This window comes from Gobius niger, assembly GCF_951799975.1.
Source record: "Gobius niger genome assembly, chromosome: 13".
Lineage (NCBI taxonomy): Eukaryota > Metazoa > Chordata > Actinopteri > Gobiiformes > Gobiidae > Gobius > Gobius niger.
Window position 1 is genome coordinate 16,933,543 of NC_136864.1, and position 121,896 is coordinate 17,055,438.

Genomic DNA, 121,896 nt, shown 5'->3' on the forward strand with positions numbered 1-121,896 from the left:
AGCCATAAAGTGTCGTCTTATCCAACCAAGTTCCATAATGGATAATGAATTCCTGCTGGACTCTTTGTTTAACATCTTTGTCTCTGTACTTAAAGCAAATTGGACTATGACAGCAGTTCATATGGAGCCACAATTCACAGAAAACATGCTTTGCACATTTGTTCTTCACTTGGCAACATTAACCTCTCCGATGCTGCTCAGGCACCTCCAACACTCCACAACTAATGTGTTCTACATTGACATTTATCTGTTTTTGTGGAATCAATGAGTTCCCTTTAGAAATACAGTAAGCCATTACCAGGCTGAACAATCACTTCTGCACCATCAGTGTCAATGCTACCATCCCGGAATGCAACATAAACAATTGTGTGTGTCATTGTGTGTGTTGGAATATGTCACTGGTGGCTTAACATCAATCTATAGGCTATTGATAACCACTAAAATTGATGCATGCAAGTTAAGGCTTACAGCCAGGTGCAGGAAAGAATGGTTTGAGTTAAAAGAGGAGGTCCAGGGGCTTTGGGGGATTTGATACATGATGCACACCTGCTCCTGGAGGAAGAGGAAGTCCAATAATGTGGTGTGAATATATATAGTACGTGCTGATAGGAGCCTCTGGAGGGAGCAGAGAGTGGGAGATAACCAATCCAATCCAATAGTATCTACACATGACAGTAATCTTACTTTTAATTAAGGCATAAAGGGAAGAAAAATCCATCCTCCCAGTGACGATTGCTTCACATTGTGCTAGCCTTGACTGGACCTTATTTTGCTAACCTTCATGAATCAGTGTTCCTGTTCAAGAGGGGAACATTCATTGTCAGTGGTTGAAGCTGTTGCAAAAGCTAAAATGTTAACATGAGCAAAACTCTCAGCTCAACATGACCTTTCTAGTCATACGCAAATATTTTTAATCAGCCATGGCGTGTCAAACAAATAATTGATTGCCACATCAGAGTTAGACACCTAGAAGTCTGACCCATTGTTCAACGTCTTATTGCATTTCAGAAAAGCAATGGGTGAAAAATGTGATGCGATTTCTGAGGTTTTTAAGATGATAAATGAGAGTGAAATTTCACTTTGGTTAAAAAAAGGCCTGTTTCAAGTACGTCTGTCAAAACCAGTGATTGATGACAGGACCCTTTTCATACAATAGGCAAAATGTTTCTATTTTAAAAGCGCCGTTGTTAGAGTTTTTTAATGCGTACAGCTTTCTTCAAACCAAAGTCCTCTTTGATATATTACGTTTCTCTGTTAGTCTTTGTTTATTCTTTGTTTTTGATACAATGAAACACTCATCTGCTGGAAAACATCACCAAAAATGTAGTTAGTGCAGTACTGAAACCTACAGACAGGGGACCTTTTTGCCACGTCTCAAGCTATACTGTATGTTGCATCTGGAGCATCGAGCTGGAGAAAAAAGTCTATTCGAACTCCACACACAGATGCCCGACCTGGTCCGGTAGTTGGAGAGTCTAAAGCTGCCTACACACCGAACCGCATGGACCGCACTGTTGCTTCTATTTGGACGCATGAAAGGCTTGCAACCAGACACTCGTATGTGTTCACCTCAGGCGGTGCCACTGCAGCGCGATTCTGTAGAAAAAAAAAAACTCTGTGCAGTTGCTGCTAAGCATTAAGACATGAATGAAAACGGTAGTCTGGTCACGGAGCAATTGGAGCCGTTTGAACGGACGGGCCCAACGCGCACAGATTGTCAGCGAAATAAACCAATTAGCAATTAGCTGTAGTCCAATTCACAAAATATGAACTGAATATAAACTCACATGGAGAACACGGAGGCGGTGTGGTTTATCAGGCTATGAGGCAAATCTCGCCACTTTCCTCTCTCCCTCTCCCAGATATTATTTCAAGATGTGTGGGCTTGAGTGTGTAGTACCTGTCTGTCCAGCCTCAAGTCATGATAAAATCCTTTTAACATGTAACATGTAATCCAGCACCTTGTTTAATATGCCCGCGCCCGTGCTTTCATATGTTTATTGAAGCGTATGATTCCTTTGGTCCGAATGCCTGGACTCGGGAAAGGCATTTCAAACCACTGCTGATCGTCATGAATATGTCCTCTTTTCAGACGGTGTCTTTAGGACACAAGTGAAGAGGTGGTTATGTTGCTCCAAATTCAGATGATCAATAAATTATTCCTGAGCGTGTGTTTACACGCACATTTACGCCGCTTTTATACTTCAGCAACAGCTCTGCATGTATATGCGTGACGAATAAATGTGCATTTACATTTACAATGCACAGGAATCAACTGCATCTGCCGTGTGATCTGCATTAGGTACCTTTAGCCCCTCAGTGGCCATAATGTGATATTTTGGCCCACACTGTTACATTCGAAAGACCCTGAACACAATGGCCAGAGTCTCCTGTCTTGGGTATGCCTAGTCATCAATACGCAGAGCCTATAGAGCAGCTCATTACTCATCGTCATGGTGCAAGTGACAGCGACATCGGGCTCAAACACCACACACAAAGTTATTCATAAACGACATCCTCACACATCTTGATCACCTTTCTTTTATTCTTTTTCCTTTTATGCTAAACATCTGATTTAGAACCTATCCCAATCTCTTCTGCAAACACTGCCACATAATAACCTATTTCTCCATGATGTTTTTTTTCTTTTTTTTTCTGACACGTCCGCCTTGCCTATACCTGTCAGGCACTTTCTCTTCCCTCGCTTCACATCAGAGGTTTGTTTAATTGGTCACGTGTTCCCCAGGGTGGCAGTCATGTCGAACAGCGGACAATAATGGTTTGCCGAGGGACCTGCATAATAAATAGATTTGAGAGCGATTTGAGAACGACGCGCCAAACTCCCCGATGTACACCGGCGGCAATCATATTGTTTTCATAATCGCCCACCTTTTTGTCTAAGAGACGCTCAGAGGAATACCGAGCACGAGGAAATCGATGAAGCAATCCAGTGTGGAGCCCAAGAGAAAAAAAATTCCAACAAGTTTGATAATTAGCCATACTTGTTACTATTGTGGATTTGAGTCAATGCTATGGGCCCAGTCGATAACAGTCAGAGGAATGTCTTTGCTGGCTTGGTGACCTTTGGTTGGTGGTGCAGCTCTTGTAGGCAATGGAATGAATCAAATATCCTATAGGTGTTCAACCAGTCATGCAGAAAATTGAGTGCTCTATTAGTTAAGGTACACATACAGCAGAGCTTTGAGCCATTCTGCCAAGCTCTGGCCCAAAAAGTTGTTAATTTGACTGACCTCTTCGAAAAACAGAGGATAATAGAGTCAGAGAATAACATTATGAATAAATAAAATGCAATTTACACAGACAGACTTCAATAGTGTTGATACGGATGTGGATCTAAAACGTAGAATCAAGGTCAAGGTTTCTGGTTCATGTGCCGCATATAACACCACAATCCACTTAAAATCATCTGTGTCACGTAACAAAACTCCCTTTTCCAGTTCCCCGGGAGGATTGACGAAGAAGAGCTTTTCTGCACATTAAATAAAAGCACTTGATTCACACACACTAAAAGACGACAATTTTTGCATTATGTTATGCTATTTGCTGCGCTGCTGTTATTGAAGCTTCAGCCATATCTCTAGCATTTCAACAAAAGAACTTGCCAATAAACCTGTTTAACACCATATTTAGGGTTCCAAAAATGTGTCATAAAATGTTTTATAGTTGCTGAGAGCATTTTTATCACTGTCAATATCGTTCAAGATCTTTTACCACAACAACAGTGCTCTCTGAGCTGTGTTCCCTCCCGCTGGGCAGATCCTTTGTTATTCACACCGAAGCAGAGGCCAATGTTATCACCAGAACGGGACTTTGTGGTTCACGGGCAGCAGTTAATCAGCGCTCTTTTTCACTGAATACGTGCGGCCATGGCATCTCTGCTTATTCCAGTACTATTCCATTCAATAAACAGTGGCAAAAAATGTACCTCAGGCCTTGCTTTTCCTAATCTTATCACTTGAGACAAATGTGTAAAAAAAAAATTTTTTTAAATAACAGGAGAGCTACGGTGCTCTTCAGAACAAGGATTAATTATCTGAGCCCATTTTAAATGGGGAGGGGGCAGGTTTTTTTTTCCTTCAGGGAGACAACCTGGGAGCCTTGAAGCTTTCTACACATGCAGAAACGCACACACAGACGAGCACAAGCGCGCTCATTCATCATGGTGTCATGTGGGAGCGCGGCTGCGGAGCCACTCTTGGGCAAAGGGCTCAAATTAGAATTCCATTTTGTACATGTTTACGATGGTCCCTCTTCACTGGGGGTCTGTGAGGGACGTCAGAGGTGTGTGTACTGTGAGCCTTAATTGTGCCTGGTTAGAGGTTTCTGCCACGTCTGTTTCAAAAGAAAAAAAGCACAATGGTAATGGTAAGTCAACAGTGATACGTTCTGTACAGTAAAAGCAAAACTGAGGTATGAACTTCATACCTCAAGCCCACACATCTTGAACGTCATTAATAGGTTAGTGTTGAACATGACCATGCACAGTGTTAATATGTACAAGAGAAAAACTGAAATTATTGAAGCACTATACAGTATAAGAGTAAATTAGCTGAGACTGGCTTGTAGAACAGCTTGTGCTAAGTAGCGAAACTAGTCAAAAAAGCAAAATAAAGTCCGAGGCACTAGAGTCATATAGCAAAAATAAAAGTCCTTTGTTAGTTATGGACCAGCCTATGCGTTTCGACCGCACAGGTCTTCGTCAGGGCATGTCAAATTGATCACAGGTTTGGAGATTAAAAAAAGAAAAAAGAGAGAGAGACCATGTGACCAATCATGTCACGTGATCAAAAGCCTGATGATCAGGGGCAGACAAATAAACAACAATACAATAAGATGAATAAAGTGTCCTGGCCAAGACTAACACGAAAGACCCAGACAAGAAACATGAAGCATAACATGAAGACAGAATACACCCACAAATTGACACTGGAGGCAAAATAACTCAGTGAGCAAGGGTAAGTAAAGTACACGTATCATCATAAAAACACGCCTTAGTCATGACCAACATGAGACAGAATAGAACAGAATAAGCCAACCTCGAACATTGTAGTAAATGTTATGTTTCTCCCCTTTCATAAGAAAGAGGAGAAATCAATTTCTTCACTCGACCCAGGTAAACGAGTGGCTCCCAGAGTGTCAATCCAGTAAGTTTCACGTTGTAAACGTTTTTTTTAGTTTATTGCCACCACAGAGGTCCATTTCAACAGTTTCGATGACCATCACTATCAGGTTGTTTAAGCTTGAATGGCCAGAGTCTTTGAAATGCTTTGCGATGGGGTAGTACATATTTTGAGTTCTAAATGCATATTTGTGTTAAGCAAATATGCAGTTAGATATAGATCATCATTGCTATATGACTCTAGTGCCTCGGACTTTATTTTGCTTTTTTGACTACTTTCGCTACTTAGCACAAGCTGTTCTACAAGCCAGTCTCAGCTAATTTACTCTTATGTAAGTTCAGCCCAGTCTTTGAAGAGCACCGGTCTACCTTCTCACTTTTTCCCAGACCATCGATGCACTCGCCCTCTTCTATTTTCACTATACAGTAAACTTCAGCTTTTGATGACTGTACTATACTAGAGTTGTATTTTTGTTGAGAATTGATTTTGTTTACCTCAAAAGAGCAATAGGTGTCAATAACTATGGTTCACCACAAGGAAGAATGTTTGCCCTGTTTGTTTGCAATTATGCAAGATCAACTCTTTCAAACTCTTTATCATGTTACAACCATAGACTGTAAAATTAAGAATGGACTTATTGTGGCCGACTTCTTCCTGTAACCAGAAGGAAATGGTGGCTGGCTCGGGACGTTCCTGGCTCCTATAGACTACATTGAAACGTTTTGGCCTTTCTTAAAGTCATTATTAAACACAGGCTAGTTATTCTGACCTCCATGTGTTTGTCTAAACATGCGCCACAGCATCCTATATTTTTTCTTTTGTTATATTTTCCCCCCGCCCTATTCTTTATAGTGGCTCCAAAAAACCCTTCAAATTGCTAACACGGCTGAGCTTCGTAAGCCCGCAATGAATGCTATGGGGCACCCTCTGTCCATCACTATTTAACTGTCTATGGTTACAAGATGTCCCTCATCAAAAACATATCTAGAGTTGTTGTTTTGAGCAGTGGTGGTCGGAGTACATGACTTTGCTACCTGAGAACAGATACTACTGGTCAAATATTACTCCAAAAACTAAAAGTTGCTCAGAGAAATGTTTACTTAAAGGGACTAGATGAAAGTCGACATTTTAATACTCGCTACTGCCACCTCTGGTCTTGCGCTAAACAGCAGTTTCTTTAATCTTGTGCATGACGGTACTTCGGACCCGAATGAACACCTTTTTTGAGTGACAGTGAAGGACTTTAGCGGCAGTTGTGGTGAATAGGTCTGGGCCTATTACCAAATACCTGCAAAAAGCCCCTTTTTAAACAAATATAATGTGTTGAAATGTTATGTTAGAGTTAACTTTTTGCCCAAAACAGATTTTGACATAGGGCCTGAACTGTTTTTGGATCCTTTTCCACAATGGGGATCAGCCATAACGAGCTTGATCTGCATTCTGCTGCTTTAATACCAACTGACTGAGCCTCCTGCCTCCATAAGCAACTGTGGGTGTGACTTTTGGCTTTCCCATTTCTAAGGCAATATTCGCTCCCACAAACTCACTACAGAACAAAGTGCCCATGAAGCAAATCAAAGAAACAGCATTAAACTCGAATGCAACAGTGAAGTGGGAAGGACATTGCTTATTCATCAGTGAGGTGACAGCTGCTTGATAACATTGCAGCTCTTTATTGCTGCACTCCCTTCTTAAAGCAGCGAAGGCCTAACAGTCTAGTCAGATCTGCGCTGTAGAAGGAAGTAAAACGCTGTCCACCATTTATTTTGCCGGGCGAACACTGCACATAATGTATATATAAATGCATATATTTTATTATCTATAACATTAAACGATGCACCAGGCTGGCAGCCACAAATGTCCGAGTTGGAACTGTGGGCTTATACCGGCGCAGGGAAGTCTAATATCCATTTACCGAGATCGTCTGCACATGCCTCAGATTTATTGTTAAGTTTAGTTCACTACACTAACAAATACAATACATTATTAACATTAGCTGAACAATAACCATTTAACCATTTATCTATTAAAAGTTGCACTGCGTTTCTCAAGTATTAAAAGGAAATCCAATCATTTTTGGCCTTGTGTGTCTGGACTGTCCAATAACTGTCCAAGGCGTACCCCATGTCCCATACACCAAATCCGTCTTTACCCTTTTATAAAACCTTTGTGGTGCTAATGTTCTGCGCAGCAACAGAAAATTATAATGATTGCTGAATGCTTTGTTTGATAACAGTGTGTAATGTACTTTTGCATTTGCACAAAATGAAGCTTTACTGAAGCCCGGTGAGTGAGCCCGCTGTTTAACCATTTCAGAAGCTGCAGTGGGCCTCAGGGGGAGGCTGCTTTTTGGTTCGGGGCAAAAATTAATGTCATTTCCACTCCACACGTGAAGCCAATTAATCATTGAAGACCAAAATCCACAGGAGTCATTCAGCCATGTTATCTAAATGCATATTCAAACGACATATTTTTAATACCAACCAAGCCGTATTAGGCCACAGAGGGAAATCTATGAATGCAATTATCTCCAAAACTGACATATTTTCCTGTTATTTACTCTTGATGTTACTAAATTTGAGATGTGATGCAACACTTATTTGTTGTCGATGTATGAATGTTTTATTGTGCAAATGAAAAACAAACGCATGATTCAAATGGCTAAACTAAAACAGCTTTTTATAGCATTGCATCAATCATCCACCTTATTGGAGTCGTCGCTTGTTGCAGAGCCCAAGCCCACTGAGGACTCAGACTTCTGATCACCTGCCCCGTCTTTTTTCTCTCTGTCTGTCTGTTGGGGAACTCATTACTGGGCAGATTTTTGTCAAAGGTTAGCGCTCGCTCTGACCTCTCTGCCTCAGCTTTGATGGTAAAGGTGAACTATTTGCACTGAATGATGAACCGCGTTGTGTCAAACGAGTGAGCTATCGCGTTCAAACTGTTGATCTTTGATGGGTGAAATGGAATTCTTTCATGTTCGAGGGAATGCAAAAGGCCAAAGAACGCGCCGACAAAAACACACTGGGCTTATTAAATTATTTTCATTTGCCTTATCCGTTCTGCAAAACTTGAAAGTCAGTGAGCTGCAAAAGTGACATTTGAGTTCAAGCCCTATCAGCTGCAAAAGATTAACCGAGTTGGTCACGTGTCTTTGAGCAGTGATCGCTGCAAATACATATGTCATGGGCACAATAACTTGCACTGCTAATGTGACCACAGACAGGATACGTTTTGGTTGTTTTATGTGAAGTCCAGCCTCAGAATCTCAAACTTGTGAAGGTTGTTTCACTCTTAATTCCGGATAAAAGGAGAACATGTATTTTGTAGTTTGGCATTTGGACTTCCAGGAGGAAAATTAGACACGAGTAATGAAATTAATAATTTTTTTCTTGGTATGAATAAATTAGTTCGCAAACATGCTTGTATTCCACCAAACAATATCTGACCTCTAATGTTAGTGTTTCCACTAAAACTACTAGAGCAGGGTCCCTCTTTTTTTCCATTTTATTGGTTTATTTTGTCAGGACACGCTACATCGGATTGTCATTTCCATCCGTCGTCCCCCATGTGCACTCTCAAACACACTCTCATTCATCCTGGCCTATTGTACATGTTTTTAATGGTAGGGGAAACCTACGCAGACACGGGGAGAGCATGCAAGCTCCACACACAAAGGCCCCGTCCAGGTGGGAATCAAAACCGGGACCTTCTAGCTGTGAAGCACAAGCGCTAACCACTGAACCACCGGGCCTTCTCTGAAGCTAGGACTCCCCTGGGACTAACGTGGGACTTCCCACGTTAAATAGAGGTCAGATACAATAAAGTTCAAACATTTTTAAGTTGAGAATGGCCTAAGCTTTATGCACAATTGTTAACAAAGGCTTCAAAGGGAACAGAATGATTTAGTTGATTTAGCTGTTCACTGCTCCTTGGTTTTGCCTGTGTCATCACCCCGTGGAGCCGGTTGCTTTCAGGCCTCACTGAAGGTCATTCCGACATTATAAATGAGGGACAAGACCGTTCACCCACAACATTCAGAAAGTTGTGATGACTGCAGCTTTTTTTGTTAGCTTTTTAAAGCTTTTTTTCTTTATATAACCTTTGTGTTAAATGTGGCTATTGTTGCTGAAGGCTGTTGTCAAGTGCCTGGCTATGTAAGGGCAGCACTTAGTGTGCTTCTTCTTTTGAGGCTAAATTGATCATGGGTCTCAAATGACTAACAAAAATGGACCGTTGCCATAGCATTTAAAAGTTTTACACAAAACAGTCTTTTGAATGTCCAAAAGTCATACAAATGCCATTCGTAACAGGAAAAATGGCTGTTTGTACTGCATTTAATATGAATTCATATTAACGTATCACACAAAGAGATTGAAAAAGAATATACAAGAATGCAAACCTGCACACAAGAACATATTTTGATACAAAGTAAAAATGTTGCCAGAAGGCACACGCTCGCACTCTCCAGAGGATCTGTGAAGCGCCTGTAGATCCATTGTGGTTCACTCTATATAGTGTATTGTGTCCACTTCTGCAGTTCTACATCTCACCTGGCCTTGCTTGGAGTGCTCCCGATGGCTGCTCACTGCACTAATGGGGCAGAGAACAGGGCTGGAGGAGGACTGGGGGGTGAAGAGAAACACAAGCAGTGATTGAGGTGCACAGGGGAGAGAGTGTGGTGCCGATGGCTATGCTGCTGTTCAGTAGAGCACTTCACATCACGCTGCATCCCGAGGGTAATGACATTTGGTCCTGTTCCATCGGTTCCTAGAAAAGACCTTTGCTATCAGTGCAGGAATGAGGCTATGACAATGCATTCAATGTACAGGGAGCAAATTAGTGCTTTTGGGTAGTTTGTCCCCATGACAAATCAGCCCAAACCAGGTTTAAACTGTAGTCACTTACCAGAAAGTGCCAGTGTTCATTTTCTGCTTTAACATCATTCTATTTTTGAGATGACAACATCCGCCTACACCTTCTCCATTACCTTTATGCCACTTTTTAATTGTATCCATACATCATCCAATTCTTGCGCTTAGGACTGTGACCGATTCATGATATGAGCATACCATGTTCTTTCTGTGCGTGTTGAGCACATTCGTAAGAGATATCGCCATAAATACAAAAACAATCAGTGCTCATGTCACACCTGCACATTTTATGTTCAGGCTGGAATGTAATCTTCTGTGTAAATAAAAAAAACCCGGGGTGAAAAGGATTTAGTTGTTGTGTTTGGAATGTGATGCTCTAGGCAGCGTAAAAAGCGCATGGTACAGTGTGATAAAAACCTTGATAGGGGCAAAACAGACATCAAACATCAGTTTATATGAGCATCGGGGATATACCTCACTGCATGGCCAGAGCTTTTGAAAGATATTAAGCGGTCACATTTATATTGTACTTTCTACCTTCACTGAGCACTCAAGGCACTTTGAAATGGAGGAATCACTCTGTTCACGCACACATTCATAGTATTTTCCGAATAAGCAGTCGCTACAGTATAGGGTATGGGCGCTGACACTAAGGCACTTGAGGGAGCTGGAATCGAAATGCCGACCTTTGAGCAGTGAGGAACGTGTCAAATGAGCTTCTTTTTCCCCGCGCTGTACATCGTGGTTCTTATGAGAAGATAATGGTTTGACAAAGTTTTATTGACTGTTGCTGATAAAGACCTTAGACAGAATGCAGAAGTGCATTCTCTGCCATCCACAGTTTTGAACAATTTACAAAAAAACATCTGTTTTAGAAAGATCAACCTTCAGCAAAAACCCACAAAGCTTTACTGCCGGTAGCATTGAGTGAAAAAGCCACTTGTGTTGTGTCAGCGTGCCATTTACAGAGGAACAAAAGGCTCATCAATCAATCAATTTGTTTTTGTACAGCCTTATAATACAATAATCTTTTCTGATTTGATCAAATGAAAGAACTGTTTGAGACAGATAAGACAGATAATGAAACAGATAAGCAGATGTCCAAATGTCCAACAGTTGACAGGCTAAATATCTAAACAAACAGGAGAACGGAGCGGAAAGAGGGCAGAGATGAAGGCAATACACTTTCAGCTGCATGTGTGTGAGTGTAGAGGAGTGAGTTCCACACCGAGTAGGTCTTGACTCAAACAACCCTTTATCCAATGGTTGACAGCCTGGAAACACAAATGAGTTTACTGAGGTCCAAGAGGCAGCATAGTTCTTAAAGGGAGCCATGTTAACCCTGGGCCTGGTGGGTTGGTAGTGTAGTGTAGAGTATCTATGTTTCATATTTTTCTGCTTGATATTGCATGGTTCTAATAGGGGTTGCTGACTGAACAGTTTGAGCACCCCAAGTACCATTTGTATAATTACATACTGTACTGGACTGTACTGTAACTTACCTTCATCCAATTCAACTTGCAGTTGTGCAGTTCCTTGTAAACAAGCTGCACTCCAAAACAGCATATTTCCCGAAACCTGCTTGTTTGGCATGATTTGTGCTTGTACCAGACAAGAATTTCCACTTCTCCCACAGGACTTAGCACCAATGTCATGGGAGTGGACTGGACTGACAGTGACACGGTAGACTAAGCATGTATTTAAAGAATGCAAGAAGACAAAATCTTGTGCGGATATGTATTGGCACTTTTAATTTGAAGCGCTGATCATTGAAAAAAGTTGAGATTTTTTATACTCATGAACATGCCAGAACATAATAACATTTAACACACACAATATTCCACTTACTCTGATGAACAAGTTATCTGACAGCAATTGACCAAAGTTGAAATTGTGATTTCAATATAATTTCGTCACTGTGCTTCACCTTTCACACACCATACCTTCCTCACATTCTATGTCCAGTTAGGGGGTCCACATTCCCCCATTTCTCTCTCTCTCTCTCTCTCTCTCTCTCTCTCTCTCTCTCTCTCTCTCTCTCCCCCCTCCTTTCTCTTCCTCCATGTCTCTCTCCCTCAATCTCGCTCGCTACATGTCTCTCTCTCTATCTCTCTGTCTCCCTCTCTCTTTCTCTCTCTCTCTCTCTCAATCCCTGTCTCTCCCCTTCTCTCTCCCTGTCTCTCTCTCCCTCCCTCCCTCCCCCTCTATCTCTCTCCTTGTGTCTCCCTGTCTCTCTCACTTTCTTTCTCTCTCTCTCTCTCCCTCTCTCTCCTTGTGTCTCCCTGTCTCTCTCACTTTCTTTCTTTCTCTCTCTCTCTCTCTCTTTCTCACTTTCTTTCTTTCTCTCTCTCTCTCTCTCTCTCTCTCTCTCTCACACACTCTCTCTTCTCTCTCTCTCTCTCTCTCTCTCTCTCTCTCTCTCTCTCTCTCTCTCTCTCTCTCACACACACACTCTCTCTCTCTTTGGGGTCAAGGTCCCTGGAACTCCTGGAAAGATTTGGTCCAAAAGTGCTCCTGTAACTACTGATTTGCAAACTAAGCACTGATTAGCTGTTAAAACATGGTCTAGTGTTCGGAGTGATCTACTACTTCTCCGGCAGTGAATGCTTATGTCAATTGGGCGTTATACGTGCTCTGCCTGGTTATTTTCTGACATCTACGATTCAGCCCCAGGGCGAGGAGTGATGAAATAGGATGCTTATCACAGGGACACGGCACTAGTGGACAGCAGACATTGCCAAACTCTGCAATCTTCATTCTCTGACCGGCTTGTGCCGCTTTCTCCAGCCACCGGGACGACACATCCAATCTCCACTTTTGTATTGTTAAGGGTACAACTCGCCTCGAGCACTTCTGACCCGGCAGTTATTCAGTCTGTGCCATCAGAATTTCAATTAAATCCAACCTGATGTGGAAACGTGGAAAAGTACAATGCACACAACAAACTGGCGCTTTTGACACCCTTAGCTGAGGCTGTCACTTTATCAAAAAAAAAGAAATGCATTAAAGGCACTCGTTTATTATGACACTGTAGTTTACAATGGGATGTTATATATATTTTTTGTTAGATTTTGGGATTAATTTGAAGATATTGCAGGCCTCCACTATTGTAACAATCAACAGAGGGTCTAAAGTGTTCAACAATTCTGCCAGGGCACTCGCACACCTAAGTCAAATATTTTTTATAAACATTTCGCTTATAGCTTTTGTAAACCAAACTTTATTTTTTCAGTTCATTTGGGGTAAAGTACTGAAATATTTAATAATGTTGAATCAGTAGTGTCTCAATATTTTGTAATTGCAATATGAATCATATCGGCTCTATGTTTACTCTCTGAACTGAAATAAAATGTAATATCTTACTGGTGGTGGAGCACAGACATAGAAGCAAGGTTTTAGCTCCTAGCTTAGTGCTGTATTTGCTGGCGTAGCATAGCATTAGTTGATTGCTGTGGTTGCTTTACATTTGGAGATGAAACTAATCACATTTGCGAAAATAATCAGGCTACTAGTCAGATCACTGAAACCAGAAACGACGACAAATGCTTCATTGGCAAAAGTGTGTGTGGCTAAAACTATATTATTATAAACTATACTTTATACAGTATAATATAAGACTTTTGTATTGACTAAATATTATAAGCATGCTTTATTTCAGCTTTAATGTAAAAAAAAGTATTTATTCAATCTTATCAGTACTTATTACCTTTATTATGGATACAAGCAGAGTTCAGTGAGTTAAATAATTGTTGATCATCAACAAGTAATTTTAAAATACTCTATAGATGTGGGGATTATATTCCAGTTACTTTTGTAATAGATCATTAATAAATACTCCTGGGATTACTAGGTATCAGTAGTAATTGATTTCTCTGGGCATTACTTAATTACATGAAGTGGGGATTATGATTAAGTAATTCTATGTTTAGCTTCCAGATTATCCTCCTCATCTTCTTCAGCAAAGGGAGGAGTGAAGCAGGGTTGAGGTCTACAGGGCTGTTAGGAGCAGAGGTGGCAGGACATTTGTTTTAACAGAGAAACAAACCAAAGAGAAACGGGACAGGGGACTGTACATTCCACACAAAAGCTCTCTGCTGCCTCTGCACTGCACAATAATGTTTACATTTCACTCACCCGGTGTGATCTGGACTCTTGACATATGGGAGTGTGTGCCTTTTATTTGTCAAAGCAATTATTGTTTCACCATGTGACTGTGTTTTTTTTTAAGGTTCTGCTTGGCTTTCATGGTACTCAGCACTACAGCGTCCTGATCTCTCACTGCCTGAGCTACACGGGGCTCCCAAACACGCTTTAGAATTAAAAAGGACAAACGACTCTGGGTTGTACACACTTAAGTCAGATCCATTAGAACATGATTACTGTGCTGCTGAGGTTTGCCTCAGAGTTCCTTACCAAGCTACCTCATCAAGTATTTATTTATTTTATTTATATGGTGTTTATGCTATTGGACACCTCAGCATGAAAGATAATTCAGTCACAGTGCTGTTACCAACAGAGGGCGCATGAGCTAAAGTGAAGCCATTTCATTATGCTAAACAAAAAACTAAAGAGTTGCTGCCAATTGTTTATTTATGCAATAAAGCACATTTTCATTTGGTGAACGTGTATGAACTAATAATGATAATAATAGTAATAATAATAATAATAATAATCCATCCATCCATCCATTTTCTTCCGCTTTATCCGGGGCCGGGTCGCGGGGGCAGCAGTCTCAGCAGAGATGCCCAAACTTCCCGGTCCACACACACCTCCTCCAGCTGTTCTGGGGGGAACCCGAGGCGACACCAGGCCAGCTCGGAGACATAGTCCCACCACCGTGTCCTGGGTCTTCCACGAGGTCTTGTCCCACTGGGACATGCCTGGAACACCTCCCGCGGGAGGCGACCAGGAGGCATCCGGAACAGATGCCCTAGCCACCTCATCTGGCTCCTTTCGACGTGAAGGAGCAGCGACTCTACTCCGAGCTCCTCTCGGGTAACTGAGCTCCTCACCCGATCTCGAAGGGTGCGCCCAGCCACCCTGTGAAGGAAACTAATTTCGGCCGCTTGTATTCGCGATCTTGTCCTTTCTGTCATTACCCAAATCTCATGACCATAGGTGAGAGTGGGAACGTAGATCGATCGGTAAATCGAGAGCTTTGCCTCCCGACTCAGCTCCCTCTTCACCACGACAGACCGATACAGCGACCGCATCACTGCTGACGCCGCACCGATCCGTCTGTCGATCTCACGCTCCATCCGTCCCTCACTCGTGAACAAGACCCCGAGATACTTGAACTCCTCCACTTGAGGTAAAGACTCCCCACCGACCTGTAGAGGGGAAACCACCTTTTTCCGGTGGAGAACCATGGCCTCAGATTTGGAGGTGCTGATTCTCATCCCGGCCGCTACACACTCGGCTGCAAACCGCCCCAGAGCAGCTAAAGGTCCTGGTTTGTTGAAGCCAACAGAACAACATCATCTGCAAACAGCAGAGATGAGATCCTGAGGCTCCCAAACCGGACGCCCTCCGGCCCCTGGCAGCGCCTAGAAATTCTGTCCATAAAGGTAATGAACAGAACCGGTGACAAAGGGCAGCCCTGGCGGAGACCAACACGCACCGGGAACAGGTCTGACTTACTGCCGGCAATGCGAACCAAGCTCCTGCTGCGGTCATACAGGGAACGGACAGCCCTTAGCAGAGGGCCCCGGACCCCATACTCCCGGAGCACCCCCCACAGGGCACCACGAGGGACGCGGTCGAACGCTTTCTCCAAGTCCACAAAACACATGTGGACTGGTTGGGCGAACTCCCACGAACCCTCAAGCACCCGACGGAGGGTATAGAGCTGGTCCAGTGTGCCACGACCAGGACGAAAACCGCATTGTTCCTCCTGGATCCAAGGTTCGACTATCCGCCGGATCCTCCTCTCCAGCACCCCGGAGTAGACCTTACCGGGGAGGCTAAGGAGGGTGATCCCTCTGTAATTGGAACACACCCTCCGATCCCCCTTCTTAAAGAGAGGGACCACCACCCCGGTCTGCCAATCCAGGGGCACTGTCCCCGACCACCACGCGATGTTGCTTTCTCACCACCTCGGTGACTTCAGCCCCGGTGATGGGCGAGCCCACATCTGAGTCCCCAGCCACTGCTTCCTCATTGGAAGACGTGACGACGGGATTGAGGAGGTCCTCGAAGTACTCCTTCCACCGTCCGACGACATCCCCAGTCGAGGTCAGCAGCCCCCGACCCGCACTGTAAATAGTGTTGGTGAAGCACTGCTTCCCCCTCCTGAGGCGCCGGATGGTTTGCCAGAATCTCCTCGACTGAGGAGATTCTGGAGGAGGACCGATAGTCCTCCTCCATGGCTTCTCCGAACTCCTCCCAGACACGAGTTTTTGCCTCTGTGACCGCACGAGCTGCAGCACGCTTAGCCTGCCGGTACCTCTCAGCTGCCTCCGGAGTCCCACAAGCCAACAAGGCCAGGTAGGACTCCTTCTTCAGCTTGACGGCATCCCTTACTTCCGGGCGCCACCACCGGGTTCGGGGATTGCCGCCGTGACAGGCACCAGAGACCTTACGGCCACAACTACGAGCAGCCGCATCGACAATGGAGGAGGAGAACAGAGTCCACTCGGACTCCATGTCCCCCGCCTCCCCCGGAATCTGGGTGAAGCTCTTCCAGAGGTGGGAGTTGAAGACCCCACTGACAGAGGGATACGCCAGACGTTCCCAGCAAACCCTCACAACACACTTGGGTCTGCCAGGTCTGACCGGCTTCCTCCCCTGCCAGCGGATCCAGCTCACCACCAGGTGGTGATCAGTTGACAGCTCAGCCCCTCTCTTCACCCGAGTGTCCGAGACACGCGGCCAGAGATCAGACGACACAACTACAAAGTCGATCATCGACCTCCTGCCTAGGGTGTCCTGGTGCCACGTGCACTTATGGACACCCTTGTGCTCGAACATGGTGTTCGTTATGGACAAACCGTGGCTAGCACAGAAGTCAAATAACAGAACACCACTCGGGTTCAGATCAGGGAGGCCGTTCCTCCCAATCACTCCCTCCCAGGTCTCACTGTCGTTACCCACGTGGGCGTTGAAGTCCCCCAGCAGAACAATGGAGTCCCCAGTCGGAGCACCATCAAGTACCCCTCCCAGGGACTCCAAGAAGGCCTGGTACTCTGCACCGATGTTGGGCCCGTAGGCCGAGACAACGGTGAGAGACCTGTCCCCGACCCGGAGGCGACCCTCTCGTCCACCGGGGTGAACTCCAACACGTGACGGCTGAGCTGGGAGGATATGAGCAAACCCACCCCAGCCCGCCGCCTCTCCCCGCGGGCAACTCCAGAAAAATGAGAGAGTCCAGCCTCTCTCCAGGAGTTGGGATCCGGAACCCAAGCTGTGCGTGGAGGTGAGCCCGACTATATCTAGCCGGTATCTCTCAACCTCCCGCACAAGCTCAGGCTCCTTCCCCCCCAGCGAGGTGACGTTCCATGTCCCGAACGCCAGAAGCTGCGCATGCGGATCAGGTCGCCGAGGCACCCGGCCTCGACTGCCACCCAGTCCTCTCCGCACCCGACCCCTATGGATCCCTCTGTGGGTGGTGAGTCCACAGGAGGGCGGGCCCACGTCGTCCCTTCAGGCTGTGCCCGGCCGGGCCCCGTGGGCAGAGGCCCGGCCACCAGACGCTCGCGTTCGGGCCCCAACCCCAGGTCTGGCTCCAGGATGGGGCCCCGGCTGCGCCATGCCGGGCGACGTCACGGTCCTTGTGTAGTGTACGTCCATAAGAGTCTTCTGAGCTGCTCTTCGTCTGACCCGTCACCTCGGACCTGTTTGCCATGGGAGACCCTACCAAGGGGCATAAAGCCCCGGACAACATAGCTCCTCGGATCATTCGGGTACTCAAACAACCCCACCACGTTAAGGTGGCAGCTCATGGGGGTTGATATAATAATAATAATAATTAAAGCCGCGCGCGGCGATAAAGGCCCTCGCCCCTGGCGCACTCCCCGCTCGCTCTCGTCCCTTGCGACCACTCGTCATCACACTAGGTCCTTGCGAGCCCCATGATTGAACTTGCTCATTTTGACGTGAAAATCCCTATTAAGTTGCATTATTCTGCTTTATATGCGAAAATCCCTATTAAGTTGCATTAAAGTGCATTTTATGTGAAAGTCCCTTTAAGTTGCATTAAAGTGCATTTTATGTGAAAGTCCCTTTAAGTTGCATTACAGAACATTATATGCGAAAGTCCCTTTAAGTTGCATTACAGTGCATTATATGCGAAAGTCCCTTTAAGTTGCATTACAGTGCATTTTATGCGAAAGTCCCTTTAACTTGCATTACAGTTTATTATATGCGAAAGTCCCTTTAAGTTGCATCACAGTTTATTATATGCGAAAGTCCCTTTAAGTTGCATCACAGTTTATTATATGCGAAAGTCCCTTTAAGTTGCATTACAGTGCATTATATGCGAATGTCCCTTTAAGTTGCATTACAGTACATTATATGCGAAAGTCCCTTTAATTGCATTATAGTGCTATTGTGAAAATCCCTATGTAGTGGCATAATTGTGTTGTAATTGCAAAAATCCCTATTTTGTTGCAGAAACTGTAAGAACTGTTGAAATTGCAGAAACTCTTAACACTGTATAAACTGTTAAAATCACTGCCAGACTTCACTGTATCATAATCCTATTAAAATGCCGGCAAGAAAAGAGAAAGCATTAGAAAAGTGTCACAGCCATATTTGAACTAGCAACCTCCTACACCAGAGACAAGTACACTATCACTGAGCTGTAGCTCCATGGTACTTGGACTGTGATGTGCGCTAATTTTGTCTAAGTTATCGAGCAGAAGTTAGTTCCCAGCATCCCACTGGAGGAGAGAGGTAGCTTCAAGTCATGCCCCCCCCCATACATTTCCTCGATTGTTTTCGACATTTTCCCTTGTGTTGCCTCAATTGTTTTCCTACGATCCCCCCATTTCTAGCTCTTTAGTGACGCATATGAAAGCGTTTTTCATGAGAATGGGACCGTAGGTGCGGTTAAAAAAAAAAAAAAAGAGCAAAGGTCAAAATTGACCCTGCAATCTCATGGTTGGAAACCCAATGCACAAGCAATAACGCTACACGGGCACAGCAAATCTTATGAAACGTGCTGTACTCATGTGACAATGTGTGCAGTGGCCCATGTAAAAGGTGAAAGCAATAGAAAAGTGTCAAGGCTGTGTTTGGACTAGCAACCTCCTTCACTTGAAACATGGGCCTGATGACTGCTTGGCTTATTTAAATTCCCAGGCTGCAATTTTGTACCAGCAACACACTGGAGGAGAGGTTTTTTCCCCGTTTTTAATGAGTGTGGGACCATAGGCAATGATGCATGTTCTTACCGGAAGGTGTTGAGTCCAAAAGAAAAAGGAAATAAAAAAAAGTTTAGGTTGGGATTTGATCCTGCAACCTCCTGCACACTAGCTCAGCACTCTACCAATGGAGCTACTCAGGTTGAGTGAACTGCTACGAAACGTCCCGCAATCATGTGTTTTAGGCTGTGACAATGTGTGCAGCGGGCAATGGAAAAGGTGAAGGCAATATGAAAGTGTCAAGGTTGTGTTTGGACTAGTTACCTCCTTCACTTGAGACGAACATGCTATCACTGAGCTGTAATTCCAAGCAAACATGGGCCTGATGACTGCTTGGGTTTTCTAAATTCACAGGCTGAAATTTGATCCCAGCAACACACTGGAGGGGTCATTTCCCTGTTTTTAATGAGTGTGGAACCATCGGCGACGATGCATGTTCTAAACAGAAAGTGCTGAGTCCAAAGAAAAAAAAAATGAAAAAGAGTCAAGGTCAGAATTTGATCCAGCAACCTCCTGTACACTAACCCAGCTCTCTACCAATGGAGCTACTTAGGCTGAGAAAAATATAGCGGAGGTGAAATAAATGTCATGAGAGACTCCGCACTTGTGTGTTTGCAGGAAACGGATTAACAGCTTAGAAAATAATATATTGTATCATTTTGTAATTGGGGTAAATTCCTGGCTGCCCAAAGAATCGTTGAGAGGGGGTTTCAGCCCTGCAGCACCCTCGATATTGAAGCTATTATTTGGTAAGACCCATATAGTATGAGGAACACACAGAGAGACGGACAGGAAACAGTCGAATTGAACTTCCTGTGATTGTACAGTTGAGAAAAACGTGACTTTGGAGGCAAAAACGTCCAAATTAAAGCTGATGTCTGTTAGAGAGGGGTATTATAAGTATATACAAGTCCAAAAGTGTAGTTTTTGTGAAGAAAGGGGGAAATGTGGAATACTGGCGAATTTCAGGAGAAACTCTGACAGAGGCCAGCACGCTGCTAGGTTAAGACCTCTGGCGATTTTCACGGAGGATGGGCGGGCCACTTACAAGCCACTTAAAAGACATTTAAAGGACATTTAAAGGACTTTTTGGCGATAGCGGCTGCGTGTGCACAGCATTAGGTCCAGGTGTGGAATGTGCACGCGCGCCGGATTGGGTCCGTTCCAATCCGGCCAAGTCTGTGAAAGATATGAGGCTTTGAAATTTGCTAAAAATGGCCTCTCAGTTGCGGCCTTGTCATGACCACGCCCAATAATTTAAAAAAAATTGAAATGATGATTTAGAAAGCCACATGGGTTTGGGACATGTTGGCCAAAATTGGAGGCTTTGCATTGAAAACTCGGGGATCAGGGGCCAGAAGTTCAAGAGGTACGATTTTGAAGGTTTGAGGTTCGGGCCAAGATGGCCGACTTCCTGTAGCATTTAGGGCGGGGTCATAATATCATTTTTGACATGTCCTGACGTGGTCTATGTCCCTGGCCAATGTCACGTTTGTACGATGATTTTTTTTGCGACCGCTCCTCCATTGGGTCAATGTAAACCGCCTGTTTGAGGGGGCGCCACAGAGTCAACTTTTATTATTTTCTCTCGCAAACCCCACCCAAAATTAGAGCTTGCGGAGCACTACGTTTTGACCCCTGTTACTTGCGAATCGGTTCACGTTTGCTACGTGAATTCTTGCGTTTTCGTCCCCCGTTATCGATTTTAATTAGTCCCTCGCGGGACACTGCGTGTCCGTTGCTCGGGCCTAATTATACAGAAAATTAAGCGAGATAGAGGCATGTTGTAATAGACTTTTTTGATCAGTGCGACGTGCCGAATCAGGATATCACCTTTGTTTTCACTTTCGTGCAAGTGTAATTTTGAAGGTATAGGTAGGGGGCGCTATTTTGGGGAAAATTGTACAATTATCAAGGGTAATCAGTACGATCCATAGAGGGGCTTATGTGATCCAAATATGAGTGTGATCTGAATTTGCGTGCCCCTGTGAGTTGTCACCAAAGAGGCGGGGAAAAAGCATGTTTTTTAGCAGAGCGGTAGAGACAAACCGTAACAGATATCCGAACAAAAGAGCTCGATTATTGTAGCTCTACGCCTCTAGATTACACTCACCAAGTTGGATGTCATTTGGTTCAAAACCCTTCGAGTGACTTGACAAAATATCAGGTGAAGAAATTCAGGTTACAATTTTCAATCCAATATGGCCGACTTCCTGTTTGTCAGAGGGCGGAGTTATAATGATGTTTTAAGTTTGTCTTGATGTGCTCTATCACTGTACTCAAAGACAAATGTTTAGGCCAAAAAATGCATGCTTCCAAATGAATGGGGGGCATGCATGTGGGGGCGCCACTGAGGCATTGTTCAAAGTGTTGTCTTGCGAATATCAAAATAGTTAATTTTACACCAACCTTGAACCGTTGGTCAAATAAAATTGACTTTTCGTTAATGTTCAAGGGGTCAAAATTGAGATCAAAGACGTAATAATAATAATAATAATAATAATAATAATGGAAACGATTTTTCGGCCATTATTTTTCTCCCACAAAGACATTACTCAGAGTGACGTGGCTTTGATATGTTGTTCCCCATCACAGACAAGGTCTGTATGATTTTTTCCACACCTCCATACCATCCCGTTTTTTTTTAACGAATTTTTAAAGACAAAACCTTTGAGGGGGCGCCAGTGAGTCATTTTTGGCGATAGCGGCTGCGTGTGCACAGCATTAGGTCCAGGTGTGGAATGTGCACGCGCGCCGGATTGGGTCCGTTCCAATCCGGCCAAGTCTGTGAAAGATATGAGGCTTTGAAATTTGCTAAAAATGGCCTCTCAGTTGCGGCCTTGTCATGACCACGCCCAATAATTTAAAAAAAATTGAAATGATGATTTAGAAAGCCACATGGGTTTGGGACATGTTGGCCAAAATTGGAGGCTTTGCATTGAAAACTCGGGGATCAGGGGCCAGAAGTTCAAGAGGTACGATTTTGAAGGTTTGAGGTTCGGGCCAAGATGGCCGACTTCCTGTAGCATTTAGGGCGGGGTCATAATATCATTTTTGACATGTCCTGACGTGGTCTATGTCCCTGGCCAATGTCACGTTTGTACGATGATTTTTTTTGCGACCGCTCCTCCATTGGGTCAATGTAAACCGCCTGTTTGAGGGGGCGCCACAGAGTCAACTTTTATTATTTTCTCTCGCAAACCCCACCCAAAATTAGAGCTTGCGGAGCACTACGTTTTGACCCCTGTTACTTGCGAATCGGTTCACGTTTGCTACGTGAATTCTTGCGTTTTCGTCCCCCGTTATCGATTTTAATTAGTCCCTCGCGGGACACTGCGTGTCCGTTGCTCGGGCCTAATTATACAGAAAATTAAGCGAGATAGAGGCATGTTGTAATAGACTTTTTTGATCAGTGCGACGTGCCGAATCAGGATATCACCTTTGTTTTCACTTTCGTGCAAGTGTAATTTTGAAGGTATAGGTAGGGGGCGCTATTTTGGGGAAAATTGTACAATTATCAAGGGTAATCAGTACGATCCATAGAGGGGCTTATGTGATCCAAATATGAGTGTGATCTGAATTTGCGTGCCCCTGTGAGTTGTCACCAAAGAGGCGGGGAAAAAGCATGTTTTTTAGCAGAGCGGTAGAGACAAACCGTAACAGATATCCGAACAAAAGAGCTCGATTATTGTAGCTCTACGCCTCTAGATTACACTCACCAAGTTGGATGTCATTTGGTTCAAAACCCTTCGAGTGACTTGACAAAATATCAGGTGAAGAAATTCAGGTTACAATTTTCAATCCAATATGGCCGACTTCCTGTTTGTCAGAGGGCGGAGTTATAATGATGTTTTAAGTTTGTCTTGATGTGCTCTATCACTGTACTCAAAGACAAATGTTTAGGCCAAAAAATGCATGCTTCCAAATGAATGGGGGGCATGCATGTGGGGGCGCCACTGAGGCATTGTTCAAAGTGTTGTCTTGCGAATATCAAAATAGTTAATTTTACACCAACCTTGAACCGTTGGTCAAATAAAATTGACTTTTCGTTAATGTTCAAGGGGTCAAAATTGAGATCAAAGACGTAATAATAATAATAATAATAATAATAATAATGGAAACGATTTTTCGGCCATTATTTTTCTCCCACAAAGACATTACTCAGAGTGACGTGGCTTTGATATGTTGTTCCCCATCACAGACAAGGTCTGTATGATTTTTTCCACACCTCCATACCATCCCGTTTTTTTTTAACGAATTTTTAAAGACAAAACCTTTGAGGGGGCGCCAGTGAGTCATTTTTGGCGATAGCGGCTGCGTGTGCACAGCATTAGGTCCAGGTGTGGAATGTGCACGCGCGCCGGATTGGGTCCGTTCCAATCCGGCCAAGTCTGTGAAAGATATGAGGCTTTGAAATTTGCTAAAAATGGCCTCTCAGTTGCGGCCTTGTCATGACCACGCCCAATAATTTAAAAAAAATTGAAATGATGATTTAGAAAGCCACATGGGTTTGGGACATGTTGGCCAAAATTGGAGGCTTTGCATTGAAAACTCGGGGATCAGGGGCCAGAAGTTCAAGAGGTACGATTTTGAAGGTTTGAGGTTCGGGCCAAGATGGCCGACTTCCTGTAGCATTTAGGGCGGGGTCATAATATCATTTTTGACATGTCCTGACGTGGTCTATGTCCCTGGCCAATGTCACGTTTGTACGATGATTTTTTTTGCGACCGCTCCTCCATTGGGTCAATGTAAACCGCCTGTTTGAGGGGGCGCCACAGAGTCAACTTTTATTATTTTCTCTCGCAAACCCCACCCAAAATTAGAGCTTGCGGAGCACTACGTTTTGACCCCTGTTACTTGCGAATCGGTTCACGTTTGCTACGTGAATTCTTGCGTTTTCGTCCCCCGTTATCGATTTTAATTAGTCCCTCGCGGGACACTGCGTGTCCGTTGCTCGGGCCTAATTATACAGAAAATTAAGCGAGATAGAGGCATGTTGTAATAGACTTTTTTGATCAGTGCGACGTGCCGAATCAGGATATCACCTTTGTTTTCACTTTCGTGCAAGTGTAATTTTGAAGGTATAGGTAGGGGGCGCTATTTTGGGGAAAATTGTACAATTATCAAGGGTAATCAGTACGATCCATAGAGGGGCTTATGTGATCCAAATATGAGTGTGATCTGAATTTGCGTGCCCCTGTGAGTTGTCACCAAAGAGGCGGGGAAAAAGCATGTTTTTTAGCAGAGCGGTAGAGACAAACCGTAACAGATATCCGAACAAAAGAGCTCGATTATTGTAGCTCTACGCCTCTAGATTACACTCACCAAGTTGGATGTCATTTGGTTCAAAACCCTTCGAGTGACTTGACAAAATATCAGGTGAAGAAATTCAGGTTACAATTTTCAATCCAATATGGCCGACTTCCTGTTTGTCAGAGGGCGGAGTTATAATGATGTTTTAAGTTTGTCTTGATGTGCTCTATCACTGTACTCAAAGACAAATGTTTAGGCCAAAAAATGCATGCTTCCAAATGAATGGGGGGCATGCATGTGGGGGCGCCACTGAGGCATTGTTCAAAGTGTTGTCTTGCGAATATCAAAATAGTTAATTTTACACCAACCTTGAACCGTTGGTCAAATAAAATTGACTTTTCGTTAATGTTCAAGGGGTCAAAATTGAGATCAAAGACGTAATAATAATAATAATAATAATAATAATAATGGAAACGATTTTTCGGCCATTATTTTTCTCCCACAAAGACATTACTCAGAGTGACGTGGCTTTGATATGTTGTTCCCCATCACAGACAAGGTCTGTATGATTTTTTCCACACCTCCATACCATCCCGTTTTTTTTTAACGAATTTTTAAAGACAAAACCTTTGAGGGGGCGCCAGTGAGTCATTTTTGGCGATAGCGGCTGCGTGTGCACAGCATTAGGTCCAGGTGTGGAATGTGCACGCGCGCCGGATTGGGTCCGTTCCAATCCGGCCAAGTCTGTGAAAGATATGAGGCTTTGAAATTTGCTAAAAATGGCCTCTCAGTTGCGGCCTTGTCATGACCACGCCCAATAATTTAAAAAAAATTGAAATGATGATTTAGAAAGCCACATGGGTTTGGGACATGTTGGCCAAAATTGGAGGCTTTGCATTGAAAACTCGGGGATCAGGGGCCAGAAGTTCAAGAGGTACGATTTTGAAGGTTTGAGGTTCGGGCCAAGATGGCCGACTTCCTGTAGCATTTAGGGCGGGGTCATAATATCATTTTTGACATGTCCTGACGTGGTCTATGTCCCTGGCCAATGTCACGTTTGTACGATGATTTTTTTTGCGACCGCTCCTCCATTGGGTCAATGTAAACCGCCTGTTTGAGGGGGCGCCACAGAGTCAACTTTTATTATTTTCTCTCGCAAACCCCACCCAAAATTAGAGCTTGCGGAGCACTACGTTTTGACCCCTGTTACTTGCGAATCGGTTCACGTTTGCTACGTGAATTCTTGCGTTTTCGTCCCCCGTTATCGATTTTAATTAGTCCCTCGCGGGACACTGCGTGTCCGTTGCTCGGGCCTAATTATACAGAAAATTAAGCGAGATAGAGGCATGTTGTAATAGACTTTTTTGATCAGTGCGACGTGCCGAATCAGGATATCACCTTTGTTTTCACTTTCGTGCAAGTGTAATTTTGAAGGTATAGGTAGGGGGCGCTATTTTGGGGAAAATTGTACAATTATCAAGGGTAATCAGTACGATCCATAGAGGGGCTTATGTGATCCAAATATGAGTGTGATCTGAATTTGCGTGCCCCTGTGAGTTGTCACCAAAGAGGCGGGGAAAAAGCATGTTTTTTAGCAGAGCGGTAGAGACAAACCGTAACAGATATCCGAACAAAAGAGCTCGATTATTGTAGCTCTACGCCTCTAGATTACACTCACCAAGTTGGATGTCATTTGGTTCAAAACCCTTCGAGTGACTTGACAAAATATCAGGTGAAGAAATTCAGGTTACAATTTTCAATCCAATATGGCCGACTTCCTGTTTGTCAGAGGGCGGAGTTATAATGATGTTTTAAGTTTGTCTTGATGTGCTCTATCACTGTACTCAAAGACAAATGTTTAGGCCAAAAAATGCATGCTTCCAAATGAATGGGGGGCATGCATGTGGGGGCGCCACTGAGGCATTGTTCAAAGTGTTGTCTTGCGAATATCAAAATAGTTAATTTTACACCAACCTTGAACCGTTGGTCAAATAAAATTGACTTTTCGTTAATGTTCAAGGGGTCAAAATTGAGATCAAAGACGTAATAATAATAATAATAATAATAATAATAATGGAAACGATTTTTCGGCCATTATTTTTCTCCCACAAAGACATTACTCAGAGTGACGTGGCTTTGATATGTTGTTCCCCATCACAGACAAGGTCTGTATGATTTTTTCCACACCTCCATACCATCCCGTTTTTTTTTAACGAATTTTTAAAGACAAAACCTTTGAGGGGGCGCCAGTGAGTCATTTTTGGCGATAGCGGCTGCGTGTGCACAGCATTAGGTCCAGGTGTGGAATGTGCACGCGCGCCGGATTGGGTCCGTTCCAATCCGGCCAAGTCTGTGAAAGATATGAGGCTTTGAAATTTGCTAAAAATGGCCTCTCAGTTGCGGCCTTGTCATGACCACGCCCAATAATTTAAAAAAAATTGAAATGATGATTTAGAAAGCCACATGGGTTTGGGACATGTTGGCCAAAATTGGAGGCTTTGCATTGAAAACTCGGGGATCAGGGGCCAGAAGTTCAAGAGGTACGATTTTGAAGGTTTGAGGTTCGGGCCAAGATGGCCGACTTCCTGTAGCATTTAGGGCGGGGTCATAATATCATTTTTGACATGTCCTGACGTGGTCTATGTCCCTGGCCAATGTCACGTTTGTACGATGATTTTTTTTGCGACCGCTCCTCCATTGGGTCAATGTAAACCGCCTGTTTGAGGGGGCGCCACAGAGTCAACTTTTATTATTTTCTCTCGCAAACCCCACCCAAAATTAGAGCTTGCGGAGCACTACGTTTTGACCCCTGTTACTTGCGAATCGGTTCACGTTTGCTACGTGAATTCTTGCGTTTTCGTCCCCCGTTATCGATTTTAATTAGTCCCTCGCGGGACACTGCGTGTCCGTTGCTCGGGCCTAATTATACAGAAAATTAAGCGAGATAGAGGCATGTTGTAATAGACTTTTTTGATCAGTGCGACGTGCCGAATCAGGATATCACCTTTGTTTTCACTTTCGTGCAAGTGTAATTTTGAAGGTATAGGTAGGGGGCGCTATTTTGGGGAAAATTGTACAATTATCAAGGGTAATCAGTACGATCCATAGAGGGGCTTATGTGATCCAAATATGAGTGTGATCTGAATTTGCGTGCCCCTGTGAGTTGTCACCAAAGAGGCGGGGAAAAAGCATGTTTTTTAGCAGAGCGGTAGAGACAAACCGTAACAGATATCCGAACAAAAGAGCTCGATTATTGTAGCTCTACGCCTCTAGATTACACTCACCAAGTTGGATGTCATTTGGTTCAAAACCCTTCGAGTGACTTGACAAAATATCAGGTGAAGAAATTCAGGTTACAATTTTCAATCCAATATGGCCGACTTCCTGTTTGTCAGAGGGCGGAGTTATAATGATGTTTTAAGTTTGTCTTGATGTGCTCTATCACTGTACTCAAAGACAAATGTTTAGGCCAAAAAATGCATGCTTCCAAATGAATGGGGGGCATGCATGTGGGGGCGCCACTGAGGCATTGTTCAAAGTGTTGTCTTGCGAATATCAAAATAGTTAATTTTACACCAACCTTGAACCGTTGGTCAAATAAAATTGACTTTTCGTTAATGTTCAAGGGGTCAAAATTGAGATCAAAGACGTAATAATAATAATAATAATAATAATAATAATGGAAACGATTTTTCGGCCATTATTTTTCTCCCACAAAGACATTACTCAGAGTGACGTGGCTTTGATATGTTGTTCCCCATCACAGACAAGGTCTGTATGATTTTTTCCACACCTCCATACCATCCCGTTTTTTTTTAACGAATTTTTAAAGACAAAACCTTTGAGGGGGCGCCAGTGAGTCATTTTTGGCGATAGCGGCTGCGTGTGCACAGCATTAGGTCCAGGTGTGGAATGTGCACGCGCGCCGGATTGGGTCCGTTCCAATCCGGCCAAGTCTGTGAAAGATATGAGGCTTTGAAATTTGCTAAAAATGGCCTCTCAGTTGCGGCCTTGTCATGACCACGCCCAATAATTTAAAAAAAATTGAAATGATGATTTAGAAAGCCACATGGGTTTGGGACATGTTGGCCAAAATTGGAGGCTTTGCATTGAAAACTCGGGGATCAGGGGCCAGAAGTTCAAGAGGTACGATTTTGAAGGTTTGAGGTTCGGGCCAAGATGGCCGACTTCCTGTAGCATTTAGGGCGGGGTCATAATATCATTTTTGACATGTCCTGACGTGGTCTATGTCCCTGGCCAATGTCACGTTTGTACGATGATTTTTTTTGCGACCGCTCCTCCATTGGGTCAATGTAAACCGCCTGTTTGAGGGGGCGCCACAGAGTCAACTTTTATTATTTTCTCTCGCAAACCCCACCCAAAATTAGAGCTTGCGGAGCACTACGTTTTGACCCCTGTTACTTGCGAATCGGTTCACGTTTGCTACGTGAATTCTTGCGTTTTCGTCCCCCGTTATCGATTTTAATTAGTCCCTCGCGGGACACTGCGTGTCCGTTGCTCGGGCCTAATTATACAGAAAATTAAGCGAGATAGAGGCATGTTGTAATAGACTTTTTTGATCAGTGCGACGTGCCGAATCAGGATATCACCTTTGTTTTCACTTTCGTGCAAGTGTAATTTTGAAGGTATAGGTAGGGGGCGCTATTTTGGGGAAAATTGTACAATTATCAAGGGTAATCAGTACGATCCATAGAGGGGCTTATGTGATCCAAATATGAGTGTGATCTGAATTTGCGTGCCCCTGTGAGTTGTCACCAAAGAGGCGGGGAAAAAGCATGTTTTTTAGCAGAGCGGTAGAGACAAACCGTAACAGATATCCGAACAAAAGAGCTCGATTATTGTAGCTCTACGCCTCTAGATTACACTCACCAAGTTGGATGTCATTTGGTTCAAAACCCTTCGAGTGACTTGACAAAATATCAGGTGAAGAAATTCAGGTTACAATTTTCAATCCAATATGGCCGACTTCCTGTTTGTCAGAGGGCGGAGTTATAATGATGTTTTAAGTTTGTCTTGATGTGCTCTATCACTGTACTCAAAGACAAATGTTTAGGCCAAAAAATGCATGCTTCCAAATGAATGGGGGGCATGCATGTGGGGGCGCCACTGAGGCATTGTTCAAAGTGTTGTCTTGCGAATATCAAAATAGTTAATTTTACACCAACCTTGAACCGTTGGTCAAATAAAATTGACTTTTCGTTAATGTTCAAGGGGTCAAAATTGAGATCAAAGACGTAATAATAATAATAATAATAATAATAATAATGGAAACGATTTTTCGGCCATTATTTTTCTCCCACAAAGACATTACTCAGAGTGACGTGGCTTTGATATGTTGTTCCCCATCACAGACAAGGTCTGTATGATTTTTTCCACACCTCCATACCATCCCGTTTTTTTTTTACGAATTTTTAAAGACAAAACCTTTGAGGGGGCGCCAGTGAGTCATTTTTGGCGATAGCGGCTGCGTGTGCACAGCATTAGGTCCAGGTGTGGAATGTGCACGCGCGCCGGATTGGGTCCGTTCCAATCCGGCCAAGTCTGTGAAAGATATGAGGCTTTGAAATTTGCTAAAAATGGCCTCTCAGTTGCGGCCTTGTCATGACCACGCCCAATAATTTAAAAAAAATTGAAATGATGATTTAGAAAGCCACATGGGTTTGGGACATGTTGGCCAAAATTGGAGGCTTTGCATTGAAAACTCGGGGATCAGGGGCCAGAAGTTCAAGAGGTACGATTTTGAAGGTTTGAGGTTCGGGCCAAGATGGCCGACTTCCTGTAGCATTTAGGGCGGGGTCATAATATCATTTTTGACATGTCCTGACGTGGTCTATGTCCCTGGCCAATGTCACGTTTGTACGATGATTTTTTTTGCGACCGCTCCTCCATTGGGTCAATGTAAACCGCCTGTTTGAGGGGGCGCCACAGAGTCAACTTTTATTATTTTCTCTCGCAAACCCCACCCAAAATTAGAGCTTGCGGAGCACTACGTTTTGACCCCTGTTACTTGCGAATCGGTTCACGTTTGCTACGTGAATTCTTGCGTTTTCGTCCCCCGTTATCGATTTTAATTAGTCCCTCGCGGGACACTGCGTGTCCGTTGCTCGGGCCTAATTATACAGAAAATTAAGCGAGATAGAGGCATGTTGTAATAGACTTTTTTGATCAGTGCGACGTGCCGAATCAGGATATCACCTTTGTTTTCACTTTCGTGCAAGTGTAATTTTGAAGGTATAGGTAGGGGGCGCTATTTTGGGGAAAATTGTACAATTATCAAGGGTAATCAGTACGATCCATAGAGGGGCTTATGTGATCCAAATATGAGTGTGATCTGAATTTGCGTGCCCCTGTGAGTTGTCACCAAAGAGGCGGGGAAAAAGCATGTTTTTTAGCAGAGCGGTAGAGACAAACCGTAACAGATATCCGAACAAAAGAGCTCGATTATTGTAGCTCTACGCCTCTAGATTACACTCACCAAGTTGGATGTCATTTGGTTCAAAACCCTTCGAGTGACTTGACAAAATATCAGGTGAAGAAATTCAGGTTACAATTTTCAATCCAATATGGCCGACTTCCTGTTTGTCAGAGGGCGGAGTTATAATGATGTTTTAAGTTTGTCTTGATGTGCTCTATCACTGTACTCAAAGACAAATGTTTAGGCCAAAAAATGCATGCTTCCAAATGAATGGGGGGCATGCATGTGGGGGCGCCACTGAGGCATTGTTCAAAGTGTTGTCTTGCGAATATCAAAATAGTTAATTTTACACCAACCTTGAACCGTTGGTCAAATAAAATTGACTTTTCGTTAATGTTCAAGGGGTCAAAATTGAGATCAAAGACGTAATAATAATAATAATAATAATAATAATAATGGAAACGATTTTTCGGCCATTATTTTTCTCCCACAAAGACATTACTCAGAGTGACGTGGCTTTGATATGTTGTTCCCCATCACAGACAAGGTCTGTATGATTTTTTCCACACCTCCATACCATCCCGTTTTTTTTTAACGAATTTTTAAAGACAAAACCTTTGAGGGGGCGCCAGTGAGTCATTTTTGGCGATAGCGGCTGCGTGTGCACAGCATTAGGTCCAGGTGTGGAATGTGCACGCGCGCCGGATTGGGTCCGTTCCAATCCGGCCAAGTCTGTGAAAGATATGAGGCTTTGAAATTTGCTAAAAATGGCCTCTCAGTTGCGGCCTTGTCATGACCACGCCCAATAATTTAAAAAAAATTGAAATGATGATTTAGAAAGCCACATGGGTTTGGGACATGTTGGCCAAAATTGGAGGCTTTGCATTGAAAACTCGGGGATCAGGGGCCAGAAGTTCAAGAGGTACGATTTTGAAGGTTTGAGGTTCGGGCCAAGATGGCCGACTTCCTGTAGCATTTAGGGCGGGGTCATAATATCATTTTTGACATGTCCTGACGTGGTCTATGTCCCTGGCCAATGTCACGTTTGTACGATGATTTTTTTTGCGACCGCTCCTCCATTGGGTCAATGTAAACCGCCTGTTTGAGGGGGCGCCACAGAGTCAACTTTTATTATTTTCTCTCGCAAACCCCACCCAAAATTAGAGCTTGCGGAGCACTACGTTTTGACCCCTGTTACTTGCGAATCGGTTCACGTTTGCTACGTGAATTCTTGCGTTTTCGTCCCCCGTTATCGATTTTAATTAGTCCCTCGCGGGACACTGCGTGTCCGTTGCTCGGGCCTAATTATACAGAAAATTAAGCGAGATAGAGGCATGTTGTAATAGACTTTTTTGATCAGTGCGACGTGCCGAATCAGGATATCACCTTTGTTTTCACTTTCGTGCAAGTGTAATTTTGAAGGTATAGGTAGGGGGCGCTATTTTGGGGAAAATTGTACAATTATCAAGGGTAATCAGTACGATCCATAGAGGGGCTTATGTGATCCAAATATGAGTGTGATCTGAATTTGCGTGCCCCTGTGAGTTGTCACCAAAGAGGCGGGGAAAAAGCATGTTTTTTAGCAGAGCGGTAGAGACAAACCGTAACAGATATCCGAACAAAAGAGCTCGATTATTGTAGCTCTACGCCTCTAGATTACACTCACCAAGTTGGATGTCATTTGGTTCAAAACCCTTCGAGTGACTTGACAAAATATCAGGTGAAGAAATTCAGGTTACAATTTTCAATCCAATATGGCCGACTTCCTGTTTGTCAGAGGGCGGAGTTATAATGATGTTTTAAGTTTGTCTTGATGTGCTCTATCACTGTACTCAAAGACAAATGTTTAGGCCAAAAAATGCATGCTTCCAAATGAATGGGGGGCATGCATGTGGGGGCGCCACTGAGGCATTGTTCAAAGTGTTGTCTTGCGAATATCAAAATAGTTAATTTTACACCAACCTTGAACCGTTGGTCAAATAAAATTGACTTTTCGTTAATGTTCAAGGGGTCAAAATTGAGATCAAAGACGTAATAATAATAATAATAATAATAATAATAATGGAAACGATTTTTCGGCCATTATTTTTCTCCCACAAAGACATTACTCAGAGTGACGTGGCTTTGATATGTTGTTCCCCATCACAGACAAGGTCTGTATGATTTTTTCCACACCTCCATACCATCCCGTTTTTTTTTTACGAATTTTTAAAGACAAAACCTTTGAGGGGGCGCCAGTGAGTCATTTTTGGCGATAGCGGCTGCGTGTGCACAGCATTAGGTCCAGGTGTGGAATGTGCACGCGCGCCGGATTGGGTCCGTTCCAATCCGGCCAAGTCTGTGAAAGATATGAGGCTTTGAAATTTGCTAAAAATGGCCTCTCAGTTGCGGCCTTGTCATGACCACGCCCAATAATTTAAAAAAAATTGAAATGATGATTTAGAAAGCCACATGGGTTTGGGACATGTTGGCCAAAATTGGAGGCTTTGCATTGAAAACTCGGGGATCAGGGGCCAGAAGTTCAAGAGGTACGATTTTGAAGGTTTGAGGTTCGGGCCAAGATGGCCGACTTCCTGTAGCATTTAGGGCGGGGTCATAATATCATTTTTGACATGTCCTGACGTGGTCTATGTCCCTGGCCAATGTCACGTTTGTACGATGATTTTTTTTGCGACCGCTCCTCCATTGGGTCAATGTAAACCGCCTGTTTGAGGGGGCGCCACAGAGTCAACTTTTATTATTTTCTCTCGCAAACCCCACCCAAAATTAGAGCTTGCGGAGCACTACGTTTTGACCCCTGTTACTTGCGAATCGGTTCACGTTTGCTACGTGAATTCTTGCGTTTTCGTCCCCCGTTATCGATTTTAATTAGTCCCTCGCGGGACACTGCGTGTCCGTTGCTCGGGCCTAATTATACAGAAAATTAAGCGAGATAGAGGCATGTTGTAATAGACTTTTTTGATCAGTGCGACGTGCCGAATCAGGATATCACCTTTGTTTTCACTTTCGTGCAAGTGTAATTTTGAAGGTATAGGTAGGGGGCGCTATTTTGGGGAAAATTGTACAATTATCAAGGGTAATCAGTACGATCCATAGAGGGGCTTATGTGATCCAAATATGAGTGTGATCTGAATTTGCGTGCCCCTGTGAGTTGTCACCAAAGAGGCGGGGAAAAAGCATGTTTTTTAGCAGAGCGGTAGAGACAAACCGTAACAGATATCCGAACAAAAGAGCTCGATTATTGTAGCTCTACGCCTCTAGATTACACTCACCAAGTTGGATGTCATTTGGTTCAAAACCCTTCGAGTGACTTGACAAAATATCAGGTGAAGAAATTCAGGTTACAATTTTCAATCCAATATGGCCGACTTCCTGTTTGTCAGAGGGCGGAGTTATAATGATGTTTTAAGTTTGTCTTGATGTGCTCTATCACTGTACTCAAAGACAAATGTTTAGGCCAAAAAATGCATGCTTCCAAATGAATGGGGGGCATGCATGTGGGGGCGCCACTGAGGCATTGTTCAAAGTGTTGTCTTGCGAATATCAAAATAGTTAATTTTACACCAACCTTGAACCGTTGGTCAAATAAAATTGACTTTTCGTTAATGTTCAAGGGGTCAAAATTGAGATCAAAGACGTAATAATAATAATAATAATAATAATAATAATGGAAACGATTTTTCGGCCATTATTTTTCTCCCACAAAGACATTACTCAGAGTGACGTGGCTTTGATATGTTGTTCCCCATCACAGACAAGGTCTGTATGATTTTTTCCACACCTCCATACCATCCCGTTTTTTTTTTACGAATTTTTAAAGACAAAACCTTTGAGGGGGCGCCAGTGAGTCATTTTTGGCGATAGCGGCTGCGTGTGCACAGCATTAGGTCCAGGTGTGGAATGTGCACGCGCGCCGGATTGGGTCCGTTCCAATCCGGCCAAGTCTGTGAAAGATATGAGGCTTTGAAATTTGCTAAAAATGGCCTCTCAGTTGCGGCCTTGTCATGACCACGCCCAATAATTTAAAAAAAATTGAAATGATGATTTAGAAAGCCACATGGGTTTGGGACATGTTGGCCAAAATTGGAGGCTTTGCATTGAAAACTCGGGGATCAGGGGCCAGAAGTTCAAGAGGTACGATTTTGAAGGTTTGAGGTTCGGGCCAAGATGGCCGACTTCCTGTAGCATTTAGGGCGGGGTCATAATATCATTTTTGACATGTCCTGACGTGGTCTATGTCCCTGGCCAATGTCACGTTTGTACGATGATTTTTTTTGCGACCGCTCCTCCATTGGGTCAATGTAAACCGCCTGTTTGAGGGGGCGCCACAGAGTCAACTTTTATTATTTTCTCTCGCAAACCCCACCCAAAATTAGAGCTTGCGGAGCACTACGTTTTGACCCCTGTTACTTGCGAATCGGTTCACGTTTGCTACGTGAATTCTTGCGTTTTCGTCCCCCGTTATCGATTTTAATTAGTCCCTCGCGGGACACTGCGTGTCCGTTGCTCGGGCCTAATTATACAGAAAATTAAGCGAGATAGAGGCATGTTGTAATAGACTTTTTTGATCAGTGCGACGTGCCGAATCAGGATATCACCTTTGTTTTCACTTTCGTGCAAGTGTAATTTTGAAGGTATAGGTAGGGGGCGCTATTTTGGGGAAAATTGTACAATTATCAAGGGTAATCAGTACGATCCATAGAGGGGCTTATGTGATCCAAATATGAGTGTGATCTGAATTTGCGTGCCCCTGTGAGTTGTCACCAAAGAGGCGGGGAAAAAGCATGTTTTTTAGCAGAGCGGTAGAGACAAACCGTAACAGATATCCGAACAAAAGAGCTCGATTATTGTAGCTCTACGCCTCTAGATTACACTCACCAAGTTGGATGTCATTTGGTTCAAAACCCTTCGAGTGACTTGACAAAATATCAGGTGAAGAAATTCAGGTTACAATTTTCAATCCAATATGGCCGACTTCCTGTTTGTCAGAGGGCGGAGTTATAATGATGTTTTAAGTTTGTCTTGATGTGCTCTATCACTGTACTCAAAGACAAATGTTTAGGCCAAAAAATGCATGCTTCCAAATGAATGGGGGGCATGCATGTGGGGGCGCCACTGAGGCATTGTTCAAAGTGTTGTCTTGCGAATATCAAAATAGTTAATTTTACACCAACCTTGAACCGTTGGTCAAATAAAATTGACTTTTCGTTAATGTTCAAGGGGTCAAAATTGAGATCAAAGACGTAATAATAATAATAATAATAATAATTAAAGCCGCGCGCGGCGATAAAGGCCCTCGCCCCTGGCGCACTCCCCGTTCGCTCTCGTCCCTTGCGACCACTCTTCATCACACTAGGTCCTTGCGAGCTCCATGATTGAACTCGCTCATTTTGACGCGAAAATCCCTATTAAGTTTCATTACAGTGCATTATATGCGAAAGTCCCTTTAAGTTGCATTACAGTGCATTATATGCGAAAGTCCCTTTAAGTTGCATTACAGTGCATTATATGCAAAAGTCCCTTTAAGTTGCATTACAGTGCATTATATGCGAAAGTGCCTTTAAGTTGCATTACAGTTTATTATATGCGAAAGTCCCTTTAAGTTGCATTACAGTGCATTATATGCGAAAGTCCCTTTAAGTTTCATTACAGTTTATTATATGCGAAAGTCCCTTTAAGTTTCATTACAGTGCATTATATGCGAAAGTCCCTTTAAGTTTCATTACAGTACATTATATGCGAAAGTGCCTTTAAGTTGCATTACAGTGCATTATATGCGAAAGTCCCTTTAAGTTTCATTACAGTGCATTATATGCGAAAGTCCCTCTAAGTTGCATTACAGTGCATTATATGCGAAAGTCCCTTTCAGTTGCATTACAGTACATTATATGCGAAAGTGCCTTTAAGTTGCATTACAGTGCATTATATGCGAAAGTCCCTTTAAGTTGCATTACAGTGCATTATATGCGAAAGTCCCTTTAAGTTGCATTACAGTGCATTATATGCGAAAGTCCCTTTAATTGCGTTATAGTGCTATTGTGAAAATCCCTATGTAGTGGCATAATTGTGTTGTAATTGCAAAAATCCCTATTTTGTTGCAGAAACTGTAAGAACTGTTGAAATTGCAGAAACTCTTAACACTGTATAAACTGCTAAAATCACAGACAGACTTCACTGTATCATAATCCTATTAAAATGCCGGCAAGAAAAGAGAAAGCATTAGAAAAGTGTCACAGCCATATTTGAACCAGCAACCTCCTACACCAGAGACAAGCACACTATCACTGAGCTGCAGCTCCATGGTACTTGGACTGTGATGTGGGCTACTTTTGTCTAAGTTATCGAGCAGAAGTTAGTTCCCAGCATCCCACTGGAGGAGAGAGGTAGCTTCAAGTCATGCCCCCCCCCCATACATTTCCTCGATTGTTTTCGACATTTTCCCTAGTGTTGCCTCAATTGTTTTCCTACGATCCCCCCATTTCTAGCTCTTTAGTGACGCATATGAAAGCGTTTTTCATGAGAATGGGACCGTAGGTGCGGTTAAAAAAAAAAAAAAAAAGAGCAAAGGTCAAAATTGACCCAGCAATCTCATGGTTGGAAACCCAATGCACAAGCAATAACGCTACACAGGCACAGCAAATCTTATGAAACGTGCTGTACTCATGTGACAATGTGTGCAGTGGCCCATGTAAAAGGTGAAAGCAATAGAAAAGTGTCAAGGCTGTGTTTGGACTAGCAACCTCCTTCACTTGAAACATGGGCCTGATGACAGCTTGGCTTATTTAAATTCCCAGAATGCAATTTTGTACCAGCAACACACTGGAGGAGAGGTTTTTTTCCGTTTTTAATGAGTGTGGGACCATAGGCAATGATTCATGTTCTTACCGGAAGGTGTTGAGTCCAAAAGAAAAAGGAAATAAAAAACAGTTTAGGTTGGGAATTGATCCAGCATCCTCCTGCACACTAGCTCAGCACTCTACCAATGAAGCTACTCAGGTTGAGTGAATAAATCAGCAGATGTAAAATTAATGTCATGAGAGATCCCGTACTTGAGTGCTTGCAAGAAACGGATTTACAGTTTAGAATTCTTCAGGTCATGTCCCCCCCCCCCACCGCCAACCCCCCACCTCACACCCCCCGACACTTCCCCAATTGTTTTGGACATTTGCCCCAGTGTTGCCTAAATTGTCTCCCTACTATCCCCACATTTCTTTCTCTTTAGTGACGCATATTTTGACAGCGTTCTTCATGAGGGTGGGACCATAAGCGCGGTAAAAAAAAAAAAAAAACAGTTAAGTCAGATTTGATCCAGCAACCTAATGGTTGGGAATCCAACACTAAAGCTACAATGCCACACAGGCACAGGAACTTCTGGGAAACGTCCCGCAATCATGTGTTTTAAACTGTGACAATGTGTGCTGCGGGCAATGGAAAAGGTGAAGACAATATTAAAGTGTCAAGGTTGTGTTTGGACTAGTTACCTCCTTCACTTGAGACAACCATGCTATCACTGAGCTGTAATTCCATGCAAACATGGGCCTGATGACTGCTTGGGTTTTCTAAATTCACAGGCTGAAATTTGATCCCAGCAACACACTGGAGGGGTCATTTCCCTGTTTTTAATGAGTGTGGAACCATCGGCGACGATGCATGTTCTAACCAGAAAGTGCTGAGTCCAAAAGAAAAAAAAAATGAAAAAGAGTCAAAGTCAGGATTTGATCCAGCAACCTCCTGTACACTAACCCAGCTCTCTACCAACGGAGCTACTTCGGCTGAACAAAAAAACAGCGGATGTGAAATAAATGTCATGAGAGACTCCGCACTTGTGTGTTTGCAGGAAATGGATTAACAGTTTAGAAAATAATATATTGTATCATTTTGTAATTGGGGTACATTCCTGGCTGCCCAAAGAATCGTTGAGAGGGGGTTTCAGCCCTGCAGCACCCTCGATATTGAAGCAATTATTTGGTAAGACCCATATAGTATGAGGAACACACAGAGAGACGGACAGGAAACAGTCGAATTGAACTTCCTGTGATTGTACAGTTGAGAGAAACGTGAATTTGGAGGCAAAAATGTCCAAATTAAAGCTGATGTCTGTGACAGAGGGGTATTATAAGTATATACGAGTCCAAAAGTGTAGTTTTTGTGAAGAAAGGGGGAAATTTTGGAAAACTGGCGAATTTCAGGAGAAACCTCTGACAGAAGCCAGCATACTGCCAAGCTAAGACCTCTGGCGATTTTCACGGAGGATGGGCGGGCCACTTACAAGCCACTTAAAAGCCAATTAAAGGCATTTTTGGCGATGGCGGCTGCGTGTGCACACCATTAGGTCCAGGTGGGGAATGTGCACGCGCGCCGGATTGGGTCCTTTCCAATCCGGCCGAGTCTGTGAAAGATATGAGGCTGTGAAATTTGCTGAAAATGGCCTCTCAGTTGCGGCCTCGTCATGACCACGCCCAATAGTTTAAAAAAAATGTAGTTGATGATTTTGAAAGCCACATGGGTTGGGGACATGTTGGCCAAAATTGGAGGCTTTCCATAGAAAACTCGAGGATCAGGGACCAGAAGTTCAAGAGGTACGATTTTGAAGGTTTGAGGTTCGGGCCAAGATGGCCGACTTCCTGTAGCATTTAGGGCGGGGTCGTAATATCATTTTTGACATGTCTTGACGTGGTCTATGTCCCTGGCCAATGTCACTTTTGTACGATGATTTTTTTTGCCACCGGGCTCTCATTGACTCAATGTAAACTGCGTGCTTGAGGGGGCGCCACTGAGCCATATTTTATTATTTTCTCTCGCGAACCCCACCCAAAATTAGAGCTTGCGGAGCACTACGTTTTGACCCCTGTTACTTGCGAATCGGTTCACGTTTGCTACGTGAATTCTTGCGTTTTCGTCCCCCGTTAACGGTTTTAATTAGTCCCTCGCGGGACACTGCGTGTCCGTTGCTCGGGCCTAATTATACAGAAAATTAAGCGAGATAGAGGCATGTTGTAATAGACTTTTTTGATCAGTGCGACGTGCCGAATCAGGATATCACCTTTGTTTTCACTTTCATGCAAGTGTAATTTTGAAGGTATAGGTAGGGGGCGCTATTTTTGTGAAAATTGTACAATTATCAAGGGTAATCAGTACGATCCACAGAGGGGCTTATGTGATCCAAAGATGAGTGTGATCTGAATTTGCATGCCCTTGTGAGTTGTCGTCAAAGAGGCGTGGAAAAAGCATGTTTTTTAGCAGAGCGGTAGAGACACACCGTAACAGATATCTGAACAAAAGAGCTTGATTATTGTAGCTCTACGCCTCTAGATTGCACTCACCAAGTTAAATGTCATTTGGTCCAAAATCCTGGGAGTGACTTGAAAAAATGTCAGGCGAAGAAATGCTGGGTAAAATTTTCAATCCAATATGGCCGACTTCCGGTTTGTCAGAGGAAGTAGCTATAATGACGTTTTACGTTTGTCTTGATGTGCTCTATCACTGTACCGAAAAACATAGGTTTAGGCCAAAAACTCATGCCTCCATTTGAATAGGGGTCAGACTTGAGGGGGCGCCACTGAGGCATTATGCACAGTGTGATTTTGCAGACTTCAAAATATTGAATTTTTCACCAACTTTGATCATTTAGTCAAATAAAATTGAGTTTTCGTTAATATTCAGGGGGTCAAAATTGGGGTCAAAGGCGCACCAAAATAATAATAATAATAATAATAATAATGGAAATGATTTTTCGGCTATTATTTCTCTCCCACAAAGACATTACTCAGAGAGCCGTGGCTTTGATATGTTGTTCCCCATCACTGACAAGGTCTGTATGATTTTTTCCACACCTCCATGCTATCCCGTTTTTTTTATACAAATTTTTAAAGTCAAAACTTTGAGGGGGCGCCAGTGGGTCATTTTTGGCGATAGCGGCTGCGTGTGCACACCATTAGGTCCAGGTGGGGAATGTGCACGCGCGCCGGATTGGGTCCTTTCCAATCCGGCCGAGTCTGTGAAAGATATGAGGCTGTGAAATTTGCTGAAAATGGCCTCTCAGTTGCGGCCTCGTCATGACCACGCCCAATAGTTTAAAAAAAATGTAGTTGATGATTTTGAAAGCCACATGGGTTGGGGACATGTTGGCCAAAATTGGAGGCTTTCCATAGAAAACTCGAGGATCAGGGACCAGAAGTTCAAGAGGTACGATTTTGAAGGTTTGAGGTTCGGGCCAAGATGGCCGACTTCCTGTAGCATTTAGGGCGGGGTCGTAATATCATTTTTGACATGTCTTGACGTGGTCTATGTCCCTGGCCAATGTCACTTTTGTACGATGATTTTTTTTGCCACCGGGCTCTCATTGACTCAATGTAAACTGCGTGCTTGAGGGGGCGCCACTGAGCCATATTTTATTATTTTCTCTCGCGAACCCCACCCAAAATTAGAGCTTGCGGAGCACTACGTTTTGACCCCTGTTACTTGCGAATCGGTTCACGTTTGCTACGTGAATTCTTGCGTTTTCGTCCCCCGTTAACGGTTTTAATTAGTCCCTCGCGGGACACTGCGTGTCCGTTGCTCGGGCCTAATAATAATAATAATGGAAATGATTTTTCGGCTATTATTTCTCTCCCACAAAGACATTACTCAGAGAGCCGTGGTTTTGATATGTTGTTCCCCATCACTGACAAGGTCTGTATGATTTTTTCCACACCTCCATGCCATCCCGTTTTTTTTATACGAATTTTTAAAGTCAAAACTTTGAGGGGGCGCCAGTGGGTCATTTTTGGCGATAGCGGCTGCGTGTGCACACCATTAGGTCCAGGTGTGGAATGTGCACGCGCGCCGGATTGGGTCTTTTCCAATCCGGCCGAGTCTGTGAAAGATATGAGGCTTTGAAATTTGCTGAAAATGGCCTCTCAGTTGCGGCCTTGTCATGACCACGCCCAATAATGGAACAAAATTTGAATTGATGATTTTGAAAGCCACATGGGTTGGGGACATGTTGGCCAAAATTGGAGGCTTTCCATAGAAAACTCGAGGATCAGGGACCAGAAGTTCAAGAGGTACGATTTTGAAGGTTTGAGGTTCGGGCCAAGATGGCCGACTTCCTGTAGCATTTAGGGCGGGGTCATAATATCATTTTTGACATGTCTTGACGTGGTCTATGTCCCTGGCCAATGTCACTTTTGTACGATGATTTTTTTTGCCACCGGGCTCTCATTGACTCAATGTAAACTGCGTGCTTGAGGGGGCGCCACTGAGCCATATTTTATTATTTTCTCTCGCGAACCCCACCCAAAATTAGAGCTTGCGGAGCACTACGTTTTAACCCCTGTTACTTGCGAATCGGTTCACGTTTGCTACGTGAATTCTTGCGTTTTCGTCCCCCGTTAACGGTTTTAATTAGTCCCTCGCGGGACACTGCGTGTCCGTTGCTCGGGCCTAATTATACAGAAAATTAAGCGAGATAGAAGCATGTTGTAATAGACTTTTTTGATCAGTGCGACGTGCCGAATCAGGATATCACCTTTGTTTTCACTTTCGTGCAAGTGTAATTTTGAAGGTATAGGTAGGGGGCGCTATTTTTGTGAAAATTGTACAATTATCAAGGGTAATCAGTACGATCCACAGAGGGGCTTATGTGATCCAAAGATGAGTGTGATCTGAATTTGCATGCCCTTGTGAGTTGTCGTCAAAGAGGCGCGGAAAAAGCATGTTTTTTAGCAGAGCGGTAGAGACACACCGTAACAGATATCTGAACAAAAGAGCTTGATTATTGTAGCTCTACGCCTCTAGATTGCACTCACCAAGTTCAATGTCATTTGGTCCAAAATCCTGGGAGTGACTTGAAAAAATGTCAGGCGAAGAAATGCTGGGTAAAATTTTCAATCCAATATGGCCGACTTCCGGTTTGTCAGAGGAAGTAGCTATAATGACGTTTTACGTTTGTCTTGATGTGCTCTATCACTGTACCGAATAACATAGGTTTAGGCCAAAAACTCATGCCTCCATTTGAATAGGGGTCAGACTTGAGGGGGCGCCACTGAGTTATTATGCACAGTGTGATTTTGCAGACTTCAAAATATTGAATTTTTCACCAACTTTGATCATTTAGTCAAATAAAATTGAGTTTTCGTTAATATTCAGGGGGTCAAAATTGGGGTCAAAGGCGCACCAAAATAATAATAATAATAATAATAATAATAATAATGGAAATGATTTTTCGGCTATTATTTCTCTCCCACAAAGACATTACTCAGAGAGCCGTGGTTTTGATATGTTGTTCCCCATCACTGACAAGGTCTGTATGATTTTTTCCACACCTCCATGCCATCCCGTTTTTTTTATACGAATTTTTAAAGTCAAAACTTTGAGGGGGCGCCAGTGGGTCATTTTTGGCGATAGCGGCTGCGTGTGCACACCATTAGGTCCAGGTGTGGAATGTGCACGCGCGCCGGATTGGGTCTTTTCCAATCCGGCCGAGTCTGTGAAAGATATGAGGCTTTGAAATTTGCTGAAAATGGCCTCTCAGTTGCGGCCTTGTCATGACCACGCCCAATAATGGAACAAAATTTGAATTGATGATTTTGAAAGCCACATGGGTTGGGGACATGTTGGCCAAAATTGGAGGCTTTCCATAGAAAACTCGAGGATCAGGGACCAGAAGTTCAAGAGGTACGATTTTGAAGGTTTGAGGTTCGGGCCAAGATGGCCGACTTCCTGTAGCATTTAGGGCGGGGTCATAATATCATTTTTGACATGTCTTGACGTGGTCTATGTCCCTGGCCAATGTCACTTTTGTACGATGATTTTTTTTGCCACCGGGCTCTCATTGACTCAATGTAAACTGCGTGCTTGAGGGGGCGCCACTGAGCCATATTTTATTATTTTCTCTCGCGAACCCCACCCAAAATTAGAGCTTGCGGAGCACTACGTTTTAACCCCTGTTACTTGCGAATCGGTTCACGTTTGCTACGTGAATTCTTGCGTTTTCGTCCCCCGTTAACGGTTTTAATTAGTCCCTCGCGGGACACTGCGTGTCCGTTGCTCGGGCCTAATTATACAGAAAATTAAGCGAGATAGAAGCATGTTGTAATAGACTTTTTTGATCAGTGCGACGTGCCGAATCAGGATATCACCTTTGTTTTCACTTTCGTGCAAGTGTAATTTTGAAGGTATAGGTAGGGGGCGCTATTTTTGTGAAAATTGTACAATTATCAAGGGTAATCAGTACGATCCACAGAGGGGCTTATGTGATCCAAAGATGAGTGTGATCTGAATTTGCATGCCCTTGTGAGTTGTCGTCAAAGAGGCGCGGAAAAAGCATGTTTTTTAGCAGAGCGGTAGAGACACACCGTAACAGATATCTGAACAAAAGAGCTTGATTATTGTAGCTCTACGCCTCTAGATTGCACTCACCAAGTTCAATGTCATTTGGTCCAAAATCCTGGGAGTGACTTGAAAAAATGTCAGGCGAAGAAATGCTGGGTAAAATTTTCAATCCAATATGGCCGACTTCCGGTTTGTCAGAGGAAGTAGCTATAATGACGTTTTACGTTTGTCTTGATGTGCTCTATCACTGTACCGAATAACATAGGTTTAGGCCAAAAACTCATGCCTCCATTTGAATAGGGGTCAGACTTGAGGGGGCGCCACTGAGTTATTATGCACAGTGTGATTTTGCAGACTTCAAAATATTGAATTTTTCACCAACTTTGATCATTTAGTCAAATAAAATTGAGTTTTCGTTAATATTCAGGGGGTCAAAATTGGGGTCAAAGGCGCACCAAAATAATAATAATAATAATAATAATAATAATTAAAGCCGCAAGCGGCATTTAGAGGCCCTCGCGAGCAGCGTTGGCCGGTTGGCGCACGCCGTCGCACGCCACCGCAATAACCGGGGGGCGCTAACGCGCCGTACGTGGTTAAAATGACGCTGCCACCCTCGGTTGAGTTTATAAAAGAGCAAAGGCAAGAAACGGCGCCTTCGGCGCCAGATCACGCAAAGTTTCCCAAAATGGCCGACTTTGTGTGGGTTGCCTAGCAACCACGTAATGTACTTTTTTGTTCGGACAGTCATGACGAAGGTGTGTACCAATTTTGGTTTGGCTACGCCAAACTTTATTTCGGGTCGTTGCCATGGCAACACGGTGGGAAAATGGGCGTGGCCATAATTTACTTTTTGATCGGGGTCACGTGACGGATGTTTTTGCCAAATTTTATTTGTCTACGACAAAGTTTACTTTTTTTCCCCATTCATTTTTATTCGGTGCTCTGCAGGGGGCGCTATTGCGCCCATTTTCAAAATTCCCATATCAAAACATCCGGGGCCGACGACTCGACCAACGATTCAAGTTACGGTAAAATCGGCCACAGTTTGTGCGAGTTATGACTCTTCGAAGGCGACGGCGAACGCCAAAAACGAACGCCAAATTCATGGCGTTGCCATGACAAAACCGGAAATCCTATTAGAAAGTTTTCAATAACTTTTAATGCCCCACATGTGTAGATGATCTGGAGCGACCGGGGAGTCGCTGCGTTCAACGCCCTAGGACGAGTTCGTTCAAATGCGAGGGCACGAAAAGGCGCCTTCGGCGCCAGGTCGCTCTTCTGGCCAAGATGGCCGCCATACAGATGGTTGCCTAGCAACCGCGTAATATCTTTTTTTTCTCGGCTTCATGTGACCAATCACTGTGCCGAATTTCTTTCGTCTATGACAAACTAAAATTTTCGGGGTTTTCGGGATTTTGGGGGGTCTGGCCATAGGCCGCAATGTTAACGTGGTTTTTCCAGGGGGCGCTGACGCGCCATTTTTTTGAATTTTTGAATTTTGGAGATGTGAAGTTTTTTGTTTTCACCAAATTGAATTTTGGGCAAAAATTCAGGACTTTTCGTCGGTGGGAAAGTGGATTTCCTCGGGGAGAGGAAAAATAATAATAATAATAATAATTAAAGCCGCAAGCGGCATCGAACGGCCCTCGCGGGCCGTGCCTCCTTTAGCGCCTCTATCTATCCGTGCCACAACCCTACCAAGGGCGCCAGCGTTGCCACACTGCATTTTATTGCCCTGATGTGCCATTAATCTTTGTCAGTAAACCTCAAAACAACATTTTTAGCCTCTCCATGTGAATAATGGCTCCAGCCTGCAGAGGGCGCTAGCACGCCCGTAATCTTTTTAATTTCACAATTAGCGTCAGACGGCCCTAACGGGCCGTACTTCCATGACCACTGTCCACAAGCTCCTGACAGAGGGCGCTAACGCGCTGTAATGTTGTATAATGTAAAATTTATGTGTCAGCCCCATTACAATAACATGGGGGCCCCTGGGCGTCACCATGGCAACACTATAAAAAATACAGTATGGGTCCCATTGGCTTTTTGGATCGGGATGCCATCATCTATGTTTGTACCGAATTTCAGCCATTTCCGACAAACTATTTTTTTTCCCATAATGCATTTTTTCTTCTGGACCTGGAGGGGGCGCTATTGCACCCAATGTCACTTTGTCACATTTGTTGCGTCCAGGGGTGACAGGTCAACAAAATGTGTATTTCCGATTTAAAATCGGAGTTTGTTTGTGCGAATGGGAGCGATTTTTAGTTTTTGATGAATCGCAAAATACTTCGGAAAGATTGCGGCTTCGCCGCAAACAAACCATAAAACATAGCAAAAAAATTTTGATAATTTTTGATGCCCCACATCTCGAGATGAGCTGGAGCGATTCTGAGCTCATTTGGTGAAACGCCCTAGGAGGAGTTCGTTAAAATGCGACGTCAGCGAAAACCATGACTCAGCATTCTCCAGGCTTCCAGTCAAAATGGCGGACTTCCGGTTTGTCAGGGGGCGTGGCCACAATAATATTTTTTGTTTGTCGTCACATGACGAATATCTGTACCGAATCTCGTCACTCTGCGACAAAGTTGACGTTGGCCCCGCCTCCAGAGACGCAATGTATTTTGATTCACCATGGCAACACCGTACAAAATACGATATGGGTCTCATTGGCTTTTTGGATCGGGATGCCGTCAACTATTTTTGTACCGAATTTAATCCATTTCCGACAAACTAATTTTTTTCCCATAATGCATTTTTTCTTCTGCACCTGAAGGGGGCGCTATCGCGCCCAATGTCACTTTTTCACATTTGCTGTGTCCAGGGGTGAAAGGTCAATAAAATGTATATTTCCGATTTTTAATCGGAGTTTGTTTGTGCGAATGGGAGCGATTTTTAGTTTTTGTTGAATCGTAAAATACTTCGGAAAGATTGCGGCTTCGCCGCACACAAACCGTAAAACTTAGCCAAAAAATTTGGATAACTTTTGATGCCCCACATCTCGAGATGAGCTGGAGCGATTTTGAGCTCATTTGGTGAAACGCCCTAGGAGGAGTTCGTTAAAATGCAATGTCAGCGAAAACGCTGACTCAGCATTCTCCGGTCTTCCTTTCAAAATGGCGGATTTCCGGTTTGTCAGGGGGCGTGGCCACAATAATATTTTTTTTTGGGCATCACATGACGAATGTCTGTACCAAATCTCGTCGCTCTACGACAAAGTTTACTTCGGCCCCTCCCCCATTGGCGTAATGTATTTTCACTTTTGTAGGTGGCGCTGTCGCGCCATTTTTTTTTTCCCCAATATGAAACACACATTTTAATTAATTTTTCACCGAACCTGAATTTTGGGCAAAGTTTGGTGAGTTTTCGACTATGTTCAGGGGGTCAAATTCCTGCTCAAAGAGCAGAAGAAGAAGAAGAAGAAAGAAGAAAGAATAATAATATTTCCGAGAAAAACAATATCGTCGCTTTCGCGACGATGTCATATTATACATTTTTGGAAAGCTTTCAACGATCCGCACGCACCCGTGGGGTTCCTGGGTGGATGACGAGCGCTTCGCGCTCGTCATCCACTATATACCCCCATTTACACTATATACCCCCATTCATTTTAATGCAATAATAAGTATAAAGGGCCCACACCTTTGGTGTGGGCTGTCACTGTTTTACATGGTGAGTTTACAGGTTGACATGGGGACAGCGCTTCGCGCTGTTTTTGTGCGCTCCGCGCACTTAGGTTCAGTGCGCTGCGCGCACTGCGCTGTGATTGCGATTACAATAGGCCCTTGCGACGGCAGGCCGCTCGGGCCTAATAATAAGAATAAGAAAAACCCTTACAATAACAATATAGCGCCGCCTCCGGCGGCCCATATTTATATCGTCGGAAAGGTCTCACGTCCAGTAACCCACCCGTGAGGTTCATTGTCAAATACGAGCGCGTTGCGCTCGTATTTTACTACTTCTTTGTCAATATTTCTTAATGCGTTTTTTTTCCAGATTTTTTTGCGAGCAACAACAAATATGCCGCTTTCGCGGCAAACACCTATATCATTGGATAGGCCTCGATGCCCTGAGTCACTCTAGTAGTGTTTTGGGCATTGGGAAGTGGCCATGGTCGATGACGAGCGCGTTGCGCTCGTCATCGACTACTTTCTTGTCAATGTTGCGCCTTCACTGGATTTTTCACCTTTTTTCACACGAGCAGTTACAAATGTGCCGCTTTCGCGGCACACGCCTATTTCACCGGACAGGGCGTGGTGCCGGGAGTCCCCCCATTACTGTCTAATGCATGGGGAGCGCTCCGCGCTCTGTTTCTTGAGCGCTGCGCGCTCTTTTCGGGACGTGCGCTACGCGCACGTCTTTCATCAGTGCGCTCCGCGCACTGCCGTACAATTACAATAGGCCCGAGCCCTGCAGGCCGCTCGGGCCTAATAATGGAAATGATTTTTCGGCTATTATTTCTCTCCCACAAAGACATTACTCAGAGAGCCGTGGTTTTGATATGTTGTTCCCCATCACTGACAAGGTCTGTATGATTTTTTCCACACCTCCATGCCATCCCGTTTTTTTTATACGAATTTTTAAAGTCAAAACTTTGAGGGGGCGCCAGTGGGTCATTTTTGGCGATAGCGGCTGCGTGTGCACACCATTAGGTCCAGGTGTGGAATGTGCACGCGCGCCGGATTGGGTCTTTTCCAATCCGGCCGAGTCTGTGAAAGATATGAGGCTTTGAAATTTGCTGAAAATGGCCTCTCAGTTGCGGCCTTGTCATGACCACGCCCAATAATGGAACAAAATTTGAATTGATGATTTTGAAAGCCACATGGGTTGGGGACATGTTGGCCAAAATTGGAGGCTTTCCATAGAAAACTCGAGGATCAGGGACCAGAAGTTCAAGAGGTACGATTTTGAAGGTTTGAGGTTCGGGCCAAGATGGCCGACTTCCTGTAGCATTTAGGGCGGGGTCATAATATCATTTTTGACATGTCTTGACGTGGTCTATGTCCCTGGCCAATGTCACTTTTGTACGATGATTTTTTTTGCCACCGGGCTCTCATTGACTCAATGTAAACTGCGTGCTTGAGGGGGCGCCACTGAGCCATATTTTATTATTTTCTCTCGCGAACCCCACCCAAAATTAGAGCTTGCGGAGCACTACGTTTTAACCCCTGTTACTTGCGAATCGGTTCACGTTTGCTACGTGAATTCTTGCGTTTTCGTCCCCCGTTAACGGTTTTAATTAGTCCCTCGCGGGACACTGCGTGTCCGTTGCTCGGGCCTAATTATACAGAAAATTAAGCGAGATAGAAGCATGTTGTAATAGACTTTTTTGATCAGTGCGACGTGCCGAATCAGGATATCACCTTTGTTTTCACTTTCGTGCAAGTGTAATTTTGAAGGTATAGGTAGGGGGCGCTATTTTTGTGAAAATTGTACAATTATCAAGGGTAATCAGTACGATCCACAGAGGGGCTTATGTGATCCAAAGATGAGTGTGATCTGAATTTGCATGCCCTTGTGAGTTGTCGTCAAAGAGGCGCGGAAAAAGCATGTTTTTTAGCAGAGCGGTAGAGACACACCGTAACAGATATCTGAACAAAAGAGCTTGATTATTGTAGCTCTACGCCTCTAGATTGCACTCACCAAGTTCAATGTCATTTGGTCCAAAATCCTGGGAGTGACTTGAAAAAATGTCAGGCGAAGAAATGCTGGGTAAAATTTTCAATCCAATATGGCCGACTTCCGGTTTGTCAGAGGAAGTAGCTATAATGACGTTTTACGTTTGTCTTGATGTGCTCTATCACTGTACCGAATAACATAGGTTTAGGCCAAAAACTCATGCCTCCATTTGAATAGGGGTCAGACTTGAGGGGGCGCCACTGAGTTATTATGCACAGTGTGATTTTGCAGACTTCAAAATATTGAATTTTTCACCAACTTTGATCATTTAGTCAAATAAAATTGAGTTTTCGTTAATATTCAGGGGGTCAAAATTGGGGTCAAAGGCGCACCAAAATAATAATAATAATAATAATAATAATAATAATGGAAATGATTTTTCGGCTATTATTTCTCTCCCACAAAGACATTACTCAGAGAGCCGTGGTTTTGATATGTTGTTCCCCATCACTGACAAGGTCTGTATGATTTTTTCCACACCTCCATGCCATCCCGTTTTTTTTATACGAATTTTTAAAGTCAAAACTTTGAGGGGGCGCCAGTGGGTCATTTTTGGCGATAGCGGCTGCGTGTGCACACCATTAGGTCCAGGTGTGGAATGTGCACGCGCGCCGGATTGGGTCTTTTCCAATCCGGCCGAGTCTGTGAAAGATATGAGGCTTTGAAATTTGCTGAAAATGGCCTCTCAGTTGCGGCCTTGTCATGACCACGCCCAATAATGGAACAAAATTTGAATTGATGATTTTGAAAGCCACATGGGTTGGGGACATGTTGGCCAAAATTGGAGGCTTTCCATAGAAAACTCGAGGATCAGGGACCAGAAGTTCAAGAGGTACGATTTTGAAGGTTTGAGGTTCGGGCCAAGATGGCCGACTTCCTGTAGCATTTAGGGCGGGGTCATAATATCATTTTTGACATGTCTTGACGTGGTCTATGTCCCTGGCCAATGTCACTTTTGTACGATGATTTTTTTTGCCACCGGGCTCTCATTGACTCAATGTAAACTGCGTGCTTGAGGGGGCGCCACTGAGCCATATTTTATTATTTTCTCTCGCGAACCCCACCCAAAATTAGAGCTTGCGGAGCACTACGTTTTAACCCCTGTTACTTGCGAATCGGTTCACGTTTGCTACGTGAATTCTTGCGTTTTCGTCCCCCGTTAACGGTTTTAATTAGTCCCTCGCGGGACACTGCGTGTCCGTTGCTCGGGCCTAATTATACAGAAAATTAAGCGAGATAGAAGCATGTTGTAATAGACTTTTTTGATCAGTGCGACGTGCCGAATCAGGATATCACCTTTGTTTTCACTTTCGTGCAAGTGTAATTTTGAAGGTATAGGTAGGGGGCGCTATTTTTGTGAAAATTGTACAATTATCAAGGGTAATCAGTACGATCCACAGAGGGGCTTATGTGATCCAAAGATGAGTGTGATCTGAATTTGCATGCCCTTGTGAGTTGTCGTCAAAGAGGCGCGGAAAAAGCATGTTTTTTAGCAGAGCGGTAGAGACACACCGTAACAGATATCTGAACAAAAGAGCTTGATTATTGTAGCTCTACGCCTCTAGATTGCACTCACCAAGTTCAATGTCATTTGGTCCAAAATCCTGGGAGTGACTTGAAAAAATGTCAGGCGAAGAAATGCTGGGTAAAATTTTCAATCCAATATGGCCGACTTCCGGTTTGTCAGAGGAAGTAGCTATAATGACGTTTTACGTTTGTCTTGATGTGCTCTATCACTGTACCGAATAACATAGGTTTAGGCCAAAAACTCATGCCTCCATTTGAATAGGGGTCAGACTTGAGGGGGCGCCACTGAGTTATTATGCACAGTGTGATTTTGCAGACTTCAAAATATTGAATTTTTCACCAACTTTGATCATTTAGTCAAATAAAATTGAGTTTTCGTTAATATTCAGGGGGTCAAAATTGGGGTCAAAGGCGCACCAAAATAATAATAATAATAATAATAATAATAATAATGGAAATGATTTTTCGGCTATTATTTCTCTCCCACAAAGACATTACTCAGAGAGCCGTGGTTTTGATATGTTGTTCCCCATCACTGACAAGGTCTGTATGATTTTTTCCACACCTCCATGCCATCCCGTTTTTTTTATACGAATTTTTAAAGTCAAAACTTTGAGGGGGCGCCAGTGGGTCATTTTTGGCGATAGCGGCTGCGTGTGCACACCATTAGGTCCAGGTGGGGAATGTGCACGCGCGCCGGATTGGGTCTTTTCCAATCCGGCCGAGTCTGTGAAAGATATGAGGCTTTGAAATTTGCTGAAAATGGCCTCTCAGTTGCGGCCTTGTCATGACCACGCCCAATAATGGAACAAAATTTGAATTGATGATTTTGAAAGCCACATGGGTTGGGGACATGTTGGCCAAAATTGGAGGCTTTCCATAGAAAACTCGAGGATCAGGGACCAGAAGTTCAAGAGGTACGATTTTGAAGGTTTGAGGTTCGGGCCAAGATGGCCGACTTCCTGTAGCATTTAGGGCGGGGTCATAATATCATTTTTGACATGTCTTGACGTGGTCTATGTCCCTGGCCAATGTCACTTTTGTACGATGATTTTTTTTGCCACCGGGCTCTCATTGACTCAATGTAAACTGCGTGCTTGAGGGGGCGCCACTGAGCCATATTTTATTATTTTCTCTCGCGAACCCCACCCAAAATTAGAGCTTGCGGAGCACTACGTTTTAACCCCTGTTACTTGCGAATCGGTTCACGTTTGCTACGTGAATTCTTGCGTTTTCGTCCCCCGTTAACGGTTTTAATTAGTCCCTCGCGGGACACTGCGTGTCCGTTGCTCGGGCCTAATAATAATGGAAACGATTTTTCGGCCATTATTTTTCTCCCACAAAGACATTACTCAGAGTGACGTGGCTTTGATATGTTGTTCCCCATCACAGACAAGGTCTGTATGATTTTTTCCACACCTCCATACCATCCCGTTTTTTTTTTACGAATTTTTAAAGACAAAACCTTTGAGGGGGCGCCAGTGAGTCATTTTTGGCGATAGCGGCTGCGTGTGCACAGCATTAGGTCCAGGTGTGGAATGTGCACGCGCGCCGGATTGGGTCCGTTCCAATCCGGCCAAGTCTGTGAAAGATATGAGGCTTTGAAATTTGCTAAAAATGGCCTCTCAGTTGCGGCCTTGTCATGACCACGCCCAATAATTTAAAAAAAATTGAAATGATGATTTAGAAAGCCACATGGGTTTGGGACATGTTGGCCAAAATTGGAGGCTTTGCATTGAAAACTCGGGGATCAGGGGCCAGAAGTTCAAGAGGTACGATTTTGAAGGTTTGAGGTTCGGGCCAAGATGGCCGACTTCCTGTAGCATTTAGGGCGGGGTCATAATATCATTTTTGACATGTCCTGACGTGGTCTATGTCCCTGGCCAATGTCACGTTTGTACGATGATTTTTTTTGCGACCGCTCCTCCATTGGGTCAATGTAAACCGCCTGTTTGAGGGGGCGCCACAGAGTCAACTTTTATTATTTTCTCTCGCAAACCCCACCCAAAATTAGAGCTTGCGGAGCACTACGTTTTGACCCCTGTTACTTGCGAATCGGTTCACGTTTGCTACGTGAATTCTTGCGTTTTCGTCCCCCGTTATCGATTTTAATTAGTCCCTCGCGGGACACTGCGTGTCCGTTGCTCGGGCCTAATTATACAGAAAATTAAGCGAGATAGAGGCATGTTGTAATAGACTTTTTTGATCAGTGCGACGTGCCGAATCAGGATATCACCTTTGTTTTCACTTTCGTGCAAGTGTAATTTTGAAGGTATAGGTAGGGGGCGCTATTTTGGGGAAAATTGTACAATTATCAAGGGTAATCAGTACGATCCATAGAGGGGCTTATGTGATCCAAATATGAGTGTGATCTGAATTTGCGTGCCCCTGTGAGTTGTCACCAAAGAGGCGGGGAAAAAGCATGTTTTTTAGCAGAGCGGTAGAGACAAACCGTAACAGATATCCGAACAAAAGAGCTCGATTATTGTAGCTCTACGCCTCTAGATTACACTCACCAAGTTGGATGTCATTTGGTTCAAAACCCTTCGAGTGACTTGACAAAATATCAGGTGAAGAAATTCAGGTTACAATTTTCAATCCAATATGGCCGACTTCCTGTTTGTCAGAGGGCGGAGTTATAATGATGTTTTAAGTTTGTCTTGATGTGCTCTATCACTGTACTCAAAGACAAATGTTTAGGCCAAAAAATGCATGCTTCCAAATGAATGGGGGGCATGCATGTGGGGGCGCCACTGAGGCATTGTTCAAAGTGTTGTCTTGCGAATATCAAAATAGTTAATTTTACACCAACCTTGAACCGTTGGTCAAATAAAATTGACTTTTCGTTAATGTTCAAGGGGTCAAAATTGAGATCAAAGACGTAATAATAATAATAATAATAATAATAATAATGGAAACGATTTTTCGGCCATTATTTTTCTCCCACAAAGACATTACTCAGAGTGACGTGGCTTTGATATGTTGTTCCCCATCACAGACAAGGTCTGTATGATTTTTTCCACACCTCCATACCATCCCGTTTTTTTTTTACGAATTTTTAAAGACAAAACCTTTGAGGGGGCGCCAGTGAGTCATTTTTGGCGATAGCGGCTGCGTGTGCACAGCATTAGGTCCAGGTGTGGAATGTGCACGCGCGCCGGATTGGGTCCGTTCCAATCCGGCCAAGTCTGTGAAAGATATGAGGCTTTGAAATTTGCTAAAAATGGCCTCTCAGTTGCGGCCTTGTCATGACCACGCCCAATAATTTAAAAAAAATTGAAATGATGATTTAGAAAGCCACATGGGTTTGGGACATGTTGGCCAAAATTGGAGGCTTTGCATTGAAAACTCGGGGATCAGGGGCCAGAAGTTCAAGAGGTACGATTTTGAAGGTTTGAGGTTCGGGCCAAGATGGCCGACTTCCTGTAGCATTTAGGGCGGGGTCATAATATCATTTTTGACATGTCCTGACGTGGTCTATGTCCCTGGCCAATGTCACGTTTGTACGATGATTTTTTTTGCGACCGCTCCTCCATTGGGTCAATGTAAACCGCCTGTTTGAGGGGGCGCCACAGAGTCAACTTTTATTATTTTCTCTCGCAAACCCCACCCAAAATTAGAGCTTGCGGAGCACTACGTTTTGACCCCTGTTACTTGCGAATCGGTTCACGTTTGCTACGTGAATTCTTGCGTTTTCGTCCCCCGTTATCGATTTTAATTAGTCCCTCGCGGGACACTGCGTGTCCGTTGCTCGGGCCTAATAATAATAATAATAATAATAATAATAATAATAATAATAATAATAATAATAATAATAATAATAATAATAATAATAATGATAATAATAATAATAATAATAATAATAATAATAATAATGTATTAGTCTTATCTAGCACTTTTCCAGATGCTCAATTTCGTGCGTTATTCATTCACACCATACCCGGTGGCTACTATTGTAACGACAGCTGCCCTGGGGTAGACTGACGGAATTGAGGCTATCGGCCCCTCCGACCATCACCAACCAGTCACTTACTCACTACATTCGCCCCAGGCTTCCTGGCGTTGCCAAATGTGCTCTCATCCAAGTACCAACCAGGTCCTACCTTGCATAGCTTCCGAGATCTGACGGGATCAGTCAGAGCAAAGGCGGTATGGCTTTAACTGGTTCACTTCCTAGAGAAGAAAGGCTTCACCTTATGACTTCAGCACAAAACACAACTCCAAAAATAAAGGGTGTGCACTTGAACCATTTTCATTCTAGATATAACCCTCACACTTTTAGATTGAGAGACAAAACAGCCAAATTGAAGTAATGGCAGTCTCAACTTAGTGATAGAGATGGCAATATACATTTGCATGAAAATATAGTGAATCAATTCAGTAAGGTACAAGAAAAAGCTTGAAATTACAGACAATTATTTGTTCATTATTAGATGGGTAGTTTATTTGTCTAGAAAGTCTAAAACTGTGGTGAAATTAAAGTCAGTAAGCTATGTTCTATCTAAGATTTTTTTGTTTGTTTATAAAACAATGGGACAGCAATATGCACTGCATTGATTCCATTTTCCACTGTCTCTGTGTCAACACTTGCATTATTATTATCATGAGCTATGAACACTTCACACATTTTTTTACTGCTGTAAAAGTAACTTAAGCAAACCTTGCACCTTTTGTCAAGCTGGTGTGGTACAAGGTCTTATTTTTGGACAAGGTTTAGCCCCGTTGAGACCTTTTTAGTTCTTTTTTTTATACCTGTACCTTGGATGGCACCCTGAAAAGACATTTTTCTTCAGTGTGAAAAGCCACTGCCATGGAAGAAATACCATGCAATGCAAAAATATGTGAGAAAATAGATATAAAGGATATACACCATACCGAGCAAAATGCAAATGGTGCAATATTAAATTTAGATTCTTCAAGCAAAAGGCACATCTATTCACTTTGACTATACAGTAGTACTCCTTCCTTGGCAGTGCTCTCTTTTCTCTATTTGTGTATTTTGTGAAGAGGCAGCGCAGTAATTTCTCGGGGGAGGTTTGTGAGGTCGCTCCCCAACACCGCAACAACAGACATTAATAATTTGCCCAGGGACTGAGTAATGACACTGTACACAGTCAGGGACTGCCGGCCCCCAAGATAAATGGAGAGACGATGATGCTCATTAGTAAGAAGCAACTCCAAATAGTCGCTAAAAACCAACGATGTGGTGTCACTGAACACTCAAGATCATTTGCAGCTTCTTTACTCTGACATTTCGGGGTTAAACACTTCGAAATGCAATGTAGAAACAGGGTTAGGCTCATCCAAACAATTTTCAATGTGGAAAACCGGATGATAATAAAGATAGAAAGTAAGCAAGTTGACTAAGTAAAGTTGATTTGGTAAGTTAAAATGAGTTTCAAATGATTTAGATACATAAATAATCTTCAAAATATTTCACTTTTCCAGATGCTTTTTTATGGTGTTACAAAGTTTTACAGTTTTCTGACCTAGAGGCCTTTAAATCATTAGACCGCCATCTGCGCCATTGGTAAGCAAATGAGTTCCTCTGTTCTCATTTACAAATTATAGACCATAAAATACTGAGAAAGTGTTCCCAATATGAAGGTCAATTGATATGTTTGTGTGAGGATCGATGCAGTCGGCACAAGGTCCCAGGTCGGCTCTCTGAGGGACTGCACCACACAACATCAATGATCGCACACTAAATTATTCTCATCGACTGGCTTCATGCTCATAGCTATGTGCATATAACAGCATCACTTAACAGCTAAAACAACCCTTAACCCTTCTCAAAGAGTACCTGTCACTCTTCATTGGTCAGATATTGTAGGGCTTTAGTGTAGTTATAAGCTTGTTTGTATAAAGTGCTTTTCACATGACACGTGACTTGAGGAGACCTACATACTTATTATTTTTTTAATGAAATGTCAATCAATTAAATGTTTCTTGTCAGGCATTAATTCAAATGTAGGAAAAGGATGAATGTAAAATATTTCTGAAAAAGGTACACCTAAATAATGTCCCAGTGCATTTCTAAAAAACAAAACAAAAACTTTGGTGCACCTGCTACCAACCCATGATGTTGGTCTGGACTGTGACACTGAAATTGCAGCAGCTGCTAGTCCCATGTTCATACATTCATTCTTCAAAGTACAACAACAGCTCAAACAAAAATAACTGTAAACTTACTGCTAATTTATGCTTAAACACTAATCTTGAACCTAACCTTAATCTTGGCTCATGGGTTCAGTGTCATATGATGTCACACTCACAAGGTGGTCTTTTGGTGAGAAGTAGAGGAGCAGTAAGCTCTTAATGGCCACTGTAGCTGAGGCAATAGTGTGACTATCTTTAGGGATGGGACTGAACCACAAATGGAAACTGATCATATTGAGGAATGTTTGTCTTTTTTCCTTATTGCCTATCCCTCGTTGCAGGATATCAGGTGACAATGGATATCCGCATGAACACCAACGCAGGCAAAGTCTCAGTCCTAGTTCTGCTGGACCTGAGCGCTGCCTTTGACACAGTGGACCACGGGATCTTACTTCACAGGTTAGAAAACTGGGTGAGACTCTCTGGTACTTCTTTAAACTGGTCCTATCTCGAGGACAGGACGTCATTTGTCAAAATTGCTATGACCTGTGGAGTCCCCCAGGGGTCAATCTTGGGACCCCTCTTATGCAACTTATACATGCTTCTATTGGGTCAGCTAATAAACAGCAACAATGTGTCTTACCACAACTACGCAGATGACACTCAGATCTATGTGTCACTGACGGCAGGTGTACATGAGCCTGTAAATACACTTTGTCACTGCATCGAACAGAGCAGTTTGTGGATGTAAAACAACTTTCTTCAACTAAACTCAGGCATTCAGAGGAATAGTGTCAAAACGAGACTTAGAGAGACTTATCCATGCATTTGTCTCCAGCAGGTTAGGTGGCTGCTCACTGGCCTCTCTAAACGAGCTGTCAGACAGCTGCAGAACATCCAGAATGCTGCTGCTCGTGTCCTGACATTAATCAATTAATTAATTAATTGATTAATTTTTATGCTGATGTTTTATTGATTTGATCCATCTATTTTATGCAACTGTGGATGCCCTTTGAATTGCCTTGTGTATGATTTGTGCACAACAAATAAACTTGCCTTGCCTAATAAGTAAAGATTGGGGATGTGAACGCGACCACCGCACACTCCCACGGTCTTTGGGGAAGACACTTAACTCGTTGTGTCTTGGTATGAACGTGGTGTGGTGATCAAAGGTTCAAATGACTCTGGTAGCAGCCTCATTTCCTTTGCTTTACTCAGGGCAGGTGTGGCCACAGAAGTTCACCACCAAGTGTTGTAATTTAATTACTATTGCAACAAGAGAGCAGAGTGAAAATGCTTGTAAAGCAATTTGATCATCTTGAAATGCACTACAAGGTGTAATAATACATGTACATGTTTGTATTCATTAATGTGCATTGCCCACATTAACAAAGTCAAATATTAATACCAAAGTGAACATGTTAATTCAAACAGGTCAGTATGTTGACACTTACCTTTCACTACAGTGAAAGGTGTAGAGGTGTCAGGGACAGTTCAATCGTAGCCTAATCTATTAAATGAATTATACAATATGTTTGTAAATGATGCAAAAACAAAATGGAGGTAGAAAATAATAAAATATTTTAATAAAAAATACATTTGTATTCGGCAGCATGGTCTTTTTTTCTTCTTTTTTTTCACAATTCTATCAACACTAGAAACAGAAACTGCTCAGTAGACAAAACACATATGAACCAACACAGAAATAGAGAAAGAAAATTACATGAAAACACATTTGTTGAACAAGAACATATACAAAACAGGAACCTTTCAATACAAAAATGAGGATTGACTCTTGGGTTCAGTTCAGTTCCTTTATGGGTCCTACAGCAGCATGGTATCAGACAGACAAACACGTACAGTAGATGTAGTAGAGCCCCACTTTAATGATCATGGAGACCGTTTCTGTCACTAAAACACAAAAGTCATACGGAGAAGGGTACAGTGTCGTTATTGCACATGGGACAAGCTTTTACAGAAGGTTGTCATTATAAAACAAAACATTGTACATCCTCGTATCCTCGCATACATCTACAGTATAACCCAACACAGTTTTACGCCTCTTAAGTCAAGGCAGTGTTTTCAAAGTTCTTGGCAGAGAAGAAAAGTTTTAGTTCCAGGCTGACACCGACCTAATGCCAGGGGAAAAAGTGGGAAGAATGAAGTAGTTTGTTATTTAATTGGATTTCAACATAATACTGCATTTGTGGTGTTAAACTCAGACTTTGCCAATTTAAAAGTAGCATTAGCCAAGACTGTTCTGTGTTTTGGTCTGTGAAGTTTTGTCCGACATAATCAAACCTGCCTTCTTGCCATTTCTACAACTGCTGCTCATATACAGTATTGCCATTTTACCGCTTTAATGGATGATAAGCGATGTGAGGCATGGGCCAAAGCGCACTGCGTTGCTGATGTGAACTGCAGACACATGCAGAAAACATAAAGATGGCAAGCAATGAAGCTGAGGCATGTAAAGTTGCGGTGCTAAGTGCTTACTAAAGTAATTGAGTAATATGGTGGCAGTAAAATGCCCCACTCTGTGACGACTTCTTACTGAAAGTAAGAAGTATTAGTACCCATTACTCTTTCGATATCACCAAGACCACCTAGACTGTGTGTCAAGGATGTACTCAGTATATACAGACAAGCATTGTGTCCAAGTGCAAAAATATTATTCAACCCCCAAAGCATCAGGTCGCTGACATTTCACTCCATATAAAAACATGTTTGTAATTCTGTGCAAATAGAAATCCGCTCATCCTTCCATAAAAGACAGGGCCGTCTTTTGATGAAGTTTATATCAAAGTCTATTCAAGCAGGCCACACAAGCTCCTGTCACCGCCTGCAAATGAGAACAAGTTGGTTATTGTTGCTTCATTGTAGCATCATTTATGGTGCATTTACAGCTCATTATCAACCTTATAATATCTGTTTAAAAACCATGTCGCTGTTTGAGGGACAGATGTTGCACTTCAGCCTAGGCTATTATTAACACTGTTTCACTGATTACCCAATGACAATCAAAGTATGATGTATCCTCCCCCATCAAATAAATAAGTCTAGAGAAAACACTGCTTTTCCACATCACTCCAATATAAATCAGGAGTTAGAAAATCGTCTTCCTGCAGTTTAGCATATTTGACTGTAGATACCATTGATTTTAGTCCTTTTTTAAGCTTCTTCTCTTTTAATTGTGCAGCAGATTTCAGTATTGTAATCTCTGTATATTAAACATATATATTACTAACTTTGTCATTTGATATTGCATATTGTATATATGATATTGTATAGACATTATGTGATTCTAAGAGTTAAACTCCATGGTCCTCTAATACCTATGTCTTGCTGCTGATCCATAGTTATCCAACATCTGGGTACTGGCCACTTCCAAATTCCAGTCACACATCTCCAAGAACTTCAGACACTCTGTCCTGCTCCTGAGGCCCAGGCAGAACAACTGCTCCACCTGCAACAATGAAAAAGCACCAGATAATAAATAAAGGAAGTTGGGCACAGATTGGTTATGGAAAACTGATCAAAGTGTTGCCAGTTTTAATATACACCGTGAAGCTGTCTCAGGCAGAGTATTATCCAAACATATATTGCCCCTTTTAAGCACAGCATGATGAGGGCACAAGAAACTCCAAGTCTATGGGATTCACTAGTTAATGGTCATTGCTGCTGCAATGGCCTCATTTCTGTTCAAGATCAGCATTAGGTTGACAACAACAGTAACAAACACCATCTGCCTGTTGAGTTTTATTGTTTCAAATAGATATTACAGATATCTATTTGTTAAAGCCGTGGTCTAAAGGGATCTCCAAGGACACAGCAGCTCATTTCGGCTCAGTTACATTGTTCAGTTTTACTACACAATGGTCCACATGAGACTTTCACGTCTTTACCATCACAACAAAGCTTTCACCATCAGTTAACTGTCTCACCTTCAGGTAATGCACAGCCTTCTGGACGTTCCAGCTGTGGTGCTGCAGCGCCGCCTGGCACTCCTCTATGGTCACTCCATGTACTGCCTCCTGCACCTAATTAAGGTGGAGGCACAAGATAATTTTGAACCACTGACATTCCTATAGACATAAATCATGAGTAAAGCTGAATTATTTAAAACAATCAATCATTTGGTTTCTATCAGTAGTTAGACGCCTTCAGCTAGTACGTTTTCAAAGTGAATGTTATCAATACCACTCCCAATTGGTCCATCAGTTGATCATATCCACTGCAAAGGCCACAGACCCCATCAATACACAGGCTTGTAGTGATTTTGAACTCAAGTTCAATATGGGTCAAAGAGGGAAATGAACTGCCAACTGCCTAAACAGTACAATAGGCTGTTATTTTTCACCTCTCAGCTGATCCTTTGTCGCTAGATAATATTTTAATGGAATATTTTCAGGCTTTTAGAAATGTTGTCTAGAATTCTTGAGAGGAGCAGAAACACACCATTAACTTGCCTTTTCAAATAAATAGAAATCTGGGTGGAACTGCCATATGGCATAATATTCACTTTCTCAGAAGAATGACAATTGAATCACACAATGCAAAAGCTGCATTTGCATTATTTTATGGAAATGAAGATGATTTCTTTTCTTTTATTATTATTTTTTACAATAATGTAATTATGGTATTCCGGGGGAGGCGGGGGACATGGAGTCAGAGTGGACTCTGTTCTCCTCCTCCATTGTCGATGCGGCTGCTCGTAGTTGTGGCCGTAAGGTCTCTGGTGCCTGTCGCGGCGGCAATCCCCGAACCCGGTGGTGGCGCCCGGAAGTAAGGGATGCCGTCAAGCTGAAGAAGGAGTCCTACCTGGCCTTATTGGCTTGTGGGACTCCTGGGGCAGCTGAGAGGTACCGGCAGGCCAAGCGTGCTGCGGCTCGGGCGGTCGCGGAGGCTAAAACTCGGGTCTGGGAGGAGTTCGGGGAGGCCATGGAGGAAGACTATCGGTCGGCCTCGAAGAGATTCTGGCAAACCATCCGGCGCCTCAGGAGGGGGAAGCAGTGCTTCACCAGCACTGTTTACAGTGCGGGTGGGGGGCTGCTGACCTCGACTGGGGATGTCGTCGGGCGGTGGAAGGAGTACTTCGAGGACCTCCTCAATCCCGTCGTCACGTCTTCCAATGAGGAAGCAGAGGCTGAGGACTCGGAGGTGGGCTCGCCCATCACCGGGGCTGAAGTCACCAAGGTGGTGAGAAAGCTCCTTGGTGGCAAGGCTCCGGGGGTGGATGAGATTCGCCCTGAGTACCTTAAGTCTCTGGATGTTGTAGGACTGTCTTGGCTGACACGTCTCTGCAACATCGCGTGGCGGTCGGGGACAGTGCCCCTGGATTGGCAGACCGGGGTGGTGGTCCCTCTCTTTAAGAAGGGGGATCGGAGGGTGTGTTCCAATTACAGAGGAATCACCCTCCTTAGCCTCCCCGGTAAGGTCTACTCCGGGGTGCTGGAGAGGAGGATCCGGCCGATAGTTGAACCTCGGATCCAGGAGGAACAATGCGGTTTTCGTCCTGGTCGTGGCACACTGGACCAACTCTATACCCTTCATCGGGTACTCGAGGGTTCGTGGGAGTTCGCCCAACCAGTCCACATGTGTTTTGTGGATCTGGAGAAAGCGTTCGACCGCGTCCCTCGTGGTGCCCTGTGGGGGGTGCTCCGGGAGTATGGGGTCCGGGGCCCTCTGCTAAGGGCTGTCCGTTCCCTGTATGACCGCAGCAGGAGCTTGGTTCGCATTGCCGGCAGTAAGTCAGACCTGTTCCCGGTGCGTGTTGGTCTCCGCCAGGGCTGCCCTTTGTCACCGGTTCTGTTCATTACTTTTATGGACAGAATTTCTAGGCGCAGCCAGGGGCCGGAGGGTGTCCGGTTTGGGAGCCTCAGAGTCTCATCTCTGCTGTTTGCGGACGATGTTGTTCTGATGGCTTCAACGAACCAGGACCTTCGGCACGCACTGGGGCGGTTTGCAGCCGAGTGTGTAGCGGCCGGGATGAGGATCAGCACCTCCAAATCCGAGGCCATGGTTCTCCACCGGAAAAAGGTGGCTTCCCCTCTTCAGGTCGGTGGGGAGTCCTTGCCTCAAGTGGAGGAGTTCAAGTATCTCGGGGTCTTGTTCACGAGTGGGGGACGGATGGAGCGTGAGATCGATAGACGGATCGGTGCGGCGTCAGCAGTGATGCGGTCGCTGTATCGGTCTGTCGTGGTGAAGAGGGAGCTGAGTCGGAGGGCAAAGCTCTCGATTTACCGATCGATCTACGTTCCCACCCTCACCTATGGTCATGAGATTTGGGTCATGACCGAAAGGACAAGATCGCGAATACAAGCGGCCGAAATGAGTTTCCTTCGCAGGGTGGCTGGGCGCACCCTCCGAGATCGGGTGAGGAGCTCAGTTACCCGGGAGGAACTCGGAGTAGAGTCGCTGCTCCTTCACGTCGAAAGGAGCCAGCTGAGGTGGCTCGGGCATCTGTTTCGGATGCCTCCTGGTCGCCTCCCGCGGGAGGTGTTCCAGGCATGTCCTAGTGGGACAAGGCCTCGTGGAAGGCCCAGGACACGGTGGTGGGACTATGTCTCCGAGCTGGCCTGGTGTCGCCTCGGGGTCCCCCCAGAACAGCTGGAGGAGGTGTGTGTGGATCGGGAAGTTTGGGCATCTCTGCTGAGACTGCTGCCCCCGCGACCCGGCCCCGGATAAAGCGGAAGAAAATGGATGGATGGATGGATAATTATGGTACATATATAATGAATAAACTATATCATTTTACAAAAGTAAAAATCTGTGATTTTACCATTCTGATGAGGTCTGCTGAGGGCCCTCCATCTGTCTCAGGGCAGGAAAGAGGTGCTGCGAGCCCATCTGTGCAGACCCGGGGCAGACTCACTGAAGTCTTCATGCCAACGCGTGGGCCGCCCAGACCACTGTTGTTGTTGGTGGAGAAATTAGCTTTCAGGTCTCTGGTCTGCACAGCCGTCTGTCCCAGGGAATGTCCTGGGAGGGTCTGGCTGTTGATCACCATGGGTTTGACTGTAGCCATGATAGTTTGCCGCCCTAGACGCTCCTCCACAGGAGTGGAAGGAAAGCTCTCAGCCTCCCGGAAGAAGCGGTCATAGCGGTCTAAGTAAGGTGGTCTCTCTGGCAGAAGGTAATAATGAGTGTTACTGACTTTGCGCCCATCCCGGACAATGGGCAAAATACAGGGGCCTTTACTGGCAGGCTCCTTTCCCGGGGCCTGGATAACTTTGGCTGCAGCGTATTTGGGATCAGAGGCAAAGCTGTGTGTGGTGGGCATGGCCTTCACTGGAGATGTTGAGAGGTAGGTCCCGTAGGTGTGAGAGGAGAGATAGACGCTGTGGGACTGTGTTGGACTAATGGAGTACACACGAGGCTGAGGAGAGCCCACTACCAGGCTCAGAGGGCTGGGGGTACGGGATTCAGAGAGGGGGTCCCTGGGGGGAATCTGTGGAGGTTGATTGTGGTCTGGGTCTAACAGCTCCTCCAAGGGGTCAGCAGGAGAGGGTGACAGAGACAGGTCCTGAGACCAGCGAGGGGAAGAGTAGTCGCCTTTTTTTATGGGCCGGGGTGGTATAGGCACACGTGGAGGAATGAGAGGCTTGTCCTCAGTGGAGGCAAGGGTCAGAGGGGTTTGAAGACCAGAGCTGAGTGAAGGAGAAGTAGAGTTAACTGCAGTGGCTACAGGCACATGTAGCCTCCTCATGCACTCCTGCTGTAGCTCCTGGAAGATCTCTGCGGACTGGGAGAACGCACTGGAGCAACTCTGGCTCTGCTTAGTGGGAAGAAACAGATTGTCCTGTAGGCCTGCTTTGTTTGAACTTTGTGGAGTGCTAGACTCCTCCATGGGTTCTCCAGAGGTCAAAGGTTCGTCGCTGTGCTCCTCTCTGGGCTGCTCAGTGCTGTTGATGGAGCTCACCTTAAAAAACATTGCAATATTACAACTACTAATTTTGAATGATCTCTAATATAAGAGCCATACTTACTTCCATATCGTCTTCGTCCTGGGCAACATCATCATAAGTAGGGGGAGGAGGCAGTGGCCGGGCATCCCAGTCCACCACAGGTGTTGGGTGCAGGGGGCGAGGCAATGTTCTGGAGGGGCTCTGTGGAGGGGTACGGTCCAGGATATTGTCTGCTTCCAAAGCCAGCTTAGCTAAAGTGGGGATCTGCAGCTCTACCACAGGAGAGGGCGAGGGTGCTGTGGGGATATACTCCTCTCCAAAGTCAATGAGGGACACTTCAGAGAGGTTCTGGCTCGAAAGGCGACTTCCCTGTTTGGAAGCTGACACCCAGGCTGCAGGTTTGAGTTTCAACCCTTTGACGGAAGCAGTCTTATGGAGGGACAGTCTCTTGAGTCCTGTTGAAGACACATCTTCCTCCTCATTTACTGGATCATAACAGGGCTCTGAGGGAACCAAGACAAACAATATATATACACAATACATACACTTTCTTTTATTTATTTTTATATAAAACCAATACATAGGTGTCCCTAAGTATTTGAAAACGTCAAGGACCTTTAGAGATGAGGTACCTGATTATTATACATTTCTTTAGCCACCAAGGACTAGATTGTAAAGGCAGTAACTTAACGGGAGAAAAATAAGTCACAGCACATGTTCACCTGCATCATAATCTAGTACCATACTTTTCCGAACTATAAGTCACACTTTTTTCATAGTGTGGCTGGGGGTGCAACTTATACTCAGATGCGATTTATATATCAAAATATATAATTTCACATATTTGTTATTTTCACACAGACAGCCGCTAGAGGGCACTCTAGGCTTGTGTACCAGTATCTGCGACTCCTTTACCACTGAAGATTTAAACAAGCGGCAGAAAAAAAAGTGTGGAGTGTCCGAGAAACTTGTGAGGTACTGGCAAAAACCGTAGGTTAACCTTACTGCAATGAAGAAAACAAAAAAAGATATTTGCGGGCTAAAAGCTCGATGGCCACAGCGAGAGGAACGAGTTTGCAAATAGGTGCTTGAACAACGTGCTGCCAGGAGAGGCTTGTAAACGGTGCAGTTACGTCTCCATGCCCAGGTAATTGCCAAGGCTGGTGCGATTTATATATGTGTTTTTCTTCTTTATTTTGCATGTGATAGCTGGTGCGACTTATACTCCAGAGCGACTTATAGTCCGGAAAATACGGTGCATATTTGTCAATCCCTAACAGAGAACAAAGAGTAAATCAGTGCAGTGTCTGTCTATGGAAGTTTTCCAACTTTGCTCAGACATCTCAAAGTTGTAAGTGTCGTGAAAAATCAGGAACCCCAGCTTTAATGTGCCACATGCCATTTGAAACGCCACAGGTTGAGTGTGAAGCCTCACCGCAACAACACTGCAAACCGTTAAGAGTGACATACAGAGAGCGATAGATGAGAGAGATAAGAAGAGGGGAGCTTGGCACTACACTGCAATCGGTAGCACACTCACAGACAGGAGATATACCTTTGAGGAGTGGAGCTAAGAGGGAACAGAGAGGGCAGGAGCAATGGGTGAGCAGCTGCTGAGAGAGACCAGACTTACTCTTGATCAAGACTGCTGGTTGTGGCGGGCGGGGAGGGGGCTCTTCTGGAGAAAATAAAAATAATACCAGTGCCGCACAGAGAAGAAGAAACAAAGAAGAAAGCAGCATTGAAGATTAGGAGATAAAAGCACAAAGAAAAATGTCAGGCGGAAACTTTTAAGAGAAGCGAAAACAAAGTTTGTTCAGAAATTATTCTTCCTGCGGCTCATGATGTTATGGGTATTTTCTGCTCTTTCTGTATTATTTATGTTACGTTATAAACACTTGGGCTGTTGGGTCACACTCACTTTTGGATCGTCCAGGAAGCTGTGTGGGCCGAGTGCTTAGATCTGAAGTCAGGACGTCGGGAGGGTCCATGGGGTTACCCAGGTACAAGCTGAGAACACAGAGCAAGTACAGGTTAGAGTGGTTGTAAGGAACTTATGTCTAAAAGTATGAATGTCTCTACTGGTGTGGTACTGCCATCTACTGGCGCTATGGCTTCATCACTATGAATGCTACAATAACCAGACATTCTGTTACTTCAGTAGATTTTGCTGCCGAATTTTACTCTCACTAAAATATATTTAGAAAGAATTATGAATTTACTTTGCCTTTCAAGGAAAAAAAGTGCACTTGCATCAACTTGAGGTGTCAATACTGTTCCCCACTAAGATGGTCACTTCTGAACATCATATTGCTGAGCACATATTCAAAGATCTTACTCGTCTATCCTGTCGGGGTGGCCCCAGCAGCGGTGAGGGTTGCTGTCCCCGTGGCCTGTGTGGATGAAGCTGTTTTTCAGAGGTCTGCTGATGTCGTGAGCCGATAAACCTGCTACAGATGTCACAACGTTTCTTGGGAACTGGCCAACTTTTAACGTGCGTTTGTTTTGTCCACGCCACCAGTAGTTCTCAGCCCTAAAACACAGAGATGGTGAGGCGGGATATACACAGGCTCATGAACAGCAGTTCTTTCTGTCAAACATTGTTCCCACCTTCCCTCAATGATTGTGATGACATCATTGATCTGGATTAGGAGTTTATCAGGCTCATCAAAGTCCTGTAGAGCGCACATGTCTGTGGGCATGGTCTGAAAGAAAAAACTGTGTCTTTATTGAGCTTCTACAATACTATGGCCAAGGCTGTATCTAGCAGAAAAATATTATGTCACAATATAAACCACATAGTAAAAAAATACTCTATACTGTGTCCACTAGATGGAGCCTAATTTCCAATACTCCAAACAATCTAATGAGTAAACCAATACTGTTCTGAACATACCTCAAGAAGAAACTCTCTGAGGGCAACAAAAGTCGGTCTGTCATCTGGTTTCTGAGCCCAACATTGCAGCATCACATTATAAATATCTTGTGGACAGTCCTCTGGCTTTGGAAGGCGATCTCCTTCTTTGTCAATTTTATGAAGAATCTAAATTTTACAAAAGATAAGATGAAACAAAATAAAAAAAAATCTTTTAAAGATCTTAATGCAAAACATGTTTTCTTGTGTGTACCTGACTTCCATTGAGTCCAAGCCATGGCTCCTGGCCATGAGTGAACATCTCCCACAGAGTAACTCCAAACATCCAGGTGTCTGTGGCGTGAGAGAAGGTTCTGGTCTTCAGGCTCTCTGGAGCACACCTGCAGTAAACAGGGTCCATTACATCTACAACACGTAAACAAAGCCTTGATATGATATGATCTTATCCTGTCCTTTTTCACCTACCATGCAAAAGGAACTTTGCGGTGCTCCTGCATGACATAGTGCTCATGGTTGTTGGGTAGCGCCCTCATGAGGCCAAAGTCACCAATCTTCACTCTGTGAGCTGAAGCCAAAAGGATGTTCCTAAAAAGAAATGTCATTATTATTATACGTACATAATATAAACATGAATTGTAAAGTAAAGGTATATACTTAAAAGCAAATCATTTTTAATACAAATTCTGAACTGAAAACCCATAAAGGGCAAACGTCTTATTCAATAAGTTGTCAAAGTAATTTACACGATTAGTAATAAAGTGAAGCTTTTGGGCGTTTTAGGAGTCACATATACACACACATAAAATGTCGCCACCCGATAAAGCCAGCCAAATAGTGACTAATTTTTTATGAGCAAACCCTTGCTTATAAAACCATGCTCATAAAACATTCAACACGTCAACAAGACTATTTAAAAAGATGTGTAAAAGACATCACTCTGCATGGCACGCACCTGGCTGCCAGGTCTCTGTGAATGAACCTCCTCTGCTCCAGGTAAGCCATCCCACAGGCCACCTGCACAGCGTACTGACACAAAGTGTGGATGAGCACGGGCCCCTGGGGACGCACACACCTCAGCCGCTCCAGAAGAGAGCCTAGAGGAGCCAGCTCCGTCACCTTCACACACACATAGGCACAGAGAGGGAGAGAAAAACACATTAAGCACTAAAAGGTCATACTTTTATTCAGCTTCCACATCCACCCTTCCTTCCTGCATCCACCCAGCTATTCTTTTATTTGGAAAACAGCTGGAAAGAGAGTTAACATTAAGCAAGAGTTATACCAGTCTGCCATTTCTGTATAACTACCCATTACTGGTGGTTGTAATGCTGGCTTTGGCCACCTGCCTCACCTGTGCCCTCCCTGACTTTCATCTCATTCGCAACTACTGACCTCATAGGGCCAAGCCTTGCTCTCTGGCCCCACCCAAAAGCATTTGTTATTGACTGTTCATCCTAAGCAGTGGCTTTTGTCAACTTGGCCAAAATCCATGACTCTAGATTTCTGTCTAACATCGATAACACTTCAGTATTATGTCAGGCATTTCCATAAAGGCATCATGTACTTCTCACCATCTTCATTGGGTGTGTAAGCACAACACCATAGAGGCGAATGAGGTTTTGGTGGTCCAGAGAGTGCATAGCGTTGACTTCACAGATGAAATCCTCCAAAGCTTCAGGCTGGCTCAGCACATCCGTTTTTAGACACTTCACAGCAACGTTGAGCTGGACAAAAAGGGAAAGGTTGTGATAAAAAAAAAAAACCTCACAGGAGAATTGTTAAAAAAGATTGTCATGCTGTATACAACATTTTTATAAATACGACTGAATCCTTACCACCTTCCCCGCCGGTGTCAGCCACTCCCCTCTTTTGACGACCCCAAAGGAGCCATCCCCGAGTTTCTCCAAAAGAGTAAGGTCTTTCTCTGGGATGAGACACGTGAGAGCCTGCTGTCCCTCCAGAGCAGCTCCGGTCTGAGCTGCCAGGACGCCCTCGGCCAGGCCCAAGGGGGGAGTCGGAGAGAGCTTTCGGAAGGAGGACGCCGGCTGGCCCTGCTGCGGGAAATCTCCTTCAGGACGCTTACCACTGAACACCTAGGCAACAATAAAGTGCAATTACAAAAAGACAATGTTTAAGTTGTGGTTGCTTTTGTCTTCCTTCATCAAACATTTTAATATCCGTAAATTTACAGCACATTTAACGGCTTATACAATCAGGCAAAGAGCGTCCTGTGCCAAACATATTTAACTGGGTATGAACAGTGGCGAGACGTGTGTGGTTTCACATTTACACTGACCCAGACATGACATAAGCCTTTTAAAACACTGCAGCCCTGTGGTCAGTCAGTCTGTGCGAGAGTGAGAGCCGGTCCCTGTGGTCTGTCCCAGAGGTAAGTGGGCCTCAAATAGGTGTCTCTGCCTCAAGTATTTCTGATGACAGTGCAGCCTCCAGTGCTTGGCTGAAGAGGCAGATTACTGAAGGGGGACATGCCCGAGGCGGAAGCAGACAGGTGTAATTACAGACCTCCACACACTTAGTACAAAAACAAATTGAAAGGATACATTTGTTTGGTTGTAAAGTGCTTAGAAAAAGCGTATTTGTTTGTATTATTGGTTACTAGTAGAATTCCATGAAGTCTTTGTTTTTGCTTGATCTTTTCCTGACAGGACTGGAGTAACGATGTGGTAAACACACTGATCTTTAGTATTACTGTTGTCAGTCTGTACCTTGCTCATCCAGGACTTGCGCTTGCACAATGTTTTCCTTCTTTTTACAGCTTCCCACAGTCGCCTTTGCCCTTTAAAAAGGAAAACAAACAAAGTACCAGATTAAAAATAAAGTCTCATCAATGTTATCGCAGAGAACAGTAGAGACAGGGGAACAAAAAGGTAGCAGTTCACAGCAAAGCGGCAGCTGGAAATGTTCCCTCACTCTCTGGATCAAACTTAAAAGGCTTTAATTGTTTCAAATGTAGGTTTACTGTGATTATTTGCATTTTTGTGATTTTGAAATTGATCTTGAAGCAATGAAATAGACATGATAAGATACAAGCCTGGAAACAGGCTGGAGTGTTTCCACCCTCTTTGAGCAGTGCGTACAGACGAGACACTGAGGTGGCCAAGGACAAAACTGAAATTTGCACTGGTCGTAGCGGGGTCCAAACAACTTTTGGAGTAGTGGAAGAGCCTACACTGAGCCACGACCAAGCCATAATAGTCAGTAATAGATTTATGCCTTAACAAACCTTTTCCATTTGTAGGAAAGAAAACTATTAGATAAAGGGGCTAACTGAAAATGCATCTTTAATTACAATAAAAATACCCAAAGGAAAAAAGGTTTCCAACAAATAATAAGTAGAAAAAACAGAGATAGGCACAGGGCATGAGCTCTTACCAGGACGGCCCATGCCAATCTTCTCCAGATCTTCGTTCTTGACATAATCAAAGTGTGAGAGCCGTGTGACGTTGAGTTCGTCTCGAATGCGCAGAAAGTACTGCTGTAGCTGCACCTCCATCAACAGCTCCACCAGCCATTCTGTGCCCTCCTCACACTGCATGCCACTGCCCAGCTTCTACAAGAGATTACACAACAGTCAGGTTTTACACAAACCTTTATGATGCACATAGTATCAACTTCAGAGCTCTAATGTTAGTTTAGACAGGAACTAGACAGGATGCGGAAGTGATTAAGCTGGTGTCAACACCACCACCAGTGCGGGACAGTGAGCCCCAAAATGTAAACCAGCACAGACGTATACATGCATGTTCATGCATTGTAGAGATGCACAAAACATCATCTGCAAACACTTAAGCCTTCAAAATGTACCTCCTTTTTTTGGGATGCAACAATGGTCAGCCAGTTTTCTCCCTTGCTGCACATTACACTAAATCAGCCTGTTGCCTCATCGCTGAAGAGTGACAGGCGAACCTTAAGGGTGGAGGCTCAGGGAGCAGAGGTCACGTCACTGAGCAGTAATTAAAGGCAGCCTGAATGGACTACTTCCTGTGCAGCTCCAACAAGGTTACAAGGTCCAGAGAAAATGTCACAGGCTGCAGTAATCTGGCGTTTATTTCGACCTCTTAAATGGGCAGGGCAAAGGTTACTTCCAATTACTTGCTAAGTCTTGCCCTGCCAACTAGTGTGTCCATGTGCACTGTTGAACTCATTCATTGCTGTATGGAGATAATCATGATGATAATATCTAATCAAATGTCACTACATTTTTATTCTAAATCAGTGGTCAAGGCTAATCAATGAAACAAAAACATTTGTCTACTACAACAGGATGAAACTATAAAATTATTTGTGGTTGTGGTGGTGTTTGGTGTGCCCTGAAACCCAAATCGCAGTAGAGATTTAAATACCGTTGACTGTACTGTGCTTAAACTTCGACATGCTGGAAAATTCCTGGACAACTGAGAACCTACACAACAAACTGCTCTGAATCATTTGAGAAGCCAGAGGTTGGCCCTCGCAATGTTATTAAGCTCAGGGACAAACGTTAGATTTTTTTTTTCAATCCATCAATACAAAAGATGCTAACCACAACTACTACTGCAGTGAAGGCCATTGCACAGGAAAGTACAAAAAACAAAACAAAATGTTAGTGCAGGTTATACATTCACAACATGTTTTCCTTCGCATCAAAGTGTTTTTTTTCTCAGGATGGTGTCAAAAAACAAAACATTCCGGGGCCTCTTTCCATGTGAGTAATATTTGAGGGGTGAGGGTTACTTGTGCCCATTTTTGTACACTTTACAGACAACTTTAAGTTATCAGAAATGGGCTAAAAGCAGGAAAGAAAAGCAAGAAACATGTAAGACAAGAGTTTAAGTAATAGGGATGCAATGAAACAACTTTAAGCCCCTGGTGTGTAATGCCTCTGGCCTGAACTCATTCCTCATGCTGCTGTGAAATGCACACAGATCCCAGAGCGCAGCCATGTCCTCTATCTCCACATCCTGCAGCAATAACAACAAGCTCCCTGAGGACTGCTGCGGTCAGACTCCCACAAAGTGCACTTTTATCAGACAACGTTGTAACTGAGTCAACCGCAGGCTTTACCATGCGAGAATTAGTTAGTCGACAATAACAACAAAAACAACAATAAACATACCCGATAAACATGAAAATGAGCTAGAAAGGGGAATGTCTTCTTCAGCTTGTCAATACGCCTCATGCTTGATTCCTCAGTCAGGATCTGGGCGTTTACAAGGCAAGAAGAGGCCGCTAGTCTGGTCTCACTTCTCCCACAATGTGCACCTATTCTGTTTCCAGAGGCACACTTGTGTCCCACATCCAGACCTGAAGAGGGAAGACAAACTTCCTCCAGTCGGCACAAATCCACTACATTCCATGGCGGGGCAACCTTTGGGAAAGCTCCAACATGAACTGTATCTTCCTCCAAAAAACAGGGGACATTAAGCCAGCACTGAAGCGCAGTGGTGTTTAAAACCGAAACACAAAGAATAGATGTCCAGGCCAGCCATGTGTCGTCCTCACACAACTATGACACAAACTTGCAAAGCTTCACCAATAAGTCACTCCTCTTTCCTCTCTCCTTTCACCGCCTCCCTCCGGCTCGCTCTCAGTTTCACACATATAGCTACTGTCTGTTTAGCTTTCCATCCTTCCATCAAGCGTGGGGCTAAAAATAACTAAAATCTCTCACTGATTCAATGACTCTCCAATTGGGCAAGTGATTCGGAGTGTCTCTAGTTTCACATTTTATGCCACGACGGAGCGAGTGTCTGGCTGCCTTCTGAGAACAATTATGCACGCTTGCACAGTCAGCTGATGCATGTGCTCAGCACAAGGTCTTATATACTGCTGGGTCACCTGCTGGCTGCTGCCTCCCGCTGGCTTCCATTTAGCCGTCTGCTCTGCTGGGATCCTAAGCTTGTGTTCTGTGGACTCTCTCTTCGCCCTCTCTCTCTCTCCCTCTTGGCGCAGGGCAGAGCAGTGCGTGGTGCAGAGGACAGAGGCTGCATGGTATTCGGCCCAGAGGAGCATTTGATCAAGGGCCAAGGGGTCACATTCAGCTGTAGGAAAGAGAGCCGTTTCCTGTGATGCAACCCCCTTCAACTCACCCTCTCACAGGCACATTACATTCATTTCCCATTCCCTTAACATGTAGCCACTTACTTACCTTGACTGTTTCGTAAAAATTACTGGTACCAAAACTGGAACTGCGTGTTCAGGAGGTTTTCAGACTTTGTTAATATTTTTTAATGATTTTTGTATGCAGCCTTCTGACACTAAAATATATGCATTTATTGGTAACACTTTAATTACAGCCCGCGGATTCCCTGTGGGGTACAGGGAACAAGATTTAGTTATTACACATGTAAGTACAGGTAATTACAAATTAAAGCACAAGGTTTAGTATAGTGTTACTACAGGGGTGCAAAGTGTAACAACAGTGTACAACATGTAGTTTTGGCCGTCATATAGATGTGCCTAATGTGTAACTACACGTCAGTGTGGGCTGTAATTTAAGTGAGACGCTAAGTACGCCTTTGTTACGTGTACACTTACATGTTGTACACCTTTTTTTTACACTTTGTACACCTTTATTAAACCTTGCACTTTAATGTGTAATGACCTGTACTTAAATTGGTAATTACGTTCTTGTTACCTGTACCTGTACCTGCACATGGAACTTGTGAGCTGTAATCTAAAGTGTTACCCATTTGTTTTTGAATGGTAAAACTGAACGTTCATGAGAGTCGAGTTCTGTGGTAAATATAGCACCATTCATTCACAACAAAATACAGCCCCTGAGATTTTTGATGAGTTTTTGATGAATGCAAACATCGTACGTTTTCAGTATGAGGCTTCAACATTTAGGATCAATGGATGTGTAGTCAACACAACAAACTTTAAAAAGCTTTTACTGCGAGGCCTCTTTGCCAGAGCCCAGAATCAAAGGCTGATTCCTTCCTTCCTCTCCTTGTGCTCAAAGTCCCGGCCCCAGAACCCAAAGTGATGCATTTTCTTCTTTATTTGGTGTTGCCTTTATTTCCTGCCACTAATCCACCAAAAATGCCATCTCTCCCTCTCTCTCTCCCCACAGCAGACTTTAAACAAACACTGTTCCACTGACTCTCACAGCATCAGAAAACAGACTCTGCTCACTTCACTCCTATTTCAGAAGCAGTATATTTATCTAATGAGAACATGTCCGGTAAACCAGAGCCAGATTTTTGTGTTTGGAGGACAATCAGTGTATACCATTCAAATAGTATCATTTACAATCAAAGGGACAAACTGACTGCAAACTAAGAAAAACACATCATACTGGAGTGAACAGGAAAATAAAATATACAGGAAGTGCACACAATTTTAAAAAAATACAACATTTAGCAGGCGACTACTGCAGAGTATAGTGCTGCACGATTTTGGGTGGAGGAAAATTGTTGGAATGTTTCTGAAGTATTACATTTCAGAAGATGTTTTAGCAAGACTCTATTTACAATAAAACAAAAGTTCTACCTTAATAACTGGAACCTTTCTTTGCCAGTTGTAACCTTTAACACTTTCTTTTGGATTCAACAGACATTAGCTAATCAGTGGCAGAAACGCAGTGATTAACAGGTGGAGAGGAAGATGGAAAAGGTTTACATAAAAATATGTTTGAAGTTATGTTACCTTGGCATATTCTCCATGTGAGGGGTGGCAGGTCTAAGTTACATATGATTCTGTGTGAGCCATGAAGGGAATGAGAGGAATGTGTATCCACTATCAGCTGCTGCAGTGACTGAGGACTTTAGTCAGAGGTGAGTAATGGTCAGCCGACAGATCCGCTACACTACCACTAGATGGTGCCAAAATATATTGCATTCAGATTGGATTATTACAAATGATTTAAGGTGAACAAATAACAGTACTGCAAAATGACACATAGAAGCAGAGGTATGAAAAACTGTGGACTGCTAATACTGCTAATGTCTTTGCATAGGATGATAAACACCTGACAACTGAGGCACAAATGTTTTCAGAATAAAGAACCCTGTAGCACGTGAGGAGCATATGTGAGATACTGGCACGACTGTTTATTACAAACAGATTATGATCCTAGTTTGGAATATCTTTGTTATCACGCTTTCAAGTGCAATAAGCAAGATAATAAAAACATTAGCACTATCTCGTATTATTTTATGATGCGTATTGTGTGTGTTTATGTGGATGTGTATCATCCGCTGATCTCAGAGTCTGGATGCTCCTTTTTTTTCTCATTTCCCTTTATCTGGCTCACTTCATCTGTCTGGGATGACGTGTTGATGGAGAGTGTTTGGTGATGTGCTGTGTGGAGGTTAATGGGACCAATGTGACCCAGATAAATGTGTGTCCATATTGTTTTGACTGTTTGGCTTAACTGACATAATGCGTCAGAACCAAAACATCACCCCCACCGGCTTTTATTAATGTCCCCGTGCCCCAAAGAAAACAGTTATCATTGTGTAGTGGATATAGAAGGTTTTCTTTGTCCAGCAGTCTGAGACGATCCAGATGGTTATTGTGTTTTGGATGAGCATGAAAGTCTTTACTGCATGGGATGCATCTGAAAACCACAGTCTCTGGCACTGAGCTGCAGCTGTGAAACTGGGGCAGCTGTGCTGTTTAGCGGCTTAACTTGAGTCAAGGAGAAACTGGCCTAATGCACAGTACAGCATTAAGAACAAGTGCAGACTTGATAGAGCTGGGACAGAGAAAAATGTTCTCAATGTAAACTATACTTCATGGGGAATGAGTAAAGCAGGTAGTAAAATGTGAATGGAGTGTGAAGCTGAGCTTGTCAGCAGGCTCAGTCAGCAGTACTTCATCAGTGTGAGCGCATGACGCAGGGCTCAATACTTTGCCTCAGTGTGGGCGGAAAGTGCTGTCATTGAGTGGGCTGTAACAGATGACAATTTCATGCTCTTCCTTAACAAAAATCTATACTATCGAATGGGTGTTACTTTAGTAAACAGATTGTGCTAGTCTTAAACAAACAAAAAAATCTATTATAAGCTTGGATCTGGACCCTATTCCCTCCCGTGTTTATTTTCATTCAGTTTGAATTAGCTGACAAATTATACATTTAGTGAAAACTTTTGGCCTCACAAAATACTACTGTTATGTTTTCATTTGCAATATATCATTGACTTGATAAAATGTACAAGAGAATAGTCACTGAAAACAATATCGTATCACATGAAATTCCATTGAGATTGTTGATCAAAAATAACTCTCATTTTGTACCTCCTCATCATCGCTGGGTGAATGCTCAAGCTCCGTCTCTGATGTTTCCTGGAGTCTCTGGTACTCTGCAGTCTCTCCCATTGTGATCAGCAAATCCTTACAGTTCTCAATTTCTGGTCAACGATACCATAGATCCCGTCTTCTGCGTGTCACTGCATCTTGGGTCATTCGGGTCAATATCGTTCAGGGCAAATCGTAATGTTTAAAGAATAAAGAACCCTGTACATTGTCATATAAAGTGCACATGGTGACCTCCAGCAGGGACCAATGCTGTCTGGAGGAAAGTTGTGGCAAAGGCAAAAAAAAAGTCTATCTTCCTTGAACTGCTGACCTCTAGTTCTTGTATGACTTTAGTTCAGTGAAGGAGTAAAATTGCAAACTTGACTCTGCAGAAAGGAAATGATATCCTCCAACAATCTTCATTCGCTCAAGTGCACGTCCAGGCACTTACCTTGCCTCAGCTCGTAGTCATTTAGCTAATGTACATTCACATTCAGTTTTGTTTTTGAATGAGTTTCCTCAACACGGGCAGCAGGCTGTAGTGTCCATAATGGCAGGTCAGCTTCAGTGACGGGCGGCTGCTCTCACCACCGGCTCGAATGTTGCTCCTGATTGCGCGGCCGGTTCATTAATCCCTCGCGGTTATTATTGCTTTTCTCCCATTCAGCCTCTAACCCGCTTTGCTCTCCCCTACACTTGATTTATTTATTTTTTTTGCCCCCACAATTCAGCCCTCTCCGCCTCTTCTATTACCGTGGCAACATCCACCCCATCCCTCCGCCTCCCCGTCCCCTCCTGTCCTGTGGTCGCAACAATCCAGTGAGCGGTGGTCCTGTTAGAAGCAGCCAATCACAGCGCCGTGTGTGAGTGGAGGAGGGAGGGGGAGGAGAGAGAACAAGGTGCAGGATGATGAGAGAGACACAGAGAGACAGAGAGAGAGGGGGGCCTAATCAGCAGGGTTAATCTTCCTCCGAGAGGCCAAAAAACACAGCCATGTCATTTTGTGAGTGTATTAAAGGCCATCTGGAAACCTGAATGGGCTGGATGGAGGGAAGAAGATAAAAAACAGGTCCAGAGTGTGGCACCACCTCCTGGGCGCTGACGACACGCAGTGTGCATGAGCTACACCACTATATCTCAATGGGCAGTTCTGTCCATGGAAAAAACAAATTTCAGACAATAAACAAATAAATAAAGTCATATTTTACACTGCATTTCCCTCATCCAAACCATTAACTACAATCGATGAATCGCATGGCTATTAAAAGGTGTATGAAAATTAGGGCTGAACGACATTGAAGTAACTTGTGATGCTGATATGCAATACGGCTGTGCAATATCACAAAAACTATTTTATTGCAATATTTAAGTAAATACTAGTTGTTCAGCAAATTGTGTCAAAACAATCATGCTGTCAAGCCTCCTGAATCCTGCTCTCTGAGCAGCTGCTCCGCCCTCTCCTGGAAAACGACTGACTCGCTCAGTTCTGTCGTCAGAGCGGAACGGACGTGCTCGTCGTTTGTAATGTAATGTCTTCATTCAATGCAAAAAAAAAAAAAAAGAAGTGCCTGACTCGTCCCCTGAGTGTCTGAACAGATGTCATGTTTGCTCTGGAAGCAGTGAAGGAGCTCTTTCCATCTTCATCTTCATCATCTTCATCATCATCATCATCATCATCATCTTCATTATCATCTTCGTCATCATCTTCGTCATCATCTTCGTCATCATCATCTTCATCCTCTTCATCATCTTCATCCTCTTCATCATCTTCATCATCATCTGCAGTCAAAATAGTGTTTTTCTGTGACTGTCTCTTGATGTATGTTTGGTGAACCTTCGCAGGAATCAAAGTGGATTATCTTTTATAACCAACGCGAGTCCCATATTGTAAACACCTGATGATGGAGCGGCCAGAGCAGAGCGGTGAGTCAATCAAAACGCGTGTTAGCCATTGACGAAGCTGTGTTGCTGATGTCAACTCCTTATAACTGCATCGTGAAATAGCTTAACTTTTTGTTGTGATGTTTATATTTCTACTACGGTAAAGTTGCATGAGCGGAGAGAGGGGGCGGAGTTAACTGAATCCAAGCGTTTTGTCTTCCGGGGTGGAAGAATACCTCCAGAAAATACTTATTTATCACAAAAATTAGTGCTCCATAGTGGTAGTGGTACAATATATATCATATAAATGCCTATACTTTACTTCGGAATGGTTAAAATGGCATGATAGAGATCCTTTTAAAAAAGACTACAGGACCAAAACAAGAAACTTTAACTAAATGTTTGGCTATAATGCATTGTTTGTGTTTGGTTGAGTTTGCAAAGAATGTGACCGTCTCAGTTAGATGAACGCTTTAGTGATGTTGCGATACATTGTGGCTTCTTGCGAAACGGATATTGCATCGCCTAATATTGCAATGTATTTTTCGCGATATATTGTTCAGCCTTAGTTGAGAATTAATCAATTAGTTGTTTCCACCTTATTACAAGACCCCCCCAAAAAATAACTCCACTAGAGTTCAGAAAAATTGTATAGTAGTGGTTCTAACCACAATGACTGACTACTAGGACTGGGTAAAAATATCGGATGAGATCGCAATACCAAGTATCGATACTTTATCAAGTATCGCAATACTTTCAATACATGTTTGGAGGCATCTTTCATCATCCCTCCTTTGTTTTCCACTAACAGTAACACAGCAGTTTGTTATATCTTGTGTTAATGCACTTTTCAATCTTAACACTCCCATATATGACAGATGGCACTTGGTTTATAAACTTTGGACACGTGACTTTTTACACATTTTAAGGTTAACATAATTGCTTACTGTATCGCATAATGTATCGGATCGGCCTCTGAGTTTCGTGATACATATCGTATCGTGACGAAAGTGGATCGTCCCTGCCCTACTAACTAAACAGACAGTGTTACTTAGTCATCTGAAACACCCCCAGGCTGTGGTCAGTGACTCAACTGACATCAAGATGTGCTTCAGCTTTATGATAAAAGCTGCGTTATCATCAACAAAGAGCAAAGAGGGCGAGTGGAGTAATACCTCAGGTAAATAGCCAATCACACAGCCATCATAACATCACATCTGCTCTGAAATGTTCATATAATATTATAGTAATTTGTTAAACTGAACTCAAATTTGTATTTCCTCAGTATTCAGAGAAAATCCACCCACATCACCTGGGAGCTGGACCTGAGGTGAATGGGCACTGACCAAATCCACAGAGGAGGACACAGAGAGACAGAGGTGCACTCATTTACGTAAACCTGCTTTGTGTGGCTTTCTAGGAAGTGATGAAGGGACACGTGAATGTGTGAGCTATTAGCTTTCCCCTGTCGCTCCAGGCTTAACAGGTGGGATTTTAGAGGGCCACAACTAAAGCCCTCTGCAGCACCACTCTCTGCCCAATCTGCTGAAGCACTGACCTACTGAGCAGCCAAGGTCACAGGTGACAGGCCGGATCTAGAGATGAGATCACTCTTTACGAGCTCAATTCGGGTTTTTTTACCTGAATGAATCATCCTCTCTAGTCTTTTTCCTTTCAGAGTGCAGTAAAATATAAAAGTAAAAAATAGTTGTACTGTTGAAGTAATGAAAACTATGTGTGTGTTGTGTGCAGTGTTGCGTCACAATGGTGCAGTCTGGTCGGTCAATAAGTAAGCTACTCTTCCGGCCTTTTTTTTAACCCCTGGATATTACTTAACACTGGGTATGAATTACATTTTCTGTGTAACAGAGAGATAAACAGCACCAAACAGACTGTTATGATTATTTGATTTTTAATGTTTACTTTAGTGTAAGACAGTACTACAGTAGATACATTGCAGTAATAGGCTGTAGGTCTGCATGCTTGTGTGTGGCTATGAGCTGCCAGTGTCACAAGGTGATCTATTACAGGGTCACTTAATCAGGAAACCTGATGCATTAACAACATGGCCAACATAGACTAGTGCCGGAAGCCACTGACAGTGTGGCAATCCTTGGGGGCAGGGGCGGGGGTAATGCAATACCTGTGTCCCCCCATGCAGCCCATGGAGAGTGCACACTGCTGTCTTCTGCACTGCGCACAGTGAACGAGACAGAAGCATTTGTAACTAATGCAGATGACAGATGTACACCTCTGAATAAGCTCTGCTGCAACAGGACTGTACAGGAAGTTCAGGGTTAAAATAACACACTTGAGTATCTCTCTCACACACTCCCCAACCTCCTCCGGGGTCTCTTCTGTCAGTCTGGGCCCCTGAGGCCCTCCAAGCATTCAGAGACACTCTCCGCAAAAAGCACACTCACCACGGCGGCTGCTATTCTGGGAGCGTCTTCTCTCCAAACTCATCCTGTTCAACAGGCCACCCCACTTCCTCTTTCCACTTCAGTCAACCAATATCAAAAAGCCAATTGAAAGACTTGTGTCCGAGATGAATGAACTCCAGTAAGACTAAGACATAAGCATCTTCAAACAAATCTGCTTCCATTATAAAGCCATTCCACTCAGATGCTGATGGTCTCTAGTGCAGCACTGACAGCAGTATTTAGACAAAACGGCCATCTACAGTGCGGCGGGACAGCATCCTGTTTCATGAAAAGATTCTTCTATAGAAGCTACTGCTGAGACGGTTTCCCACTGTAAATACTGCACCTTGTGCTACAGCTATGCTCACAAACTACACTGGCCCAACACAGAGAGTCACAAACAGCCAGACTCCTTCATGACGTCATGTGTTGACTTTACATCGAGAGGTTAAACAGGGTTCACACATACACTGAGGTGGATAATCCGGCCCCTGAAGAAACAGTAGCTCTTCAGCGTGAGCTCATGTCTGCACCACTGACTAATGCAAACACATGCATCAACTAAAGCATCTATGTACCAATGCAGTCTCACAGCACTCTCACCAGGTGTTCTCTGTCACTATACCTGCAGGATGTGCTCCATGGAGTGCCCCAGATGAGCGTGGGACACCTCAGGTGGATGACAGAATGTCAGCCTGAAGCAAACAGGGCCCCCAGTCCATTGAGGTGAGATATGTGTCGATGACCAGTCCAAGAGGCTGAGGGCTCACACACTCACATGGTTTCATCTGCAGGGATTGACAGAGAAATGCCAACAGTCATATGCACAGAAATTACACACAAAAATGAAATAAATAGACTGGTGCCAGTGTGTTTCAGGGAACATTCAGTCCAGTAACTTTTGTTATGTCTATTTTAAGGTAAAGTAAAAGAGTAAAATTCCAAACTGGAAACACCTGCCCTCTGTAAATCAGTCTGCTCTCTACAATGTAAGGTTTAATCCACTTGTGCACAGCACCGGAAGTGTGTCCAAAAGTGGACATGAGCGGACTGGATTGGTCCAGGCAAGGTCTGGGGGCCGGAGGAATGCCTGAGGGGCCCAGTGTAGGCTCACTCAGACCGTATGAATGAATAAATGTGATTCACATGGATACACGAGGACACAGTCCGCCCACAGTGTTCAACAGCAAACAGGAGCCCAGTCTGAAGCAAGCACAAACACAGGCTATTCTCCCAAACAACCCACTGCTTTGTCTGTCACACACTCACACATCCAGCATTGCACAGTTAGCTCACTGTAAACAAACACACACTCATCATTTGCCAATTGATGTGTAAACATTTTGTAAATTTATCAGCGAGCAGTAGTGGACAGCCATCTCAGTAACCTCTGTTGACATGAAGAACAGCTCTGCTCAAAGCAAGAACAGAAACATACTTTGGTTGGTTTCAGAATACAGATGCAACATTACCAGCATGTTGTCCACTATCTGGCACTTGTATTGTAATGTTTGGAATAATACAGCAATTACACTCTAAGCAAAGCATTGATTTATTGCATCTTAAGCTGCGGCCGGAGTGAGATGCCTTTGCTCCATCTTAGTTTGGGAAACAATGCAGTGAATTCTTATGTTCTGCCCACAGACAAGAGGGAGGAGCTGAAACGAAAGAAGACAATGACTAGGTTGCCCAAGTTCAATGCACATGGACATGTTGTTTGGGAATAAAGAAAGACACACTGATCATGTTTCCTTCCTCACAGAATTACTTTTACAGTGATACTTCAGAAACTTTAACTCCATGTCAGTGCTGACATCATACATGACCTGAGAGAAAATATCAGAAACCACGCAGATCCATCTGCTATAATGCTATTCAGAAAAGCATAATTTGTGCAACTGGAAAGGGGCATATTCATGGGGCATATACTGCATCAGCCTGTGCATCCAAAGACAAAGAAAACAATTGAGGATATCCCCAATTTGGAAAACATGGTTTGATCATTTCTGAGTGAAATCAACACGCATTCGCCTTTTCTATCCAATAATTAAGCATAGATAAAAAAGAAGATCGAAATGTTTTCCGGGACAAAGTTATCTTGCATGTGACTATCTCACAACCAAAGCCAGTATACACTAATGAAGCAGTAGTTCAGGTACCCTCAGGCCACATATCTGAAACCACGTACAGTATGTCATAAGTTGAGAATGTTTGGGACTGTGATATAGGATCCTTACAAAAGAGGTAATGCCAAACTACAGCAGGCTAATCATTTTACACTTACATCCTTTCCCAGTCTTCATCCTTTCCCCATCTTATCTGAAAGAGTCATGTGCTGTTTACATTAAACTAAGGAATTCAATGGCTTTGCTATAAGCTACTTCTTTTATGATGGAAAAAGTAAAATACTACACTGTCATGGACATAAAGGACCGACAGTACTCAGTGTTAATCAGTGTTTCTAAATCGGTCTTAATTCATTTGAATATCTTATGTCACTTTATCAACAACTTGCACTATGACTGTTAGCCTGCACTGCTAATACTAATATATATATATTTTTATAATAGTAGGTTTATTTTTTATTGTTTATACTTTTTGGTAGTCTTTGTATATTACATATCTCTATTTACTATTTCATTGATTGCAAACCCTGAGTGTTTCTAAGAGCTGAATGTAACAAGTGAATTTCTCCATTGTGAGATCAATAAAGGCTTGTCTTATCTTATCTTGTGAAAGCATTATCATGATTTGCCTTATCAGTTCTTCAGCACCTTCTAATTGAAATCAACTTTCAGCCACTGAATATTGTCAGTAGAAGATGACAGAGCTGCATTCAGTGACATGGCTTAGTGTAAGTAAGTATTGATCTAGGCAGTCGCAGCCTTTTCCCGCCATGTAGAGCCCGCATATACCTGTTAACTTTGCACAATGTGAGTTGAACAACTAATTACCCCGCGATGTTTACTTTCAACACAAACTTTTTTAATGCAACCTCTGAATGCTCCATCTAAAAGCTCTAACACACAACTTTTGAAACATGTGTCCTGTACCTGTCAATCTCCTGTCAGGCGCTGCTGTCACCTCCTCCTCTTCCGGTGTGCACCTCTCCGACAAATTCTCTATACGTTTTAAAGGTTTGCCATTTTTAATAAGTGTACGCAAGACGCAGAGCTAAAAAAAAAAAAATCTGGTGGGATTTGCAGGATTTAAAGTCCGCGGATCGTGCTTCAGCGACAGCGCAGTGTCCGTAGGTCCGTAGCCTGTCGCTGCTGCTGCCGCTGGCGGCCAGTCTTTACGAGCAAAGATCGTGTAAGGAAAGCAGAGGGATTCTTCTCTTTTACGGATGTTACGGACAGTACAGTGACAATTTATAGAAAACACATTATATATAATAATCTACATAAAGCAACAACTCATTCATTGGAAAAAAAAAAAAAAAAAAAGCAGTGTGCTATGTTATGTTTTTGGTGAGATTTGGCCAAAGAAGTGAGCACTCTGTCCATCTCATGCGCCTGTTCAACCATTAAAGACACAGTCATATAAACATAAGCAGTAGTTGTGGTGTTTACGGTCTATGGTATGACAGGACATAGAATTAACTCTGTCTAAAGAGCTCATTTAATTGACATTAAGTAATGTAGCAGTTGTGAGTAACATTATTAGTTAGATTCCGCGTCCCCAAGTGAACTGGTGTTCGGATTAATAGAAACATGGACTTTACACTGCCGCCATCTGGCGAAATTTTGATGTCATACACTATGCACACAAGAAGTAAGACCATTGGCCCAATAATACCTAGAGCAATCTGTAAAAGCTGTAAAGTGGTTTATTCAATGGGAGGTAAATGACAATATAAAACAATGAACTTTCCATACGGCAGTGCAATAACCACAATTGACCATTTCGTTAGAGCTTTGGGAGTTTGAACCTTGTAACTTTACAAGACAATTTATTATTTAAGTTCAATTTGATCTTTCTGGTTCCATGTATTCAAGTTAAAGCCAATGACATGCTAGGAAATAAGCAAAACAGGGAAAAGATAAAGTCAATATTAAGGATTCAACATAAGGTAAAAAGAACTGGCACTTCAAATTAATGATAAACTGCTGATTTTTTTCAAATAACAGAGTACCACATCGCTGTGACCCCAGCATCCAACACTGGTAACAGAAAAAGTTAATCTTCGAAAGCAAAAGAAATACAATATATGAGTGACAACCATAGAAACCTACAACTGAACAATATGCTGATTTTTGTATAAAAGCTGTTAAGAACTACCTCAGCCTATGGTCTCTACAGTAGACAAGCATCAAGTACAATCATTATATACACATTATGGGAAACACTGTTCCCGATAATAAAAAATAATCCACTCCTACAGTGAAATATGGAGGGCACTGCCTCCGATATAAAAACACACTGGTAGGCAAAAACTACCTTCTTTGATCATTATGGGAGACACTGCCCCTGATAATGCGGTCAGTGAAGTGCACATGAGCCAGGTGAAACACAGACAGACCACAGATAACATTACACAAGTTCTCACACGGCCTGTCAATGGTCAGCATGTACACTCCTTTTAGCAGATGCTGCTTTAGTTGTTTCGACAGTATAACTGTCATAATTATGGAAGGCACTGCTCCCGATAATTATATATATTTACTTTTTTTTAATAAAAGGCAATACAAATATTTATAGTGAACCCTGCCACTGATAAATAAATAAATAGACATATAATTACTTTCAGTGCCAGTTTGGATTATATATATATATATATATATATATATAGGGTGAGGAAGAGTTATATATATATATATATATATTGTCTAGTAATACACATATTAAGGTAACAGAAGATGAGTAACTTGTAGCACAGTATAAAGTAAAAGTTGTTGCCAACCAGCTCAGGGTTCAACATAAGGCTACAGCAGCAAAGGAGTTTGTTCTTATTTATCTCAGTTGTAAATTAATAAAGTAAAGTAAATTAATTTACTAAATAACTTCAAGTTAGTGATCTGAGCTGGCACGCACTTTGACTTCACACTGTCTTGGCAATGGCTGAGGATCTTATTCAACATGTCAAATTTTGAATGTGTTAAAAATGTCTTTAGAGTAAATAGAGCCTTTTGTATCTTGCTTGGATCTGTGTAAAAAGGAATATACTGGTTCTCTTTCATGTGTTTTGTAGTGAATTTGTGGTGTTTAGTGCCTGCAGTAATGCCATTTTAGGTTTATTTTCAAATTGCCATCTGTAATGAAAATACAGAGTGAGGACATTCATAGGCAGTTAGACTTCATTATCCAAAGCCCAAATGTCTCCTGTGATTGAGTTAGAACAGCCCTGAATGGTCCAAGTGGCCAGGGCAAACTGATTGCGAAACAGTTCAGCGTCCGCCTCTGGGCTGTCGCTCTTAATGGCCTCGAGATGGTCTGTGAGCGCACGAAGTGTCTGAGGACCCGAGCCCATGAGAATGTGACGGAAAGGATTTTCTCTGGGAGACACGTAGGGGGACAGCAGGTTTCTCTCCACCTAAACACGCAAAAGGACGTCACACAATAAGAAGTTACAGCAGCGTGTCCATAAACAACATTCATGAAATCATTTGCCAGCATTATGTGGTATTGATTTGTACGCTTTTGTAAGTCAATCAATAACAGAATAGCTTACGGCCATGATGCGGTCATTGATCATGCGGCACATTTCCACATCCCCGAGGTCACTGTTCTGGATGTCCGTCGCCAGGTTGGCTGAGGCTCGACTGTAAGAACCTGACGCAGACATTAGCCACTGCATCGTGAGCGCCTTGGGCAAAACCTGGGGCCGCATCTGCCAAACCACGACACAATTAGTGTTTTAAAGTTCATTCTTGTGGGAGCATATCTAAATTCTTACCCTTTGCACCTCAGCCACTTTGCTGTTGATTTTGAACACATTAGAGCGGATAATCTTTGTGTATTTCTGAAGGTCAAGCTGAAGGAGGTGATCGTGAACCAGCCTCAGTGTGATGTGACCCGCAAAACGAGCGGCCACTTTGGCAAACTGAGCAATCTGGTTAGCAGTTGTAGATTTGAGTTTTTCCTGTGTGTCTAACTTAGTTCCGAAATATGGATAGCTCTAAAGGAGAAATGCAAGGGAGGATTACAATCATTGCTATCCATTTATAACATACTGTATGTATTAAAAACCTATATACTAATATGTGGACTGCACTAACCACATGTTCGCTGGTGAATCTAAATGATACTGATGGAATCCCTGAGAAGGCAATAAAGGGATATGCAGCACTATCCATCTTCATGGGTTCCAACCTGAAAATAAAACAATACATTTCTTCAAAACTGCTGATACTAAGAGAAGATACTAAGGGAAGGTCATCAGTCACACTTACAAAGTTTCAAAGCCGTTTCTTGCATACTCATCGAGAAGGGATGTCTCCCCTCTCACTGGTGCATTCACCTGTAATATTAGTTTGCATTAGGTTACAGAGTTATAACACACACGGTATTAAAAGGGATAAAGCAGCAAAAGTACCTCTTTCACAACACTCTGGATTAAGGTGTGCATCAAAGGACTGGCAGAAACTTTGAATCCACTTTGACCTGAAAGCAAATGAGTTTGAATTCACAATAGGTATGACATTTACATTCAGTGATAAAAGAAAAATGTTATAAATACCAGTAACAACTCCACTGAGGTCCACATACGAGAAGGCTTTCATGTTGAGAGAGGACATGTAACCCTAGAGTACAAGATAGAACTTTTACTGAGTACAAAAATCAGAAACCACTTATCCTAATATTATAGACGAATGTTAAGACCTCCAGCCACTCTGTAGCACCAACGCTCCCGTATTCTCCGCCACTCCAGCTGGCAAACACAATACTTCTTCTAGGCTTAAATTCATCTAGGGATGAAACAACCATTAACCATTGAAATTATGTTAATACAATGTTCATCAACATGGCGCACTGCAAAAAAAAAAGTTCATCTTAGCTCATGCTGGTGACTGGACACTTACTATTTTTCATCTCAGAGATAGATCGAGCCATCTCGAGAAGAATGCTGGTGCCAACTGTTGATGTGGCAAAACCTGGACCCCAGGCATCTCTTTGAGCACCAATTACTACATATCGATCTGAAAAATAACAGTTAAGTCATTGGAAAAAGAAAAACATTTAAAAAACATTTTGAAATAAACATGGCAAAATAATTGTTAACAAATTTTACCAGCATCCACAAAGCCTTTGATTACTCCAAATACATTGGTGATTTTTCTCTCGGTTAAAACATTGTAGACTTCCACTGTGACGAGATCAGTTTCTCCTCCCAGCTTATTCATGCCTTCCCACACCCTTGGCATTTCCTGACCTCCTAGTTGCCTTTGATGGCAGATAAATCAAAACATTTTTATGAATGGTTACAGAAAATATGTCTAAATAGGACTGTTTGTAAGACTGATAATACCTTAAGATTTTTGTAGCTAGTTCAGAAGTAATCGTCTGTGCCAGTATTTTGGGCAGTCCAGAAGATTCAATGGGTGGAAACTGCGTGTGATTGAAGGAGGGGAAGCCTGGGGTGTATGGATCACCAGAGCCCAGATGGACCTGAAAGAGGATAACATTAGCATCTCACTGATTCAAAGATGTAATACACTTACATTATACTGACATGGCCGAACAGCTCTGTGGAGGAACCCAGAGGAAAATCAGTTGGGTCAGCATAAATCAACACTGCAGATGCATTCACTTTGGCGGCATTTGCGACCTGCGGGCATAAAATGTACAATAGAAAATATGAGAGTTAAGCAAAAACAAAAAACAATCCATTTAAATGTCAAAAAACACAAACCTTTTCAGCAAAACTAATCAAGCCAGCTCGGACCAGCATGACCCGGCCACTCATGGGAATGCTTTTGTCACGAAGGGCGTTAAAGTCACTTTCTCGCCCATAATTAGCATATAAGACAGCACCCTAATCAAAAGATATCAGTTTGTTAGTGCACCATACCACAAAAGATGACGTATACAACACTTCTAATCTCATTTTCTAGTTTGGTTAGAGCTTACCGTTACAGTCCCAGTGCCGCTGTAGGACAGGAATCCACTCAAATTCACCTTTTCACCATTAAAAGTCACTTTGTTGGTTCCAGAAAGGTCCTGGACTTTGACAAAATGTTCATCGGTCCATGTGCTCAGGCCGTACTCTTTGAATTTCTTTAGCACTTTGTTGCCAAGATTGTCATCACCAGGAGAACCTGCTCGATGGCTGGCACTTGCAAAATTACTGTTAATAAAATCAGAAAGATAAGTAATGTGGTTTTAGTTTTGTGTGTTTAATAAAATGACACAACTTGCCTGAAAGAAGCATCAAAATTTGCCGTCTTGAGCTTTTCAGCATAAAGCTTTTTGACACTATCCCAATTCATGACAGGAGCATCGCCTCTTTCCTGAACAACAGTGTCTGCTAGTGGGATAAACGAGTCGGTGCAGATAGGAGTCAAGTCTTTCTTTCGATGAACCAAATAACCAATCAGATAACCTGCATCAAAAACCAAGAGCACAAAAACGTCAACAATAATGAGAAAGCTAGTTGACAAAAAGAAAACACCGCTCTTACCAATGATAAAGATGAGGAGCGTAGCCACAGCCATGAAGCACAGGTTTCGAGGCGTGCGGCCGTTCCTCGGGGCTGCGTAGGGTTTGCTTCTGGAATTGTGGTTGAGGTGCTCTGCCGTGCCATTGCCGCCCACCTCCTCGTCCATGTCCGAGGAGAGCTTCATCTCTACCTGACTGTTGTCGCCCTCCATGTTCTGGGTCAGGTTGAAGCGTGTGTAGGAATGAGGCTCTCCATTGAACTGTTGCAAGCAGACATTTAGGAATCAGAAGCACTGTTGTTAATTTATTTTAGTACAAAGGAAAAGGGAGATGTATCCTTATAAAAATAAAAAACACTTTATTTTATAGTATATTACTGCAGTGCTCACCTATTCTATTGCTTTCCCACATACTGTAGCTGAGAGGTTCTTGAACCTTCCTAAAAGTTTGCTTGTGGTAAATTCTAGAGATGCACGATCCAGCTTTTATGTACAGATATGGTTTGAGTATCCGATATTTACCAATACCAAGATACTTTCTTAAAAGTGGCTTTCTCTGCGTGAAAAAATTAATTGACTCTTCTCCATTGTAATATGAATAAAGTCATATTTTATTGTCATGATGTTACAGATCAATTATCAATTATATCAATTGATAAACTCTTAATAACTCTTGAGAGTTGATAAACATTTAACAAGGATCACTGGTCTCCTCTACACGAAATATCGGGTATATGACAGGCTTTAGGTTACATTAATATAAACATCACTTCAACAATGAAGTGATGTAATCATTACATCACTTCAACAATGAAGTGATGTAATCATTACAAATATGTTACATCAGTTATAAGAGACTAGATGCAAGTTGGTCATTTTATGCTCACTACTGCCACGTCAGGTCTTACGCGTAACTGCAGTCTCTAACAACTTTTTGAGTGACAGTGCAGGATTTCCGAGGAAGTTGTGGTGAACAGGTCTGGGCTCATTCTACACATTAGGACATGGCTGGAACATGTAGGGGGATGGAAATACTTTAACATTTTTAAACTTTGTATTGTCCCTTTTAACTAAGATGCAAACACTTGGCTTCAGTGGCCAATTTATTTATCAGGCTACTTAAGGTATTTCTGTCATAGTTTCTGACCCATCCTTGATTAGTTTTCGTTAGCATTAGCATGTTCCCGCTAGCTTTAGCATGCTATTGCTATATAGTATAGTATAGCATTTTGCGCGGCAATCAAAAATACATTTATGGAGGTTGAAACTCAGCAACTGGATTCCCCAGGTTCTTAGCTTTGCAATGACATACAGCATGCCCATATGCACTTAGATTTAGGTGGTAAAAGTTGTGTTTTTAAGGCGGTGAGAGCAAAACTGGTATCGGTTCAGTATCAGATATTTGTAGCCGATACCCGATATCATATTTTTTTTTAGTATCAGCTCAGATATCCAGTTTCGGATCGGTGCATGCCTAGTAAATTCTGTGTATTGGTTTTGATTAGGAACAATGCATATAAATAAAACACTCATCTCAATTTGTCTCTATCCATTTTCTGAGGTGTACTTACAATTTTAGAGATTGTTGACCTTGCCTGGTCCATTTTCATGTAACCTGCAAAAGAAGCAGAAGCAGATTTTGAGACGATAATTTTTCCTTTAAGAAAGGTAACTTTTTCCCTCTTTTTTTCCCCTTTGCTCATGCAGTTCGACTTCTGGGAATGGGTTGTTTCGAGAACACATCCCACCTCTAATCCAAACAAATGGGTTTACTTTACTGTGGCTACAGACAGGTGTCCAGTGAAGTCAAGGCTGTAGAAACACAGTGGAAAAAGAATTCCCACTCACTTTGGGTTTAATCAAGCCAAACAAAGCATGGTTTCAGCTACACAGAGATATGGGAAAGAAATACAAGCTTCATGTATATATTTTTATAAGGTAATCCGCAACCAGGGCAAGATCAGCCGAGAAGGTCAAAATCTGCGGGAGAGAGAGTCCAGACAGCGAAGTGTCTTCCTAAAAGATGTCAGAAAAAGAGTTTGCAGCTGATACTCAGATTAAGGTTAGGACAAGGGATAGGGTTAAGGGTTAGGGGTAAGTTCATCGTAGTTGTTACCCGGCAATTTGTAATAAAAATGAATTTGCGGCCAAGCATAACATCACAACTAGGATCTATTGTTGAGGAAACTACTGTATTTCATTACTATTGTAGAGATCCACAGATGAGCTTACAAGTATACAATACAAATCTCGAAAAAAAAATACCATCTAAAATACACCGCATTTTAATTGAAAAAAATATCCCAGTATAGCATATTTAACACAACAAAAGCATGAACCTAGCAATATCCTATGCATGGTGGTCTGAGTTTAGAGTTTCACTTTTAAAAATAGGCTTTTAACGATCACAGCAAGACAATACTACAGAGACTAGGGTTGGACAAACAATTTGCCACTTCAGACTAACTGTCTGACACTTATCGAACTGAGAGAAGAATTCCACCATTTCAACATTGTTTTTGTCCTTGCTAGCATGAAAAACAAACTGCAAAGTCCAGAACCCAGGACATAATAATAATGATGCCAGGCAGGACATTGCGTGTGGAGAGCCAGAATGGGCAAATGCCAAAGGGCCAGAAAACCACAGGGAGGCAAGCCCTAATTTGTAGCTCAAAGTCTGGCATTGCTTAGCTCTCACAAAATACCTCAAATTCAACCCAAAATCAAAGCCAAATTATGTGCCAGTGTCTTTGAATGGAATAAATGTGGCGAGAGCAGGCAGAGCTCAGTCATGCTACAATGCCAGTCAGTCAGTGGATGCTGCTCAGGCTTTATAAAGCACAGCTAACTTTAGAGTTTAGCTTGGCCTTGGTTAGCCTGACACCCTTGACCATTATTGGCTACAGCAAGGAAAAGAGGTGCTGTAGATAAAGTTTAACCACCACAAAATCATCTCAAAATGGTGTCATAATGATTTTTGTTGAACTAATAGGTCTCCAAAATGGCCATACCTGTTTTTTAATCTGCCATGCCAGTCAAACCACCCATATAAACCTAATACTTTAAACAGATTACCGTCTATTAGAGGAGAGGTTTATTTCACCCATCAGCTATTTCAAGACAATAATCAATTTGAGAACATATTTCAGCAGATGGTTAAGAACATGAGGAAGAAATGCTGATGCCGGCTGTTCAATTTGGAGCGTTATGGTGTGGTTCGTAGAGATAGGCTAAACTTGGGCCACACCCTGGAGGTTCTGACACGTACTAGAATATGTCCATTTCTACAACATGGTAATCACAGGTGGAGAACATACAGTATAATTTCACTGGGTATATGGATTATAACAAAAATGAACAAAATGAATAAAAGGCAATTGCCAACATATTACCTGGCTATCTCTGGAGGACGCCCTTATGAGGGTTTAACCGCCAAAATGCAGCATCAAATGTACTACAATCAGTGACTGAGCTACTGCAAAACAGGCCTAATGACTTTCTACATCCCAAATCCAATTCTATGCTAGTCGTAAAATGTACATAGTTATCCCTTAAACACAGGCACAGCAGTTAAGAGATAAAACTATAAAAAAAACAACTATATCAATAGTCTCAAAAGGCCTGTAGTGGAGTTGATGTACAAACTTCGATGTTTTAAGTTCTTATTGACTACAATAGCCAATGAGCCATTCCTAGGCTGGCTGTCAACATACTGTTACAGCTCTACTTAACACAGTGGCCTCATTAGCCTACATAGTAAAGCACTTCTACTGAACAAAATCAGAGTTAGAGAGAAAATGGAGGAATAGTGAGGGAGCAGTGCAGCGGGGTGAGAAGGGTCAGGGTGCGGAGGAGTCATTGTGTACAGGCAGAATCATGTGAGAGTCACACTGGAGTAAAGCTTCAAGTGGCTCATGGGAAAAATGAACGGAGCTGCAGACAAATCCTTATTACTACAGTTGTGCAAGATCAGCCAGTCTGAACTAGAGGTAAAGAGGAGTATGCTTGACACTAGATGGCACTGCCAGGTGAAAGTGGATGAGGCATAGTGAAATGCAGTAGGTTGACATTTTAGATTAAAAACAAAACCTCAATCAACATTTTCAAACTGCTTTGCAATGAGTTGTTTCATAAATGCAAGCTATGTGTGATAACTTAGAAGCAACCAACTAAAAAGTGAAAGACTTGACAAGTTCACCTGCTGCAAAACGACAGTTCAAGAAGCTTGAACATCAACTTTTCTTTGACCAAAATTGTGCACAAGATTTTCACATGTTTATAGTAGAATTGAGAGAGCGGTCACAACAACAGTAAAGATATCTTATCAATGCGGATATCTTCAGTCAAGGTCAGAGAACAGGAGCAATGTAATGTCTACCTACTGACACCGTGACCCAGAGCCCAGGGTCATCCAGTCACCGCAGAACAACATATGTCACACGCAGTTGATGAAACGTGACCACGAGAGTAAACGCTCATGGCGCCCTGCAAACTATTACCTTCAACTATCCACACTGAAGTGATATGTGACCAGGGGAAACGAGCTGCATGACAGTAGTGCTGTCACAACCTGTGACATATGCGTGAATACCGCGTTACAGTGCGGCTATTATAGAGATGTACACATTCATAACAAACACATGACATAACCCTGCATCAATCATTGTCATTACTACAACTTTAAATACATTATTTGTGGCATAGTTAAGCACATGTGGCTATTTCATATAGAGCACTCGGAAAATGATGGGATTTAGAGACCACGAGAACAGCCAAATCTCCTCAGAGAATTTCACTTTTCAGATACGCACCTTAATCCCAAAGGCAAAGACACCGTGGCACACGAGGCTACCTCTGTCCGACCGGCAGATATCTCTCTTCCTCCCGGAGAAAGCGACCTTGAGTGTATGGCAGGACTGGAGCACGCTTCTTTCTCACTTGGTCCATAAACTTCACAGCCAATGAAAATCATGAGCGACTCCTGACGTCATTTCCTTGTTCCCGCGCGGACTCGCGAGATAGGATGATAGGATTATACACTATTATACATCCATGAAGATCTTTTCAGTAAGTCTGTCAGTCTATCATCTGTAAGACATATGTTGTCTTGTATTTGCTATAACTGCTTAATAAGTCACCTCTTAGCTGTCTCCTGGGCTCACCAAACATCAGACACATACACAAGTTTACATATGATATGTTATACTTAGGCTACATACAATATTTAGAGGCGGATATAGCAAAAATATTGATATAATAAATATTTACTCAAAAGTAGCTCTAACGTAGCAATCATTTTATTCAAGTAGACGTATAGTGAACCAATAATTATTGAAGTTCATTAAAAAAAGTTGCTTATAGAGTGTAAAAGTATGATTCATGTTTTATTTCAACAAGAACGACAAAACATAGAACCCCATTTTTCCACATTTCTTTTACTCTAAGATGACTGTGGTGAACACCATGAAACAGACTGCGTGTTCCCAATACAAATTGGTGACATGTTAAGTTTAGGAGTGAGATAATGATTGTGCGATGGTAGTGGTAAATTATCAGCTTGTTCCATAAATCTCTGTAAACACACAAACACTTCTGCAGTTTATTCGGTTAATTACTGATTTTGAAGCAGCCAAACATTAGGTTGTCGTCATAATTGCACTGTTGGGCCTACAGTTGATTATACGTTTGTGTATTCCTGACCTCTTGACATGTTGGCTATTTAGTGGGTGGTCTCAATATAAGGCATTGTGGTCATTGGGACATTCAGGCAGTAACCCCCAAACTGGAAAAGTGGCTACAGCAGGATCCCAGAAAGACATCGGCATTTCAGTCCAGAAAAAGTGTAGTTTTCAGAACAGCAAATATACTGCACAGACTCCGTGGTAGAGGACATGAGCATGGAGGAAAAAGATATATACTATATATTTTTATATTTCTTTGCTTAGTGGATATCAAACAGAGTAGACTGATACAGTATCTTCATTTAAATAAAGGCCTTAAGCAATTCAGTGACTTTAAAGTTCAGCTGTCTTTTTTATTGCGAGCCGTTGTCCTAGTTTCAAGTGAAGTTGGGATAAAAATGCAAGATCCCCCAGAGGAGACTAAATGAGCGCAGTATTTTCCCTTTCTCACACCTTAATCTAATTCATGTCTTAAATATTGTCTTGTATACACTGGTCTGTTAACTGTATGTTTGCGATGAAACTGCTTTGTTTAAAACACCTTCCACAGTGTGCGTCTATTGCAGAGAGAGAGAGACAGGTGTGTAACCGCTCACCCGTCTTATTTGGACTCTGAAATGCTTAGGTTTGCATTCTACAGTTGGAGACGACTAAACCATTTAAGAAAATTTGCCTCTCACATTTGTCTCAACCACCAGGCACAGAAAATATTTAACTTTCCATTTCCTAGAACCATGTTTCAAGACTAATATGGGCCAACAGAAACTAACCTGTGTTTGAATCAGGGTCAGGAGTGAGTAACATTTGCAGCTGCTAAAGATGGGTGGACAAAAGAACTTTGCAAAACCACCATAGTTTTAGCCTCTGACCTGAAATCTTTAGTTTTAGTTTAGTTAAGTATGTGCTATGTGTGAAAGGGTCAAAATTAGGTGAAGTTTCCCAGTGTTTCCCAGTCTCAGTGTAACTGCTCTGTCTGGTCTGTTTATTTTGTGGGGGAAAGTCCATTATGAGATTAAACTTTGCAGGATGTGAGCTTGGTTTATGATCAACGTCAGGGTCTCTCTGTAATCAGTGAATTGTTCTAATCCGACGTAAATAAAGTTTAACATTGTCAGGAAACAAACTTAGTAAAGCCGCACCATAATCAGACTCAGTGATGGGTAATATGGGAATAAGATGTGTGTGTATTGTTGAACTTCCTCTGTTCCCCTGAGTGAGATTTGGTTTTCATCCTTTCACAACACAGCTGCTACTGCACAGACTGTTATTGAAAAGGATGACATGGGCCATTTACATTGTGGTATAATGAAATATTATGACGCTACGATACATGAATCTCTTATGCAATTGACTTTACAATGGAATCTAGTGCATTTATATATGTATTTATTTCTATTTAACATTGTTATCAGAATAAAGGTCAATTGATTCAGGTATTTCTTTTGACTAGCTTTGATGCATCAGTCACTCATTTCCACACTTGATGCATCTTTTACAGTCTTTGACCTTATGCCGCCATTTCTAAAGAATCACCACCCAGCAGCAACAGTAAGTTTCGCAGAAAAGATATTCTTATCTGTGTCCCACCCATAGCTTTGTTAAGCCTCCACAGCTTACAACTGTACAGAACGAGTTACAGCAAGTCTAGTTACCAATGATTTTTTAAATATTCTTCAATAATACTGATAAAATAGGCAAACAAAATTGACAAAAAGTTGTTCAAATTAGCACCGTTGGTACCATATCTACTTTTCATCCCTTGTTGCTATAGCAACTATTGCTTTGTGAGTTATTAAAGTACTTGTCATTGAATAAATTACTATTACTACTTCACTGTACTCTATCACTTAATCAATAGTATGGGACAGGTGTAAGTAAGCAACTAAATGTGTAACAGATGATGCAATTCTCAGTCGCCATGAAGTCAGACAAGGCTTCGTGAAGCATCTTTACATGAGCCTCCTGCACACATATGATATGATATCTGCCTGCAAACAGAGCATTGGGCTTGGCTCCAGTGTGCTCTGACATCTTTGATTACGTATTCACTTAAGTTGGCTTGAGACAGAGCACTGAGAGATGGAGAACATTAGCTACACAAGCAGTCATGGGTTTATAGGACAAGGGTCAAGCAAGAACTCGAAACTGCAAAATAATGCAGAAAAAAACTGCCTGCAGCTGTACAATACCCATTGTATTACATTCAGAAGAAGCACTACCATCCTCAACAATTGAATGTACTGTGGATTGACATTTCCTTTGTCCTTCTTGTGACCACATTTATGAACCAGAAACACATCAGTAACTTTAACCAGCCCTTCAACATAGCAGCAATGTATCCAAATATTGTCAACTGGATTAGTTTGATTGCGTATAGGATGCTTTGCCTCTATTTTCAGAAACATATTCTTGTACTCTAAATGTGAGCGTCACAAATTCCCACTCTTGAGCTGTCCCTGAAGCAGCACTCCTTTCACAACTCACACACACTGTTTAAGCCCCTCACACTATTGTTCTGCCTTTTCCCTAGCCAGAGCATATAAACTCTGCATGTGTCCTGTAAGTCACTTCAGCTAGTCTGTTATGTCATGCCAGAATGTCAATGTTTTGATATGACCTACAATCAATTGTCTATGTATTTAAACAAAAAGAAAGCAAGAAAATGGTGTAAAATAAACCTCTAAACACTGATCTTCAGACGACTGTCCTTTATTCATTTCATGGTTTTCACAACATTCACCAGCAACAATTACTTTTACAGACTGGTTGAACACACAAGCAAGAGGTCCATTAAAACTCTGGCCACTCCTGAGGTCAGATACCTAACACATCTATTGCACTTCTTGTGCAGTTGCACTCAGCCATGAGTGGTCAGAGTTTAAATCCACCAGCGACAACCATGAGACAATCATGAGACAAAGCTTCTGATTGAAGCAAAATGTCCTCAACTCAAACAACCCAGTCCAGTTGACGCTGATTGGAACTATCTCAACATTGACAAATAATTTGTCATTGGATGGGCTGCTGAGATGCTGACAGGTAGCAAATCAAGTTTGACATTAATTCCACAAAATCATTACAATTACCCAGAGTGAATGTTCCTAACATTCACAGTATTCCTTTTGGTCACTGGCCTCAATCTTAGCGTGCACTGCCACTATATTCAGTATTCTATATGCATTCATCCTCAATGGTGGAAAGTAACACCTAACTACTTTAATGACGAATAGTTATTTACTTTTACTATAATATATTTGAGAGTGGGTATCTTACTTTCCACTCTACATTACATTTATTAACTGGATTAAAAGTATTTTGAATTGTGGTTTAGAAACATGAAAATAACAATCTAAAGATCAATTATTTCACATTTAACTCTTTCAATAGTTTTTCCAAATCTGTGTCTAATACTTTATTTATTTTTGCTTCAAGTACATTTGGGTGTGACGTGGTCACCACAACCCAGGGCTTGCTATGAGAATGCTAAAGACAAATGTCTGCCATTGTGTGAGCATAAGAATACATGAGACAAGCATGGCCTCATTGTATTTTCTATTATTCAATGAAATGCCATACAATTTGAATTAAATGCAAATTGCTTTTGAGCCCAATTTGACTTTTTGAGAGGACAAAGCAAATTTAGGAGCACAACAGTGGAAATACAGTGTGTATACTATAAACACTGTATTTCAGGTTTCTGTAGCTGTGCAGATACAGCTGCTTTTGATATGGTTATTAAAAGCATGTTGCCATCTTTTCCAAACCTCTATAGTACACCACACTGCACTGTATTTGCACCAGGGGCAAAATCAGAATGAAATCAAAGGACCGCCTCCTTCAATGCAATATTCTTCCCGATATCACAACTGCTCTTGCCTCACAGGGCTGTATAAATATTGGTTATTTAATCAAACTGAAGAACAGTTTTGCAAACAATATCAAGTCAGATATGGAGGCTTTTAAAACTAGACTTTGTGTATGATACTTTTACTTAAGTATAATTTTCATCTCATACTTTTTATATCTGTATCTTTTACTATAAATGAACAATTTGAGTACTTGACTACTTACACCATTGTTCATTCTAAGCGGCCCTTTGAACCACTGCATACTCCCTTGTAAATCACTGGTGTTATTCAGAGACAGTGATCACAATTGTGTGTAACAACATTGCATCAGGAATATACACAATACAATATATATATATATATATATATATACAATATATATATATATATATATATATATATATATATATATATATATATATATATATATATATAGCATATAAATATCCAAAAAAGGCAACACAGTATTTTCCACTTCTCAATGAACCAGTTTTTAGGCTTGATAAAATGCATAAGTGACAACATGTGGCTGTTTCAAGAAAAACAACAGTGAGGTAAAAAATATTTAATCAGCAAACATCTCAGACTCACATCATTTAAACTAGCTCAGAAGGCAAACCACACAGTCAACTGGCTCTCAGTTTCACAAACACATTTCTATCTACATATCGTATAAAACACATTTGTAAAGTCCTTAGTGGCCCGGTCTGTAAGGGAATGGCAGTCCGGTCATGAAAGGCTGTGTTGGGTATTGCGGATGGGCAGAGGGGTGGGGGGCAAGAGGTGTGTGCGGAGCATGTCCTGGGAGTGTCGGGAGTGAGGCAATGGGAGAGAGAGGCGCGTGTGGGCTGAAGGCTAAGGGGGGAGTGTGGATGTTGTTGTAATACATCACTGGGCCCGACAAGACGAGCTGCAGCAAGCTGTGGAAGGTAATAAAATGTGAGAAATTGTAGCAGGTGGAATTGCTAATTGAGCAGCATTAGAAGCAACACGCGGCGATGCTTACTTGTTGTGAGGAAGGCGTGAACAAATTGCGCGCAGGTCTTCTGTAAAGAAACAAAATGATATGAGATTTAGTCTGAATCAAAGATAGAGGTTTGGTAACTGGTCACTGCTCAATCTATACTGTATCATTCTCTTTGACAACTACCAGACTGAAACTCAAACCAATAAACAAATATATTTTAATTCATCCGATCAAACTGTCTCCTACCTCTGGAGCAGAGAAGGGCTCGGTTGGCCATAGCCACCTGCAGAGACTGTGCCAGACGGTCCAGGGCTAGTTGAGATGCAGCATGTGTTTCATCAGAAGTCACATGTGTGTGTTTATCTGCTTGATCCAATAGTCTCGAGAGGTCAGATGTCAATGCAGCCACAGACTCAATTTGTAGCAATGCCAGGCGACCAAATAGTCCTTTTTCGTTTAAGATGTTTGGCAAGAGCATAAGGACCTTAATCACATAAAGAAGACACATTAGTACAGTTGTTAAGCTTGACTGTTAGATAGAAAAAAGGGCACATACCTGTAGCACACTTAAGTGCAGTGCAGAAAAAAGCGATCCTGCCTCTTGCTCATTTTCACTGCTCCCATTGACAATCACTGGTTTCTTGTCTTTTTTATACACAAGAGGAGCTTTGACACACCAACGAACCAATCCTCCCAACGGAGTGACATCAAGAGAACTAGCGGGTGGGCTGTTGGAGAGGGGCGTGTTTAGAAACGTGATCAGGACAAGACGAGGGTCCTCTTGGATCCAAGACACAATCATCTTAAGGAGTTCTAAAGGAGGTGTTAATTCATCTGAAAAGATAATAGTTTAATGAAAGAGCAGAAGATGATTTTAAAAAGTGAACAGCCGAACAAACCTGTGGAGAGGTCATACAAAGTGGTCACAGCAGTGATGAACTGGCAGCAGAAGCGTGGACTGGCACTATGAATGTTTTGAAGGGTAGGGACTGAACCTGGCACAAGGCTACAGTAGTCATCTACCAACACCTGAGCCAAGCGTACACAGTACACTCTGTGGGTTCTCTGTAAATGAGATGCAGTCAAACTCTGCAGAACAGTGCGAGTGTTGAGATTAATGGACCTATATCCTGTTGTAATATACCTGCAACCATGTCGCAGCACACTCTAAAATAGGAATCCTTCCCACTGCCACTGACATAGACACCAGCTTCCCCAACAGGGCCATACGGCTCTCATCTGCCTGGTTGCCCTGGAGACTGAAGAGGGCTGAGAAAACAAGTTGTCGGACTGTGTCCCGGCTCTGCTCCTGGAAACAGCTGCACATGATCTCCAGCAGGTGGAGCTCCTGAAGAGCACTCATTCTCTAAAATGAACAGCAACATTTACAACCAAGACATGATTAAACATAAGGTTTTCATGGCAGCTTCCCATACCCTGACTGGAGTGCTCCTGTCTTTGGGTACATGTAAAATAAACTCTTCCACCAAGTCCACAGTTTTGGCGTCCACCTGAGGGGGCTGTCGTCCTGACTGCACCATGTTACAGATATAGATGTCCAGGTGATACAGCAACTCTTTGGCTGCACTCAGAACATCCCGGGGAAGCAACGACTGTCGAATATCCCCCATCGCCACTGAAACTAAAAACAACTTCAAACATTAGTTCGCCGTTAACATAGTAGTGAGGGCTACCACATGAGTGACATTATTCAAAAGAGCAAGTCAATATGAAAACTAATTATTTCAAAAGTATTTCTCTGTAGTTTGTAGGACAGAGAGGCTGCGGTAGACTTGTTGACAAGCCGTCAGATTCGACCAAGATTAGAAAGAGCTCCGTTAACAGCAGTCTGTGGTGTGTACTGGACTTTCATCATCGACCTGAGCTAGCGAAGTTTCCTAGCTAAAAAGCGGCTTTTACTTGCTAACTGGTTTAAAGAGCTATAACTATGTTCCTGTGCATCGAAAGAGATGATAAAGAAGCTCTTACCTTCACATACAGATGTTTTATAAAGAGAATGTATTTCTGTGATGACTAAATCCCTGCCCAAACAATGAGGATGCTCTCAGTTCACTGCGGAGCCACTTCCTGCTTGTACGAGTACCCGTGAGGGACAGAATAGCCAGAATATTATTTTATATGTAAATTGTTTTCAAGAAGACTAGCAACGGAAACATTGGACAATATAAAGTTGCAATATTATTTTACGAATCCTTTACAAATTTACAAATCCTTTTGTTTTCTTTTTAGGAATGAACACAATGCAAATGGAAACATATAAGAGACGATATGCTTTTATGAAGTAAACTAATGCTTTCAATTGTAATATCCCTACATAACACAGAAAATGCATTGTACTGTAGGAATAATCCGTGTTAATCTACACGGGGACGCGCACGTTTAGTGCGCCTTCTCGTGACCGCGCAGCCGTGGGACAGTTCACTCTTGCACTTTGCCATCCCGTGGAAACATCCCGAGCATCCTGAAAGAAAGATGACGATAAACACTCTGGCTAAAGGAGGGTGGCACCGTGAACAAATGGCATGCTTTCAAAAGGTACTTTTAAATATTATTCTTTTCATATTGGCATATTGACATGGAAATAATGCTCAAAATAATTTTGAAAAGCCCACCATAATTCAAAGAACTATACAGCCTCAATTTTATTATGCCTGTTATTAATGTCTCACCTGGTATATTCCCACCTCTAGATGGAGAGAGTGATAGTAGCCATGCAGGATCCAGACATGGGCATGAAGATGAGAAACCAAAGGCTTCTAATCACTGTTATACCCCACGCCATGACAGGTGCGTGTGTTACTACATTTTTGACTGTGTACAAAAGTGCAGTCCTGCTTTCTGCAGCGTCGTCCCAGTGGCTATGAATAATGCAATAACAGAATTCTGTCTAAAGTGCACAGAGTGGTCTAAGTTTAAGACCCGATGTTTTCTGGTTATTTCTATAGGCAGAGATATCATTGACTGGTTGATACAGAAGTACAACATCAATGAAGAAGGTATCTACAACTTTTCATATGCATGTTTGTGCAGCTTTTTGTACAAGAACATTTGTATTGTATGTGGAGTAGCTTGCGTGTTGCTTGGATATAGTATTGCTGACATGGTTGCGATGCTCTCATGTGCTGGCTGTTTCCAGTAAACAGGAATAAGATTATTCCCTGAGGATTTGAGGTTTGATTAAGTCACCTGGTCTGCCTTTGATTACTATCTCCTTTGGGAGTCTACCTCAGGAGACACAGGGTTTCCTAAAATAAATTAGAGATGTTCAAAAGGCAACCCAGCATTTAAAAGAGATACAAACTAAGGTGTGACTAGCTTTTATATTTGTCCAGAGTTTTTAGTATCTCATATGTTAACTGTCATGTTGAAAAATATTGAATACATTTAGTGTAAGTAGCAAAAAAGTACAAGTTGTAAACGCTGAAAAGAACTCACAGTAAACTGCTCATTTGCAGTGTATTAGACAGAAGCAAAAGGTGTTAAATGTGTTCAGTGCTGTGTTGGTAATCAAATTCAGCAGTAATGCGAGAATTATTGTTTAACAGAATCTTTACATCTCGGTGGCTTTCTTGTCCAATACGGGTATATTTATCCACTCAAGGAGCCCAGATGTCTCGTGTTGAGGCCCGATGAATCACCTTACCGCTTCCAGGTATGGTTATGCAGTAGACACTTAAACTCTTGTCCCATCTGCCATCATTTTTAGAAAACTCACTATTCTTATTCCGAAACCATATGTCACCACTTTTAAGTGACTTAAATTGAGATTAGTCTCCTCACTGGTTAAGAAAAAGTATCACTTCTTTTCAGACACCCTATTTCTGGACAAGTACCCGGTGGCCTGCCTCAGAACTGGACTATGGTAGGACTCGGCGCGGAAATGATTCATATAGAGAGAAAAATAATGTCCTACTTATTTTCATTGCATAACATGTTGAGGACTTCCTGGGACACATTGCAGGGCTTAAGCATGCATTAAATCATGTCACACATTGAATGCATTCACATATATTTACATTTTTTTTCTTTCTTTTTTTTTTCTTTACCAGCAATATTTTTAGCCAAAAAGAACATACGAAAGCAAGGTGAACTTATGGAGTACGAAAAGGTGCGTTCTTGTTTTTCTTTAGTTTTTTACTGATGAAATTGTATTTCATTTAAGTAACAACTGGAATCATCATATAATTATTACAAATCTATAAATGTCCTTTTATTTTTGCGACAAGACGCTTTACTCAACTCAACTGTTATACTGAGAGGCACACTGGGGCATGTTCTGCAGTCCTTTTAAGTTTATACTTGCCAACATCATAACACAAAGGGCTATATTATTGCCTTAGTGTTTATCTGTGCTGGAATTTTTTACATTTTAGGAGCGATACAGCGTATTGCACAAACGCATCAATCATACTTGGGATTTTGTTGTGATGCAAGCAAGAGAACAACTCAGGTATTATATAGTTTTCTGTTCAATCTTTTGTACAAAAATGAATACCTGGGCAACCAACAATGTCATTTTGTTTCAGAGCTTCCAAACAGCGCAGAAAGGCCGATCGAATTGTTACTGAATGCCAAGAGCAGGCTTACTGGCTGATCAACAGACCACCGGTATGTCCACTGTCACCGTTTGTGAGACATAATTGTGGTAATGCTGGCACTGAAACAGCAGCTATCCCACCAATGCTTAGCCGCAGCTCTCTCCACATCCACCATAAAATATTCAATTCATCCTGTGAAACGCCTGCAGGAGAGGAGAGGGCAGACAAGAGGCAAAGGAACTAAATGACATTGAAATTAAATTGTGGCCATACCACCTTGAGAATACTTGATTCCATAGGATCTTGGAAGCTAAACAGTGGTGAGAGACTGTGAGAGAAGACCATGGCCTGAGCGAGTGGCGTGTGATTGAGTGAATGGTTGGTGCAGATGTGCAGCCCTGCTTCTGTCCAACCCAAAGATACCTCTTTGTGGTGACATACATAGCTTACCTCTGTGCATGGAGTGAAGGAAAAATTGCCCCTTTTGAAGTGCATTATGATCATGTCTGAAAGGCGCTTTACAAATAAATTCCTGCCCCCCATAGAACTAATCCTATTTAATACATTTCTGTGTTCACTATGATATGCACAGGTCAAATATGGTGTTGAATAGGTGTTATAAAATAGAAAACAGGGTGATCTGAGGACAGGTCGCTGTGCTTCTATGAATTAGGGACGAGGCCATGGATAAAAAGAAAGAGAAACTTGGGAATAAAAGTCAGAGGCAGTGGAGTGGAAAAGCCTGAGTTGGTTAAGTGCTGTGCTCCAAAGGCACACGCACATAAACAATATGCCAACAGCATAGTATATTGTATAAAATGTATAGTAACTTTGTATTACATGTAATTTTCAGCCCGGGGCTCCTAATGCTCTGGACATGGGCCTGGAGAGACCAAGCAGCTGCAGCACTCGCATGACACTGGTCAGTCATGTTGTTTTTTTGTGGCTTTCTTGAGTTTGAAACATCCTGAACTAAATGTTCCTATTTTTTTCTTTTTGCTGCTGCAATCATTCACAAGTAAGTGTTTAATATGTTTTGTATTGCAAAATAGAATCATATTTTTCAATCTTCCAGGGATTGCATACAGTATTGTCAACTTTTTAGAACTTTTATTTGCACAGCAAGCAGAGCAACACCTTTTATACATCCACCTTTTATACACCTTTTTATACATCCAATGTTTTCTAACATCCATAGAGTTGTCTGTAGGATTAAAACATTAGGATATGGTAATACTTTGAAAAAAAAGGATTACATTGTTTTTAACCTTACCGTCAGACACTTTTTGAGTTCATAGGTATTACTGTTGTAAAGAGCATCTGCATCACATCAATGTGACTGCAACAAAATGAATTTAATGCAACATGCAATATTTTACTTGTGTATTTTTCTTACAGAACTAGAACAGTGACTACTACAAAAGAGAGGTAAGGCCCTTTGCTTGCTAATGGAATAGAAGTTTATTATGTATAGCGCTTTTCACATGACACAAGTCACCCATCGCGCTTCACAGAGTGTAGGGGATTTGTCCTTCATTCATTCCACACACAGTAGTAGTAAGCTACGTATCTAGCCATAGTTTCCTCTGGGGTTGACTGACTTGGATATCATGCACTGATTTACTTACTGTAATTATGACGTGAAATTGCAGAACATTGTGAATATAACCTACATATTACACACTGTACTTATACACATTTGTGCTGTTTACAGATAGAAACCTGCAGAAGAGCCTTAGGCCGCAACCGTGTCAAGTCATCCATCTGTCTAGAAGGGTCAGTCTGATGTGTCTGTCCACTACACAGGCACACACACACACACACACACACGCACACGCACATGCACACGCACACGCACACGCACACGCACACGCACACGCACACGCACACGCACACGCACACGCACACACGCACACACGCACACACGCACACACACACACTTTACTATCACTAATGTACAGAGAGCCCAACGGTCTGTAACTCACACTCAAAGGCAAAGGCTTAGTGCTTCTACTATAAAAGCCACTAATGGATGCTTCCTGAGGCAAGTTGGAATTAGTGGCCATTAAATACTATGATCTGCTGCAGTAATACAATAACACTTTCTGTGCGTGCGTATGTGTCGATGTGTAGGTTTGTGAAGTACAGTGAGCAGTACCAAAACCACGACCCCATTATGCAAGGCTGTCTGCCCAGTAACCCCTGGATATCCGACGACACCGCTCACTGGACCATGAACGCAGAATCGTAAGAGAGAAAAAAACAACTCAAAGCACACGTTTATCAAAAGAGTTCATTCTGACAACAAATAAAAATTATTATATTTAGTTTTAGAGATCGCATTTTGACAAAGAATACTATTAGTTTTGTCAATATTTAGTCAAATTGTAATTTTACTTTTACTTTTTTTTCATATAGTAGTTGATGAAATGTCTACACCATATCTAAGTACCTTTTAATCATTTAAGAATAAGAAAAGTTCTAAACTAAGTTTTTGGGTGTGTGTAGGGTCCCGATCCCGACACGCCTAAGAGTGGAGCGTTGGAGCTTCAGCTTTATGGAGCTGCTCAGCGACACTATGGGACGACAAGAGTTCATGACGTATCTGGAGAAAGAGTTCAGTGGTATGAGAAAGAGATGTTTAGAAAGTTTCACTTATATCTGATGTTGTTTTCAGATTTTGAGAGTACAATGTAGACAGATTTAGAAACGTAATCATCCACTTCTAACTGTAATAACAGAGATATTGTAAGCCACATAACTTAATATTTTATTTGAGCCAAACTGATATTGTGTTTCTAACCAAACGCTGCTGCATCATGGGCACGGTAGCACAGCGGTTTGTGCTTGTGCTTCATAGCTAGAAGGTCTGGGTTTGATTCCCACCAAGGACGGGGCCTTTCTGTGTGGAGTTTGCATGTTCTCCCCGTGTCTGTGTAGGTTTCCTCCGGGTACTCCGGTTTCCCCTACCACTAAAAACATGTACAATAGGCCAGGATGTATGAGAGTGTGTTTGAGAGTGCGCATGGGGGACGACAGATGAAAATTAGCCTATGGCTACAATCCGGTGTGGCTTGTTCATTAACTTGCACTGTCCCTACCAAATAAACCATAAATAAATAAATCTTTAGGTATCATTGGCAATGTCTCAACCAAACAGAAGGCATCCCTTTTCTTAGACCTGCTCTCTATGAGGGTTCTGAGTGTTTTTCATCTAAAGTATGATAGCAAATATACAAACAATGTGAATTTAGCAAAACCTTTTACCTAACAAAGTGCTGGTCTGTTGCCTTCTCCATTGTCCTGCCCGTGACCCCATGTGGCTGCAGTATTTGTAATTGTGATAATGACATTTTCAATCTATTGGGAGTTCAGGAGATAAACATCTTGTTATTGTGATGAACGTAAAACCCAGCGGTGATCAATGGAAGAAACAGGGTAGTGGAAAAAAGACTTGTTGTCAACAGTGAGAGTAAGCCAGTGTAACTCCCGAATTGATGAAGGGGGCGAAAGTAATTGAAGAAGTTATAAAAGTTAGTGTACTATTTTTATCATTCGTTACTCTGTGCTCTTTCTAGCTGAGAACCTGTGCTTCTGGCTGGCCTGCGAGGCAATTAGACATGGGGAAAGTTCAAAGATAGTCGAGAAAGTGGAAGAGATTTATAAGTAAGTTTACACAATTTGTTTCAACTGCATGAAAAAGGTCCCTGTAGGAACATTGTTCATTTTAATTTTGTTTCTTGGTGTAGAAATTTTCTGGCCCCTGGAGCCGCTCGCTGGGTCAACATCGACAGTAAAACAATGGACAAAACTTTAGAAGGCATCAAACACCCACATCGTTTCGTCATGGACGATGCACAGATGCACATCTACTTCCTGATGAAGAAGGTCTGAGTTTGGGACAAATAATGTTTTTTTTTGTTTTGCTTTATCAGATGACCTTGCTAATGTGATGCATTTATTTAGGATTCATATCCGAGATATCTTAAGTCTGACCTTTACAAAAGCATGCTGTCCAAGGCAATATTGCCTCAGGAGACAAAGAAAAGGTGAACTTTTAGATGTACTAAGCCACACCGGCAGTATTCCCTCTCTGACCTGGTTTGATCCCTTACTCTGGTCTTTATTCCAGTGTGTTTCCGTTTGTGAGGCGTCAGCGACACTCGAGCCCCTCCCCGGCTCAGGCTGCGTCTCATTCTGCCGAGGACAGCCGCTCCAAAGGCCCACAGGCAGGGAGTGACTGAGCTGACGAGGCCTGGACAGAAAACCTGGTGTTCATCAGAGCAACAAGGCTTTTCTGTTTCGACAAATATCATCAGACAGAATGCACAGTTTAATTTAAGGCACACCACAGCTCACAATGTATTCAAACAAACTGCATCTGCATTTCAGACTATGAAGCTCACTTACAGTCATGTTTTCTGTTTGTTTCAAGGCATTTCCTCTTTTAAATTCAATAAAAACCCAAATGCATGCATTACTTTTGCTGTTATCAGTTTTACAAAGAGTAGTGGTTTTCAAAACTGGTACTTAGTGTGAATTTAGATAATAAAAATGACTAAATCAGAATCGAGTTCACTTCATTACTTTGCTACCCTCTACTGGAAACAAGTAGTAACAGCAGCCTTTTGCTTCAAAGACACTGCGATATGCAAACACACTACAGTAATGCTGCTATACACAATTTGAAAACTAATTCCACAAAAATTAGCTTCAGAAATGAGAGAATTTCCAATATTTTGAAAATTAACACAATTACTAAAAAATAACTTATTTTCTCTTATATTAAATTATGTAAAACTGATAATGTGTCATTCGGTTTGTGCTGTTGGCCCTGATGAAATTTGCAAATAGAGGCAACATAAAAGAAGCCAGTCCTTACACACATTACACACGGTGAACATGCATTTCATCTCCTCAAAACAGCACTTTCATATTTCTGGGGATTATCCTAATCCGCTTCCCTCCGTTTCCCATCCACTTAGTGCTCGATGAAAGAACAAAACAACCCGAGCAACTGTAGGAGCTCACTCAGTGCAATTCCATACAGCACATTTATTTTTCATAGCTTAAATGCATTCATAAATATTGGTATAAATTTCACAGACCAATTTTAATCATATTGGACACAGTGGACATACAGTACAGTAGTCGGATTCACAAACATCCACACATGGATCAGGGACTTAAAAAGGCAAAAGGGTGATTGTACTGACAGTGCAAATTAGATCAGTAATACATTTAGGTACAGTCCAGATTAGAACAAATCCATTACAAAAGACAGTATTTGGTCAAGGTTACATACAGGGTAAAGGGGTAAAAGCACGTACATGAAAAAGAGGCACAAAAAAAACCCTGTGTGAGTACAATCAAATAGTGTTCATGGGAGTGTACTGCATATTTAAGAAGTGGGCCCTGTGTGTTGAATCAAAGTGCATCAGAAAGGATTAACGAAAACGTGACAATTACAAGACAAGCAAAAAAAAAATAATATGTACATAGATTTGGTGCAAAGGATTGGGCAAAACATGAGCAGGATCAAGAAACATGGCAGAACATTATAGACTCAAAGAGACTAATATGAGACTGACGACACATGTTTTACCAATATGAGCCCCAAGCAAAGGATTTATAGTAAAGTGCTTCCCCCCCTCCTTTTAGAATAAATACTACATTCCTCTTTCATCTCGAGTTAAAATATGTACAATATGCGCACAGGCCTCGTCACATCATGAGGTCAAGTGTCAGTCGGGTGATCTGTTGCAAAATCACCTTAGAGGTTTCAGCAGGTTTAGTATGAGAATGTGAACAGCAAAATGCCAGACTAATTTAGCAGACAAAAAGACAACATTGGTACCGATCAGGAAACCCATAATGCCATTAATGTCGTGACTTCTTGTCTGTTCTGCAGCCAACCATCTGTACTAAAGTGTGGAAAACAAGACCCAATTACATTCCGAATTCATGTCATGCCTAATCAGAGTACATTTCAGAATAAAAATCCTAAAAAATAAAACACAAGCAGATGTGTTCTGCCTATGTAACGGCGTAAAGTTCATCTTTGCCACTCTCGCAGAGCGTGTATCCACAAACCCGGGGTCTCCAGCTCCAAGTCCAGCTGAAGCCCTGGGTCCAGCCCGTTTGCTCTCGCTGTTGCTCTTTAGGGGGCAGCAAAAAGACCACGCAGCCTGCTACCAGGATGTGCCACATCGAATGTGTGTAGTAGTAGTTGTCCTCCGTCTGTGCAAAGACAAAAACACTGACCGCAATGAGGGCGCATAGGGCACCAGGGAGCAAGAAAAACACCCAGCGGCGCCAAGAAGGAGGGTAGCAGTGGTGGCGCTTCACTCCTCGATAAACCTGAAAGAAATATACAAGAACATGGAGACTATGTAAAAAGCGATGGTGTTCACAGCAAACATTTTATTCATTTATGGCAATGTAATACCAAAATTAACAAAACTAGTATATTATTAAAGTATCTCCTCCACTGGTCTTACCCAAGCAGCCACAAGGATCAACAGGGCGCAGAGAACAGGACCGAGCATGTTCCAAAGGCCTTTGCGGTCCAACTGCATCGATAAGGCACACAGCAACGCTCCAAGCAAAAACAGAGCCTAAATACAGACAGGATAAGAAGATCATTGGTACAGTGTCCAATCCTGGAAGAAAGCATAGTGTGTGCAGTATCGTACGTATTTAAAGGTGTCTTTTATCCGAGCCATGCACAGAATAGTGACCCAGATGGAACAGACGGAGCCCAAGAAGTCACAGTACTGCAGCGCGTCATAGTCCATGATACACATCACTGTAACACCCGGCTGGTCACAAGCATGGTAGAACTGCAAAGACAACAATAGAAAAATGTATGTCGTGAAGGAGGAAGAAAACGTATTGAAAGACGAGTAAACTGTGCTTGTGCTACCGTGGAGAAGAACATAGTGAAGAGGTAGACAGAGGCCTCAGTGATGTACCAGCGCCTCACGGCCACCACGATGGCAGGTATGAAGAAGAGGTTGCTGATTGTGAGCATTAGAGCAGCAAGCAGCTGCCGACTGTAGGACAGAGCTTTGGAGCCGTCAGTGCAGCCCCAGCCGCTCCAGCCTGCCCACACAAAAACACACACCAAATCAATCAGAACAACGCATATTATATGGGTCATAACAACGCATATTAAACAAGTAAGTCAAGAGCAAAGCGAAGAATTAGTTGCTAAATGTAGTGTGGTCCATACCGGCCTTGCAGCTACAGGCAGCGTAGAGGTAGGTAAAGGATCTGATCAGTCGACATTCTCCATATGTGCCGCAGTCTTCAACGCAGGCACTCACAAACACCTCTGGCACAACCGAAACCACTGATGCATTACCACAATTAGTGCTGATAAGAAAACAATAAACATGTTATTAAACAATTACATAAACATTCAAATGCGTGTGCTTAAACGCTTCATTTAATAAAATATATGAGTTACCCATTGCAAGTGAGCTGCAAAGTGAGGTACCATGTTGCTGGTTGAGGATAAGGCAGTCGGAGCACAGCTTTGGGCGCACTTGTATTCACACTGACACTGTATCCTTTGAACAACGCTGGAATAAAAACAAGGGCATGAGGGTTTAACATTTTCTCCAGTTGGAACAGGTCCATTAAAGACACACTGCGTTACATTTTGGATTCATTAAATTTTTTTTTTAGGTATTTTCAGCAATAGAAATATCTGTAATAAAATAAATGGTTGCATTTTATTGATTGACTGCGGAATTCTTCCGCAGTCAATTATTGGTTTTCATGTTCTTTATTATTATTCCTCTTCCATCTTTTTCCCGATTTTCTAGAGCTTTCAGCACCTTCATGCTTTGTGCAATTTATGCAAGTTATGCATCAAAATGTTCCGCATGTTGAGGAGAAGGGTGCTATTACTTTTGGGACTTCTGCAACTTACGGTTTTTCCGCAATCGGCCAAAATGTCGGAGATTTTTCCCATTGACTTATAATGGGGCTGCCGCAAATCCGTGCTTTTCTGCACTTTTTTCTGCATTTTCTGCAATTTCTGCACTTTGTGCATGTTCAGCTTATGCAACTTGTGGGTTTTGAGAAAAAATTGGCCTTCTGCAGTTTTCCAGTTTTTTTATATGAGAGTTTGACATTTTTGCATTGGTGTGTATGGGGGAATCCAGCCAATGGGGAGACTCCAGGCTTTCCAGCCATTTGTGCAGCTTCTGCCAATCAAGCACTGAGGCCATTTCAACAGTTTGACCAGTTTATGGAATATAAAGGTTTATGCAATATTAACAATTTATGCAAATTAACCACTTTATACATTTTAAACCGTTTATGCAACTTAAGAGTTTATGCCATTTAGGATTTATGAATTTAAAGAGTTTATTCAATTTACATAATTTATGCAAATTAACCCATTCATGCATTTTACCACTTTATGCAGTTTATACAGTTTATGCAACATGACATTTTATGCATTTTACCAGTTTATGCAAAATAGATTATGCAAATTAACCACTTTATGGAATTTAAACAGTTTATGCATTTTAAAGCACTATAATGCAATTTAATAGGGATTTTCGCATATAACCAATTCATGCAATTTGAACATTGTATGCATTTTACCAGTTTATGCAAATTATATTATGCAAATTAAGCAATTTATGCAATTTGAACAGTTTATGCAATTTCTGCATTCGCTACCCGCAATTCCGCAGTCAATCGCAATGGCGCAGCCATTGCATTTCTAGTTCTATTTATTGTGTGAAATGCTACACAGTGTGGCATTAATGAGCCAATATGATGAGTATGTCTTTTTTTCTGGTTATAACCATGTTCAAATGTTAAGTCCTCATCAATAATCTGGAGTGGCATTTTGTTTCATTTGCACGTCTTTCTCCCTCTTCCACATGTCACACAGATAAACGATAATCCTCCGAGTTAAGTTTTCTTTCACCAAGTGCCTAGAGACTAGACTGAGACTCTTCACCCACCGCCTGGGTGAATGTAGAGAGTGAGTGGTTGTTGGTGATGGTTGAAGAGGCCGGTGACACAGACAGTTTGGCTTCAATCTACCCGAGGGCAACTGTGGCTCCAGTAGTAGATTATCACCACATAGTATGAAAGTAATTATTAATAAATACAGTGTAGCGCTTTGAAAAACTTCTTAACAAAGGCTTGGAAAGTGCAAGGCAAGTGTAGTCCATTATTTAGTTTGTATAAGGAGTGGCTTTCTCTCTACACACATACATTATTTGTATTACAAAGATACCAAGCCAAAGGGGACTAAAGTACATGAAGTTGTAAAACCCCATATTGCTGGGTTGCAGGTTCTAGAATATGATGATGTCACTGGACCCAGCGGGGGGCGGGAGCCAGTTTTACCTACCTATGTCACCTGCAACCCAGCAATAGAGCATAGTGTAGGACTTTAATGTTACAATGTTTAGTAACTTAGAGATGCTGTCCCTGTGTGTTACCTGTCTGGCACGACACCGAGTGGTTTAGTTCCAGGACTGGAGCCCATGGAGTCAGACAGGCCACCACACTGCTGTCGTTACCCAGAGTTCCATTAGTCTGCACACAACAGCGCGAAGAGAAACTCAAGTGTGTACACTATCACCTCCGGACAAAAAAAATGTCTCCACCTTTATTTAACTAAGCAAATGTAGTCTTAATGGAAAGTGTGAGGGGATTGCAAATAGTAGTAGTCTGGAGACGTGTCAGCAGCAATGAGACGTATACACCTCTGTCAGACAAGACCTCATTATTGATATTGTAATAATAATAATTGTGGAGATTTTGTGCAGCTCGAAACAAATTAAACAGTTCTGATTTTCACGTAGAGCTGTGCAGGTACTCACAGTGTTGAGGCTGAGCAGCAGGTTGAGAGTGCCCCCGGTGGTGGCTGTGTGCAGGGGGTAGCTAAGCAGAGTGGGCCGTTTATCTGAGACACTGATGTTGGCTCCAGTGGTAGGAGTGTATCGCACAGAGAGGACGTCCAGCTCCTCACTGAGTACAGCGAGGTTCCACACACACGCTGACGCTGACACAGGGGTCAGTGAGGAGGTGGCATTGCTCACAGGCTCAGTGCTGTTTTTAGCTGAGGTTGAATTTGAAGAGCTTTTGTCGCCTCGAAGTTTCCGAATGTCATCATCTATTGCAAGGCCTACACTTTTAGGCTTACATCCCACTATGTCCAACAAACAAAAGAATGTTGATGTTGATATATGGTTTAAAGTTAGTGGTAATAAACAAAGGGCTTAACAAACCTGTGTAGTGTGACACAATACTAAATGTCACGGTGCGGTTGCTGTGGTTAGTCTCCACGACAACCTGTAGCCACGTATCCCATGGAGGGTTTGGGAGAGTTGCGGAGCACTGAGTCCCAGAACAATTGACCAAGAGAGGCTCTTCCTGCAGAGCCCGGGATCCAAGTCTGAGAACCACTGAACAGCTGTCACTCTGCTCCACTGATGAACAGTTGGTCAGCCGCACGGAGACAGAGGAGGTGAACTCGGGCACATACAATCTGAGCAGACAAAAAGGCCAATTTAGCTGACGCAGATGTATGTGACAAAACTTAATGAGTAAAAAAATGTCTTACTTAAAGCGTGCCGCTTGGTTTGGACCAGTGGTCTGCTGGAGGGTGGTGTCCTGCTCTAAAACTGGAGTATCCACTGCTTTCCTGATGGACAGCTGAGGCTGGAAGAAGAAGGAACAGGACGGAAACCCCTGAGAGGGAAAACAGCAACAACAAAAAATAGGATTAAAATAACTTGTGTGTAATATGCTTTGTTATCGATGAACAAACTAGTTAGAGCAAAGAAGCATGACAAGATCTGGATATAAGCAACAGATAAAAATAAGGCTGATAAAGTTGAACAAGACTGTCTAAAGGAATGTGGTAAAACGTCTTCACAGTGGTATGTGCTCCTGGCTCCAGTAAAACCGGTTTTACTTTTTGTGAATATATTCTAAATGCTTGAACACACACACAGTTCAAAAGACCACAAAATACAGACCTTTTGCTGTATGCGGCCATCATCTTCTGGCAAGTGAGCTGCAATGAACCAGTCCCCAGGCGCTGGGGTGGACAGGTTGAAGGTAGTGGAGCTTTGCGAAGTCACAGGTACACTCAGGGAATAAGGGGGACTCCACAGAGTGGCTTTGGGAAACACTGTCCCAACAGGATTTATTACTGGAGGTGCACCCCATCGTAGATATCTAGGGGGGAAATATATTTGTCAATTAAAAAACTGCCTGTCTCTTTGGGGATCACGTGGTTCATGCCACAGACTAGTATGCAACAAATGGCTTACATTGAGACATTATATTCGCCACAGTTGAAGTTGTTGTGTTTTGTCACTGTGAACACCCAGCGGGCCACTGCGGTCTCCTCCGGTATGTGGAACCTCTGCAGCCTCACGTTTCCATACCAACCGTACTTGGACAACTTTTGGGCAGGTTTGGACGCAAGCTCGGACACAAACGTCACCAGCCCATCTACAAATGCAAACACGGATCAATAAACCTTTACGAGTGAGTTATGACATATTATGTTTTGCTAACCAAACCCTCAGCGGGAGACGATTAGACAACATCGGTATAGCATAACGTTTAGTTCCATCATACAATTGTAATTACACGCCAAAAGTAGAGCATGTAGCTTAAATGTACATATAAATAGCACAAGAATTTCTTGTTAAAGCTATCTCATTGCAAGATGTATCTTGACAACAACAACGTGTAGCCGATTTATCCCTTTGACTTTAGCTCGTCGCTTACCGTCCGCTAATATTGCGGCTGCCAAGAAAAACAAAAGGAGGTCGCGTAGAATAAATTGTTCCATGTTTTCTTGTGGAATATCTGATTCATCACATCGTCTTTTTGTGCCTCAAGTGCAACAAAAATCGAAGGGAAACAACAGCAGGTGCGAGAAACTTCCGGGTTTCAGTGCAGAATCATGACGTCACGAAAAAAATCGAATGGTGCTTTCAAAGACATTGGGGCTATTACTAGTTAAAAAAAAACAACCTCAAATAATATTCAGAGATGGGTAGAGTAGCTAAAAATATTTACTCAAGTAAAATTAACGTCACTTTGAAATATTTGTTCTCTAGTAGAAGCGAAAAGTAGTGGCCCAAATAACTTAAAAAGTACTTGGAGAAAATGCACTTGAGTACTGTAAGTACTGAGTAACTGTGGGTAAAAGTTTGATTCATGTTTTAGTTGTGACATAATTTATGTGAAACAACACAAGATATCATGTGAAAATTGTTATATTTTCAATGAAAATACCATAAAGCATAAAAAAAATCATTATGAAGAATAAGGTATACAAAATACATCTATTTTATGCATAAAAATTCAGATTTACTCACAGTGTAACATTTTTTTTTTTTAATAACTACTCGCAAAAGTACATTTACTCCAAAAGGTTACTTAAATACATGTACTTGAGTAAATGTGCCTGAGTACTACCCAACTCTGATAAGAGTCAAGTGATAAAGACAAGGCTTAATAAAAACAATACAATATCTTATGCGGAGGGAAAATGACAAATGAAGCGCATTCTTCTTTATTACTGATTTACTTTATTAATTGAACCATTATGTCTTTATGTGCATAGATCTATAAGAAAGTCACATCATCTTGTGAGTCTACCCAGCACCACTGAGTGTCGTAGACCAGCAGCATTGTGTCCTCACTATTTTCAATTTTGTCTCTATTTGTTCTTTGATCCTCAACGTTTGGAAGCTCCTTTTCAGTTTTTGATTCCTCGAGATCATCTTCTTTGGATGAATTCATTCTGAGTTTGTCTTCTCGTCTTAAAACCCTGCTGGATCTGAGAAGAGCACTTCTAATAGGATTAGGATCACCTCTATCTAAGTGCTTGGGTTGAGACTCTAGTCTACGTCTAAGATAGGGACTGACTTCCAACTTGTGAGCAGAGGAAACAGAAGAACGTCTTTCTGAGGAATAATCTGGGCTCAGATAGTTCTTTGATACTTCTGTGGGGTGTAGCTGCAGATCCAAATGCTCTTCGGAGTCTTCTGTCAAATCATGTGGGCTGCTCAGGCTGTCCCTATATCGAAAGATAAGCACATCATTTATTATTCATCCCATGTCATGTTGATCAAGGCAAATTTCAATACAATACACAGGCTATTGGTTCAGTGATACCTATTGAATCATACAGTAGTGATTTTACATTTTGTATTTTTGTTTTATCTAAATAGCTGTAGCTTGACAGTTTTGACATGAGATGGACTTTAATCAAACAATTAATTTGATTGAGTGGCTAGCAGCTTTTATGTGTGGGGTTTGCATGCTCCTCCCCATCATGTCTGGGTATTTCCTCCGGGTGCACTAGTTTCCCCCATTATTCCAAAACATGCACCAAAGGTTAATGCTTTGTACTGGTCAAGACCATAAGCCTAACTCAAGATCTGGAAATAGGTGCTGCACTGCACAACCATCTGGATCCTCATACTCCACAGAAAACTCCCTGTTCAATACAACTCTGTATACTCTTATACATCTAAGCAATAAAACTTTGCTGCAACTTTGAACTTCTCAAGGTCTCCTTTATATCTCTCTGTAAGCTCACTGATACCTGGACTATTGAATTGTAACAATGAGCACCAAAGCCAATTCTAACAATAAAAAGTATTCCATGTATTACCAGAGGCAGGCAAGATGTTCTTTCTAGTCACAAGAAGTGGGGCCGGGCTTATATGTATCATAAGAAATGTAAACAATCAATTGTTGCAAATATTAACATTTCTAAAAACACTATATTTTGCCTTGCAGAGTGCGCGCACATGTGGCCAACCCCTACAGTCAAACCAGTAACATCTTGGGCAGGATACTCTTGAAAAAGAGATTTTTAATCTCAATGAGTTACATCCTGGATAAATAAAGGACAAATAAATAAATATAAGTAAACCTAGGGGAAACGCTGTCCCCATTGACCAAAACTCAATCATTGCTTTGTACAAAAGGAATTTTTTGTTTGACTGTATTTTGTAAACAAGGGGGACAGAGAGTCCTCCCGTAGGACTTCATAATATTTTATGCTTCTTTTTTATATATGTATTTCAACAGGGTTATAGTTCTCAAAACAATCTGGGGGATACATGCTGGAGGGCCAGATGTTGCCTACCCCTGCCGATTCTGAATTCATCCCCTCTATACCAGTATAGAAAACCCAATTATTGTTATTGATTCTATTACACGTGGTAATACCTGTATCTAGAGACAGAGAGTCCAGGCTCGTCAACAGGGATGAGGCTGCTCAGACTCCCTGTGAGGCTGCTGCTCTGGCTCCCAGACGCCCCACGCTCCTCCGCCAGCCATCGCATGGCCTCTATGCCCTCATGCACCGCTATGAGCTGACGCAGGATGCGCACATCAGTGGACCTCAGCCATCTCTGTCATCAACACAATGTTAGGGGAAATTCAAATCGCAACTTGTTTACATTGGCATCAGCCATGCTCAGATTTGTTGACTTATAGGATCATGTTGAGAGTGACGAGGACAGACAAGGAATGAGAGCTTTTACTGACAATATTTGGAAGCTGAAGAGGCCGGAGGCCATAAGTGTTACAATAATACACTAATTGTATTGGCAGATTGTCATAGCATTTTCAGCATCTGAGAACGTTCGAGTACTTTTTAAATGGCAAACCAATGGGTGAATTGTTGTATTGTTTTGTCACTTTTTCTGTCAGCTGCATAAATCATACGGTTGTCAAACAGGTTATGAGAGCTAGAACAAATTGGCGTACTGTGATCCATAGTATGCAAATTAAAAGGCAGAGGAGAGGAGTGTCTGTATAGATGTGACAGTCTGTCATTACAAACAATAATCATGGATACCTGCTCATGAGGCCAGAGAGGATCTGGTGTTTTCCATTGAATAATAAGGTGATTACCAGAAACAAGTTGTACAGGTTACACTGAACAACAGGCTGAGCAGAACAGAATTAGCTATAGTGTATAGGTTTTCAATCAAGTTAAAAAATATTCTTAATGGATTACCATTTCTTGTTTTAAATTGGTGATTTTCGCTGATATGTCGTCATTGATGTTGCTGTTATCGACGTCACCACGCAGCGTTTCTTCAGTATCCGCAGCTGCATCCTTCATCCAGTTCAGAAGACTCTCTGGGGTTTTCCTCCCAACTTTATTCTCCAGCTCCTTCAGGTCTGGCAGGGAATCGTTTAGAAATTCCTCTGCCATTTATCTGCAAAGTCTAAACAAGTGTGTTACCTTCCCGAGTCCCGTTTAAAAATGTGCCCAAACGATCAATCCATCATTGACTTTTGCTCATGGGGCGAGCTCGTGGGTCAGTCCTTTGTTGAAGCACCGTAGCCCTCAAACCACAGCAGCTGGACGGGACGGTCACGAAGCAATGACGCGCGTCGTGAAAACGCTCGAACTGCGAACAAGCATGTGGCCCGCTGGTTTCATTCACACAGGTGAGGTATGACCGGTATGTCATCGTAATGCAGGAACAGAGGCGCGCTCTTTGTGTCGACTTTCACATTGCGGTGAAGAGCGAGGCACCTGTAGTGTTTGTGTTGTCCAAAGTCAAGTATTGCCATGTATTTGCATTGTGTGAAAATTGGTCTGTTTGTTTGCTTTAAAAAAAATATATATATAGCTACATACGTTTTAAGCCTTAAAGATGGATTTCTGCCTTAATAAAGATGATCTGAGCTTATCTTAATACGTGTTCTGAAACATTAAAGGGATTAAAAATGTTAAACTTTTGTATTTTCCTCCCCCTACATGTCCCAACAATGTCCTAAGGTGTAGAATGAGCCCAGACATATTCACCACCACAACTGCCTCTAAAATCCTGCGCTGTCACTCAAAAAGGTGTTACGTCGGGTCCGAAGTGACGTCATGCACGAGCTTAATATAGAAGGTGCAGTTACACGTATGACCTGAGGTGGCAGTAGTGAGCACAAAATGGCCAACTTGCATCTAGCCCCTTTAAATTACCCCCATCATGTACCCCGTAATGGTCGTACTGCATTGATCCGGCACTTAAACTTGACAAGATAAGGTAACTGCTCTTTCCATAATCACAATAGTCTTTTAAATAACTTTATTCTGTATCTCAAAATAGTCTGTCCCTGACTCAATCAACAATTAGGCCTACCATTGTGCTTGTCTTAAGCCAGTAACTTTGCCAATTGGGCTATAAGCCAAAGACA

At 42.6% G+C, this 121,896-nt stretch overlaps 6 protein-coding genes across 9 annotated transcripts; 1 reads left to right on the top strand and 5 right to left on the bottom strand.

Annotated features, from left to right (window-relative positions):
* Nucleotides 1-59,299: 59,299 nt before the first annotated feature.
* On the bottom strand, nucleotides 59,300-85,172 carry LOC306972133 (activated CDC42 kinase 1-like). Of its 4 annotated transcripts, XM_079568622.1 has the most exons (19): nucleotides 85,071-85,172; nucleotides 82,643-82,805; nucleotides 71,864-72,041; nucleotides 71,197-71,267; nucleotides 70,306-70,563; nucleotides 70,042-70,194; nucleotides 69,423-69,586; nucleotides 68,936-69,055; nucleotides 68,724-68,850; nucleotides 68,492-68,638; nucleotides 68,206-68,300; nucleotides 67,934-68,128; nucleotides 67,517-67,605; nucleotides 67,229-67,273; nucleotides 65,677-66,098; nucleotides 64,470-65,609; nucleotides 61,633-61,728; nucleotides 61,024-61,154; nucleotides 59,300-60,530 (listed from the first exon to the last, which is right to left on the bottom strand). In XM_079568622.1, exons 2-19 carry the CDS (start codon nucleotides 82,658-82,660, stop codon nucleotides 60,524-60,526), a joined length of 3,456 nt encoding a protein of 1,151 aa, XP_079424748.1. In that variant the 5' UTR covers nucleotides 82,661-82,805; nucleotides 85,071-85,172; the 3' UTR covers nucleotides 59,300-60,523. The 4 variants fall into 4 exon arrangements, with proteins under 4 accessions (XP_079424748.1, XP_079424746.1, XP_079424745.1 ...); XM_079568620.1 differs by lacking the exons at nucleotides 82,643-82,805; nucleotides 85,071-85,172 and adding an exon at nucleotides 77,714-77,871 and having other exon boundaries at nucleotides 67,229-67,270; XM_079568619.1 differs by lacking the exons at nucleotides 82,643-82,805; nucleotides 85,071-85,172 and adding an exon at nucleotides 77,714-77,871.
* A 2,001-nt stretch (nucleotides 85,173-87,173) lies between these two features.
* LOC306973202 (transferrin receptor protein 1-like) lies at nucleotides 87,174-95,544 on the bottom strand. The gene is made up of 18 exons (XM_079570061.1): nucleotides 95,426-95,544; nucleotides 92,186-92,229; nucleotides 90,638-90,875; nucleotides 90,376-90,559; nucleotides 90,088-90,304; nucleotides 89,870-89,992; nucleotides 89,690-89,785; nucleotides 89,486-89,625; nucleotides 89,249-89,400; nucleotides 89,040-89,156; nucleotides 88,840-88,925; nucleotides 88,697-88,760; nucleotides 88,553-88,620; nucleotides 88,410-88,477; nucleotides 88,236-88,329; nucleotides 87,914-88,135; nucleotides 87,689-87,847; nucleotides 87,174-87,550 (listed from the first exon to the last, which is right to left on the bottom strand). Exons 2-18 carry the CDS (start codon nucleotides 92,222-92,224, stop codon nucleotides 87,308-87,310), a joined length of 2,310 nt encoding a protein of 769 aa, XP_079426187.1. The 5' UTR covers nucleotides 92,225-92,229; nucleotides 95,426-95,544; the 3' UTR covers nucleotides 87,174-87,307.
* A 5,099-nt stretch (nucleotides 95,545-100,643) lies between these two features.
* On the bottom strand, nucleotides 100,644-103,211 carry ints15 (integrator complex subunit 15). The gene is made up of 8 exons (XM_079568602.1): nucleotides 103,100-103,211; nucleotides 102,547-102,752; nucleotides 102,255-102,476; nucleotides 102,010-102,175; nucleotides 101,667-101,944; nucleotides 101,357-101,594; nucleotides 101,150-101,189; nucleotides 100,644-101,063 (listed from the first exon to the last, which is right to left on the bottom strand). Exons 2-8 carry the CDS (start codon nucleotides 102,739-102,741, stop codon nucleotides 100,838-100,840), a joined length of 1,365 nt encoding a protein of 454 aa, XP_079424728.1. The 5' UTR covers nucleotides 102,742-102,752; nucleotides 103,100-103,211; the 3' UTR covers nucleotides 100,644-100,837.
* A 355-nt stretch (nucleotides 103,212-103,566) lies between these two features.
* On the top strand, nucleotides 103,567-110,075 carry rgs11 (regulator of G protein signaling 11). Its single transcript, XM_079568641.1, has 17 exons — nucleotides 103,567-103,666; nucleotides 103,822-103,918; nucleotides 104,077-104,127; nucleotides 104,677-104,783; nucleotides 104,942-104,993; nucleotides 105,181-105,239; nucleotides 105,505-105,581; nucleotides 105,658-105,739; nucleotides 106,523-106,591; nucleotides 107,074-107,097; nucleotides 107,384-107,445; nucleotides 107,803-107,916; nucleotides 108,178-108,293; nucleotides 109,248-109,335; nucleotides 109,419-109,557; nucleotides 109,636-109,718; nucleotides 109,802-110,075. Exons 1-17 carry the CDS (start codon nucleotides 103,604-103,606, stop codon nucleotides 109,911-109,913), a joined length of 1,395 nt encoding a protein of 464 aa, XP_079424767.1. The 5' UTR covers nucleotides 103,567-103,603; the 3' UTR covers nucleotides 109,914-110,075.
* Nucleotides 110,076-110,729: 654 nt separating this feature from the next.
* pgap6 (post-glycosylphosphatidylinositol attachment to proteins 6) lies at nucleotides 110,730-117,609 on the bottom strand. The gene is made up of 13 exons (XM_079568895.1): nucleotides 117,454-117,609; nucleotides 116,988-117,171; nucleotides 116,691-116,892; nucleotides 116,273-116,400; nucleotides 115,938-116,197; nucleotides 115,530-115,858; nucleotides 115,146-115,242; nucleotides 113,141-113,255; nucleotides 112,904-113,046; nucleotides 112,595-112,773; nucleotides 112,365-112,511; nucleotides 112,170-112,286; nucleotides 110,730-112,029 (listed from the first exon to the last, which is right to left on the bottom strand). The coding sequence occupies exons 1-13, from the start codon at nucleotides 117,515-117,517 to the stop codon at nucleotides 111,706-111,708; spliced, it is 2,289 nt and encodes a 762-aa protein (XP_079425021.1). The 5' UTR covers nucleotides 117,518-117,609; the 3' UTR covers nucleotides 110,730-111,705.
* Nucleotides 117,610-118,276: 667 nt separating this feature from the next.
* Nucleotides 118,277-121,037, bottom strand: LOC306972371 (uncharacterized protein). The gene is made up of 3 exons (XM_079568961.1): nucleotides 120,713-121,037; nucleotides 119,917-120,101; nucleotides 118,277-118,753 (listed from the first exon to the last, which is right to left on the bottom strand). Exons 1-3 carry the CDS (start codon nucleotides 120,911-120,913, stop codon nucleotides 118,300-118,302), a joined length of 840 nt encoding a protein of 279 aa, XP_079425087.1. The 5' UTR covers nucleotides 120,914-121,037; the 3' UTR covers nucleotides 118,277-118,299.
* Between the last annotated feature and the right edge of the window lie 859 nt (nucleotides 121,038-121,896).

What these genes read in the sequence shown, in the direction of transcription:
- LOC306972133 (XM_079568619.1), bottom strand. Translation starts at nt 77,794, where the DNA reads ATGGGAGAGACTGCAGAGTACCAGAGACTCCAGGAAACATCAGAGACG. An exon ending in GATTGGCATGGGCCGTCCTG is followed by an intron (nt 71,268 to 71,863) that starts GTAAGAGCTCAT and finishes TCCTTTTTAAAG; the next exon opens with GGCAAAGGCGACTGTGGGAA. An exon ending in ACCAGCAGTCTTGATCAAGA is followed by an intron (nt 66,099 to 67,228) that starts GTAAGTCTGGTC and finishes TGGTTCCCTCAG; the next exon opens with AGCCCTGTTATGATCCAGTA.
- LOC306973202 (XM_079570061.1), bottom strand. Translation starts at nt 92,224, where the DNA reads ATGAAAATGGACCAGGCAAGGTCAACAATCTCTAAAATT. An exon ending in GGTCAACAATCTCTAAAATT is followed by an intron (nt 90,876 to 92,185) that starts GTAAGTACACCT and finishes TGCTTGCAACAG; the next exon opens with TTCAATGGAGAGCCTCATTC. An exon ending in CTAGCTACAAAAATCTTAAG is followed by an intron (nt 89,401 to 89,485) that starts GTATTATCAGTC and finishes CTGCCATCAAAG; the next exon opens with GCAACTAGGAGGTCAGGAAA.
- ints15 (XM_079568602.1), bottom strand. Translation starts at nt 102,741, where the DNA reads ATGGGGGATATTCGACAGTCGTTGCTTCCCCGGGATGTTCTGAGTGCA. An exon ending in TTTGTATGACCTCTCCACAG is followed by an intron (nt 101,945 to 102,009) that starts GTTTGTTCGGCT and finishes TTATCTTTTCAG; the next exon opens with ATGAATTAACACCTCCTTTA. An exon ending in TCACGCCTTCCTCACAACAA is followed by an intron (nt 101,064 to 101,149) that starts GTAAGCATCGCC and finishes TACCTTCCACAG; the next exon opens with CTTGCTGCAGCTCGTCTTGT.
- rgs11 (XM_079568641.1), top strand. Translation starts at nt 103,604, where the DNA reads ATGACGATAAACACTCTGGCTAAAGGAGGGTGGCACCGTGAACAAATG. An exon ending in TGCCTCAGAACTGGACTATG is followed by an intron (nt 104,994 to 105,180) that starts GTAGGACTCGGC and finishes TTTCTTTACCAG; the next exon opens with CAATATTTTTAGCCAAAAAG. An exon ending in TCTACTTCCTGATGAAGAAG is followed by an intron (nt 109,558 to 109,635) that starts GTCTGAGTTTGG and finishes GCATTTATTTAG; the next exon opens with GATTCATATCCGAGATATCT.
- pgap6 (XM_079568895.1), bottom strand. Translation starts at nt 117,517, where the DNA reads ATGGAACAATTTATTCTACGCGACCTCCTTTTGTTTTTCTTGGCAGCC. An exon ending in AACCAAGCGGCACGCTTTAA is followed by an intron (nt 116,198 to 116,272) that starts GTAAGACATTTT and finishes TTGTCTGCTCAG; the next exon opens with ATTGTATGTGCCCGAGTTCA. An exon ending in TGCCTGTAGCTGCAAGGCCG is followed by an intron (nt 112,774 to 112,903) that starts GTATGGACCACA and finishes TTGTGTGGGCAG; the next exon opens with GCTGGAGCGGCTGGGGCTGC.
- LOC306972371 (XM_079568961.1), bottom strand. Translation starts at nt 120,913, where the DNA reads ATGGCAGAGGAATTTCTAAACGATTCCCTGCCAGACCTGAAGGAGCTG. An exon ending in CCAATTTAAAACAAGAAATG is followed by an intron (nt 120,102 to 120,712) that starts GTAATCCATTAA and finishes TGTTGATGACAG; the next exon opens with AGATGGCTGAGGTCCACTGA. An exon ending in CTCTCTGTCTCTAGATACAG is followed by an intron (nt 118,754 to 119,916) that starts GTATTACCACGT and finishes CTTTCGATATAG; the next exon opens with GGACAGCCTGAGCAGCCCAC.